The sequence below is a fragment of the Microtus oregoni genome, unplaced genomic scaffold (assembly GCF_018167655.1).
Source record: "Microtus oregoni isolate MIOR12 unplaced genomic scaffold, Mior012 000001F_ref0000356, whole genome shotgun sequence".
Lineage (NCBI taxonomy): Eukaryota > Metazoa > Chordata > Mammalia > Rodentia > Cricetidae > Microtus > Microtus oregoni.
Window position 1 is genome coordinate 22,063,697 of NW_024543060.1, and position 144,179 is coordinate 22,207,875.

At 35.6% G+C, this 144,179-nt stretch overlaps 1 protein-coding gene and 1 long non-coding RNA gene across 5 annotated transcripts; one reads left to right on the forward strand and one right to left on the reverse strand.

Moving 5' to 3' along the window:
- Positions 1-8,394: 8,394 nt before the first annotated feature.
- On the reverse strand, positions 8,395-24,344 carry LOC121455728. The gene is made up of 3 exons (XR_005975540.1): positions 23,934-24,344; positions 16,408-16,548; positions 8,395-8,424 (listed from the first exon to the last, which is right to left on the reverse strand). It is a non-coding gene; the product is annotated as an uncharacterized LOC121455728 (long non-coding RNA).
- Positions 24,345-25,570: 1,226 nt separating this feature from the next.
- On the forward strand, positions 25,571-118,822 carry Pcdh17 (protocadherin 17). Of its 4 annotated transcripts, XM_041664908.1 has the most exons (6): positions 25,571-25,903; positions 26,733-30,414; positions 59,527-59,585; positions 59,719-59,891; positions 99,783-99,866; positions 114,126-118,822. In XM_041664908.1, exons 2-6 carry the CDS (start codon positions 27,850-27,852, stop codon positions 114,806-114,808), a joined length of 3,564 nt encoding a protein of 1,187 aa, XP_041520842.1. In that variant the 5' UTR covers positions 25,571-25,903; positions 26,733-27,849; the 3' UTR covers positions 114,809-118,822. The 4 variants fall into 4 exon arrangements, with proteins under 4 accessions (XP_041520842.1, XP_041520833.1, XP_041520850.1 ...); XM_041664899.1 differs by having other exon boundaries at positions 25,571-30,414; XM_041664916.1 differs by having other exon boundaries at positions 25,571-30,414; positions 59,722-59,891.
- The last annotated feature ends 25,357 nt before the right edge of the window (positions 118,823-144,179 follow it).

Below are 144,179 nucleotides of genomic sequence, written 5' to 3' on the forward strand. Positions count from 1 at the left end.
GAAGCCTCCAGTCTGTTTATCTAAGGCAGCCATTAACATTGAAAATGATCTTCCTTTTTAAGATGTGTTATAGACTGATGCAGTAAAGCTTTTGTTTTTAATTATCAGCAATGTCTATGATGCAATATATTTTTCGTGGTACACAGGGCCCTTTAGAAATCAAAAGGAATCCAACTTAAACAGTAATTAATGTCTAATGACGAGTCACAAAAGACACTACTTAATTAGAAAGTTCTGCTCTTTGATTACACCTCCTCACGCATTCCACGGATCGCAAACTCTTGTTGGCAAAAAGGAATATAATTGGGGACATAGTCTATTGTCTCTCTGAAACGACACCTAAAAATTACACGAAGTGACTCTGATGTGCTCAGAACTTGGAAAATCATATTAAGACAGATTTTATTAGTTATTTTATCTTTCGTCATCAACCGTTAGAGCATTGTTTTTCAATAAATAATATCTGAGGCATAATTTAAAGTTGAAATAAAATGCACAAAAATTGTGCCTATTATTAAGAATATTTTAAGTACTATATTTCTTACAGTTGAATTTAAAGAATAACTTTAGCTTTACAAAATCAATAGAAAAACTGTCATAAAAATGCAATATTGATTCACTTCATTATGATATATTTGGGGCTTATTATTAGATCAAAACATGTAAAAATTACATTCTTGTTGGGCAGTTGTGGTGCATGCCTTAATCCCAGCACTCAGAAGGCAGAAGCAAGTGGATCTCTGGATTTGAGGCCAGCCTGACTTACAGAGAGTTCCAGGACAGCCAGAGATATACAGAGAAATCCAGTCTTGAAAAACATGCTAATTAACCCAATTAAAAAATGGGGCACTGAACTGAACAGAGAATTCTCAACAGAAGAAGTTCAAATGGCCAAAAGACACTTAAGGTCATGCTCAACCTCCTTAGCGATCAGGGAAATGCAAATCAAAACAACTTTGAGATATCATCTTACACCTGTCAGAATGGCTAAAATAAAAAACTCCAATGATAGCCTTTGCTGGAGAGGCTGTGGAGGAAGGGGTACCCTCATCCATTGCTGGTGGGAATGCAATCTTGTGCAACCACTTTGGAAATCGGTGTTTCGGTTTCTCAGGAAATTCGGGATCAACCTACCCCGGACCCAGCAATACCACTCCTGGGAATATACCCAAGAGATGCCCTATCATATGACAAGAGCATTTGTTCAACTATGTTCATAGCAGTATTATTTGTAATAGTCAGAACATGGAAACAACCTCGATGTCCTCCAATGGAAGAATGGATGAAGAAAGTGTGGAATATATACACATTAGAGTACTACGCTGCGGTAAAAAACAATGACTTCTCGAAATTTGCTTGCAAATGGATGGAAATAGAAAACACTATACTGAGTGAGGTAACCCAGACCCAAAAAGATGAACATGGGATGTACTCACTCATAATTGGTTTCTAGCCATAAATAAGGGTCATGGAGTCTACAATTGGTGAACCTAAAGAAGCTAAGTAAGAAGGTGAACCCAAGGAAAAACATATAGTTATCCTCTTGGCTATGGGAAGTAGACAAAATTTCCGGGGAGAAAATTGGGATCTTGGGGGTGGGGGGGTGGGGGTAAGAGGAGATGGGGAGAGAAAAGTGCGAAGGGGAGGATGGGGGGGAACTTGGAGAAACAGGGTGATTGGGATAAAGGAAGGTTGGATAGGGGAGCACGGAAGCACAATTCTTAGTTAAGGGAGCCACCTTAGGGTTGGCAAGGGACTTGAACCTAGAGTGGCTCCCAGGAGCCCAAGGCGATGTCCACAGTTAGTTCCGTGGGCAGCTGAAGATAGGGAATCTGAAATGACCCTATGCTATAGCAATACTGACGAATATCTTGCATATCACCATAGAAGCTTCATCTGGTGATGGATGGAGATAGAGACAGAGACCCACACCGGAGCACTGGACTGAGCTCCCAAGGTCCCAATGAGGAACAGAAGGAGGGAGAACATGAGCAAAGAAGTCGGGACCACGAGGGGTGCACCCACTCACTGAGACAGTGGAGCTGATCTATTGGGAGCTCACCAAGGCCAGCTGGACTATGACTGAAAAAGCATGGGATAAAACTGGACTCTCTGAACATGGCGAACAATGAGGCTGATGAGAAGCCAAGGATAATGGCACGGGGTTTTGATCCTACGTAATGTGCTTGCTTTGTGGGAGCCCAGCCAGTTTGGATGTTCACCTTCCTAGATATGGACCTAGGTGGGAGGACCTAGGTCTTACCACAGGGCAGAAAACCCTGACTGCTCTTTGGACTGGAGAGGGAGGGCGAGAGGAGTAGGGGAAGGGGGAGAAGGGTGGGAGGAGGGGGAGAATGGTGGGAGGAGGGGAAGGGAAATGGGAGGCTGGGAGGAGGCGGAAACTTGTTTTTTTTTTCCTTTTCTCAATAAAAAAAATGCCTGAAAAAAAAAAAACAACAAAGCAACAAAATAAAAAATAAACTTACATTTTCTAAAATCTCATATTCCATATTCTGCTGCTTATGGGAGTCTCCATTGAGTTCCACTTATTTATTTCATTATCAGAATCTAATATTTAATTGCAGGAATGTTAAATGTAGACAGACAGCAAAAATGTCTTATTTTCTGTATATTACCAAACCTAGGTATATTCCTAAACAGACGTGACAGAAGCCTGCTGGAGTATTCCTGGAAGTCTCTACTGTCAAGTAATGTCCTCAGTTTCATGACAAGAATCTAAACCAGACACTATGCAGAAAGCACAGCAATAAAGTGTTAAGGTTACTAACAGGCAGGTTAATAAATTTTGTTATTTGGGTGCACCATACTCTAGAAATATTTTTATCCATAGCCCACAGATTTCAGCCTTATCTCAGTTACTGTTCGAGCCTCACCTCTTAATCTGTTCACAACAGCCAGACTAAAATACAGATTTAAGGAAATCTCAAGGAGAAGAGTGACAGCTCTAATGCAGTTCCTGCTGCTTCCTACATGAGGCACTGGATGGGCATCGTTTCCCTTAATGTAGCAATTAGATCATGCACTGGATCATAGTTTAAATGAAAAACTGATGCAGCACACTCATAACAAAAACTGTCTAAACAACAGAATATACAAATATTGCTATTGTACTGATTAAAACTATCTGAAGTGCAATTAAAACTTTTTAGCAGCAAATCATTTCCCTAATAAAATGCACCATAGAGTGATTTTATTATTAAGATAAAGCTAATGAATACAGAAATAATGTTTTCTTCAGTCTTTCTTTTAAAACAGGAAAAGTAGTTGATTAATTGACACAGCATAACTTTAAATATCTTAACACAGCATCAAGTCACTTATATGTATAGCGTACATGCATAAAGCACTGTGCTAAAATTGGTGGGACTGATTGTTTAGTAACAAATGGAATTAACTTTATGGGGATAATTGAAACAATAAAGCAAGTTAAAAAGTATATTACAGTATGATTCCAATTTTATTGTTTGATAATATGAATTTAAATTTTGTTACTTGATCTAGATATGTCCTTATATTAGATACTATTTTTGTCTCTATGACCTAACCAAAATAACAAAAATGTCTTGTAGTGAGAGGGGTTTATTGGGGTTCACCATTTGAATTGTTGGAATCCTTCAAAGCAAGTAAGGTATGGTGACTGAAGTAAGTACAGGATATGGCAATAGGAAGGTATGATATTTGCTACATTCTAGCTGGGAATGAGTTGGAACCACTAGAGTCCAATAGACCATCAGGACCCACCTCTCAAGGATCCACTTTCAGTGAGGTTTGAGCTATTTCTTCCACAACCTCCAAACAGTGCCACCAACTGCATGCAAAATTTTCAAACATGTAAGACTGTGGATGATAGGTACTTCATACTAACCCATAATTGTCCTTGTTAACATTTTTCAAATTAAGATTCTTATAAATTTTTAGGTATTACAGTTAACTTTTATCTACTGCTATCTTTTCAATTCTTAAACCTGTCCATGGTTTCCCTTTATTGTTATAAATGCTATTTTGAGTGATATTATTTCCATAACTTTTAGTTGGATATACCTAATTAGTAATATATAGTCATTTTGACATAGCTAATTAATTTCTTCCAAATTAATCTCATTTTTACATTTTTCAAATGTGTAAATATTTTCTAAATTTTTCAAATTTCAATATTTAAAAATTAAAGCACTACATATATATATATATATGGCTATATATATCATATACAGTAAAGGAGTGAGTTACATAGGTGACAATATATCTTTTGACATATTTTCCTCTTGCATATTCATTCTAAAGAACAGTGTCTTCATATTAATGACATGATCAGTGTCTCACTATGTGAAAAATGAATTCTATAGCAATATGATGATATAATATATTTTGTTTGGTAACTATTGTTATTAAAAGGCAATAACTAGAACCAGATGTGGTATATACCTACAGTCTCAGCAATCAGAAGTGAAAATCAGGCAAATATTTTTTGAGTTCAAGGGCAATCTGATTTACACATGGAATTCCAGAAAAGCCTATATATTGAAACACTGTTGAAAAGAAAGAAGAATCTATGAATGAAACACACTTTTCCATATGTTATTAATAATTTATATCAAGACATGCAAATTATGAGACTAATATAAATTATTAATTTTATTCTGTACCCTAAAAATAAAAAATTGACCTATAAAACAATATTGTGATTTATAACATCATAGCAACATCCAAACAGTAGTATAACTTTAATAATTTTTATTAAATAAGCCTTCTTTTAACAAATTCTCTCTAAAAACTTCAGAGGAAAACCAATATTCACTAGTGTTTTGGAATAAGTTTAACTAGTTTAAGTGATAACTGTTAGCTAGTTTAAGTGATACATTTTGATCATATGCCTATTATATAGTCAGCTAACCATAAATATTAGCTGTATATGTATCAAATATCTCTCAAAATAGTGTGTAAATTTACTCTTAAAATCATCCAGGAAACATTCAACAAAAGTACCACAAGAAATTCCCTGCACAATACGAAAAGACATGTTAGTTCCTCCCACCAAAATATCATGTGATGGAGGAAGGTCTTTGGCTAATAAAGGAACTGCCTTGGCCCATTTTATTGGTTGGAAGATAGGTGGGAGGAGAAAACAGAACAGAACGCTGGGAGGAAGAGGAAGTGAGGTCAGTCTCGACAGCTCTCCTCTCGGGAGCAGACACCTGAGAGAGATGCCATGCCCTGCTCCCGGGATGAAGCTCCGACCCAGGATGGACTAGGCTAGAATCTTCCTGGTAAGCGCACCTTGGGGTGCCATACACAGATGATTAAAAATGGGCTAAATTAATGTGAGAATTAGCCTAGAAGTGAATGGGCCAAGCAGTGTTTAAATGAATACAGTTTGTGTGTTGTTATTTCGGGCATAAGCTAGCCGTGTGGGTGGCTGGGGTGCTGGGGACGCAGCCCCACCGCCCTTATTACTACAGATTGGCGCCCACGTGGACAACTGAATCCACAGAAAGCCTGAAAAAGCTTGGGAAAGAGTAAAGCATGTTTTCTTGATAGTGACAATTTCTTGGATCTACTCTGCTTATTAGAGGCAAGCAAGCACTTTCATCTAAGAGAGGCTTCCTGACTCAGCTTCAGCTGCAAAACCCTGCAGCTCATTAAGAGGTCCTGCCACAAAACACTTAAACGGTGTTGACGAAAACCTGAACGCATGCTTTTCGGTTTTCAGCCGTAGCAGGAAAAAAGCTGCACCGTTTAAAAATGCCGGCTTTCTGGGCTGTCCTGCCAGCGCAAACTCTGACTCTTTTACACAGGTGGTCCGTGCCATTTGCAAGCACAGGCTGCTGAAGCTCGCATGCTGGCAGGGACCTTGAAATGCCATAGAGTTGTTGCAGTAAACATGGCTACAGCCTGTATATCCGCCATGAGGCTGGAAAGCTAAGGAATGGACTGGAAATAGCTGGCAAAGTCACGCCTTTAGTCCTACTGAGATTGCTTGGTAAATTAAAGATTCATGTGGTCAGAAAAAGAGAGATATACAGTAAAGAGAGATTCAAAGACAGAGAAAATTTCTGAATGATTTAAAGTGTGTTAAAAATATATGCAGACTAAAAGTTGAAGTTCTTAAAGTAAAAAACAAAAAAAGGAAGAGAGTTGTTGTGTGTGGTAGCACACGCCTTTAATCCCAGTGCCTAGAAGGCAGAGGCAAACAGATCTCTGTGAGTTCAAGGTGTAGTAGCTTCCGCCTTTAATCCCAATGCCTGGGAGGCAGAGACAGGCAGATCTCTGAGAGTTCAAGGACAGCCTGGTCTACAGAGTTACTTCAGGTCAAAGATACAGAGAACCTGTCTCAAAAAGCAAAAAGTTAAAAGTAAAAATAAACAAAATAGAGGTTAAAATAAAATGAACAAAGATGGAAAATACACAGAGAATTTTGATACTGTATGCTATTATGCTCTCTTTGAATTATTTGAATGATGAGGAAGGAGCAACAGCTGCTAAAAGATATTTATTTATAAATGCTGCTGAACTAATCCAACATAGATATTTTGAATTTGGATCTAAGAATATGATACTTTGGAAAGGAGTTTCTTATTTTGTTTTCACAGAGGATGAGACCCTGTTCATTTCTTCTATTCCGATTTGGTATGATGGACCACGTCCTCCTGAATGGTTCCTGTGCACGCCTTCAAAAAATTGCTTTGCTCAACTGCCAACTGAGATGAAACTAGCACACAGGTTATACCATGAAAGACCTAATTAACGACGCCCCCATTCAGCAGGAAGCAGTTTGGAGAGAAAAAATTGTGCCCATGTTCCCAAATATGGTTTATAAACGTTCTTTTACATTTAAAGGGGGATATGATATAGGTATGAATAATTTGCATTAGTATAGATTTTGCTTTATTGATAGAGATTTAAGGTCAATTTTGTTATATGTATAAGTGTTTCTGATTTTGATTAAGGTATTGTGATTGTGTAGTTCACTTAAATATGTACTGTATAATTAAGAAATATAGGTTGTTAATGGATAATCATCGATAATAGTAAAGCTTGTAGTCATGTTAGTTAGATTTTCTAGATATATAGAGATATATTTTAGATAGACATTCTTCATGTCTTTCAATGATTACAGAATAGGACATTTAATGTTTTAATAACTTAGGACTTTTCATGACAATGAGACACTCTGCTCCTGGCAGCACCAATCTACTTCAAGAGGAAGATGGGCATCGAAGAGGATCCTTATGGAGTTTGATAGCCATTTGGGCAAGAAACTGCTCTTGCCTGGACTATTGCATAAACTGGACACAAAGAACCCACAGAGAGAGGACTACTGAACTTGCCTAAGGTGAGATGATCTTTTGGGGTTCCTGATTCATGAAAGAGTCTGCAAGACATTCTGCAGGACACAACAGATAGTGACTGAACTGACTTTGAATTTTCCTGCTTTATGGAAATGTCTGCTGGATACCATGGGCCTGAAGGCTGAAGATGGATGCCCCAACGGTACAGAGGAACTTTGGGTGACTGTCCAGGCAGCAAGATGTCTCTGTCATTTCTAGAGTTTGATAGTTGTTTTTTTTCTTGTTTGCTTAGGTAGTATAGTATCTTTCTGGAGTCTTTGATGGAGTTAAGAATAGTTAGTTATAGTTATAGTTTTCCTTAGTTATGATAAAGATTATTGTAACTTTTACTTGATAACTGTTTCATTATATGTAATTTTGCTATGTTAAAGATAAAGCCTTTTTTTTTTTAAACCGAAAAAGGGGAAATGATGGAGGAAGGTCATTGGCTAATAAAGGAACTGCCTTGGCCCATTTTATTGGTTAGAAGATAGGTGGGAGGAGAAAACAGAACAGAACGCTGGGAGGAAGAGGAAGTGAGGTCAGTCTCAACAGCTCTCCTCTCGGGAGCAGACGCCTGAGAGAGACGCCATGCCCCACTCCAGGGATGAAGCTCCGACCCAGGATGGACTAGGCTAGAATCTTCCTGGTAAGCGCACCTTGGGGTGCCATACACAGATGATTAGAAATGGGCTAAATTAATATGTGAGAATTAGCCTAGAAGAGAATGGGCCAAGCAGTGTTTAAATGAATACAGTTTGCGTGTTGTTATTTCGGGCATAAGCTAGCCGTGCGGGCGGCTGGGGTGCTGGGGACGCAGCCCCGCTGCCCTTATTACTACAATCATGCAATTGCCAGAAGAATATTAGTGCTATATGGTATATATTTTCTTCAAAGAAAATCCTAATATTTCATTTAATGGATGCCAAATTTCTAATTTTTTTTTTAATTTTAAAACACTCACTTGTAGATGTAATAACCAAGAGAATAGCCAGTGCAAGCAAATTGATCAGAAAGAAATCTCAGTAGTGGAGAGCTCACCTGATCTTTTTTTGGAGCCTGGATTCAGTGCTCAGTGCTGAAAATAAACAAATAAATACTTAATATATAAATTACTTTATCTTTTATCCTGTATCTGCTATGAGGATATCTTTAAATTTCTTATATGCTTACAGTACCTATATTTGTAAATATTTACCTACAAATGGATAAAAATTGTTTAGAATTTGTGAAAAATTCCTTATTATCTGATCCCCACAAAAGTGGAAGAGGAAATTGGATATTTTGTTAGCATTTTTGAGAAAATAGTTTTTGTGGTATTGGCTAACTTGTTTAAAGCTAAACAAAATCAATAGAATCATTATTACTCTGAACAGCTCGCCTATATGCTGTCCCAAGGCCATTAGAAAACTATAGGTCATATAAAAATGCCAGTGATCTTTGGGTTGACAATGATTCCTCAAAGACCAAAGACCATTTAATAAATATTCCATCACCAATTATAAGAAGTTCTCTTTTGTGTTGTTTTCATTTGTTTGAGAGATTCTCAAAATATTATATGCTAATGGTACTGCTCTTGCTTGTACATGGGAGGTGGAAGGTAAATACCTATTGCTGAGGACACCATGTGCTTTAGACATAGGGTATTTAGGCCCCTCAGTTGGAACTGACTCAAATATTTCTTCCTCGAAGAGTAGTTTTTATAGTACCAGAAGGTACAATGCAAGCTTCCAAAACAACCAACAGTTCTATGTAGCTGTGATTCCTATGAACCAAAACAATGACCATTATGACACAATAACCCTAAGGGTGCAACAATGGTATGCATATCTTGGTAGCAACCAACAGCTTTCTAATTGGACTTAAGACCTGCTCAACAGGAAAAAAAAAAAAAAAAAACCATTCCTGGTGCTGGAAACCTAGACTACTACCCAGGGCTATTGAAGTCAGGAATTTAAAAAGCATCTTACCCTCAACCCAACCTATGGTTGTTAGGAAGAGGGGGGCGGGGCTTGTCTTTGTTGTTCTGTTGATTTTGTAGGTTTATTCCTTAATATTTATCCCCTAAGTTTTATTGTTCAGTAAATGATAAAAAAAAAAAAAAAATCTGACATCCAGCCTGGGGCTTTAAATCACACCTCAGGCAGAAAAATAGCCACAGCTGTGCCACCCCTCCATACCAGCTGGCCTATGGGTTTGGTATCAACCTTGTTGTACAGCAGTGTACACCTCATACTGAGCCCCAGACACAAGGCTGTCTCAACCACACTGGGTCCCACCCTCTGCAGTTAATGGTAGGCCAAACAGTCCTATCCTATGCTGAATTCTGGCAGTGTGAATTTCTCCTACTAGTTTCCTTACATTAAATTTTCAGACAGTTCACACTCTTTCCCACATGGTACATGAGCAGCCATATTAATAGGTTTCTAGCCTGAATGTAAAATTAGCATAGCTCGGGACACTTAGTGTCCCCCACACAATGTGACCAGCACAGCTATCCAACCCCCAAGCATCTCTGCCTATGCTGTCAGCATTATAAGATGTGGTAAGATCCTTGGGAATTTTTAAATGGGGAATTAAGATTTGCAGTGAACTGCTTGTTCATCCCAGCCGCCTGGCTAGCTTAGCCCCAAATAACCACACAGAAATTGAATTTTAGAAATAGGTTCATCTATCTTTATATATGTAATTTTGGGTATAAGTCTGAATCAGATAACTAAAAAATAAGTTTGTGTACCACAATAAAAAAATGTGTTATTTAATAGATTGTGGTCCTTTAACATTTCTGATATCTGATACATTTGACCTTTAAATTGTACAAGTTTTCCACAGTGAACCTTTATCATTCATAACAACAGCTTTTAACAGGTGTTGAAGACCCACCCACAATGATTAATACACCCGGATTGTGTTAAGGGCACAAAGCTGACAAACACCAACCTTGACAAAAGATCAACCTTGAGCTAAAAACTGCTCAAGACAACTTCAAGTAGTTAGCTAAGGTGGCCCAGCCTCTTAGACTACTCCAATTGGAATTTTAGGTAAATCTTGTACCCTCCTATGATACTGAGACTTGACAACAACTAGTTCTCCCAGAATTTGATCTTTATCTCAATTTTTCAGGATCCTCTAAAGATGCCATTGCCAACAGACAACAGTAAGTAATCTTAAAAACATAATACCATATTCCCAAGAGACTGGTAGGTGTTTTTTGGTCATTTGATGGATATTTGTAATCATTTAGGGAATTTGGTTACAAGTCATTTTTAGTCATGATCAAGGAGGATACTAAGCAAAGAGAATAAGATTTAGTGATTTCATTCTGAAAAGAAAAAGAGGGATACAAAAATTCAAAGATTAAAAAGGACAGATCACTGATTCTATTTTAAATTAAAAATGACTATTATTAATCTCTAATATTTCAAATTGATACAGATTTTTATATATTACTTCAAAGTTAAAATTATTTTGTTATTATGTATATGTGTCTACTCTTTAAGATATTTTTGTATATTGATATAAATGTAGGTTATTTTTGTTGTACTTTATATATATTTCTAGTCTTATTTAAGGTATTGAACTATGCAGCACATTTTAAAAATGTAATGTAAAGTTTTACTATTTGAAAGATATTTAGGATAGAAAAAAAAACACTGGTTAATAGCCATATAAATATCAAACATATATGTTTGCAAAGTCATACAGAGATATATTTTAGATATATAGGTAGATGATCTTCAAACACTTCAAAGACCTACAGAATATGACATTTCAAAATGCTTTATTAACATGAGTTTTTTGATAGTAATATGTGTGCTCTTGATAGCACAATTAACTACAAAAAAAAAGACTCATGGGCATTGAAGAACTTTTAATTGCAGTTTACTTTCCTAGTAGCAAAAACTAGCCATTTAAACAAAAAACAGCCCTTGCTTTGAGTTCTGACAGTGTGCTATCCAAACAGAACCAGCAGGACACAAATATGTGACTCCTGAACTTTGCCAAGACAGAATAGGACAGTCCTTTTAAAAATTTCCTACTTTACTGAAAAGTCTGTCAGATTCTAGGCCTGTAGGCCAAAGATGGATGTTTCCAAAGAGGAAACTTGGGTAACTGTTGAGGCATTCAGATGTTTTTGTCATTTGGATTGCTTGTTCTGCACTTTCTGTTCACTCAGGTAATATTATATCCCTTTCATGTGGTTAAGGACTAGATAGTTATAGAGTTTTTCTGTTTCATGATAGAAAGTAATTTAAGTACAAAACTCTAGACTCAATAAGAAAGGATAGTTAATGGAGTATTTTCTCTGAATTTGCCAAATATTAATGGACTGCAAATTAAAAATGTAATTCTAACTTGATAATTATTCTTTTTGTACATAGCTTCATTTTGCTAACGTCAATACCTTTCCTTTCTGTTTAGACAACACCTGATAATTGTTCTTATTAAATATACTTTTACTACATTATAGTTAAAACTCTTCCTTGTTATTTAGACAAAATGGGGAAATATTGGCGGAGATTACCTGGGATCAAAGGGAAAAGTTTACACTCAGTTGACTGCAATAGGCCATTGTGTTCTCTGACCAACTAAGAGGAGAAAGAGAGGCACACAGGGAAGGAAGATGTGGGGCCAAAGGGTTGCATGTTCTCTTGGGTTCAGGATATAGAAAGGGAGGATTATGTCTTACTTGCTCTGTGGGATTTTTCAACGTTTTCCCTTAATATTTATCCTCAAGTTTTATTTTCAATAAATGATAAAACCAACATACATACATATATGTAACAAGAATTAATGATATAGAGGTCATGAATTCAATGGAGAACAAGGAAAGGTATATTGGAGGTTTTAGAGGCATGAAAGTGAAGGGGGAAATGATGTAATTTTATTATACTCCCAGAAAGATTAAAAGATTTCTAAAATAGTGCCAGTGAATCCCAGGTACTTTATTATATAGCATAATTTTATTTACAGATTATTGTTGGATGTATTTATTAACTCATCCAGAGATGTGCATTGTATGTCCACACAAGATCATTTTTGTTGAAAATATACTAAATCCAGTTGAATACATGCCAGATAATTTTCAATTTGACATATGTGAGGACACTTTTGCCAATGAATTTTATGGATTACCACTATTTAACAGGAACTATAGTTTTAAACTTGTTGATATCCACAGGTAAATCATGAGGTATTTAACTTGACATATAAAATAAACATAACAATTTGTTGTTTCTACAGAAAAAAATGTGAAAATTAACACATAACTTCTTGGGTATGTAAAACTACAACATACTAATTCATATGTATTTTTTGTATTGGCCCATGAATTAGTAAATGCATTTATTTCTCATTACTTCCTTTCTTAAGACTGTTTAAAGAAATATTATTATTCAGGAGACTGTACCACGAAAGCCATTATTCTTCTTGAGGTCATTGTTTATTTATTCTTCATCTAATTGTGGGAAATAAGAGAAAGCAGTAAAAAAGCAATCAGCTACTTGTAGAACTCTATAATTTCAAGATTAAAAAGAAATCAGTGAAAAATATAATTGTCTATAATAAAAAGAAAAATCTCAATCAACAATAAAAACAAAGATTGTCTATAGAAAGTAGCAGTTTAACAGAAATAAAGGAGCAGAAGGAGACAGAGCATGAGCAAGGAACTCAGGACCAAGAGGGATGCACCCACAACACTGAGACAATGGGGCTGATCTATTGGGAACCCACCAAGGCCAGCTGGACTGGGTCTAAAAAAGCATGGGATAAAATCAGACTCTCTAAACATGGCGGACGAGGGCTGCTGAGAAGCCAAGAATAATGGCACTGGGTTTTGATCCTACTGCATGTACTGGCTTTGTGGGAGCCTAGGCTGTTTGGATGCTCACCTTTCTAGACCTGGATGGAGGGGGGAGGACCTTGGACTTCCCACAGTTCAGGGAACCCTCACTGCTCTTTGGGCTGGAGAGGGAAGGAGACGGGAGCGGGGGAGGGGGAGGAAAATGGGGGAGGAGGCAGATATTTTTAATAAAAAATAAAATAAATAAATAAATAAAAATAAAACTCCTAGGGGGAAAATGAATAAAAAGGGACATACTTCAACAAAATAAAGGTGATTTAAAGCAAGCAGAAGATAACACCCAACCCCAAGTCTATGATGCATTAACGTTAAGCCCACAGCCAACATGGCTTCTCTGAAGACTCTTCACTATCTCCCAGATGAGACACCCACTCTTCATGTCACCAACAACAGAATACAGAGGAGTAATTCTGGGAGCAACAGAAGCACCAACAAAATCACAAACTGTGAAAATCATTGAACTCAGTTGTCTATGGGAAGGACTGAAGACAGAGATGAACCAGGGACTGGAGCTCTTGTCTGCTGGGATGTGCTGAGTATTTTGTGGTCTGAGATGCACAATATGCCTATAGAAGAAGCATTAGTTTGGATTTTGAAGTGAAAGCTAAGTTTTACCAAAATGCTAATATTCAAAAATAGAATCTTGAAACAATTATAACAACTGCACACTTTTATAGGGTCCTCTTAGTTTAAACGTAAAAAAAAAAAACTGATATGGTCCATTTTCTAAAGTAAATTTGGAAATTAACATCCATTCAGGGCAGTTGTGGTCTCTCTGTCACAACTTTAGAAAAAAGAGGCTGAATAAAGATTATTCAAAATTCTTTAAAAAAAAAAAAAAGATAGCACCCACCTAAACAAAATTAAATAGAAAGCACTTCCAATAAAATGATGAACAGGAAAAAAAAGAATATTTTAACATCTTTAACATCTGTTATTTTATACAAATTTAATTTTCTTATTAAGTTTATTGCTACATAGGTGAAATATTATTATGTGACTATTATATAAATTTCTTATGCAATTATTTTGCAACTAGACTGTATAGACCCTAGATTGTATATCCCCATAGGGTCTCCAAATCCCAATCTTTGGGATATTCTCATAAGCTACATTGTGTGAAGAAAAAAATGAATGTTTCAAATATAACTAAGATAAAATATTGAAATATCATTATTAAAATGGATTGAAAGTCTTAATGGGAACCTCTAGAAGCACAAAAAAATTTCTTGTACCTAAGGTCAGTGACATTCAGAGCAGAAGAATATCAATTTCTGTCTTGTGAGAGAACAGATTTTGCCGGTTTAAGCATCCAGGCCACCACAGATCCCCAGAAGGCGATTGAAAAACTCTCCTCACTTTATGACCACCAATATGTGAATTTAAGCAGCAACCATGGCTCATATCAATCCCGCCCTGTAAGTTTAAGCCTCATCTGCTAAGTCAAAAAAGAAATTAATGATCTTCTTTTCTTAATCACTGCTCTTAGGGTCACTCATGGTAGTTTTTCTTTTCCTATTACAGATAATTCTACGTCTTGAATTTTAAGAGTTTAAAGTTTTATGTTAAATATTTCTCACTGTTAGGATGAGGGATTTAGAACAGGATTCTCTTTTGTAGGAGATAAGGGTGTTAGTATAATTTACTAAGACGAATTGTTCAGAAACTGTCACCATCAGCCATACAATACAGGTACATCAGTTAGAACTATAGAAATTGTCATCTTTCTCATGCTTGAATAGGAAAAGGCATAAACATAGAAGCACACAATCAAAGTTCTCAAAAAGACTGCATCATTCTATGATTCTGGGAAGACAAGGACTGTTGAAATGAGTTTTGTACAGTGAAATTATGAAGAAAATGTATGTAATCCACAAAAATAAAATTGATTTTAAGTAATAGAGTTCCTGGGATATTAAAGGACTTTGGGTTCTTCCATGGCTTACCCTAAGACTGCATGCACAATTCAAGCAACAAGGGATTGATGTTTCAAGTCTTGCTCTTCTCATCAAATATCAGTGCTGCCTACAAAGCTCCCCTGGCCTAAATATAACAGACTTTTCCTGTGTTGATTGGTCAGTTTGTATTGTTGACAACTCCAGTCGACTGTGTAGCACCATTCAGAATGAAAACTGATACTTCCTTCAGAATTCTTAAATTCCATCATTAAAGGAATGTATCTATGTTAGTTTTTATATTTTATCTGGTACCCAATAAATTATTGTCGTTTACATGCCTGGACATATTTTAATCTCTCATCAAATTTTCATGTTCAGTTTTTCATAGTTATACATTTTTCCTACTCTATTGTTTTCTGCCTTTATAATTTCCTTTATGTACTCCTATACTTTGGTGATAAAATGCACACAATTGTCTTTGTCTTTTTTCCTTCTCATCTTCCTGTTCTTTTGAATTGAAGAAAGCACATAAATACTACAATGCTTTCTGATCACTCTTATAGCTGCTTATGTTAAGGTGTCTATTATGTCTCCATCCTTTTCCTAGCCATTCCCACCCTCAGATTCATAAAGTCTTGGTTGACTTTGAACTATGAGGTTAGTTGTAAACTATTCAGTGTAATCGGGCTACCCTTTCCACTGCAGGATTGGGATTAACGATTTGAGACTAACAGAAGCACCAACGGGTACACACCTAAAGGCAATGACTCCTCATGTTCCTTTGAAAACTATATCAAGTTAGCAGTATTAGAGCATTATGGTCCCTCCTAGTTCCTATAACCTCCCCCACAATGAATAATTTTTAATAGGTTTACAGTATGAAGCATGAATTCTGTCTGTGAGGCTGGTTTCAAACATAATCTGAGTGTTTGGGGTCACCCTATAATATCTGTGCCACTATTTAATGAGTCACCAAATCATTCCTGGAAAGTTGGAATTTTACTTTATAAGAGTCGTGGCTGGCTAAGAACCTTGGGGCTTTTTCTTGCCCAGAAACCCTCATACCCACACAATGGTATCCAGTTCCTGACACTGGCTTTTTTTTTTGGCAACATCTTTCTGATAATGTTCTGCACCTATTGTGGTTTTAAAATTTGTAGGTCTGGTGTTTTAAATTTTATATTATTGTTCTTTCATAAATGCTAGTTGCGCCTTCCACTTATTCTCTATCTCTAGAATCATTTTGAAAATAACACTTGCAGTGGTTAGATTATGTAAACGTCACACAAACTAGAAATACCTGATAAGAGGGAACATCAACTGAAGAACTGCCACTATCAGATTAGCCACGAGCAGGTCTGTGAGAGTGGATTTTCTTGATTAATGGTTGATGTAGGATGGTCCAGCACACTGTGAGTGATACCAGCCCTGGGCATGTGATCTGTACAGAATAAAAAAGCAAGCTGAGCAAGCCACTTGGAGTAACGCAGTAAGCAGAGTTCTTTAATACCCTGCTCTGGCTTTCTTTGTTGATGGACTTTGACATAAAAGTCTCTGATAAACAAACCCCCTTTTCTTCAAGCTTGTTTTGGTCTTATCAGAGTGACTTATCAGAGAAATTGGTGTGGGAGTGAGGTTTTTCCCCTGTGTTCCAGTACAAAGTAGAAGGTTCTTACTTCATTGTACTAATCCCCTGAACAATTACATCGTCTCTTTTCAGCATAAGCCATGGATTCAACATTGTGGTTTCTAGTGTTGTTGGTCTCTCAATACTATACACTTCTATTTTTTTGTTCCATTTCCTTTACATGATAGACCTGCATAAACATTATCAGTAATAATTTACCTAGATTTAGTGTTATGTTGTCTTGAATTGGCTTCCATAAAATGGGAGATGATACCATTCACTAATTTTCAATTAGTCTTAGGTAAGTTTTTAGGAAGGAAAAAGCAACCAGTTTATTTGCATAAATAACGCACAAGTGGTCTCTATTACAATTACTAATGAAACCTTTTGTCGGGGTTTCTGTCCTGTCCAGTTCTCACAATCGTTAAGCTCCAAAGAAATCACACAGAGGTCTACATTAGTTATAAACTGATTGGCCCATTAACTCAGGCTTCTTATTAACTCTTATAACTTATATTATTCTTGTCTGTGCTAGCCACGTGGCTCGGTTCCTTATTCAGCGAGGCAGTCACAGCTTACTTCTTCTGTGGCTGGGTGAGTACTGCAAAAAGGATTTCCTTTTTTCCAGAATTCTCCTGCTCTCATTGACTCGCCTCTTCTTCCTGTCTGGTTGTCCCGCCAATACTTCATGCCTGACTACTGGCCAATCAGCATTTATTTAAAATATAATTGACAGAATACAGACTATTATCCCACAGCACTTTTGAGCTGGGCCTTCATAGTCTACCTTGTTCAGAGCATCACTCTCATCCAGATGACATGAGAATGCCACAGTGATCCCTGCTTTTCAATCAACCACTTTTCCAGCCCAAAATTCCAAAAACCCTTCCTCATACCTCAAAACAATTAACATTCACTCTCTGGTACCAACTTCTATATGAATGACTTTTCTTTTTTCTGAAGTCAATACCATGACAAAAAACAACCAGTAGGTGAGTATATTTTTGGCTTATAATTTCAGAAGAACGAATTATCAAAGAAAGCATGGCAGCAAAAGATAAGAATTGTATCCAGAGATGAGAAATCCTATCTTTATCCAAAAGCACAAAGATGAGAAAGTTAACTGGAAGTTCAAACACCACTCCCAGTGACATACTTTCTCCAGTGTGGTACTTGTAATTTAGAAAAAGCAACACAAGAGGAAAAGATGTCATGCGACAGAGTTCAGGTGGAAGGGTTTTTTATTAGGTGAAAGTGAGTGTGAAAGGGGAGAGGGAAGAAAGAAGTCAGACCTCTGGGGACAGAAGTGGCAGAAAAGAAGTGAGGAGAAGGATAGATAGATAGATAGATAGATAGATAGATAGATAGATAGATAGATAGATAGGCAAAGACAGCGAGAAAAGAGAGATGTGAGTTGGGCAGGGTCCTTTAAAAGGAATGTACAGGTGGTGCTCTTAGTGACTACAACTGAGGCTGGATACCCCAAGGTATTTATTTTGTTTGCTGAACAATCTGGCAAACAATTTTAATGATTAGGTTCACTGTGAAAAATGCTTTAAATGTGTTTGCATATGTAAAAAAAATCCAGCAAAATGTATACATTGAATTTTCATGCACCCTGTTGATTCTTGAACAAACCCATGACACAAGAATCTAGTTACAAATTTTAGGACAGCGCTGATCTACATTTGTTCAAATGATGAAACATGAAATAAACTTCTACATCTTCACAATTTATCATACTCTTGTCTGTTGACTTTATCTGGCAGATCCCTTCATCACTAGCTATATAGAATTATACAGTCGTTCTTCCACCCATGTGAGGAAGAAAGATCTCTGTCTCTCAACAGACAATATGCTATAGCCAGCATCCCGGAGTCCTAAAGTGAAAAACTGTAGGCTAGGTAAGCACTTTTGTCCCTCACTGGGCCACATAACTTCTAATCTATTATATATTTTCTACTACTGAGGAGCTTCCCGGTCAAAGTATAAGAAAATAAAAACCAGATTTTTAATTCTTTGATGTATGCTTCATCTAGTGCCATGCATTATACAAATTTTCCTCTCTTAAGACCTTGATATTAGTAGAGCAAAAATGCTATATATTTATGTGCTTACTTATCTATTTATTTGAGAGTGGGTCTCAAATAAAAATGTGTAGGTAACACTGGTCATGTTGTAAAAGTCATAGCAATCTTCCTGCCTCAGCCACTTGAGTGACGGAATGATAGGTATAAGTCAACATGCCTGATTTAAAGACAGCCTTCGATAATTTTCTAAAACTATAGTGATGTTTGCATATAATGCTTATGCCCATCAAGTATATGTGATTCTTCCAGTGTTTGTATAGATATTTGTACAATCTAAATTAGAGATTTCCACCATATTTATTAGGAAGGGGTTCTGTAGCAGTCTTTGGATTCCTTAATGGGTCTTTGTCACAACATTGTTTGATTACCACTGCTCTTATTGATAAGCTTTCAAAAGATCATTAATTCACATTTGTACCAATGTCACAACTGTGCAATAAATGTTATTTTTATTATATTTTTCCCTTTATGGCCTTCTCCATTCCTGTACCATCAGGAAAGGGAAAGTAGATTTCTCAGGCTCATCTAACTGTAGTCAATATATTTCTAAATTTAATCTCTATTCTTTTGAGAAGAATTGCCAATATAGTTTTTCATCAATATGTTTATACTCAAACATATTAATCTTTCCAGTCACTTTTGTATTTACAACCATGACATATCAAACTTCTAAACACCATTTTGTATGACAAATAAAGATATTTCACTCATATTTTAATCAAAGTTGGAGGTACTCCCTTCAGTGTTTAATTAAAATTGGAGGTTATTCCATTTCTACCAGGATGGGTAATTTGTAAATGATTCGTGGCCTTTTTCCCTGAATATGATCATTCAAAAGGGTATGGACCATCTTGAAGTTTCTGAGTTCAGAAGCTCCAAAAAAAAAAAAAATCAATTCAACCTCAGTGATTTTTAATGAAGTTTCATTGCATTGATTTATTTAATGTAATTTCAAAACTATCACTCAGGAAAACGCAGGAAGTATTTTCTGGCTATGGACTTGTTTTTGAACAAGAAGAAGGCTAAGTAGAGGTGCTTTATGTAAGCAAACGTGTCCTGTGTCCAGAGTTACAGACAATAACTGTCTGACAGCTCTCGGGTTGCAACTGAAATATTTCTAGTCTTTTTAAAGATGAAATGAAATAGTATGCGTAGTTCACTAAAAGGGGAATTTACATAAAGAGGCCGCAATTACCCAAGTAGGACCTTGTCGCAGGAACTTGAGAAGGTTAACGATTATAAAGGTAATTAAAATGCAGAGGATTTGTTGAACATGTCTTTGTTTTCCTAAGAGCTCAGCTACTTCTCGCATTGATCTCTGTATGATAGCTATATAACAAGCAGGTTAAATATCTCAGGGTAATGGAGAAAACGTGCGAGCCGCTAGCACCATTGCTGATCAGAAGCAGCTGGTGCCGGCCTCACCTGAAAGGCAGGCCCTGTGACACAGCATTTTAAAACATCTTTTCAGGTCAGCACTGTAAAACTGACTCTGAGGAAAGAGTGCCACCTACTGAACCGAATTTCCCAGGTCCCCTCCAAGGGCTGATTTCCCAACCTCCTTCAACCCTGCCCTAGCATGTTTAACTCTGAAAAATAATGAGATTGCGGCACAGTGCGTGAAATCATAAAAGTATCTCTTTTTTTCAGTGTCAACCAATTTAATGATCTAGCAGTCACATCTATAAATTTACTATTTCACTCAAAAGCTCTGCATTTTAAAACGTAATGCAACAACATTAAACAAATCTAATTTTCCTATGCAGCAAATTTCCCAAATACCCGAATGTCTCTCAAAGTGACCACAAGGGGGAGCTAGTATGTAAGTTCTTGTGGGGCAGGAGTGTTGAGCTTATGGAATTAATGTATCCTGTTCTTTTTGGCTGGCAAGACAGAAAAGGATATAAATGTACCAGTCACTTATAAAAGTAACATTACCTTCATTTCAACAAGTTCTGTTAGTGTTAAATGTTAGCATACAGAATTTAAGCTAGTCCTCATCTTTATATGCATTAATATATTTAATATGGAGTAACAATTTGGGATTGTTCCACATCAGTATATTCATATACATCAATATATATTTTAAGTGTGACTTAGTTTATCTACTTACACATATGTACATACACACTTAAATACACACACACCTTGAAGACACATAAATACTCATGAAGAAAAAGAGACATTTTATATCAAATAACTCTTTAAAATAAACAATAAATAAAATTCTCACCTTTAAATTTTGAATTAGTCTCTGAATAATTCAAAATATTTGCCCTAAGACCTGTTAGTGTTTCTCGGTTGATAATTGATTATATTTTTTGCTGACTTAAAAATTGTAAGTTTGTAAAATTAAAAATTGCAAGTTGTAAGTTTGCTTTATTCATGTGCTGAATTGTGAACTAATTCCTCACAGGTTCACCTTGTAAGTCCTTTTGGGCTTAGCTCTAGAGCTTCATTGTTATCATATTGCAGTAAAGAAGGTACATACATCTGAATATGCTTTCACACCATCAAAAATATTATTTAGAAGAAATTTTAAATATAGGATTTTTACTTTACCCATATTTCTTAATAGCAGCATTTCATAATTTTAATAAAATACAAAGCCTTAAAAGTTTTTGCCTTACTATCTTTATATAAATTTTCAACACTTTTAGAATTTATTGTAAATGAGAGAATTCTTTCAATATATAAAGCATTTCATCTAAAATATAAAATTCACAGTTAATTTACATCACTTGTTCTAATTAGTATTCATCACAAAGTAGAAGGATGTTGAGTAGGAACATTTTATCATTCATTAAAAGACAACGCTTTGATTAAAAGTCAGCCGACAGTCAGCAAGAGTATAAGAAGGGAACCATATGTACCTTTAAGAGATGAAGAGCATTATCTAAAATACAGTACTTCATTGTTCAGAGAATTGAAATTTGATTGGTTTTCTAGTACCTAACCCTTCTGTCATTAAATTTAGTTTGAAATATTTCATACATTAAAAAAACTATGAAACCAGAAAGTAAAATGATAGAGACAAAATTATTTCTTAAAAAAAGATATTTTATTCATATAAATAATGGCTTCAGAGGAAGAAGAAGCTTCTACTTTTTTCTTAAGAGTTATGTACTATTAAACTCAAAATTGTAGCCAAGCAGGAAAAGTTACAGGCGACTGCCACACTAGTGGTTCTGGCTACAGGAATAAATTCTTGAAACTGCATCTTTAACACATAATTATGCATTTTTAAACCGTATCTCTAAGCCAGTTCAATAAATTGTACAAAAGCTCCATGAAGTCCTATTTTAAGACTTCCCTTCAATCCTGTGAAGTCATTTGTTTGAGCGACATTACAGTCTTTGCTCTTCTTTACTGGCCTGTAAAATTAACACGCAATACTTCTATTTGAAGTCATTACGACCCATCATTCAATTACCTTTGCATTCATCTGACCTACATTGTTTTATTAATTAACAAAATGTTAAGTGCTTTGCGTGTTCTCGCATAGATTCTAAATAAGCATGCGAGATCTTTAAGATGATCAGCATACACGCATTTCAAGAGAAGAGGATAAAACGTTGGCTTCAGATTCAGTCTGGTTTGAAAATACAAACAGTGAATATCATCCAAGCTGCTCCTATGAAACCTGAGCTTGCTTTGCTATCTAGACATCATCATAGTTCTGCAAACTTAGCATGGCGGCATGTGTAACATGCATAGCCCCCCCACACACACACACACTGCCTAATACTTAAATCATCTCATTTTTTTCTAATTGAGCTCAGTATTTTAAGAATAGTTAATAAGGAATCATTATATAAATATATGGTGAACACAAAACATACATAAGGGAGGAAAAAGACAGACTTTGAAAACTGTTAAAGATTGTTTAAGTTAAATGTGGGTATCACAAAGGATTGAAAACAAGACAAATGAAACTGAGATATCAGTCAGTCCTATTTCTGGTTTAAAATGCAGTATTTAAGAAAATAAAGATAAAAATAGTTACTTAGGATGCCAGTCAGTGTTCTATAACCATATTCAATTCTAGAGGCACATGAAATATAATATGATTCCTATGTTTCTTTTGTTCTTGGCCCCGGGGCCCTAAGGCTTTCACCATATGCATGTAGTTCTTTCAGCAAACACGAGGGGGCGGTGTGGCATAATTACTCCTAAGGGGGGTTGCAACAAACACAAGCTTCTGAGGAGGAATATTTTTCACCTCATAACGTTCTTTCTTAGACACTGTGTTTCTAGTATTCCTTCAACTGCATAGATTTATGTTGAATTGAGCCTAATCAATACACTATCATAACCTTCCTTGGAATTGTCTGATGTTTTGTTTTTGCATTATGGTAAAATCCAAAGATAGCTCATTTCTATGTAATTAAAATAACTTTAGAATGGTCCTTTGGAAAAGGTATTTTGCAGTGTTCCTGAGGACAGAGCTAAGAGTTACAGCTTTTGTTTAGTTTTGCAAGGCCCTGGTGTTTATCCTTAAAGCTGGAGAGGGCTGAAGAGAGACAGAAGTAAAAAATAAGCATTGCTAGATGAATGTCTGAATGTGTGATCACCGCTCTCTCTGGCAGCTTCTGCTTTGAACGATTTGAAGCTTCAACTTCTAAAGCTCAGGCTGTACAAGGCTGTGTGGTTAAAAGACCACTTAGCAAAGCAGCCTAGGTTTTAGCAAGGCTGAGCCCCTGTTTAGTAAAAATGTATACATGATAAACTACCTATTTAGAAAAGACAATACAGGAGCTTCTTAGAATTTGAAGGGCTCACTAAAAAAGAACTTCTCTTTGAATTTTTTGAGCTGTTGATCTCCCAAGGGTGTGGTAAATTTGGAAAGAGACCAGACTGCAAAATCAGACTATAGGTTATCTCCTTGAAGCTCCGGGAAATTAATAGCTCCTCTGCCTGAATCTTTAAGCAATTATCCCCAAAACAATCTCCAGAACTTTCTTGTAATTGGTCTGGATTTGATTTTCTTTGAAATCCTGAATGATTCATGTTACAGATTTGTACGTTAGTCATTCACAATTTATAAATGGCAACTTAACTTCAGTATTTATGAACTACAATCAATACTCCAGCAATCAAAACACTCACCTTCTCTATTTCAATGCATCAGTTTCCTTTTTGTTTTCAGACTGTCAGATCACAGGCAAACCGGTCTTGACTCGTGGACGTTTGTGATAGTAGTTTAGGCAAAAGCAACTTTTGAGACTGGGTTGTAGAAGATGAGGAATTTAAAGCCAGGGGTGTGTGTGTGTGTGTGTGTGTGTGTGTGTGTGTTTATAAAACAGGCATCTTTGAATCATTGATCCCCTACTGATGTAAATTCTTGCCTAACAGTTTCTTTTCTATACTTAAGAGATTTTATAAATGACTATTTGATTTGGAAAAATTATCATATTGCTATCTGGAAGTTTAGTAAGATGAACAGAGGTGAACCAGACCACAAAGCTGCTGAGTGTCGAGGGACGTTAGAGTATATTCAATGTGGGCTGTGATAGATGGCTGAAGGGTAGAACCCTAAATAGTGCTCAGCAGATTTCAGTTTCAGGAAACTGCAAAACATGTCTTGAGAGACGCTTTTTTTTCCCTCCGAGGAGACACTGCCTCTCTCTCCACCGGCGTCTGCTTTTCTTCTGAAACACTTTCATAATCAAGTGACTTTCCTTGCATGGGTGCCTGGGGACCGCGGGGATTTCTCTGAGGATGGGCAAAGTTACATCTTGATTACTGTTGCTCGGGGCGTGTTTGCTCCCTAGCTAGCTGGCACAGTTGGCTCTCCAGCACTGGACCTCACAGACACTCACTGAAATACACATGGAACTGTGCGAAAACGCGTACACACACACACACACACACACACACACACACACACACACACACGGGCACGCGAGCGCACGCGCGCGCGCACACACACTCCGCACCTCCTTCAGATGACTTGACGAGGAGTCAGAAAACCTGCAACTCCTTTGGCCTGCGTGTGTGTGTGTGTGTGTGTGTGTGTGTATGTGTGTGTGTGTGTGTGTGCGCGCGCGCGTGTGTGTGTGTGTGTGTGTGTGTGTGTAAGCTGACGATGTGTGTTCGAACGTGTGTGAACAGAAATGCAGCAGGATGACCGCAGCTATCTCACTCGGCAAAGTATGCGGTGTTTCTCAAGCCTGGCTCTGTAGCCGATCCCCAAATAAAATCGAGTCACTGTCCAACTTTTTTTTTTTTTTTTTTCTTCCTAGAGAAAGACAGCCAAGCTGCCGCGCCCTGTAGCTAAGGCCCGGGGCGAGCGGGGGCTCAGAGACTTACAAGGCGCGGGCTCTGCTGGCCGCAGAGCTCTCGCGTCCGACGCTGCTAGTCAATGACTCTAAAGCGCTGGGACTGCTGGCCCCGCCCCCGCCCGCCGTTTCTCCACCTCCCATTGGGCGTGGGCCGAGGAGGCAGGGCCTGGCTCCCCGCGCGGATTGGCTGGCAGAGAATCAGTATCAATGTTTAAGCGGCGGCGTGAGGTGAATAGAGTCAGTCAGCAAGAGACGCTGGGGAGAGAATCCGGACTGCGAGCCCGGCGGCTGCCGCAGCGGCGGAGGGCAGCCCGGAGACGCTACTCCAACTGTTGAATTGAATTTTCACCTTCCATTTCCTCCGCGCCTTGGCTGGCGGAGATGGATTTATTCGGTTTGAAATCGGCACGTCTTTCTCAGGCTTTGGGGTGATTCTGAGAGGCGCCAGACTGAAAGAGACCACCCGTGACTGAAAAAAAAAAAAATAATAAGGAGGATTTAGAAAGAAAAAGAAAAAAAAAAACCTCCACAACAGACTGCACAATTAGCTATGCACACCGATTGCTGGACTTTGTGAATAGAGACCTCTGGGAGGAAAATCTTGAACTGTGATCTTGGGCTAAGCCGTGAATCATTACTGGAAACGTGCTTTTCCCCCCTAAGACTGAGAGATTTGGGGGCATCTCACGCCTAACCAAGGTTTTTTTTTAAAAAAAAAAAACAAACAAACAAATAAATATTCGTAAGCAAAGCAGACGCCTTGTTTTGCAGAGCCTCGGACTCCGGCCGAAAGAGGTAGAGTAAAGTGCTGCTGGGTTCAGCTTTGCCTTCCTCCCCCGCTCTCTTTTTCTCCTTTTCTCTGCCCCCACCCCCTATGAATCCAGCTTTTTTTTTTTTTCTTTCTATTGAGTGAGTCAGAGAAAGCGTTAGGAAGAAGCCGCAACTAATGTCTGTGAAGGGAGGCCCGTGAGGGCAGAGTGAATACGATTCGTTCCGCTGCTTCTGACTCATCCGGCAGATCAGAACACCTGCATTTCTGGATGTGTCCTGCCCCTATACCGAGGCTCCTGGAGAAGCAGAAATAATGTGTAGATCAAGCCGTGCCTAACCTCCCTTTGGTGGTGGAGGTACTTTCCCCCGGGTGGGCGCCCTGGCAGAACCCCGGTGGCCGCAGCTCCTCACCCTCTGCCCTCCCCAAGCCGACCAGAGACCGTGAGATCCAGGCTGCAGAATGCATCACGCCAAACCTTGATGTGTTCTCTCCACCCTACGCCTCCCGTTTAAAATCATAATAATAGTAATAATAAAAAGGGGGTTGAAAAACCCGCACTTTATTTTCTTCGAATAGTCACCACTCTTGCTCCTCGCCAAGGTTTTCCTTGCTAGATGAAAAGGACTGGGAAGCTGGGCCACTGGAAGGAGATGCTGAATAGAAAGAAAAGAGCCACTTGACAGCCCAGCCCTGTGAATGCAGAGACTGTTTCCCTTCTAGCGAGAGACAGGGCGAGTGTGTGTGTGCTAGGACTGGGAGGGTTGCTTCCCCCTCCTTTCTATTCTGCCCTCCCCCCTTCAGATCTGCACGTCTAACCATGAGTTGCCTGTTGATTTCCTTTCGCCTGGCAAGAGAAGCAAACTGGAATTAAACTGCGTGGAGTGAAGTCCTTGCTTGCAGGAAGAGGATGGGATGGTAGTGGCAGCTCCGGGCTTGGCATAGATACACCAGAGTGTTCGACGAACCAAGGCGGAGATATAGCTCTATATTTTCTCCTCCCAATAGGCTCTCGCCGCAAATGCTGATCAGGCTGTGGCTTTTTTGATTTTGTGGGAGAGCCTTCTCCGAGGAAGAGAGGGAGGAGCTTGGTAGGGGGAGGAAACTACAAATCGGGACACTAGGGGTTTTTTTGCGCTGCATTTCCTCTTCTCCCTTTGACTGCTCGGAAAGGAGAGAGAGAAAGAAAAAAAAAGAAAAGAAAAAAAAAAAAGACTTGGCTCGGAGATGCAGTCCGCTGCCGCCGCCGCTGCCTAAGCCAGCAATGCAAGATTAGATCTTTAAATGCAGCAATACACTGCCTGAAAGCCGACCATCCTGCACAACGAGCAGACATTTCTCTGCGTTCCAGGGGAAGCCTCAAATATACATATGTATCTGTGACTCTCTCTTCGTCCCTACTCATTCCCATCAATTTCCTCACCGATTACGAGTAACTAAGGATTCCACTTTCCGATTTGCCTGGAGACACACCTCCCTAAGCCCTCCCCCAACCCGATTCGAAGAATATATTCTGTAGGCTGCCGGAGGGAGTGGATTTTGCAGCGCCTAGCGGGAGCGAAGAAAACCCACCAATTCTTCAGCTCATTATCATCTCTTCCAGACTCTTATTTCCTTCTTATCGCCAGCATCATCACGCAAGTTTGAGCCTTCTGAAGTCCAGGCGGAAGAGACAAAGCCTTGGGCTCGCCCTCAGCCTTAGGAAGCCGCCGCCTAGCTCTGAGCTGCTGCAGCCTCGCTGCGCGGCTGCTTCTCACCCAGTGCGAATGCTGTAGATCAACAGGTTCGGGCAACTTGAGCGGAATAAGGAGAGACTGACTGGTGCCGCAGCCCGGGTGCGGAGGGAAGGAAGGACTCCCAGACTTGTGGCTCGCTCTGAGCTCCGACGCTCCGCCCCGGTTCCAGACTGGCGCGCACCCACCAGCTCGCACCTCCAGTCCGGCTGCTCCTGCTCCCACCCCACCGGTCTGGGATGTACCTTTCCATCTGTTGCTGCTTTCTCCTGTGGGCCCCTGCCCTGACACTCAAAAACCTCAACTACTCAGTGCCAGAAGAGCAAGGGGCCGGCACGGTGATAGGCAACATAGGCAAGGATGCCCGACTGCAACCCGGGCTTCCGCCGGCTGAGCGCGGTAGCGGCGGCGGGCGAGGCAAGTCGGGCAGCTACCGGGTGCTGGAGAACTCCGCACCGCACCTGCTGGACGTGGACGCCGACAGCGGGCTTCTCTACACCAAGCAGCGCATCGACCGTGAGTCGTTGTGCCGCCACAATGCCAAGTGCCAGCTGTCCCTAGAGGTGTTCGCTAATGACAAGGAGATCTGCATGATCAAAGTAGAGATACAGGACATCAACGACAATGCTCCCTCTTTCCCCTCGGACCAGATCGAAATGGACATCTCAGAGAACGCGGCGCCAGGCACCCGCTTCCCCCTTACTAGCGCACACGACCCAGACGCTGGCGAGAACGGTCTCCGCACCTATCTGCTCACCCGCGATGACCACGGCCTCTTTGCACTGGACGTCAAGTCCCGCGGCGACGGCACCAAGTTCCCTGAACTGGTCATTCAAAAAGCTTTGGACCGCGAGCTGCAGAACCACCACACTCTGGTGCTGACTGCCCTGGATGGCGGAGAGCCTCCGCGCTCCGCCACGGTGCAGATCAATGTGAAGGTGATCGATTCTAATGACAACAGTCCAGTCTTCGAGGCTCCGTCATACTTGGTGGAACTGCCCGAGAACGCACCCCTGGGCACCGTGGTCATTGATCTGAATGCCACCGACGCTGATGAAGGTCCCAACGGAGAAGTGCTGTACTCCTTCAGCAGCTATGTGCCCGACCGCGTGCGGGAGCTCTTCTCCATCGATCCCAAAACCGGCCTTATCCGCGTTAAGGGCAACTTGGACTATGAGGAGAATGGCATGTTGGAGATCGACGTGCAGGCCAGAGACCTAGGTCCTAACCCAATTCCAGCCCACTGCAAGGTCACAGTCAAGCTTATCGACCGCAATGACAACGCGCCGTCCATTGGTTTCGTCTCCGTGCGGCAGGGGGCGCTGAGCGAGGCCGCCCCGCCTGGCACAGTCATCGCCCTGGTTCGGGTCACTGACCGAGACTCAGGCAAGAATGGGCAGCTGCAGTGTAGGGTACTAGGCGGAGGAGGGACTGGCGTTGGAGGCAGCTTGGGAGGTCCCGGTTCGGTCCCCTTCAAGCTTGAAGAGAACTATGACAACTTCTACACTGTGGTTACTGACCGTCAGCTGGACCGCGAGACACAGGACGAGTATAACGTGACTATCGTGGCCCGGGACGGGGGATCCCCTCCACTCAACTCCACCAAGTCTTTCGCTGTCAAGATTCTAGATGAGAATGATAACCCGCCTCGTTTCACCAAAGGGTTGTATGTCCTCCAAGTACATGAGAACAACATTCCAGGAGAATACCTCGGTTCAGTGCTCGCCCAAGATCCCGACCTGGGCCAAAATGGGACAGTGTCCTACTCCATTCTTCCCTCGCACATTGGCGACGTGTCAATCTACACCTATGTGTCCGTGAACCCCACTAATGGGGCCATATATGCCCTGCGCTCCTTTAACTATGAACAAACGAAGGCTTTTGAATTCAAGGTACTGGCTAAGGACTCCGGGGCGCCAGCACACTTGGAGAGCAACGCCACGGTGAGGGTGACAGTGTTAGACGTGAATGACAACGCTCCAGTGATTGTGCTGCCCACTCTACAGAACGACACAGCTGAGCTGCAGGTCCCGCGAAATGCTGGTCTGGGCTACCTAGTAAGCACCGTGCGCGCCCTGGACAGTGACTTTGGAGAGAGCGGGCGCCTCACTTATGAGATTGTGGATGGCAATGACGACCACCTGTTTGAGATTGATCCATCCAGCGGCGAGATCCGCACGCTGCACCCCTTCTGGGAGGATGTGACCCCCGTGGTGGAGCTTGTAGTGAAGGTGACTGATCATGGCAAGCCCACCCTGTCCGCGGTGGCCAAACTCATCATTCGTTCAGTGAGCGGCTCTCTGCCTGAAGGGGTACCGCGAGTCAATGGGGAGCAGCACCACTGGGACATGTCGCTGCCTCTCATAGTGACTCTAAGCACGATTTCTATCATCCTCCTAGCGGCCATGATCACCATAGCTGTCAAGTGCAAACGGGAAAACAAGGAGATTCGCACTTACAACTGCCGCATCGCCGAGTACAGTCACCCACAGCTAGGCGGGGGGAAGGGCAAGAAGAAGAAAATCAACAAAAACGATATCATGCTGGTGCAGAGCGAGGTGGAGGAGAGGAACGCCATGAACGTCATGAACGTGGTGAGCAGTCCCTCCCTGGCCACCTCCCCCATGTACTTCGACTACCAAACCCGCCTGCCCCTCAGCTCGCCCCGGTCAGAGGTGATGTATCTTAAGCCAGCCTCCAACAACCTGACTGTCCCGCAGGGGCACGCAGGCTGCCACACCAGCTTCACCGGACAAGGGACTAATTCGAGCGAGACCCCTGCCACTCGGATGTCCATAATTCAGGTAGGAGACTTTTAGGGTAAAGGGGACTTCACTTGAAAGCTGTTGGGAGTGCCCTCCCAAGACCTTTGGATAGCAGAAGGGCACATACATGAGCAGCAGCAGTGTCTGGGGTGGCTAGTAGTTAATTCAACATGGTTCACACCCTTGTCCCTGTGAGCACACTATTTCCTAGTCAGAATCCCTTTTGTGCAAATACTTTAAAATACATGCCTTACCTCTACGGCATTTTTAAAGTTTATTTTTTACAGATTTTAAAATGATTACAACTGTTATTAATTATACTTCATTCTATCTACAGGACATTTCTTTCCATAATAAGATTCCTATGGTAGAATAAAAAAGTAATTCTCTTGAATGAGTTTTCTTCTATTAAAACCTTATGAAATTACTATCCCAAACTGGAGTTAACTTCTGGAGTACAGAATAGTCCCCAAGACAGTACTCTGGATCAACTTGAACGAAGTTTCACCCCCGAGAAATTAGTCTTATACTTTGAAAGTGTTTTAGGGACTTCATCCCCACTTATTCCTTAACTAAACTCTCAGTTGATGCTTTGGAAGTGTGGCTGACATTGTAACGTGCTTTGTACCTGTTAGGCACAGTGATCAGGAAACATCTTTGAAAGAATCTCTCTAGTCCCACAGTTTCCTTGTAAATTTCCTGTAGTAAATAGGGAATGAACCGTCTACTCCAAAGACTAATACAGGGAATGTAGTTGCACTGAATCCTACATTTCTTGTTTCTATTTTTGAAACATAATTTTAACATAAAATGAAAATAAAATCATTGCCAAAAGCATAGGCATTGGTTCCTTTAAAAAAAATTGATGACTGGTGTGGTGGTCTAGCCACCGTCTGGTTTCCTTTGTCTACTACTGAGTGGTATCACATAGAAGTTAATTCTTGGTTATCATAATATTTATAAGCATGTGTTGTTGCAAATTACCCCAAATGAGCAATGCTTGAATTTTCAATTCAGCTTAATCAAAAGTGACACTTGAGGTGGAAGTTACTTTGAAGCAAATGGACAGTCACCTGTCCATAATGTTATGCGGAAAAGTTATTATTGTCCAAATAGTGTGCTGAAGCTTTATAGCCCTGCTAATGTAAATCTTCCATGTCCTCATACTTAACAGAAGATATTGCCCATGACAGCAAAGTGAACCAGACTCATCAGGGATGGTGCTGTTGACTCATGAAGTATCAAGTTCCACCTTGTATAGTATTCACTGTATATGGATAATCTTGTAACCATGGATTTAAAGTTTATATAAAACATGAAAGAAATTCTCAACTCTAAAACCTTGGCTGCTAAGAATGTCTTTCTCTAATTGTGTGAAATTGATATTTATGATCACTAACATCTCTACAGAGGGAACTATGATAAAATGCTTATTTATAGATGTGCTATAGTCATTTTGGAACTGTAAATATATTGTATAGCTTTTCTCTATTTATGCACGGGCAAGGTTGTCACAAAGGGCTAGGATTTAATCATCTACTTTAAGTGCTGTGACTTGAATTCTCATCTAGTTTCCAGCATTAAAAAATATCATCAAGTCAAGTTGGTACTTTAAAACTCTCAGCAAGTCTGGCTTCTCAGCCAGACAAGTGGAGAAGACTCTTGAATAGAAATATCCAAAGATTTGGAGAAAAGTGGTGCTTATACTGTGTTAACAACATTGCCCTTGAAGCTGGTCTTTGGTTATGGGTGGTAGTCGTAACTTCTCCCTAAGAGTAAAATACATGCCAAGAAAATTGCAAAAACTATCCAACCCCTTACATAATTTAATCAGAAAATAGAAAACTGGCTCAGTATTCTTTTACTTTTAATTTTTAATCTATTCCACTACAGTACAAAATGAACTTTAGAGCTTACATTTTCCCCCCAAAGAGTCTTAATTTCTCTTTAAAATATCTCAATGTAAAAAGCTAACAGTTATTTCCCATTTCATTAAAGGATGAAGTATGAAATCCTGGTTAATGAATCTCCTTGGAAATGAACAATATTGATATTATGAAAACCATAATAAATTAGCCAGTTGCTATGCCCCCCTTTCTTCCCTTAACAATTGTACTGCAAACACCTTTTGCTCAGAGGATTTATGAAAATCTACAGGAATCCCATTTGTCAGTGTGTGCATATTAACCTGAAGAATAAATATGCTACTAATTTCATATCTCTTTCTAGAGGTATATTCTTATTCCACAAAATCAAGTTGGAACAACAGCCAGTAGCTCTGTTTTATCTTTATTTTCCAGTACCTTGCTTGGCGTTTTGAAGGTGCATAGTGTTCATTTATGAACGGGTTATTTATGAAAGTTTTATAGCTGTGCTTTGTACAAGATAATATGAAATATAGGAACTTTGGAGCTGGAAGTCTCCCATTACAGTTAAAGCAAAAACTTGCTTAAGTCTGAAAGTATTTTGTTCGCCAGACCTAAGGTTTATGCTTGCAGTTTTTGTTTCATCGTAGGTGCATGTATACTATTAACAAAGATTTGTGAAAAGATATTTTATTTTTATTAAACTTTGTGGATTTGTACAAATAAAATCAGGCTATGAAGCGTTTAGACTATAGACATGTTTCAAAAAAAAAAAAACCAAAAACCCTTAACAGCACAGGAGTCATAGTATTAAAGTTACAGTGAAAATTGTGTTTATTTTAAGGTATAGACGTTGTTTTGAAGAATAGAAACACAGATTTTTAGTAGGTAAGGTAAGCTATTGTATATACATAACATCATTTTCCATTGCAGTTTTCCATGTGTATTATTTCATTGGGAGATGTAAAATATAGCATTAACCTAAAAATATTTACCAGTTCTGAATGACTGCTATCGTGGCTTACTAAGAACAAGCCCACCCTTATAATACCAGGGGTAAGGGAGATGAAGGCAGCAAATCAGTAAATCAGAAGTTCGAAGTCATTCTTGGTAATACCCAGAATTTGAAGCTGGCTTGAGATATATGAGCCCTTGCCTTGAGGAAAAAAAAAAACAAAATAGTAAGTTAATTCTCTGGAGATTTCTCAACAGGTGTTTTCAGTGAAGTCCTCACTGAGAAGAAAGGAAAAGGCAGTGACATCTTTTTGATGATAGGGTCCCCTGGATTTTGCCTTGTTTCTTTTTATTTTAGATATCTGTGTTCTCCTACAGGACCTACTAAAGTCAGTTTTAATATAGTCTCATAGAAGAAAGTATACTAGCCCAGAAAAATTTTTTCCTAAAATAAAATTTCAAAACCACATAATTTTACAAATCAACCTAAAAAAATAATTATGTCAATTCACTTCAGAGCTCTCATGAAAAATCAATAAAGTTCATTTGAAACTTTATGGCTTATAACAGAATTAGAGCAAATATGAATTAAGCACAATATTGAATGTAAATGAAGTAATAAGGATATGGTAAGTGCCTAGAGTCAGCCCAAATACGTAAAATTGAGATAGAGTTGCAAAAGAACAAGATACCGTAAAGAGTTAACTGTATCTTAGAAAAGATGAAGGTTGAAGAGTCTTTAATAATGATGCCATCCACTGTCTGTCCCTATTCCCACTTCTCTAACAGGAGATTCTCGAATGTAGATTCCTGTTCATATGAGTCCCCAGGCGCACACAAACTCTCTCATGGCATGTATTCCCTTAAATTAATGATTTCAGCAAAAGATCCACAGTATAAATATTTTTTTTCTGTCACTTCAAATTTTGAAGATATTTTGCTTCAATTTTTATGCTAAGAAGGTAACACTTGATTAATCTCCCGCAGTCATCACTCTTCATAAAGTATATAATCCTTCCTTATGAGGATTATGTTGGATTGAGCAGGAAAAGGGTTGGCACTGTCATACTGCCTGTCTCCTGGGATATTTTGCACTTTTCTTTTTTCCCCCTCAAAGATTGCTCAAAACATTGGAAGATTAATTTCTACTTTAGTTTAATGAGCGAGCATACACTATCAGACATCTTTGCTTCCTTATGCATTGAAAATACATGGAGTATTAAACAATCTAAAAATCTAGCCAAGCATTAAGTGTTTGAAATCTCTTTCTAGGAGAGTTTAAGTTTTTTTGTAAAGTCCTAAACTTACTACTAGTGTTCCTATTAAGAATCCAATATTATTTTTAAGTATGTGTGCTTCTGTGTATACTTGGCCTCCAATGTAAATGTGTATGCATTTCTCTATTTCCCAAAAAGAAAAACACTTCAAAACTAGAAGACACAAAAATTTATTTTGAATATCAGGTGGCATAAAACTCTTCATGAAGAAAGAAGTTTATTACCTAAGATCTCAACAAATTTTCCAAAATGACAGTCAGGTGGATCATCCTCACACTAAAATGAAAATTCATTATGTTTTGATTGATTGAAGAACCAATTCGATTCTTTATTTTACTTCACTTGTGTGGGTGAGTCATGTTATTTCGATACATAGTGTTATGTGCACACTTACATCAAAGATTTTGAAGTTATACCCTTAACACCTTTTCTTATGTAAAATTGTATAAGATAAAAATATGGCCTGAAATCTTACCTCAGCTTTTCAAATTTTTTAAAAAACAGTTTGCATTCCTTAAAACAGGAATAACCATTAATTATATTGTTCACTCGCAGAAAGTTTTGTCTATTAAGTCAGGGTTATAATAGGTAATGTGTAGTCTTCACAAATTTGCAGTGCCTAGAAACAGCTTTATGTGTGCATTTAAAATAATTACTCCTAAAATAACCCCAAACTATCACCTCAGTGAAATAATTATGCTTATTTTAAGAGGGAAAACATTCAACTTTTGGAAGTGAAGGTTAAGTGTTGTGTTAAAGTGCAGTGTCTTACTACATCATGAGACAGCACTATTGCCAGGTCTGCGATCTGAAATTTCTCATCGTGAGTACTATGTATGTAATGTAGTGCAACAGAAATGCCAAAGCGGTGTTTATGAGTTTAAAATATCTGAAGATATTAAAATCAATAATAGTCTACTTGCCTTTAGTAAGGCTGGCCCTGCCTACGTTTATTAAAATATGAAGAAATAAACTTTTGAGGAAAGTAGTCATATGTGTACATAAGCATTTATTATCTATGCATCTGAATATTTTCAGTACCTAATATGCATATAAACATACAAGCGCAAATATCTCATTTTATAGATTTTAATTCAAAGCAATTCACTCTATAAAGAACAGCTAGGACCTATATTTCCCTGTGAAAATATGACATAACTTAAAGCTCGGGTGGATTACGGAAAGTAAAAACAAAAGTCAGGCAGATGTTGGGTACTTTGGGGACTGGTGGGGTGGCTGGATACGTTAAAAACATATGGTGTAAGGTTGATGATGAAAGACCAAGAGAAAGAAGTCCCTACAGCTGGGCTCAGGCCAGTGAGGAAATGAAACTTAACTCCCTGAAGCAGGGAAGTCTTGCAATACACTCAATAGTGGGTACATTCTTACAAATGCACCTTCTAATTATGATATTAGTCATTGCTCTAGAATGTATTCCCCTAGGTAATATGTCTGTTTAATAAATCCCACAGGGCATTCCCTTAAAGTCAGATCTTAGTAAAGCATTAGTGAAGTGATTTCTTTGGATTAAATTCCTTCAACCAATGATGTATAATTGTTGGAGAAAAGCATACAGTTCATTTTTTTGCTTATCATTTTGATGATAGCGTGACTTCTGCCACCCACTTACAAGACACTTTCGAAGTTCATCAGACCTACACTAATCTATTGTCAACCTACTTTAGTAAAGGAGACTTTGACATGAATTCCCCTCAATGGCAGCATACAGTATTCTACTGCAAGTCATAGCTTTCACCGCTAGCTTTGACAGTGATGTATTGCTATCCTTTGGTCTCTGGAAATAAATCATCTATAATAAAGAAGTCCTTAATGGCATCAACATTCTCGCTGTGACTAAGCAGAAATATGCTCTTGCTTCGTTGCTACTGCAGAGGAATCAGCTGAGCATTTTTTTGTGCAGCATTAAGAGAAAAACTCCCAGCAAGATATAAATGCAAGTTATGGCTTTACAGGAGGCATGTTTCACTTACATGCCCTGCATCCTAATAGACTATGAGGCTGTTTTCAGGCAGTGTTAGAGGGAATTTGTTGATATACATGTGACACAGTATTGTTTATCTGTTCTGGACTTACTGACATTCTGATTACTGGTATGTGTAGGCCTTGCTCTGGATCTATTCCAGACAGCTTTATTGTAGAGAAATGGTTCTTATGGTTCATTGAGCATCTACCATAACTGTGCTGAATATGATTGGCACGTTTGCATATATTTATTCAAAAAATAAGGCAGTTAAACAGCATAATTATGAGAAAATGAATCACGACAATAAAGACCATTTAAGTTAACAAGCTTTGTGATCAAAGAATAAATACAGGTTGGAGAAATGAAACTTTATATGTAACTAATCTACATAAATAGACTTTGGTCTGATTAGAAGAATGGAATATATTAAAATACTTTACTGATTTTAGGAATGCATTTTATTCAGGCATCTTGAAATAGCTCATGACCAATGTTATCTTATTTTCTTTATATTTAAATTCTATGAAATAGTCTCATCAACCATATTAATGCTAAATAAAATTGGTATGGTAAAGATAATATAATTTTAAAGACCCTGCTTGATTCAAAAAATACTCTGCCAAAGCAATATTTAATACTTTTAAACTTGTAATATCTTTATTGATTTTTAATTACTGGAGCACATTAAAGCGACTATTTAAAGGACAATTTCTTGTTTACTTCTTTTATCAGCTAAAAGCCAAAGCTTTTACATTTGATTTCAAGTTTCAGTGGTATACATTCAAAATTGTTTGTAGATATTGGCTGTTATTTGTAAGCATTTCTTTTTATGGTTGTAAATCATGCTAATAAGTGTGTAGGTGATAGTGTTATTTTCTAAAAGGTTCCATTGCTATTTCAACAGCATTCACATATAAAACTTGAAATAGAACTTGAGAACTGACTAAATAATTCGTGTCCTCTGCATAACTATGGTGCTATATACTTGTATCTTTCATCTTTATTGTCATAATAATTTAAAACATAGTTAATATGTAAGATATAAATATATACACTTATATCATTTCTGCCTGAACTCTTATGATTATGTGGGCACATACAGTTTTAATATACTCCAGTGAAACTCAATCCAAGATTAAAGTTTGATTGTATCCTAAATTAATATGTTTAAATTTATAGTTATTTTATTGCTTAAAGGGATCCAGGGATTATAAAGCTCTGTTATTCTTATAATCACCATCTAGACTATGTTTTTAGCAAATTCATAAATTTGTTCTTCCATTGTAAATATTCTTATCCATTTTTTCTCCCTTAACACTGTTTTTTAAACCATAGTTCTCAATATAAATGCCTTTGCTAGAACTGTTTAGTTTTCAAACACATTATTTGATCACACTACCGTAAAATTATGTATGACTGAATATTCAATGTTATTTTGTTTTTTTGCAGCAGCACAAAAATTGGGTATAGAATTAAGCTGCTTTTCATACAGAAAACAAATAATTTCCACTCATGTATAAAGCACACTGTGTGCTTCTTATCAGTGCTTTATTTTAGTAGATGCTGTAATAATAAGAAATTAAGAAATCTGAATTAGTTGCCTATAAACTTATCAACAACCTACTAAGAATACTACCTCACTTCTTTGTTTTGGAAGATAAGAGAATTGGCTTTTATTTAAAGGAGTTATTTTCTAACCCAAGCCTGACAATTCCTTAATGATACATATTTTCAAAATTGTTAGTTACACAAATATTCTGACAACTTTTACAATGGGTTGCTTTGAATACTAGGGTTACATTGTGAAAAACTGATAATATATCATTTAAATTTCGGTGATCTCTTTCTTGGCCTTGTTTTCTAGGTTATTTTGCAGTCTTTAATATATGCTAGGAAAGCTTGTCCAAGATAAATTCGTTGCACCAAGAACAAACATAGATGCAAAATAAGTCACCAGAAAAAGTTTTCCACCTTTATTATCATTTTCATTGTGGTTAAATCAAGGATTACAGGAAAAGTCATCTCAACACTTTTTCATGGAAATCATTTTGTTGTTTGCTTAATTTTATTATCACTTGAATCTTTGCATGGCCTTATGATGTAATAACAATCTCCCTCACTTTTTTTTAATCTCAAATATGGAATCTGACCTCATTACTTCAAAATACTGTCATTTAAGAAGTTCAATTTCAAGATATACTTGACATTTACCAGGCATCGAATATGTGAAATGCCTCTGTAAACTAAGAAAAGAGTTAAATTATTCTATGGAATTAAGTTATACCTAGAATATTGTGCAGAATTGTTTAGAGCAGATATGTATGAAAACAGAAAACAGTTCAGTATTGACTGAAGTAAACAGCTCTAATCTTGCACCTTTAATGATGGCATGTCATTGTTACTAGTGTTTGGGTCCTAACCTTTGGATGAAAACTGTTAGTTATACCTAGGTGATAATAAGTTTGAAAAGAAGACATGATCCTCTTAAACAAACCAACACTTAGTGCAATTTTTAAGAGTTGTTATTAGAGACCTTTTCGGAGATGTCATCCTGATATCCGATGTGCTGATATCAAATGCCTGAATGGTGATAAACGAAGACAAGATGAGGAATGCATCTAAGATTTTTTCCTTTCTGATTTTGAGCAAGAGACTTTCCTTTTTTGTTTTGTAAAATAATCAAGACAATTACACAGTAATCTGGGTTAGAATGTGTGCCCAGTTCCCCATCTTCAAACCCAATTTGTTACCACCTGTGGCTATTTCTATTAAAAAAAAAAAAAAGAAACATAATTACTATGAGTCTCAGCAGTCTTAGAGTAAATTTTTGCAATTACAATACCTCCCTCGGGCAGATGTGTGAAAACGGTAGATTAATTCCTGCCAGGATTTTTCTCTTCCTTGTGCGATTTTGGGTTTGGTGTCTACTTATTAGAGTGAGTGTTTGCTCTGGATAAAGGTCATGTCAGTGTTTCTGTAGCAAATCTCCAGAAATAAAGATCCACAAATCAGCCATTAAATTTTGCCCGAGGCAAAAAGCTGACATGTAACAACTTAGGAATGGAGCAGATAATATGCTTCCATTCCAGTACTTCCAGGCCTCAGTTAGGTTTGAAGTAACAGAGTAAGAATAGCCTGCTGTCCTGAGAAACAGAATCAAAGTGTATCAAGTGAGTCGAAGCTGTGGTAGTAATTTTACTTTATGCTTGCTATCAAAGGCTCCCTGAAACCTGGGAGTTTAAAAGACTGACAATAAAGAAATTAGAACTCAAGTATTAACAACTTCTTTCTTTCCGTCCATATCTTTCCTGCAGAAGTGGTGGTGCTGGGTAAACCCTGTTCTTGATAAACACCTAATTGATCAGAACACAGCTTAGTGAATTCTTTTAAATTCCAACAGTCTTACATGTCTGCTTCAATATTAGAATCATAATATTCAATTAATTTATCTTGTCCAGGTAGAAGAATACTTGATGATAGGTACCAAATCTATATTTTATGACTATATTTGATAAAGCACATACAGTGTGTGATATAAATATAAATTTTAAAAATCGGGGTTTTTTTTGGTAATGAAATCAAAACTTCTTTACTTAAGAAGTTTCCAATGACCACCAATTTTATATGTTAATGCTTGAACAATAAATATCTAGTCTATAATAAATATGTAGATATATACATAAGAAGATAAATTATATATGGGGGTAGAAATGGAAATAACAACCTCTTGATAAATAATTTGAGGGCAATATATTTTGACAGTTTTCTTTTATATTGTTACTTTTTAAATAAGAGAATTAAGAACTTTTATGTGTTTACACAGATATATTGCAAGATCAAAGAGGAAAGTTGGTGTTCAAAAGTTGCAGTTTTTATTCACACCAAGCTTTCTTAGTATTTCTTAATACTATTTATAGTATACATACATACACATGCATATGTATACGGAATTCAAAGAGACAATAGTGTTGATTGTCGCTTATTTAAATATTTCTTATTCTTTGCTATAATTTACACAGCATTACAATTAAGCCAGTGTTACATGAATTTACTAAAGCTGTCTCATCTAGCTGTAATCAATTAATAATCTGAAATAATCATTTTGTTTATATTTTGAGGTGCTCACATGCAAATACTTTCCTAAATAATTTTTAAATAAGATGAAGTAATGGTTAAACTATAAACATCTACTCAGAATTGCTGAGGTATAATTTTATGGTTTATTGCTTTGGTTGGTACATGATGTCTGTCATTTGATAATTTAAATAGAGAATTACATTGAAATTATCAAATATGCATAAAGTAAGCTCGGAAAAATGTTCACAAAATTTCAGATTCTGCTCACTATTTGGTGCAGATGTAAATTTTATACTTATATTAAAAACCATTTATAGGAATTTTATGCTGCCTATTTTCATCTTATTATTTAACTCTCAGTCACAGCGTACACTTCTTTGATTCATAATCATTAATTCAAGGAATAAATTGTAAAATGGTTTTAAAGTTTAAAATTAATTATTTTATGCTATTCTAAAACTTGTTATCCATCTGAGTTCTGTTTGCAAGGTTCATATGAAACTATAAGGGGGTTTGACAAAATAAAAGCTACAAGAAAATTGAATTTTCAAATCATGTTAAAAGTTCATTCAGGACTGAGGGTATATCTTAGTTGTAGACTAGTTTCCTAGCATGCAAGGCCCTTGGTGTAACCTCTAAGTATAAAAAATAAATATATTGTCATGTGTACTTAACAGGAGTACTAGAGCAGAAAGTAAAAGAAAATAATAAAAATGGACATATAATTATAATTTTAATGTTTTTGTTATATTTTAAATTTCATACACATGGCAGAGACTTCTTGGAAGATTAAATTAATAGATTTAAATATTGCAGGAGGCAAGCCTGCAGATAGCGAATACTCACTGTTGACATTTATGTCCACACTTCTCTAAACATTGTGATCCAAGTCTATCTACGAATTCCTTCTTCAACATTGGCTTTTTGGAAGAAAGTACATTGACAATCATCTTACTGAAGGCAGACAATTCAGATGGATGCTGCCAGGAAGCCTGTTTTCTTTGTTATTCCAAGAGGATTGAAACAGGTGTTTTACCTAACACTCTAGACCAGAAACCAGACCTGTCATAACCTCTCCATGTTTTATTCATCTCTCTCTATATGTCTTTTCCTTAAGACATTTCACATATATGTTCACGCAATCTTTTTAAAAAGAATATAGCTGAGTTATCTTCTATATCTGCAAATTCTAATGATTTGGGGAGTACTGGAAACTTTATAAGAACACATGTTTTCAATCCTTTGTGAATTTTTTTTCACAAGATTTATAATTTTAAAGTTGTCATCTCCTTAACAACAGTGAAATGCTTTTAATCATTTGGAACTGTCATTTAAGACACCTATATGGGCATGACTGCAATCTTACTACTTGGACATTAGAGGCAAGAACATCCCAAGGCTTAGGCTAGGCTGAGTTACAGACTTAGACGCTTTCTCAGCCAGTGTCTGTAGACCTACCTCTGTGCTACAGCACATTTCTAGCATGTCCAAGCCCTTGAGTTCCATCCCTAGCCTCAAGAAAAATGAAGTGCATAATAACGAGGTAGTTGTATGGAAGTATTGCTTTTGCCTAACATGACAGTTCTTCTCGTCTTTGCCATGTTGATCTTTTTTCCTATGATCTTTTTTCCAGGGGAAAATATGTATTTCATTTATCTTTTAAAGTTTCTTACATATTTAAATCTATGGAATGCTTTATATTTGAAGTTCATATATATAATGACAAAACATGATGGTATTTATCACTAGAGTAGCGTAGCTGCATTATGTTTGCAACAGAGATTGATGTAGTTAATTTTTCAATATAGATATTAATATATACAAATCAAATTAAAGAGTTTCTTGTATTTCATTTTGAAAATACACTTAAGTAGACCAGAAAATTTGGAATATTAATTAGAATAAACAATTTCTCCATTTTTAATGTCTAGAAAAGAGTATACATTTAAAAAAAATGTTGATTTTCTTTATATGAAAGCAATAAAATAAATTTTACAATAGGAGTCCCCCTTTTTAATCCTTCCAGCAGGAATGAGTACTAAAAGATCATTGACGACATCCCCATGCAACCTGCCACATCAAAAAAAATTAGGATGTTTACATTAAATTTTGCTTTTTGGTAAACTCCTCTGTTTACAGCTATGCATATCAGTTCATACCAGCATATTTATTTATGATACGAAGAAAGAAAATCCTTTTTAAATTTAGTCAAACATTTCCTACTTTTTAACTTGAAATTTCCCATTGAGTTTCAATATGTATAAATTTAGTGTTTACATGAAACATTCATGATTTTAATATAGAAATGAAATTTTCAAAGAAATGTCGGTCCTTTAAGAACATTGGAGTGTGGGTTTGGAATTTCAGGATGGATAATGACATGCTGAAATGGGAAAGAGGAGGAAAGGATTCCTGGGTCAGTGTCCCTTGGAAATATACTGATTTGAGAAGTGGAGTGCCATTTCACTTGGTTAATTGCAATCCCCCATCATCTTGTTAGGACATTAGGGTGCAATCAGCATGGTTCAGGAAGGCATTGAAAATCCAATCTTTAGCTTTCATTGCGCCCATCTGCTCCCAGGAAATGTCATTAGAAATTTGAGCCCATGACCTTTCGCTTCCATTTGAACTACAGATTCAGAGCTGGTGTTTTCACATTGAACATTTTAGGAAAATTTGGTGAGCACTCTTCCCTGCACGCTTCTAACCTAATTACCTTTAAAAAAAAAAAGCTGCTAAACTAAAATCAAACTTAATGGCCTGGTGTTTATTTGACACAGAATTCACAAAGTTGTTCCATCACTCGCCTGGTTAAAAGCAGTTGATGCTCCTCATCATGAAGGTCTCTTTAACTAAGGGGACTGTTTGAATTATGTCTGGTATTTTATGATAGACCTTGCTTCTCTTTAATTATTATCTGGCTCCATAACATCCTTAATTTATGCTTAAAACATCTAACTACAATAAAATTGCATGCTAACGCCTATGAAAAAAAATCTATTTAGTAATTTATGTAGTTATCATGAGTTTTGAAATTTTACTCCCCCTTGGCCTTTTTTTGTCACCATACATAGGATAGTACAGAAACTTCCTAGATTACTTTTGTTAGAAAGAAGAAGCATGATAAAATTACGGGCCTATCATAAGAAGTGAATTATACAAATCAATGAAGATTTCCTGTCAACAAGCATGTTTTCTCAGTGAAATCCATCTAACTTGGAGAAGTCTCATGATAAGGCAGTCCATGAGATCAAATTTCTGAAATATTTATATGGTGGCAAACCAGCTGTACACAGTTTAACCTTATAATCCCATTTCACAGCTTTTCTAAATACTTCAAAACTTGTTAAGTTGGAGGCTGATTGTTTTGGCAGCCTATCCCCAATAATAGGATTCAGATATTTCTTATTTACAAACTTGTCCTGTTAATGTCATCTGACATATTAGATCACGGAGATACTGAAACAGGAGATTGCATCTAAGGGATAACTGACAGGGAAACTTCCTATAAAGCTTTGTAAATTTGGTCTTTATTGACTGCATAATATCAAGAGAACACATATCACAAGTGGAATATGTAAATGTTTTAGATGGCATCCTTTTATTGTGAAGTGGTTATTGCTCTGATCCCTTATACTCTTATTATAATCTTATATCAAGCCATGTAAGACCAGGCTTCTGCTCTTTAAAATATTCCTTTCTGCGTCCTATCAATGGCAAAGCGTACTGTCATTTGACATGTGGAAGTATTTTAAATGCACTCGTCTGGGTTTTTAAAATGAATAGAGGCAATGCGGAGTAATGTAATAATGTGTCATGATTTTCATTGTGCATATTTACTGGCTCTGCAATAATGGAAAACAAACTTATTGCTAGGCTTTTAGCTTGAGCTATTATGCACTATGGTCCTCATGCTCCATTTTGGTATTTCTGTGATTCTGCTTCCTCAAAGAAATGGTATCAGGATTCTCAAACTTTGTGAGATTAGGGTATGTGTTTCATTTTTTTTATTTCCTATATTAAAGCCTAGCATTTATAAATTGATTATGCTTGAAACAACACATGGACTTGCAGAGAGAAAATCTTATTTTTCAACCTGTATATGACAACTCTAATTTCCCTATTTTGATGAAAAGTCAGGAGAAAGTAGGCTCTGTGGAAAATATTTCCTGCTGTCTTATTTCTTTTTGAGAAAATTATGTAAACTGTGTTGTGTGTCCTTCCAAAGAAAAGTATAGAGTACTACTAAGAAATTGACCAACTAAAATATTAAATATTACTTTTAAAACCCATTGAGAACTTTGAGAAGTAGGGGTGAGATATCCATCTATTAGATTTCAGGCTCCGACTTTTGTAAGATGATACATCTACTCCACTAGAATTTTTGTTTCTAGACCTGCATTGTTCAGACTCGGGTACTTACTAGCAGTCTTATGTGCCCAGATTTTAACTACTCTGTCACTTGAACTGGGTCCTGTAAAATTCCTCATGGGATGGATGTCCTACACATGACAATGGGACTAGGTTCTTCTTTTCTGCAAGGGCTTGACTAAGGCTTTGAAAGATTGTCTATCCAGAGAAACTTCCTTTAAGGAACACACACTTAGCTATCATAAAGCCCTAATATGCCAACTGCGTGACTTCCTCCAGAAGTAATTTTCCATTGTTGATAGTTTTCAGTGTCTCCATGTTTCTTTAAACAAAACTAACTCCCCAAATTTAATGAGAAAATCTCACTGTAAAAATTCTACTTAAAACAACTTAGTAAAATTGCTTCTGGAATATACTGAGGTTTCATCACATAATTGTCAACTGAAAATAGAACGTGTTTCATCGTTATTTTCAGTTACCTCAAATCTAAACAGGTTTAAGATTATCTGTATTTTTTTATTGATCTTATTATGAATTGATATTTCCCCTGCTGAGAGGTTACTCTATTCACTATTGAGCTGTTTTGCCAGTCCTTGATGGTATGAAAAAAAAATATGCCTTTTAACATTTATAATGTGAAAGATTTTTAAGGTTTAGGTATGGCCTAGTACAAGGATACAGGGAAGGGACTAATTTCTACTTTATATAAATGCACATGTTCACAGACAACTTGGTTTTTTAATGTATGATCTGAGTGTATTATATTAAATTGTGGGTCTCTTATAAGTGTATGACTAAGGCACTGGCTTCTTCCCATGTTGAAAATGCAGTTTTATATTGTCTCTCAATTTGGGAATTCTAGGTCAGTCAATGGATATGATTCATTTCATCAGTTACTCTCCATAGACAGATTGTTTACAATAAAGTTCTATTCCCATGATTCCTCCTTTAAAAACATACAGCTCTGAAGTCTAAGCATAGGTGCTTCCTTGTTTATGATTTTTCTTTTTTTATGAACTATAACAACATTTTTCTTCTTATGGTGGATAGAACAATAAAATTTAATATGATCATTTGTATTATGAAGCACATTTTCCTAGTTAGTATACTAGGTATTATGGAAATATTAACACATACCACTCTGCTTATTCTCAAAAACGATAACACAACTCTGAGCAGCTAAACCTCAAGGAAGAATTATGCAGACATAATTAATAAAAAACTGACATTGCAGTTGACCTAAATCCTAGCAACTATATAAGAGAAAATCAATAATTCATATCATATAAGAATTTTATTTCAGAACACTAATGACTAATGTATTAACTTTACTGAAATAATTTGTTGTATTGCAAATACTCATTTTTCTATTCCCTAAGTTATGATTTGTCTTTCTTGCTTTGTTTTATAAATAAATATTTTAGGAAAGTAACTAATTTTTAAAAAAAATACATTGCTAAATTTGGATTCCAGATATCTCAGTTTTCTTAAGCTAATAAATTAAATTTTGAAGGGAAATAAAATATGTAAGTTTTCTTAATAAACTATTTTCTGTTCTTTAAACAAGGAGGCCTTGAGGGGATAGAAGGTTCACAACATATCAAAACAGACATTTCTGCGAAAGAATTATAAAACAGTGAATATTAAAAGTATCACTACAAGAATTAGAAAATTTCTCAGTGGATAAACAGCTTTCTGATCAAGCATGCAGACCTTAGTGTACATCCCTGCTACCCAGGTATAATGCCACATGTGATACTTAATGGTACCTGCATTCCCAGCTCTGTTTAGACAGACAAGGGAGAGGTGATGGTGATTGTTAGCCACTCAAACCTAGATGAATCAGGGAGCTTCAGGTACAGTGAATGAACTTCTCTGGAAATACAATGTGGAGAGAGTTATTGAGCAAGACACTTAGCATACTGGCTTTAACACACAGGCATACACACACTTGCACAAACCCATGGATACGCATTCACTTAAAAATCAAATTTAAAAATAAGATTGCATTTGAAGTCATCCATATGCCCTTTCTTATTTATAAATTGAAGTTTGGAGGTTTTATCCACATGTATCCAGGAAGTTCCTCTGATGTAAGAATCAGAATTCTTATACTATTTAGCGTATTATTTTCAAGAGCATATATGATCAGAATACAATACAGTGTGGATAACTGGTGCTAACTCAAGTGAACCCCTGAGCCTCAGATCAATTTGGAGGAAAATTCTTTACATCATTTACACACAGTACATTGAACATTTCCAGAACTGGTGGAGAGCACAGGGCCATGGCTTCTTTCTCTAGTTTGCCTTGTATAGCAGAAGTAGCTTCAAATTGGAAACTCCAGAAACAGTCTGTGCTTGTCATATTTACTCACAGAATTGCTTATTGTTCTTTAAGTCTTATCCAAACTGACATTTTTATACATGGTCATTCAAAGCATAATCATTATAGGAGCAAAGTCTTTTGATACTGCATAGCCTGGTATTGGAAAAGAAGAGACGCTTGACCAACAATTATCAACTGGAGAAGAATCATAAAATACAAATAAACATGATAAATATAAAAGAGCAAAATAGAATAGTAAGTTTAGTACACATAAAAGTCAGATGAGTCATGTATGACATGAGGAATTAAAAGAAATTTAATTCACATTTACTTATAGTGGCTTCAGTCAACTCCACAGAAAGCATTTTCCACTATAAAAAAGCAAGGATAGTATCCTTATTGTTACTCCAGGTGAGGATGAGTGGAAATATTGGACTTGGAGGGGGTTGCTGTACCGTGGTATGATCACCTTGTCAAGCAGGGGAGGAAGTATAGCATCAAAAGAACACACCATGGATGTGAGACAGTGCACCCTTTGAAGTACCAGAGCTGAGAGCCGTGTCACTGGGGGAAGAGACACAAAAGCCCAGTTACTTACGCTTATCATAAGAGTTCTCTAGAGGAATTTGTAACATACTTCAGGAAGCCTGGTGTGTCTGGGTGCATTTTATTTTCAGGTGTTCCCATGGTGGTACTATTTGTATGGTTTTAAGTACTTCAGAATTGAACAGAAACATGATCAGCAAACCCTGGCTTCCATTTTAAAAATATAAGCAGTTCTTTCAGTCAGGTGCTTTTCAAATGTGCACATGATGAGGAACATCAATATCCTAGAGAGAAAAAAGTTATTATTTTTGTTTTTCTTGACTATAACCTAACTAAAATAGTGCAAACATCAACATTTCATACCATTTTTAAGTACAGAAAGATATGCTAAATACTTCAATTATCTAAGAATTGAGATATATCTAAAACATATTTTTTTTTCCTGAAGGCTAGATGATTAACCCTTTAGGGTATGTGATTAAAGCAGTCTCTTGTCCTGACTCTGTTGTATTACTGAAGCATAAAGGTAGCCATAGGCATCTTGGGATTACATGGACATGGCAGTATTCTGATACAATTTTGCTTTTAAAAGAGCAAAGAACCATGGGTTAAAGGCTATTGGAAGGCACCAATGACTCAGCAATTTTGATGTTTTTAGTTGTTTGTTCAGTTTGAAGTTGTGTATCTGTAAATAATTTAAGCCATGTTAATTCTGAACAGTTTTCAACTGTTTCAACAAAGTGAAAGTAGCAGATTAAAATTCTAAGCCAAAGTTTCAATGATCTGAGCAACTGTTTTAGTAAGTAATTATCATATCAGGACAGTTCTTCCCTTGGAGGAAGAAATTTCTTCGAAAAAAATAACCAGGCAAAGTAAAATCTGCACACTCTTAGGACTGGATATTTAAATGACAGGGTGATAAAAAGCAAGATACTTCTATTCAATTTTTTCCTTAACAATATCAGTATTAGCAGTAAACTTGATTTTAATTTCATTATGACTCCCTAACTAGAGGAGACAGTTAGTTCCTTTTGAATCATACATAATGAATTTTATACTTACTAGTATACTTAATAGAAAAATGATAACCAATTAACCCCAGGATATTATATCCTAGTAATATCCTATGAATACTTGGTAATGTCTGGAAATCTGGAAATATTTCTTGTTTTGTAGACTCCTTCCTAAACAAAAGTCCACCATTGCTTGTATATTTTATCTCCATATTCTTCTATTCGGTCATAAATCACTCTTGTCTTGAACCAGGAATTCATTCTAATGGATCAACACTTTGAAAATTCAAAATTCTGCATCCCTTATGGGACTTGTTTTTGCTTTACAGGAAAAAAAAATATCTTTGAAATCCATAAAAAGGTTGAAGACTTTATATTACTCTTAAGTATTTACTAACCGTGGTAAAATGCATTGACAGTTGATGAGTTGGCTAACTTGTTTATACCTATCAATAATTAATTCCCTATGCATATGCAGAGTTAGACAAAGAAAAATAAACAGAAATCCACGTACCAATTTCACATTGAATTCCCTCTTTTATTTATTTATTTACTTATTTATTTACTTACTTAAATAAGAATTGGAATTCACCTATAATGGTGATAACATGAGTTGATGATATAAAATTACACAGAAAAAGAATTCTCCCATTTACTTTTTTCTCTCAGTTACAAAATGCATCCTTATCAGAACAATAATTGACATTATCTCTTGACTGATTATTTAATATCCTGTTTAATAAGACGACTGAACTATATTACATTCTTAACTCTTTTACCTTTGGTATCATGATGAAATAAGCAGATAAAATTGGCTCTCCTTTTTAATTATATTTTTGCTTGGGAATTTTATATAATTACTGGTTAAACCTTATGTTTTAAACTTGATTTGTATTTCTAAGGTAAGTGCTAAGAATTGCCCATGCTGACAATTTGTTTCAGTATAATGTTGGTAGGCAATCACATGGTTAAGCCTAATACATGCATTTGAGTTTTGATAATAAATGGCCTTTTAAATCACTAGTCAGAGGGAAACAATCTAGTTATTAGAATTTTGTATATATCTATATATGCGTTCAATACATGAAAACACTTTAACATGAAAGCGTGGAAAGATAAAGGCAGAGGCACTTTTTAAGGATGATAATAGTACTATTTTCCTTAGTGTATAGCAGCATTTTTTAAAGACCTTTAAGGCAAGTTACATTAATTTCTCATTAGCTTATTTCTAAAAATATTGAGATGGCTCATTATTCCCCATCCTTATCTGAGAGAGACAGCATAGAACTGGAGAGTCATGGCAAGTCTCTGCCAAGTGTCACTGCTTGGAAATGGATTGGGTAGATGACCAGCGACTCCCTGGCAGTCCCTTAGCAGCAGTTTCTCTGTTTAAAATGAATGTGGACAATAACTCCAGTGTGTCTACTCTGGCAATTGAGATGAATGAATAATAAACATCCAATAATTCTGTTTCGTAGATCCTAACATGAGACAGAGCACTCCTAACCCACCACTGCCACATGTAGAAAAAATACTCCAGAAAACAAACACTCATACTCAGTGTCATAGGGTTTACAAGCATCCTCACATTTCCTAAGTGAATTAGGTGACTAAAAACTGGTTTGAATCTCTAATTTAGCTCATAAAAATGTTTCTGGCCAAATACATTAAAATTAACTAATTCTGATTTTAAGGGAATGCTTATCTATCAAAAGATTTAACATTCATATAGGTGATAAGTAAAATAATATGACATATTTATCACCTTCACTTTTCCTGTCTCTACACGCCTTGATGCCACTGAAAGAAGCTTTTTCAGAATTACAATACCTTTCTACTGGCCGCATATAATGTTTGAGTGCTTAGTCCTGCAGGCTCAGTTGTAGAGAACTCAGTTTATGTGTGACTTCTAGAGGAAAGCACCCTTAAGTTCTCTTTACAGAGATGGGAAGAACGCAGGCAGGGAAGAAGCCAGTCTCTAGAGACTGAGCAATAACAAAAGGCAGATTAGAGTGGATGCTGAACTTCCCCTGTCACCTGGACTGCAATCACAAAGGAAGAAGAAGGCCTTCAGAGTGTATTGAATGGAGGAGGAAGGGTGATAGAAGAGGAACCATTAAGTCTGGTTTTGTTTCTTCCATAAGACAGCCGGTAACAGCAAATGCTATTCCACTGCCAAGGATGAAGCACTCCTAGCCTTTAGTGGTAGATCAGTGTCCAGGCGTTTCAGGACTCAAATCAGCAAACCTGTAAAGGGAATGAGTTACATTCTCTGCGCTGGATCTGTCTTTAGATAACAAAATAGCACTCATCTTACCTTTCCAGTATCTCAATTTTACTCTTGTCAAGGATGATCTTCTTAAAGGTTTATAAATTGCATAATTAAATTCTGGCACCTAAATTATTAAAGTTATCAGTGTCATTTATAGAACAGTTAACATTTGTAGAGGGTTTTAACACAGCACCATATTAGCTTAAACTAGGCTAAGTCATCCTCACTGAGCAGTAGATGCAAAATTCTTTTACAGGGTTAAACCATTCCTATTTTGTATTTTTTTTTTTTACTTTAAAGAACACAGGCTTTTGCTTAGCATGGCAAAAGTATCCAGTGTTTTATTACCCCTTTAAAAAAGAAAGCACAAATGTCTACCATACCATATTTGTGTAAAATGTATTATTCTGAAAACTACTGATAAATGTAGTTATTGCTGTACCTCCTGCACTTTAGAAATTCCTAAGCCATGGGTGCTGTCAGATAACTTTATAAGTAGTGGCTTAAAATGCTGTTGCCTGCTTCAGCAATGTAGAAAGAACTGCACCATATATTCTGTCGAAGGCAAAGCTATCAGAAGGAAAGTCTGTATGAAAAGAGTGAAAATGAATTATTTCCCTCTTAAGGCTCCCTGGTGTTTAGTCTGCTGCAAAAAGAATGCTTGTTAGCAGTGTGGAAAGCAGTGCCTTTGTATTAAAGGAAGCATTCAACTTGTTTTGTTTTCAAACCCTTGGCATCAATGTGTACAATCCACCTCGTGTCCCCCATTGAAAGGAATTTTTCAAACTTTTGCTCCCTTGTGACTGAATCCTGAGCATCTAAATTTCACCGCACCTCCAGCAGGATTTAGCCGTGTGCAGAGAGCCACTGGCTTGCAGCAAACGTATGATATGTTGCCTCAACTCCCAAATAGTTTGTGAAATAGGTTGATTTCTTTATCGTGTTTACACAGAGTGAAAGACCTACTTTTTTTCACTTAGATTTCATTTTCTGTATCCAGAGTCTAAATGGACAGTCAGCTCATGTGTATTTATCAGAACACAGAAGTCAGTAAAGATGTCAATCTCCCTCAAGTAATCAATAAGTAAAACCTAATTCCATTCAATTTGTAAAAGGAGTCCCTGTAGATACAAGCATGGTAATTCTTAAATCTGTACGGAAACACACTTGAACTAGATGAGCGAAAACAATTTCAGAAAAGAAATCTCAAGATGAAGTCCCACTGCTGAATTGAAACTATACTAATAAGGACACTGCAGCTTTATCCCAAGAACGGAAACAGAGATCAATGGACCAAAAGAGACTGCAGCACAAAAGTCAGCCTGCACAAATATGGCAAATTGATTTTTGACAAAAATGCAACATCGATTCAATAGCACATCAGTGGAAATAGGCCTTGATCAACACTTCACAATTTTTACACACACATACACATGCACATGCACACACAAACACAGAAAGAGAGAGAGACAGAGAATGAATAACAGATCTTTGCATAAAGCCTGGAACTATAAAAGTCCGGAAGAAAAAAACAAAAATATCTTTATTGTTTTTAAGTAGAACTTTCAGACATTACTAAAAAGCAAGGTCCAGAGAAGTTAGAAAAGAACTTTGTTAAATTATAATTGTTAGTTTTGCTAACGACACTTGATGAGATTTAAAGATAGGCCACTGACTTGGGGGATACTTATATTACAATGAACTCTCAAAATTAAATGACCAGGCCAGGCGGTGGTGTCATACACCTTTAACCCAGCACTCGGGAGGCAGAGGCAGGTGGATCTCTTTGAGTTCAAGGCCAGCCTGGTCTACAAGAGCTAGTTCCAGGACAGACTTCGAAGCTACAGAGAAACCATTTCTCAAAAAAACCCAAATAAATAAATAGATGGATAGATACATGAAAAGATAATTAAAAATTTGAAAACTCCATTCATCGTATTTTATCCATAACCTATATGCATATGAAAATGTAACATCTATAATTGGCAATAAGGAGATTCTACTTAAATTCAATTTAAGCATTACTACATGGTCCCTTTACTATATAAAGTGCTGAACAGCAATTAACCAATATATTTTATACTCTCTTAAGATTGCAAATATATATAGCTATTCTGGAGAATATATGGTAATTTCTTATAAAATTAAATATATTTTTTAATTCCTAAAATTTTTGCCTCCAGATTTTCCCCTCACCAATATTATAATTACAAATATTTGCATGTGAATATTTGTAGAACGTTTTCTCCCAAACTAAAATCAAGCCAGATATCATACAGGGAAATAAACGACTAGATGTATGTAAAATAAAATAGTTTTTAATTTATTACACTTATTTGTGTCTGTGTTTGTGTGTGTGTAGTTGTGGGTGCACATACATGGTCAAGCTTGTGTTTATGTGTCGGGAAGGGGACAACTTGTAGGAGCTAGTTCCCTCCTTTTACCAATTTTTTCCTTAGGGAAAAAAATCTTTAGGCAGCATTTTTAGCAACTGAGCCATCTTGCTATCCTGAAATATTATTTTTTAATAATAAATGAACTACCAATGCAATAAATTAGGTTGAAGTAAAAAAAAAAACCTAGTTCTCCGATATTGTAAACCATTTGATTCCATTTGTAAGATGTTACTATTATATATCGTATATAATTATGGAGACAAGATCAGTAGTTGTAGGTGAGCAGAAGTGGTCAGAAAGAACAAGAAGAAACTAGAGTGATGCTCAGCTTACTTGCTTGAAGCTACAGATGCTTAAGAATTCATATAGCTATGTGCTCCTGCAAACTTTTATATTGCAGTATAGTAAGTGAGAAGCAAGTGATAACAGCCGGAGCATATCTAGTACCATCATCTGGATAGGTTGTCTGGTGAGGTTGTTTCTCGCTCTGTGGTGGATGATTATACAATTGCACATTATATGAGTGAACATTCTCAGTGCAGAGTATTTCTGTTGGTGCCTTTTAAAAAGCTGCTGAGTCAAATGCTAAAATCTGTGATGAGAGCCCATATTAATTTGGACAGAAGACAAGTGTGAGACATAAAGATCGATCTAACAACGTCAGCAAATCAAATAGCTCTAAGATACTCACCTTAAGGCCCTAAAGGGACAGAACCCTTAAGCAGAGAACAGACAGAGCTGAAACATTGAACGCTGAGAGTCATCTTAGGAAGGGAAACATTTTCCAGGTGAATAATGCCTTATAAAGTGACCTCTGCTTTTGGAAATAATTTAGTAGCATATGCTTGTAAGCATTTAGAAATATTTAATGTAAATGTCTGAAGTTTATTGTACATGCAGAATATTGTCAAGATAATATCATTTGCAACTTTGACAGTGTTACAAGACTAATGCTGTTTAGAGTGCATTGCTGCATGTTTTATATAAGAATATATGATAAAATTTCCAATATAATATTTTAATTATTGTAAATCCAATTTATAACATAACAATGAAAGGAATAATAATGAAAAGGAATTTGGATAAAATTATAAACTAGTCTTGTATTCTGTAAAAGAGTTTTAAGTTGAATAAAACAAAGAGCACACTGTTTGATTGTAATCTGTAATCAATATTTTTAAAAAAAAATCAGGATACTAGTCTTGAGATATGCCCCTGCAAAAAGAAGAGAGAAGAATCATGTGAGTTTTGGGAAACTGGGTTTTGCTGGAAGCTTTCACCACCATACACAGAATTTTTGTAAATATTGCTGGAAAGAAATCTGGTGTTACTATAATCACATTTTGTTCATCAAATATAAAACAATATTCCCCATGCTTTGTTAGCCAGAATAATCATATACTAACCACAGTGAGTTACCCTTTCTTATTAAAAGGATGATTTTTGAAAACCAAGGCAGGTTATTTTTGGGGTCCTTTGGAGGGGACTTAATTGTCCCAGCAATTTGGAAACTATTGGTATTTTCTTGATGGCCTCATACCTTCCTCTTTTTTCTTAACCAAATGGAAAGCTTGTAAACCTAAGTCCATTTGTCAGATCAAAGTACCTATCACTAGTACTTAGCTGATATCATAGGTTGCACAAAAATCATCTAGCCTTCAACAATCTATAAGCAACAATATCTGGAACTAGGGACATAATTTCATGGTTCTAATGTAAATGGGAAAAATCATATTGAGCCAAAAGCCAAGTAACAAAATCAATGCTTGAGGTGAGAAAATTTCTGGGATTTAGTAAGGACCTTATAAAAATGTAAAGATTAAAAAATATAAAAGCATAATGAGACTAAGACCCTACTTAAATTTTGGACTCTATCTTCTTTTCCTCACCTTAATCTCAACCCTGAAGGAGAAAAAGACATAAAAGGAGACTCCATGAGGGAATTATAAAATAATATTATAAATCATAAAAGTTTCTAGATTAAAAAATATGCTAGTTGTTATCTGGAGAGAAGTCTCAGTAGTTAAGTGAGTTATTGCTCTTGCAGAGGACCCTTATTTAGTTTCCAGCTCCCACATGGTGGCTCATAACCATCTGCAACTCCAGTTTCACAGAATCCTCTGCTTTCTTCTGACTTGTGGCAGGCATGTATATGGCAAAACACTCATCTACATTATATAAAATAAATATACGAGGAGGGTTCCTATTGCAGAAGCGTCTCATCTGTGCATTTAATTCTGAGGCCATATTATCACTTTTTTTAGTGCTCCACATACATGTACCAAACAAATACTTTAAATATGTATTTTGTTAGTATATATCATAGGGTGCTAAAAGTACATTTTGTTTGTGAAACTGGTTGTGAATAATCCATTATAGAACCAAGAAAAATGATCAGTTTTTATGACAATCTTGAGTAAAGTCACCTGACACAAGTCATTTATTAATTTTAGGGAGTTCAGTTTGTCTAACGTTTTACTCTGTCTTAGCTAAACATAAATACAATAATATTGCCTGAAAACATTTTATCTTTTTCCAATTTGAATGAACTTTATTCATGTCACATGCCTTACTGAATTTGGTAGGACTTTCAGTTCAGTGATAACCAGGAGATGTGAAAGTTAATCTTATTGCCTGGGAGAAAAGCTTTCACATCATTTTATATGTGTGTGACTATAAAGCATAAGGTATATTCATATATTATATCCATGCTAAGAATACAACATATAATATATCTTCTCTGTTATTGCAATATATTGATCTTTTTAAACATTCATATTAATTATGATATAATTATATAGATGTTGATTCATAGATTCATTAGATTAGTATTAATTTATTAATATATTAGACAGTCATGATTCCCAATTAATGCACGGGAGGAACTTTTTCACACTTACTGAGAAATTTTGTAATTGATGTTGATTATTTGAGGTTTTCAGAATTTCCATTTATTATAATAACATAAAATCTTTTCTCCCTGCTTTTGTGATCAACTTGAAGTTCACGTCTAAGGTGTATGACATAACATATTTTCTTTCACAATAAAGTGTTACTCATTTTGGCCAACATGATTAAGTTTCCTGTATACACTTTTCAGGCTTTTTTTGTTTTGTTTTTCATTTAGGATTTCTGCTTCTTAATGCAACTAGGATAAGCATGCCTTAGAAGGTGATTTAACTTAGGCATAGCACGTTTTATAAACATGATTTGTTAATGCCATGTACTTTGGCGAGTACATGAATATTATATTCTGCCACACTTAATCAGTCTAAGTGTTTGATTTCTTAGGTGTATTGATTTGTTTATTTATTCTAAAAGTAAAGAATTTCCAAGTATTATTGTTACAAAAACTAAAAATAGCCATACATAAAGAAAAAGTGCAAGTCATATTCAGTTGTTTTTTTTTTTTTAACATCAGATCTGTTTTGTTATGACACAATACTGACGGGCTCTGCGGAGAGTTCAAGAGCTGTCAAGTTAAAGGCCTGAGCTCATTTTTGTCTCTTCTAAGATTTAAAAGATAAGAGCCATTCCTGTATAAACCGGAACGCAAATTTTATATTATCTGGAAGAGAGTCTCTGTCTAAATTTAATTAATGATGATGATACTTCTGACTTACTTTCTTTTCTTTCACAGGAAAATACTTTTATTTTATAGGCAGACGATTTTAAATGAATTTTCAGTCACCCCCAAGCATTTACAGTCTATATTAAACCTGCTTGTTCTTTTAGAGTGAATTAGTTGTATGTTTGTATAAAAGCCAAATGACTACTCTGTGCTAATTACACAGAAACTAATACAGTCTCTTCCTTCCCAAGTTACTTTAATGAATAAGTAGACATCATTTCTAAACATTTGCACTTTTTTTCTGATAAAATTGTAAGCTTCTAATTTTGCAGCTTTTAAAGCTCTGGAATTATAAGCAATGCATTCTCTGTCTTGTCTTTCTTTCCCTTCCTCTCTCCTTTGCCTCCTTCATACATACTTTTCTTTCTCATTTCCTTTTCTCCAGTTTTCTCCTGCTTGTCACCTCTGCTTTTTCTTTTTATCTTGTTCTTTCCCTCACCAAATCATATTTGTTTCTCCCCCTTCCTCTAAACATTTGTAGGTAACAGTACAGACGAGTTGTGTTCACACGCACCAATGCATGCATTTATGAACACGCAATCTTTTAGAATCCTTTATTCAAAGGGAGAGTGAACTTTACTAGCATGCATGGATTTTCAGAAGCTGTCCTTAAGATGAGAGGAGAAAAGTTTTCTGTCTTTATCCTATGTATCACTAAACAGGAATCACACTTAAGTTTCACCTAATTAAAACCATTGGAGTCATAATGCTATTTATAGCGACACTAGTATTTTCTAACTAACTTCCAGTTTCACTTTACTCTTTTCCTTTATTCTTAACATACTGGACTCTGTCATTCTGAAGCCTTTTGAGATTATTATATTTACTTTTTTTCTGGCAATAATAACTAACTGGATACAGATTTTCACCATCTTAAATAACAAACTCTATTTTTTGAAGTTTATACTATTCTCAAGTTTGTGGATACTCTTAGAATCAGGCAGTGCATTTGTAAAAATTGTGCCATCTCTTTAGTTTATCCATATTTATTTTACTAGGAGGAAAAGTTTCCTAGAAGCTGTTAGTTTGTCATTATGGGAGTAAAGTGAAGATGCTCCACTGAATCCTGATTCAGGTACAAGATGATGACAACCGCAGGCCTCTGATTGTTCTCTAAGTCCAGTTAGAGTGAAACATGAATCCACCCAGTTCACCTAATGTTGCATGTAGCTTACAAAGGCCACTGTGATAATCATCAAAATAAGATGGTTACAGATTAGAAAAAATGTGAGTCTCTTTTATAATCTCATTATAGGCAGACAAACTTTAAAATATTTCCATCAATTTTTCTCAACCCTTTTTAATTTTTACCAGTAACACTTCCTATAGAAAAATAAATTCAATTGTTGCATAGTAAGCAAAATAAAAACAAAGGGAAATGAAAAACCCCTACTCTTTTTAACTAGCTTCATTGATAAAGAAATCGTATATTTCACTGCACTGAGCCTTACCTTGGCCCTCTTGTTTCATGGGTTGCATGCTCCGCATGTCTGATACTTGTATGCTGGACGGTCTTGTACTAACCCATCGCTGCCCCAGCACCTAACTGTGTGATATGAAGGAATGTAGAAAACAGGAGAAGCATTGTCACTGAGTCAGCTGCACGAAGAAGTAACGCGTGTGAATGTACAGTATCGGGAAATCTATGAAAGATCCAGTCTATTTCTCCCAAAAGACTCTGTTCCAAGATACAAGGAGAATTCAGTTCTTGTTGGCAGGCCTCCATGTCAGTTTGGAAGCAGTAAAAAACGACAAGACAGGCTTTTCAATGTCTTTACCCTTAACACTTAAGTAACTTTAAACATTTTTTATTTCACCCTGTCTTAAAGACCGAGAAAGTGCTAGTCATTCCCAAGGGATTGTTTGCATCTAAGTTTTGTAGTTGGGATGTAGTTTAAGAATGAATTAAAAATGAATTCAGCCATTCATGACATGCTGTATCTGTTCCGAGTAAAATTTTGAGGAAAGGCCATCTATCTTTTAATGGAGCAGATGACTTTACATGATATTATACCAGGAACGGCATAGAATCCCAGCAGATGATGCAATTATGTATAAAAATGAGTGTTATTAAATAATGCACACTTTTAATATGGAGAAATTAGGTCATTTTCCCACTCCTCCCACAAATATTCAATCTTAATATCTGTGTAATGAAACAACATAGATAGTGTTATCCATCCTGGTACTAATGGATAACGCCAGTTATGACAGGTTCATTGTTTACTTTAACAGGTAATTTGTGGACCGGAATCATTTAATTGTTCTGAGTACATAATTACATGTCAGCAATTTCCAATTTAATTAAAATGTACAAATCTGAAGATTAAGGGAATTTTTGAATTATTAATCATTTTTCCACTAGGAAATCTTGTTGCTCTGCAGGAGATTTGTCCAGTGTACAACTATACGTATTTTTTTTCCTTCTCGTTCACAGACAGACAATTTTCCCGCAGAGCCCAATTACATGGGCAGCAGGCAGCAGTTTGTTCAAAGGTAAGGCCTATTAAATAACTTTCTCGGCTTCTCCATTTGCATTTGTGTCAAAATTGCTTTGCAAGAGACTACACTGCAGGTTTAAACTGGTCGAGACAACACTCTCTCCTTTTTTTCTTTATATGTATTTCAGTAGCTCCACGTTTAAGGACCCAGAAAGAGCCAGCCTGAGAGACAGTGGGCACGGGGACAGTGATCAGGCTGACAGTGACCAAGACACTAACAAAGGCTCCTGCTGTGACATGTCTGTTAGGGAGGCACTCAAGATGAAAACTACTTCAACTAAAAGTCAACCACTTGAGCAAGGTGAGTGATGCCTTCCAGTGCTTCCCACGTGTAAAGCTTAAGCCATCTGCATAAGCCTATTGGTACTAGCACAGCTGTTTGTCACAGTGGACTAGACTGTTGATAATCTATGAGAGAAAAGTGTGAAGCCCATGGTGATCCTCAACTGCAAAGCTTTTCCTTATCACAGACACAACGGGCAGTGCCCATGGACCTTCTTAAAATGGGAGCTTGTCTCTTCACACTAGGTCTGATTTTACAGATATTTCCTAACCTGGTCTAATTTGGGTTTGACTAACAAGGAATAGTTGGCGTGCACCATCTTAATAATTAGGAACATTATCCTATCATTATATATTATTAAAATTGGAAAACAATTTTAGATTAAAGAACTTGATACGGATTTTATATTTCTTATCCATGCTGGCTTAATTTTAACTTTGATTATACTTTCAAAATAGATTTTCAAGAATGCAATAATACTTGAGATTTGGCTGCTCTGAATTTACATTTATATGTTCTCGTAGACATCAAATACACATAAATTTGTTTACACTGATATAGATGAAAAAGAAATATAAGGTATTATGTATGGATTACACTTCTAAATGATTATCTTCAGTACATTTCATATAACTTCATAGTAATTTTGATGTTTTAGTTATTTCAGATACTATAAGACATTTGCTAATGATTCCTTCACAGACAACTAAGATACTCTCCTGTGTAAGACAATGTAGAGATTTTAATGCTGTTTTATATACATTGAAAAGAATTGTCCATAAATAAAATTTCATAAATATATGCTAATTAAATTACTTAAATATTGGTCTTCAAGATATCAACAATATTTATGTCTGTTTAAGATATGCTAGCATAGATCCTTCTAGTGAGAGAGAACACTTAAGGGCATGTAGCTTCCAGATCATTAGTGGTGGTTCTTGCAAAATAAGATTTTGTCTGTATTGCAGTATTTAGGGATTTTTCAAATCATAATGAAACTTCAATATAAACATGCATTCACCTACCTGTCAAAATGTCTATGCCTACTTATTTAGATACATTCAAAACCAAAGGAAATGCATATTCAGCATAGAACAAGAAATAATTGTTCGTTCCCCAAAATGTTATTGTATTTAAGGATGAGCTCACATAAATCCTGGTTTAAATAATAAGTTTTAGATGAATGGCTATTTCTACGTATTCACCATAACAGCAGGCTGGGTGGAGAAACAACACTGTCTTAAAACCTCTTCTCATTAGAAGCAAATGGCACACTTCCTAGAGCCATGGATGATTACCTGAGGACACTTTAATGGTGATGGTAGACTACGTCTCAACAATTTATATAAACATTTGAGGCACATTTTACTACTGGATTTCATTATACGAGTACACAGCACAAAACTGACCCATTTGCATGTGTGGTGAATAAGGAGTTCAAGAGATAACACTGGAAATGTAGTTTTCAAGGTGATAAACACTAAATAAAGTTCATTTAGGATGTGACATATTTGTAAGGTATTTATTAATAATAAGCCTAACAAAAAACACAGAAACCACTGAAAGCATTATCTCTGATTCCTTTCTTAATCCATGACAATAGTGTATTTGGTATATTTTCTCATATAGAAAATGAAATATCTAGCAAATCATGTCTGAAAATATAAATTATATTAAAATACTGCCTTCAATTTCTATATCAAAAAATAATGCCTTAGGACTATGACTTTCATTCTTAAAAGAAGGTCCAAGTAAGTACTCATATATTTCAATAACCATTACTCATGAAACAATTGTTATGACAAGAGTGAGGTGGCTGATAGTATGTCTCTTGTAAGGAACGTCATTTGTACACATTGCGTGAAATTCACAGGAAAGCTTCACGATCTGTAAGGTAGACTTAGGAGATCTGTGATTTATGCAGGTGAGAACACTGACTTGTTTTAAAATGATAATAAGTTTAGCTCTAATATTTCCTTTATTTGTTCATCTATTCATTTCTTTTATTTGTTACTTTACTAAATATCTATTTTAATATAAAAATGTTTTAAAATATAATAAATGACCCTGGATGCTGACTGCAAATAATCATATGTAATAGCACAGCTGAGATCTCTCTCTTCTCAATCTATCTTATCTGCCTGTCTCTCTGATGTATATGTATGTCTGTTTTTCTTTCCAGCTATTTAGATTCAGAGAACAGAATTAGAATTTACTATGTTTTTACTACTAAGCATATATAATGGAAACTATATTACAACATAAGACAATTTGACCTGAAATATCTTTGAAAAACATTCTCCTTTTATCTTACATAAGAAAGTAAAAGTTATTAGAATTTATCAACTTGTTGAAGAGACTAAAGTTTAATAATAGGATTATATATGAGCAGAAGAGGTATATTTTCTATAAAACTATTCCTCTAAATGGAATAAATTTGTTTCTGTGGCCATTTTAATTCATGTTGATTGATTTGATGAAGTATCAAAAAAACATTAATAAATAAGTTAATACCTGAGTTGATGCTTGCTGAGCTAGGGAAGGAAATCAGAGAACCTGGTATGCACCGATTGAGCATGAGACACTCACTTTATTTATTTAAGTATTATCCATTTAATCTTATGCATTTATTTTCATAGCACTTACCAATAGCTAAGTCTTACTGATCACACTGATGAATGTGTGTACTTTTGATGCATGCCATTCGTAAACAATGAAGGCAGAACTTGAAGGAAAACTGTATAGGACATCAAAAATACACTTTCAGAGCCGTCATTTTCATCTGTGTTTCATACAGTTTACATGATGAACACTTTATTCAGAAGAAATTGGGAACGCTGGGCAAGTATATTGTTGTTTTCTTGGTCAATATATTCTGCTAATTTAATTGAAAAGCATCACGACAGGCAGTGCCACAAATACTTGAGTGAACATGTGTAGAAGACAGCTTTCTTTACTAATGATGACAGCCATGTCCAAATAACGAACTCATGAAGAGTTCAAATATTAAATCCTAATTTTCAGTACACCCAATAATGTCTAAAGAAAACTAGAATAGAAATTACATAAAAATAACTTATTTACTTCTTTGTCTTACAAAATTTATGATATTACTTTATGTGACTCGAGTTAAAAATCATCACCATATTTTAATTTATTTTCTTGTGTACTTTTCGTTGGATTATTTTCTTGTTTAAGGGATGTATCCTTAGAAAATTAACATTTTATTTCTTAATTATATTATTTCAAACTCATAAATGAAAAGAAATTTCAAAAAACATTCTTCATACTTTCAACGATAATAATGATTTTCTTTCTGAGATGACTTAGACTTCTTGAGATTTTGTCTTAATTAATTTAAATGATTCTTTTTTCTCCACTTTGATGGAATCAATTTTTTTCATCCATCCAATTCTGATAGTTCTGTGTTTTTGCTGCCATCAGCTTAATACCAAATAGAGAGCATGAGTATGTATTGCCCATTATTTTAGCAAAAATACTTGAAAGGATTCAGCAGCTAATTGAAGGTGTGATGTATTATACGGCAGTTGACGATAGCTTTAAGGATTTTATGTTACTAAAACCTCCAGGAGAAATAAGCTATTTTAGTTTTGTTTACCGCTTTAAAAAATTCTTAAAGAATGTACTTAAATTCTTTTTATTTTGACTGCATTTTGTACCTTCCTTCTGCATTTGTTTAATATATTTAATATATTTTTCACGTGCCCTTTCAGAACTTGTCAATCAAATAATACAGGTATACAAGTGAGGGGATGCATAAATGGATGACAGACAGATAAGCAATTAGGCATGCAAAACAAGCTAGTACAAGTTTAATAGCAAATCTGCTTAGTAAGAGCAGTAAATATTACTATTATTCTCAATAAGCCATTTTATGAAGAATAACAAGAAATTGACCAAAATACATCATTTTCCTTTCATTGATTAATATTTTAGTGTAAAATTACTTATATCAAAGGCCAATAAAGTACATACAGTGTTGGTTTTATTGTAAAGGAGAGCCACATATAGATTTGCTAATAATAAATCTCTTTCAAGAGCTTTTGAGGCAAATTTAGATTTATGTTTCACAATACTAGTCACTCTTTGAATTCTTCAAAGAAGTATTTACCTTTGAATTCTATCCATTAGACGTCTTATAAATGGCTTTAATGTTAAAAATAAGTTTTTTTTTCATCTCAAATGATTTGTAAACATTATCTAGAGGAGAGTCATTTTGTTTGGTTCCTGAGTAAATAAACGGATGTCTTCATAAACACTTGCTAGTCACGTGCCTGCCTGATGTAAGTTTTGAATTTTCCAAGGATAAACAATACATGTGATTTTTTTTTTATGACTCACTGATGCCAAATCAGGAGAAGCTATCAGAAAAGAATTTTGTTTTGCGATTTTATTGGGAACCTGCTCTAGAAGTGGCAGGGTCCACATCACAGAATATAAGACCTTGTTGGGAGAAGTCCAGCTGTACCAGGTATCCAGTTATTCTTCTGCTTCCTAGGTGCTGTTAGGTTGTAATTTGTTCTCATAGCTCATTTTAGAAGACACTTCCACACGTTGTCCTAATATATGGATATTCTATCCTTTTTCTACTTATAGAAATCTTGCCTTGTTAATCTACAGTCTACTAAGACAGACCTCAAACCAGGCAGTGACGGTGCACACCTTTAATTTTAGCACTTGGAAGACAGAGACAGGCAGAGCTATATGGAATTTGAGCCCAGCCTGATCTACAGAGCTAGTTCCAGGACAGTCAGGGCTAAACTGAGAAAGTCTGCCTCAACAAAACAGAAAAACAAAACAAAACAAAATTTTAAAAAAGCAGACTTTACAATAGACTCCTTGATCAAAGCAATTATTAAAATTTCACAAAAAACTGAGACTAAAAATGTCAAATGTCTTCATGTAATACAATTTATTCCATTGTGCAAGCTTAATTGTGTCAATAATTGACTTTCCTCTCCCTAAAGAACATTTTAAAAACTTCAGAAACTAAAGTTACTGTTTCTTGTCTGTTTCATTTGGTATTTGAATTTCTCTTGTGGGCTCTCTAATCAAAGTACATCTAGGTTATCTTAAGTAACTTGCCTTTGTTTTCTGATTTTTCAGTTTTGTTCAGACTGATCCTTATCCTTTCAAATCACCTACCCTAATTTCCTGAATATAACTGTATTTTCACTGTCTTGTTAATTATATCCACAAAGAAGACAGTTTAGGAAGTCTTTTATATGCCTTTTGCCATAGAGAACTAGTCAGGGAAGCTGTAATGGAAACAGGAGGTGGAGTTAAGGCTATTGCTCACCTAGGCAAGGACAGAATCCAAATTCAGATTTGGGTAGATTATTAAACTAGAGGAATAGGAGTGAAACATGTATCTAACCTATTTCAAAAATTCTCTCCATCAGGGAACTATAGTCAGGCCAACAAATCTGTATTCTCAAGTGTTCTGTGTTCTTATTTCTGTAGTTCTGACTTATAACAAGACTTCCTCTTCTGAAACTTTCCCAGGGGCGCAGAAGCAAATCCACTTCCACACAGCAAGAAAAGGTCATGACCTAGTCCATCCTCTTAGCAGCCACTTACCAATCTATGATGCTAATAAAACGAATGCTGCTATAAGCTCATTAACAATAAATTTTTCTTAGAAAGGAAATTGAAAATTATTGTTTTATATAAAGAGGGAAAAGAAGCCATTGAATATTTAATGCTTGAAAAAAGTCATGTACAAAATTTCAAAGACATTACTTCCTCAAAGGAGACATTTTAAAAATTCTATTATTTGCCAAGACTTGCAAGGACTTTACACTCATGTAAAATTTTTCTGATACCATTCCTATTCTCCACCTGGTTAATATAAATAGTCCACATTTCTTGGCTGCCTTCTAGGGATTTCAGCGTTTACATGATCTTCTTTTGTGTAGGAAAAATGGAAAACATCCATCCTACTGTGGACTTTATGCTTTGGCTTTGTTTGTTTACTCATATAGCTGTGCTGTAGTTCAGTGAACTAAGTTTCAGGGACCGCCTTTCCTCAGTGATATTATCTGCTTCTAGTATCCAGCAGCTGATATCACACAGGCAGGGTTCATTCTCTTATATTTTTGCTTATTCTAAACACTCCTATGAATAGTGGAAAGACTGATGATAGAGTCAATGTCATTTGTGAATGTTTTCTTTTAATATATATATATACTCCTTTTCCTAAAGAACCCATTCGCGAATTGAGATCAACTACTTCTATAATCTAAAAGGAAAGCCTCCCTTATTTTAGAATTATTATACTTCGCAAACAGCAGGGGAAAGGCAAAGATCTACTTTTTGTGGGTTTTAAAAATAATATCTTTTATTAATATTCAGTATTCTTTTTTGAAATTAAGAGTATGACTTTTTTTTTTTTTTTTTTTTTTTTTTTTTTTTTTTTTTTTTTTTTGGTTTTTCGAGACAGGGTTTCTCTGTGGCTTTGGAGCCTGTCCTGGAACTAGCTCTTGTAGACCAGGCTGGTCACGAACTCACAGAGATCCGCCTGCCTCTGCCTCCCCAGTGCTGGGATTAAAGGCGTGCGCCACCACCGCCCGGCAAGAGTATGACTTTCAACGGCACGCATTCACAAGAAATTTTATCTTCTCTGTTAATTTATCAGAAATAAAATAAATTTGCTTAATAAAAAGATATAAAATTCCCCCCCATGAAATTTTGCATTTCTTAACTTTGATAACAAAACTCCAGCATAGAGGTTTTCTGATATTTAATCAAAGTGGCACTATCAATCATTAAGTTTAGAAGAAAGCTTCCATGTGGAGTCCTGCTTTTATGAGAAGACAGATCCTCTAGAAGGCATAGAAGCAGCAAAGGTAGTACCTTCAGTTTTACAAGTTTTCTAGGCTATAGCTCTTTCTATTCTACACTGTCATTCTTTAAGGCACAATTGAAAACTCAGTCCCTAATGGTCACATTAGACCTTCTATTTCTTGTGAATGTGAAGATTTAAGTAGTCAAATTTTACAACTTGATTGTGGATTACACAGCATATTATTGTATGAAACTCCCAAGGGATAATGACACGTATTGTTCTAGATGCAGTCATGGACAATACTGTACTATTCATTCCCAAAGACTAGAACTGTGTGCATTTCTTACTGTGCACAACAACTCTACTTTTCCCAACTTTTGGACATAGAGGAATGGTGCATGCAGAGGGGTTTTCATTCGTTAGCTTACTCATTCTGTTAATAAAGACTAACTGTGCTAATGGGTAAGAAGATGTGTCAAGGTCCAGACTGAATCCTCAAAATCTTATACAATTGAAGAGAATTTGGCATATAAACTATGATATCAGAGTAATGTGATTGGTTTTTCCATGAAGAATGAAATTTTGGAAGGAAAATCCCATCCAGATTAAAGACCGTGAAGGTTTCTGAAGTAGAAGACGTCTGAGCAAATCCTTCTGTTAACCTGGCAGAGTGAAGCTGGAGGAAGGGAGGTGACAGGACACTCTCAGAAACACAGATGAAATCAAGCAATGTGTGAAAAGTTGCTTTTAGGAGCAGGTGGGTAGGAAAGTGGGAGTAGGAGTGGCAGATGTGAGACTGGCGAGGTGGCTGGAAGCCCAGTGACGTGAAGCATGATGGAGGTAGCGGTTAAGACTTTCATTTTAGAGAGCTTTCTGTTGTGTTTTGTTTTGTGGCAATGTCTTGGGAGACAGGAAGACAGCTAGGATGGAAGGAAAAAGACAGTTTAGTCATTGAAGAGGTAGCAGAAATGAACACAGAAGAAGATTAAGAAGCTTTGGTGCTTGCATGAGAGCTATAATAAATTATTATTCAATTTTTGTGACCTACTTAAAAGCTCAGTACAGCAAACATTTCAGTGTTACATTTCTCTAAATGATCAATGCTTCTTTTAATAGACATTAGTAAATAGTTCATTAGATGAGACTTTATATTCAGTCTCAACCGTGTCACCTAAAAATAAATAAAACCTTTCAGACATTATAGAGAGCCTTCCTAGAGCAGGATGGTAGTTTAAACTCAGTAAATTGTTTAAGCTTATGAGTGTGACTTCTGAGACTCAGTAGGCAATTATTCCGATTGCTAAAGTGGTGAAGAAAGGGTGAATTTACACGGAAAATATTTACATTGGACATAGTTTAGAAACATTTGAGACACTAACATGGAATTATCAGTGCAAGCCTATAAAAATTTCATTTGGCAATCAGAGAGGTCGAGATATATAAACAGGAAAACATTTATATAACTTATATTTGAATCCAGTTAACTTGCTGAGAATTTTTGTTGGAAAAGAAACATGAACCAGATTAGAATCTACAGAACTCAATATTTTAAACTTCAGAAGACATAGAATCAAATAATCATTTTCCTAGGAAAGGAAACGATGACATGTGTTCTGGGTGACTCCAACATCTGGGGACATCAACTCAAATGATTTAACTACAGCCTAGAGTTTTCAGAACTTGACAGTTACATACAATTGGTAATCAAGTCAAATCAATACATTTAGTCAGGCAATGCTGTTTTCTTCAAAAATAAAATGATACCGATATGATTATATTTTATGGGTCACTAACTAAATTGGACTCAGTTTGAAATGTGTGATTTAGCATCCTGGCCTTATGGGCACCAATCACGCTTTCTTTTGAAGAAAGGGACAATCCATTGAAATACTACACTTGGAATTTTTAGCACCTCTTTTCGTTGTGTGCACTGCCCAGCAAGAACTGCTCTAGCTGCTGTGTTGACTCCTTGGTCAGAATTTAAGGAGTCTCTTGTATGCGGAAGTCACTCTTTCAAACAGGAAGGACTGAGGAGAATAAGCAGATACTCCAACTCACAAAGAACTTGATTCCCGTGAAGATGGTATTTTCTTGTGACTTCCCCGACATTGTGGAGCCTATAGAATAAGTGAAAAGAGTAGATATTTTCACACTTAAGAAAATGTGACAAATAAGGATTGTAAATTGAGGGTTGTAAGGCTTGCAAAATGGGCCACACCACCTTGACAGTTGTTTAATATAATTTAAACAAAAAAGAATTTGGTCTAAAATTTAAAGGATGAACACGACTTTTACTCTGAGAGATTATATCAGCTCCATGAGTCTTATAAACCGCCACTCGATATGCAAAATACATTCAGCCTTGAGGGATAATGAAGAGTTTAATGTATTTAAAAGAGAAGGGGCAGGAAGAAGGAATTATCAGTCACAACAGGAAGTTAAAGGTCACTAAGGAAAGGTGGGGGATGTTGGATAGGAAGACACATTGTCTTAGTGGCTGAAAATAGTAAAGAAGAAACAATGTGAGACACTAAGAAACTCCTCAAAATAAGGCTCACAGAGCGGCTTTCCTCTGAAAACCGGCAGGTCACAATTGATTTCCCTAACAACAGCCATGACAGAGTTTTCAAAAATAAAATAAAGAGGCGCGTCAGAAGCATGTACCGTGGAAGTGTGGCCAGAAATCGGAGGCTGTGTTTCTGCCTTTGGAGAGACAGCAATTACTAGGGAAGGGGAGGCAGCAGCCCAGTGGGTATGGAGAGAAAGACAACTAAGAAAGAAAGCCCCACAGTGGAAAATACTATGATTATTCGAAGTGAAACTGTGATGATGTAAGAGCTCTAATCAAAAGGACACAAATGAAGCACTGGATTAGAGCCAAAATACTTGTTGAAATAGTAGGGTTTCGAAGAAACTCTCTGTTTTTAACAGAGAGAAAGAGACAAATTTGGCAAGGTGGAAGTGAAGGTTTAAAAGAAACACTGTTCATAATAGGTGTTTCTAAATCTTCCCCATAATGTCTAAGGCATAGTTGATCTTATTTCATTCTGCTTCCTGGAACATTTGTTATATAAGTGACAAGCAGATCTGTGAAAACCCAGAAATAATCAGGGAATTACAAAAGAGTCTGAGATGAGGTATTCATCTGTCAAAACAGGGGGACTATTGTGTTATACCTGTTAAGAAAAATGTCGGAAAATTTGATACATCAAATCAGGCATATTAACACGCAAACTTCATTTTTCAATCTCTCATCTTAGAAACTTTTAAAAGCTGATATCGTGATATGCCTTGTAATTCCCAAAATAAGGTAGTTTCTGGAAATAAGAATTTTTCATAACTGCGAAAAGTAATGTTTCCTCAACATATTATTAAAGATTGAGACCACAGCCTGTGGCAGCATCCCAACTCAACAACTGTGGTTTGTAGTGAAAAGCAGAAATATTTACACTAAATGGGGTGAATAAATAACAAAAATACTAATTCTAGTCAGTTTCATCTAATATGAGTATTTTTATTTTTAAATTGTGCGTAAGGAATATATATACTTGCAGTGAATTTCTGTGCTATAACCTTTTCTTCCTTAAATTCTTCACGATCTGCTATAATGTTGAGCACTCTAGTGTTACTATAATGAAAAGTTATCTTCCCCAGAGAAATTCTTGCAGCCATTGTGCTGTGAAATCATAGTAGACTATAGAGTTGAGGCCAGCATTGGGCTTAATAAAAGAAAACAAATCTGCTGCTTTGTAATAGTTTTAATATGATCAACATCTCTCTCTGGTAGGTTTAAGACAATATTGACCATCAAAATGGTTTAGCTATGGGATCATTCAGGGTAAAGCAGATATAAATGGCAAGTCAGTAACAATAGCATATCCCCTGAAATTATTTTTAACAAGATATATATATATATATATATATATATATATATATATATAATTGATTTGCCTCCTCTGGATTTTCTTTGCTTTGAGCTTTTGAAATTCATAAGGAGGAAGACATTAATGCTACTTCTTTTCTTTCTTTTTTTTTTCTTTTTGGTCTGGGCCTTGAGTATTTCCTTTCTAATTTTAATTGTTTTCTTTGTTTATTACACACTGTACAGGATTCTTTATATAGACTGCAGAACTTTTACTTCTATATGTTAATAATATCTAAAGAATTAAGAGCCGATGGCAAGAAATGCCCTGGAAAAATTTAATGTTTTATACAGAACAATTTCATGAGACATATAAGTATTGCTGCTAAAATCAATATAAAGTAGATTGAATTTTAAGGAAGTTTCAATTAGATTTTAAAGATGGTTTTATGAGGCTATATATGAATTTTGCTCAGGGCTTATCTTATAAACTTTAAATAATATTTCTATAAGTTAACATAGTAAAAAATACTATAGAATTCATGGTGATGATATTCTGACATTCTGCCTACAATGTTCTTAGTCTTCCAGGATATAAAGATTGTATTCAGCCGGGCGGTGGTGGCGCACGCCTTTAATCCCAGCATGTGGGAGGCAGAGGCAGGCGGATCTCTGTGAGTTCGAGGCCAGCCTGGTCTACAAGAGCTAGTGCCAGGACACGCTCCAAAGCTACAGAGAAACCCTGTCTCGAAAAACTGAAAAAAAAAAATTGTATTCACTTTTTATGTAGAAATAAGTAGTTTGGAAAGACAGATTAAATTTTAGTAGTATCTTGATGTAGAGACTTTGAGACAAAAAGTTACTTGACTATTTGAAGATGGAATAACCACAGCATCAAAGAACTGGAGATTTGGCAAGTGGTGGTATAGCCTAGGAACAGCTAACAAGCAGATATCCTTTACCTGGATTTTGGAGTGTAGAGATAGACTAAAACAAAGGAGCTGTTTGTAGTCTAATTGCAGAAAAGCTTTATTGCTATATTTTAGAATATAAGCCTGATTTTATTAATGGTTAAAGACTTTATTTTGAGACAAGATACTTAACCAGGTTTTAGTTTTAGAACTGCCCAGATTCGTGTTTGGAAAGAAAGAGTCCCATGGCCAAAGAGATCTCACAATAGGTTGCAAAAGTGTAGAACTATCATTTTAGTTGTGGCTTATAATTGCCTCATTCTAAACAATAAATAAAATACCCAATAATTAACAAATAACCCAATATCATATAGTAGCTGATATTATCATATATTGTTGATAATACTCAAAGTGACCTTTTTATTTCATTTAATCTTAAATACAAATGGTGCCCCTACCTTTATATATAAATATATACATACACATGTACATATATATGTGTATCTATACTTGTATCTATATCTATATACTTTAGTGTAGCTCATACTAGCCTAGAATTGTAAAATGACCCACTTGCCTCTGCTTCTTGATGGGCAGGATTAAAATCATGTACCACCATGCCCACTTACGCATGTAAATGTAATTTTAATGCTACTTTAGAAGGATTATAAGTTCATAACATTTTAAATGTTTTAAGATATTATAGTCTGGTAGTAACAGGTAACTGAAAAGGAAAATATCAAAATAGCACATATAGAGGCATCTACTTTGAAAGACTGCACAAAGCACCTTTCAACCAATAAGTCCTGCAGCAGTAGATGTGGGGGCAAAGGTGGTTTGCTGATTAAAAGCCTGAGGTCAAGGGAGCTTGGCATGAGGCATTGCCCTTAGCAGAGCCTCAGTTCTTGTAGGATATGAGGCCTTCATCCTTACTTTTCATTCTAGTTACTTATTTACCAATTGCAATAATAACATGAAAGGCGCATTTGAAAGCTAATAAGAATATCAATTCTAACTTAAAAATAGGTTATGACTCTTTAGGAATTAGAACTGATTTATTTCTGCCAACATAAATAGATTTATGAGGAGTAATTCCATATCATCTATAGTCAACTGATTTAACTCTGTCCATCATCATCATCATCACCATTATCATAATTCTATTAAATTATTTTGCTTAATACAAGTTACAAGGTTTCAAGTCTCTGGGTTTTGCTTGTTCCTTTGTATGCATGCAATATCTCCACATGCAGAACCTCTTAGACTTACATGGATGACACTTCTTCTAAATTGAAGGAAATAAATAAAATCTGTTTTTAAAATATCACATGTATTAGGCTTTGCCATTAGCGGTATGATTAAGATTAACAAACTTCTCACAAATCTGGTGTAGAAGTCAATTTCACTGCCCTGTTAGAGAATAAAATGTGTTATAGTGTAGGCTACATGTATTGAGAAAACACAGCCCTGAAAACATACATAAAGTAATATAGATCATGACTATTACCAATAATTAATGAATAAAGAGGTCATGCTTTGAAAGAAAGTCTTTGGAGAGTTTAGAGGCAGGAAAGAGGAAGGAGAAATGATATATTATAATCTAAAAAAATAAAAGAAAACAGTTAGAAAAACAAGAAAAGAAAATTCAAGATCTTCATGTCCCTGTTCAGTGCCAAAGAAAAAGAACATGCAGCAAAAAAGGTGGTAACAGAACTTGGCTCAACTCTTTGTTCTGTCTACTGGGAGCGTCCTAGCTCCATTCCCAACAGGAAATATCTCCAGCCAGCTCTTCATAATCCTCCCATCTACCCTGTCATTTCAATCTGCTACACACACAGGAATCCATTTCTCTCTTTTCTTTCCTCATCTCAACATCCATCTATCACTGGCGGTCAGCCCTGCTCAGTTTTGTAGAAAATGTCTCTAGTTTCTGACCCTGCAGTACTGCACTGCCTTGACTGACAGCTTTATCTACTAGTATTTTTTCAGGTGGGCTTAGTTTTTCTCCAGTCTAATTTCCAACCATTAAGAAGATGGGCATCTATCTCCTTGAGATATAAATCACATTATATATCTCCTCTAATTAACTACTGAAAACAGAAGAGCCAAACCAGAACAATGAAAACTTTAAAACTTATCAGCAGCATATTTATGTTACTCCCTGAGCATCACTTTAAATCAGAACTAGAGATTTATCAAGTCCCCAGCTTAGGATTCTCTCTCTCTCTCTCTCTCTCTCTCTCTCTCTCTCTCTCTCTTTCCTCCCTCCCCCTTCTTTCTTTTCCTTTTTGTTTTCTATATGCAGACTTCTAATGATAAGATTTTTTTTTTTGCACTGATTTATTTTCTCAAATAGACTGCATGCACTATATGGTTTGGGGTGATTTTTCTGATCCTCCAGTGTGTTCTCCATGTCTACTAAAATAGCAGGAGAAAATAACAGGCCATAAAGCTGACTACTTACCAAGAATAAAGCATAGGCGCGGTAACAGATTTTAGAAAGCTGGAAGTCAATGGGTGAATAGAGGAGGATCTTGATTTTATTTATTCATTTATTGCCTTTTTATATTCTTGGGCCTCTTTTGTTTTTGTTTTGTTCTGTTTTTATTTTAAATTTTATTTTACATTCCATCCACTGTTTTCCCATCACTCCTCCTCCTCCTCCCCCTCTCCTCCCCTCCAGCCCACCCCCTATCCTTTCCTCCCAACCTGTAAGAGCTTCCATGGGAAGTCAACTAAGTCTGGTGCATTAGGTTGTGGCAGTAGCTTGATTTTATACAGAGGTCATATTTATTCATTCTTCAGCTTCAAGGAAGCCAGTACTAATAGATACAATATGGAAGAGGATTTTCAAAGAACTTAACTCTGTAATTTCCCTATTTTCTTATTTAATATGTATAATTTCACGAGAAAGGCATTACTGTGTCGATTTTGAAGAGAAAAATACTAGAAAAAAAAGCTAGTCATTGAGATTTTGAGGATACAAATATAAAATTTTGTCAGGATATCTAATTCTAATTTTATGGGTTTTCTATATTTCACAGTGCCTGTAACTCACATGTGCAATAGGGAAGGTTCTAAGCCAAAGTAACCATCCTGGAATACAACAACTAGGGAAGAGGGAAATTAAAGCTGGAGGACTTAGGTGTCAAATCCAGCATAGGATACATCCACAAAAATGGTCTTAAAATATGATATAAAAGACGAAATAACATTGAAGCACTAAACAGAAAAGAAATAAAAATAGAAAGTAAAGACATAATGTTACAATCATTTCCCCAAGAATCAGAGAGATGGTCATATGTTAAAACTTTGTTAATGTCAGGCAAATGAATATTGTTGTTTGGCAAAAATAATATAAAGAGAACATTTTGATACAATAGGAATAGGATTGTAAAAATGTGCACAATCTACTTCAGAAAAACATGTGGCTGCCTTTAACTAATATGAAAGGACATTCTCAGAATATAATGAGTTATTTTACATTTGATCCTCTGTAAATAATTTATATAAAGTATATGCAAAACATATAAATGATATAGACTCTAAAGTATTTACAAAAAGCAAGTAGAAAACTGACACATTTGGAAGAACATTTGATTAAATTGATACTTAAAAGAGAAGACAAAGCAGCAATATAAAAACTGGCCTGGGTCTGAAAAAGCATGGGATAAAACCGGACTCGCTGAACATAGCAGACAATGAGGACTACTGAGAACTCAAGAACAATGGCAATGGGTTTTTGATCCTACTTCATGTTCTGGCTTTGGAGGAGCCTAGGCAGTTTGGATGCTCACCTTACTAGACCCGGATGGAGGTGGGTGGTCCTTGGACTTCCCACAGGGCAGGGAACCCTGATTGCTCTTTGGGCTGACGAGGGAGGGGGACTTGATTGGGGGGGGGAATGGGAGGCGGTGGCAGAGAGGAGGCAGAAATCTTTAATTAATAAATAAATAAAAATAAAACAGTAAGACAATGTAAAAAAAAAACTCATCCTGTGAGTTAACACGATATAATACTCTCAATGAGTGTCTGGTAACTATGTCATGGGACTCAGAAGTAGCACTCATATTACTAGAGCCAAAAGATATATTTGCAATTAAATAACCAGATTTTTGAGTAGCCATGCAGGAGTGTTCATTTATTTGTGATAAGTAATATTGATGCAGCCTATCATATATATGTATGATACACACACACACACACACACACACACACACACACACACATTTTTTTAAATTGATCAGTTTATGTCCATCCATTAAGCAATAGAGATGCAGTAAAAATAATGGTGGAGAAGTAAATGATTTGCCAAAGGGTAAGCATCACTAAGAAACAGAACATCTGTTTGATTGCTTTTCCTTGGTTTTCAGTCAGAAATTCTTCACTTAAAGGCTAAGTGTACCTCTTCAGGGCATGATATGAGATCCCCTTGAGTTTAAGCAGAATATGCACTTTAAATAAAACAGTTAAAGACCATCTCTCCAGAGGCCAGAGTTTTTCTGCCTTTTTCCTGGGTATTTACTGAGAGTAGCAGCCCTATCTATGTGTAATCCTTTTGGTAGTATATTGAGAAATTAAAAGAAGAAGTATTCTGAAAGTCCAGTGGTCAAGTCTCCTCTTATATTTCTTTATTTGAGTTGTGATTTTAGTTTTTGTGTTTAATAATCGAGCATATTCCATGTCTTATGTTCTCACACATACTGGTCAAATATGCATATTTTTGATACATTTATGTTCGAATGTCTAAAGATTTCTACATTGAAAATTAGCTAACAGTCCAGAGTAGAACTGTGTCACATATATTGTGATGTGTATGGACTCTGTTTTGGATCACTGGAAACTTTTGCTTGACAGTACAAAATGTATAAACAAACATATAAATGAATTTTCACACAAACCTCCTGGCATGAGACTAGTTAAGTTCTTTATTTATCATTGTAATTATTTTGCATTCACATGCTAATATTTTATTAGCCATCACTTTATAAAGTTTAAACAGTAAGAAAAACAAACAACTCTCAGGAAGTTATAGGCAAAAACCTTATTTTATGCCATAAATACTTGTTATGCTTTTTACAAACAGAATTTAAGTACTTTCCTTAATCAGTTTTTAAACTGTTGAGTCATAAATATTAACATATGTTTTCATTTCATTAAGTTACTTACTTATCCTTCCCCAATTCATTTGAAAGTGCAGTATATTTGTTAGTATTTTTATTTCTGAGCAGATAGCTCTTGTTTTTTTCAGAGAGAACTAAGATTTGTCTGATGTCAGTTCAATGAAGTCAAACCTCTCAAATTCACTTTAATAATACAACAATGTCATTAATACTACCTTGGGGGTGTTTATCTTCATCATGAATAATTTTAACAAGCAGTCAAATTATTACATGCTTTGATTCAATGTCACAATGAAAGTCAACTTGAGTCAGTATTGTGTCATCTCACAAGCCTTTATTACTAAATAGAGAGCAATTAATACATTTTCTTTACGTAGGAAGTTAGTTTGGTTCCTTCATGATATTAGTCTTTCATATTTGTTTGTGTTTTTGAATACATTATCTGTTTAAATATTGAACAATAGAATATATCTGGAAATAATTATGTTCGAAGGGAAACTTTTTTCAGTGTATAGGGGCCAATTCTTTCCTACCTTCTCAAGTGTGGCTTTGATTGAGAATTCCACAGATATTTTTTTTTTTTTTGACAAACAGGTTACAAGGCACTAATGATAAAAATACCATAAATAAGATTATCTCTGCTTTTTTTTTCTGCTCATTTGCTCAGCTGGTATTTCTGATATTCAAAGCTTTTAAAACATAGTGCTTGGCTTCGCACTGTGCTGGTGATACATGCAATCCTTTAAAATAGAAAACACAAAAACCAAACACTTAGGCTTACTATCTGAGTGGCAGTGAGTGATGGGAGCTGATGGTAAACACTGAGTAAAATGAGGGGTGAATGCGAGGGTGCTTACAGTGATTAGGCAGGTGGTGTATTTGAAGTTTTCTATTACATCTTCTCAATTTTTCTGCAAATATACAATTATGCCACATCTAAAGCTGTACTGGAAATGTGAAAACAAAAATACATTGAATCAAAACTGCTTAGTATTTTTTAATTTAAGATTCTAAACATTTTAATAATTAGTAGACAATTACTGAAAATTTTCTGCAAACATAAGACAAAGAATTTAACATGTAGGGCTGGAGAGATGGCTCAGCGGTTAAGAGCATTGCCTGCTCTTCCAAAGGTCCTGAGTTCAATTCCCAGCAACCACATGGTGGCTCACAACCATCCGTAATGAGGCCTGCAGGAAGAATACTGTATACATAATAAACAAATAAATAAATATTAAAAAAGATTTAAAAAAAAAAAAAAAAAAAAGAATTTAACATGTATGAAGATGCTTTGTATGACTGCACAAATAAATTTAGAAGGCATCATCTTAAGTCAAAACCAAGGAGGATGAGAGGGTATGTGGTAGCTATTATGAGCCTAAAGATATACACTAGAAACTATAAATGACTAACAGTGTTGCAGGTGTGCAGAGGGAGCGTGAGAGCCCTTGAAAAGTTACTGAGAAGCCATTCAAGGTGTGGGCTAGTGTCTAAGAAAATCGACAGTCACTGAAGCCAGAAGGCCAGTGATGTCCAGGTGCTTTTATCTTGAACATGAGAAATGAACTTGACAGGAAGGGTGAGGATAGAGGAGTCTATTGTAGGCTTACAAGTGAGAATTTCACATTAAGCATGGTGAGCCCCAGCATAGCAAGCATGAGTCCCATGAAAAAATTGCCATCCAGGTCCCCATGCGTGCATTAGAGAAGCTTTAGTGGCTTGGGCAAGGGGTAAGAGGAGCTTGTCTGTCAACTTCCCCATCCAGGAGCAGTTGTCATATGTTTCAGCTTTATTCACACCGCCATGATAGTTCCCAGACAACTGTGCTCTTTGTTGCCTCACAGAAGACTGATAGCAAGACAGCAGGCCTGCAGCCAGAACAACTAAGCACCGCTAGCGTTTCTGACTTCCAGTCAGGACAGAACCAAGGACATATCTAGACTTTGGCTTAGGGAAAAAATCAGAACTGCTCTTTCTGAAGGTCACTGTCACTAAAACTGCCTCTCCTGTTTTTGTCTCCTCCGGTTCTCATCAACAATATTTGACAAGCCTTTGGTTATAAAGTTATAGGAGAAAATGTCTGGATAATTTAGAGAGGAAATTTGGAACATGATGAACTGGATTTGGAATTGGGAAATAGCATATTATCTTCAGCTTAGAATATACAGTCCCTGATTGGTTCAAACAAGATAGGCTAAAAGAAGATTCATTTGGATTTGCAAGGCTAAAGGAAAACTGAACTTACTCCAAGAGTGTTCTGTGATTAGACAATTTCAAACTTTTTCATAAGTGATCAGAAATACCTGGAACTTTCAACGTGACTGCCACTGTTTTAGAGTCTTTCTGTTCTGATGGTGGGACTATTATCTAGAACACTATTTTATTATGAATATTATGAATAATTAGCCTGAGCATGATCAGCTTAACACTAGGCTATCATTCTACCACAGAACTCTATCATACCTCTCACATATTAATTCTTATAATAATCTAAAGTGGAATGGAATATATTTAATGTTTGAGTTGATGGGAGAGAATGAAGTTTTGATGAGTCAACTTTTATATTTATTTTCAATTTTACTTTTTTATTATTAAAAGCAATTTGTGGCTTTGCATTTTATAAGTGGAAAAAGAATTGCTTCTGCAACTTCCACAGATTGGTTATAATGTTGAAATTAAGAAGTGATCCATAAAATACCAGTGCTGACTTTGGAAAGGGAGCTGACACTACTCGCATGTATCAAAAAAATCCACTAAATGGGCATTTGAAATGTTCTAGCTAAAAGTTTTTAATAATTGAAACAGTCCCAGGTACAGTTAACCTTTCCCCTTATAAAATGAAGTAGATCATTAGGCTCATCCTTTCTCACTTTTATTTCTTTAATTGCTAAATAAAAAGTGTTCATGCATAGGGAGCACCATACATTGATTTGGTATATGCCTCGTGGTATAAAGTTCAAGAAAAAGTATGTCTATCATCGATCTCCTCAAACAGTTATGGGTAGTTTTTTTTTTATTTTTTTTAATTATTTTTTTGTGTGTAGCAATTTCGTGCCTCTTGTTACAGATTTTATGAAATGCTCGGTGTATTATCATCACTACTCTCCATCCTGGTTAATAGCATCCTCTAGTATGTAGCTAGGTTCCTACCTGCTTACTCATCAACCTCTACTCTTGGCTCACCAACTTCCAATAACTATTTTTACTTCTTTCTTGGTTCCTTAAGGAATCTGAGACTTTGTTTAAAAAAAAAATCTCATAACAGTATCAGAAGAGTAGCTGTGAAGCATTAAAAATAGGTAGGCTTTCATTTGCATGGTAAAGGCCTCTACCTCATCTTTCATTCAGACTCTATGAAATACTACTTATAGCATTATTACTAAAATGGATACTAGAGTTAGTTACAAGCACTTCTCTCTAAAGAGGAAGTGTCCTTTAGTTGACTACATGACACAATCACCAAAGGCAGGACAGTGGAAGTGCTGCAAAACTTACACCTACCAGATGCTTGCCCTTCTCACAGCTGCAAGAGTTTCAGCTGAAATCCTTTAAGGGCATCGATAAAATCATCTGCAGAGATTGGTTAAATGTATATCATTGATGCTATAGTGAGATACAAGCATTTTGAAACTTTTTTATCTGGTTTGAACATGTAATAGTATCATTCCACTTCACTCAGCTCAGTTTCTGCAACATTGAGAGAATGGGGGATTCGCTTACAAATGTCTAATATGTACATTTGAGGGAGATGACATTTTATATAAGTGTAGTAAAATTTTCCCTTTTGGTATTTATAAATACTTACTAATGCCATTAGTTCTATCAGTCAGATTAGTGACTGTCTTCACTAAAGACCATTTTTCCCATAATATAAGCTGTTGAATTCTTTCTTAAATTTTTTCTAATAATTAAGCCTCAGATTCATATGGGTACTTTTATAAATGCTATATGCTATATCAATGTATTTTAAATATAACAAATAAGTACACAGAAGAGACTTCAAATGTTCTACATGATTACATTGAGTGTTAGATCGGGAATCAGTGCACTTAACTCTACTGCTGATTTAGAAACAGCACCGACTATATAAATCTCTTCATCTAAAAGCTTCCCGAATTTGACTATGTCTTAATTGCCTTATCCACACGTAGAAGGAGCACACTAGATTAATTCTGATTTTTCTAAGCACCTCATATTGTGGAAACCGGAAAGTTTGCAATCGTATGACTGATGTGGCAAACATTATTCAAATTCCTGTGGTTATTTTCTTGGTATAGAAAAAGCAGTGATTAATTTCATGAAATTAATCCCTCAGATTTCTTTCGAGAGGAAGTGCACTTGTGCTTTTCAGAAGTTTCAGCTGTTCTATTGATGCTGTGGAAAACAGCATGACAAATAGGATTATAGAACATTGATCATCATAAATATTTCCCAACCCAAACAATTCATTCCTTGAACAAACCTACTGAATATTGACAATAGGACAGATACAGATTTTGGAGACTAGATGTTTCTCATCAACATATGAAAGCTAAATAGTGATAGGAAGAGAATGAGTGAGGGATCCACGAGTTCTAGGGGGAGTTGCAGGGAGAAAGCAGGACCAATGTGACTACCAATTGTCAACACGAGGATGACAAGCCAAACAGTCCCACCCGACTTAGCGTGAAATCAAAGTAGAAGACCTGTGGAAAGGAAACTGGAATGTGCGAAACTGTACGGAACGTGAGAGGCACGTGGGTCCTGCTTATTACCTCAAGTAGCAGTATTTGCGATTTGTTTCCTAGCCTTGTTTCTGAGAAGGAATCATCTAGATGAGATTTATTCCTCAACAGATATTTTTAATACATACTTTCAATGCAATTATACATATCATAATTCTGCATGTGAAATACATATTAAATGCATAGAATATAATGAGCTTTTCATATATGCACTTAGGGAGTCATTCATAATACATATAACCTATGCCTTTTTCTATACTATTCACATTATATTCTGAGCAAATCTTCGATTCTTACATTTTTTTTCTATCATTCATCAGTCTCACTCAATTTAAGAGTCAAAACTGTGACTGAACATACCTTTGCTGAACTATGCTTCAATGTTTTAAGAAAATGTCTGTATGTTTTATGATTATTGTTTATAAACACTGGGTTATTCTAGTTACATTTGGCAATAATACTTCTAAATACTAAATAATTCTAAAGATATCTTTTCTAATAATACCTCTTTTTATGTCCACAAGATTAGATACTTTGAAAAAAAAATTGCTGTTTGAAAGAATATGAATACTTAAAGTTCTTAACAAAAACTAAAACTTCACAGGATTCCAAAACAAATTAAGATTCTCAAAAATTTAACATGCAGAATTAGGCCAGTAAGGTGAAAGGAATTAAGATATAAATATAGTTAGAATTCAAAAATCATATGAAAATAATGATTTTTAGTTTGAGACACTTATTTTAGCTATCTTCAAGCTGAATGTTTTATAATGTCTTCATTATTTGGGGAAAAAAAAGGTATTTCTTACAAATTGGTTTCTGTAATTCCTATATGCTGTATTTCCATGTAAAGTTAAGAGGATTCTCACTAGAGGTCCTTTATGCAACAAGAATATAAAATCTCATTTATTAAGTTCAAGATTTGCACACAACAGTCCAAAAATAAGACCTTAAAATGACTACAAGAATATTCAGAGGCAAATAGACCTAATTTCAGTGAATTATGAAACTGAAACTAATCAGGATAGACAAAATTTAACACAATCATGAATTGCTAGCATGTGGAATTGTTTAGTGTGTACCTGGGATCATAGAATGTGACATTTGAAAAAGACCTGAAAATTCTCATAGTCAGAATGATAGAACAGTGACCATCAACACAAACCTTTTATTGTAGCACTTATATTTGTGTTATTAATCATGTTCCCTTTAGCTATGCCTTGGACAGCTTTCACGGTGATCCAAGCACAATGTGTGGACTAATTGCATTGTGCCAGCCCGACTGCATGCCCTTCATTTGACACAACAATTGCATAACCTTTGAAAATTCTATCCCTTGTGGCTTTTAAATGCAGTATCAACATTTTGGCAGAAGCATTTTGCAGACATTTAACTTACATGCATCCGAGTTAAAAATTACATCCTCAGAAAAATGTCTGCAGCGTGAGTTTTCATCTACTCTCACCCTGGAAATCGCATTAGCTCACCAGTCTTGGCTTATTACTTCTCAATCCATTAGTCAGTTTATCTCCAAAATCAAATAGGAAATAGTGAGAACTACATATTTAACTATTTTAATCAAAATAGTATTATTCAATGCGTTAAAAGACAGGGGAAAGGAGGAAAACAGTTCATTCATTTGGATGAGCTTCACATATTATTCTGTGGTTTTGTAATTCTGGAAGGAGGATAATCACGTGTAATTTACTATCCTAAATAGTACATTTTTTGATGGTTAAAAGAATATTTTTAATATTGTACTGTAGTTCATATATCAGGACAAATCAGAACTACTGTTGGTCAAATACATAAATATTATTGAGACATTGGGGAAATTAGTGATTTTTCTTTTTGGTTCTCTAGTGAATGTTTTTAATATGAAATCATATAGTATTTTTATTTTTAAAATATTATTTTAAAATATACTTATTATACATTGATTTAACATGTATATACATCATTTAAAAATATAATAGCTTTATAGTTAGCTTTATGTATTTTCCTTGTGTATTTAGTAGAAGGGATAAACTTCAAAGGAAATCTATACAAATGATGATAATTTAATTTTGAATTCAGAGATTAAAATGCTCTTTTAGGATAAATATTCGCACATATAGGAAGTATTTTGAGCTGTATATTTTGTTTTTTCTAAATAATTATGTTATTATGAACTGATAAAGGAATTTGTTACTTTAATTCAAGGCAAACCTATGTTTGAGTGTAGATAAAACAGTGTCTTTCTATTTTGAAAGTACAGTTGAGCTTATTAAATTTTAATACCAGTAAACCAATTTAAGATGACTTATGGTTTAATAAATGCCAATGAGAACAGGAAGTTAAAAGGCTTATAAAACTCAGGAAGATAATTTTGACTTGATAATGTTTCATGGTACAGGATGAAAACATTTTCTCTTTATCATCTGCTCTCTGGGATCCAGACATTGATAGTAAGCATTGTCATGCATTGAATAACAATTTCATGCCTATTACTAAATTGTTTGCTATGTAATTGAGAAGGAAATGAGAGATATTCAATTTTTTCAGTCATTCCCAGAAAGCATAGTGATAATTTTAAATGATCTCTATATAAGTTGATACCATTTCTGGTAGCATGGCTTACCAAGAGTTAATTAATTCAATCTCTTTCGAAAGTATAACATGTTCTCAGGTTAAGAAGGGTGACGGTAGTGATCTATTCACACTGGAACAAGACATTTAAGCTTTCCTATTAAAGTGAGTTAAGATGCACCATAAACCTGTTCAACTAGTTCTGTAGTAATTTAAGTGTTTTAATATATGAAACCTCCTTCTATGCTGTGGAATCTAAAATGTGTTTCACATCTATCTTTTCTTGGGATACATCTTTAAATACAAAATGAAAAAGGAACAATGTTAAGTGTAGAACAGAAGATGAAAGACAAGCTAACTTATATTTTAGCAATCCTTCACTAACTTTAGCCCAAATACAGTGTTTCTTCCTTTTCCATACCTTTTCAGGTTCCTTTCAAGCCTTTGTCTTTAAAAGCGAGGAAGATATTGCTCTTTTAATGAGCCAAGCTTAAGTTATAAAACTAGATCACACTGTCAACGTTGCTGTTTCCACTAAAAACAAATTATATGAACACATATAAACACTCACTTAATTAAATCTACATAATATATTTGAATATAGATTTATTTGAGCTTGTGTTATGACCAAATTATTTTGTGTTAATTTCTCTTATAAACAGAAACACCATAGAATGTTTAAGGATTTTTTTCAGTTGAAAAAAAAATACTTACACAAACCTTTCAGTTTTCTGATAATTCAAAGAAGTCTATATGTGAGGCAGTTGAATTGCTGTGATGATCCTAGACTACTGACCGAAGAGTGGCGACGTCACTAGCGTTACTAATTCCTGATCTCCAGTTCTCAAACCCTAAGAACATTCGTGTTAAGGAAAGGTAAACACTCTAACCAACATCAATATTTTTCATAATCAATATTAGATGCCATTCTTAGATGAAATAGTATGTGAAGTAGAAAAATTAATTTTGAAAAGCTTGCTGTGTTCCCTGGATTTTAATGGGTATATCAATAATTAAGATCCCACATAATTATCCCACATAACTGTTCAATTTTGGAATTTAGATATATTATGAATTCATATGGTTTTATGTATTATTTTTATTGTCAGTATGTTATTGAGGGATCACACATGGGCTAGAATGAGAAAAAATAAAAATAAAAAAAATAGTTTGTATATTTGCAAAGTTGAGGGAAATCAAATTACTTGGGACTTTATTGCTTCAAATATTTATGGTAGGAAACACAATTATTCAAAAGGGTTTATTTGACGCTTAAAATTTTTTTCAACTATGTATCAGAACATATTCTAATAAGAAAAGTTAAAAATGGTACAACATTTTATTTCAGTCAAATAAGCATCTATTTAGAAAGGATTTTGTGTTAATTTTCTCTTGATCCATCTATCTATCTATCTATCTATCTATCTATCTATCTATCTATCTACCTACCTACACACACACACATATACACACACACACATATGTGGTTTTGAAGTGCTTGTATTGTAATACTAGAAAAATAATACAATTTTAAAATACTTTTTTTTCTAAATCTTTTGAACTTACGTTTTTAGAGTGTTATTCTTCCTATATACCAATTTAAATTGTGCCTTCAGAGACTATAGACAAACGGTTGGTATGGATTCTTCCAATTCACGAATTGTGGATGCATAACAACCAAAAACAATTCTGCAGCATTGAATGAAGTATATTATAGACAAATTGCTTAAAGAATAACGTAATAAACTTTGAGCAATACATGTTGGATATTTTATAGTAATATATATAATATATAAAAACATATATGTGTATATGTGTGTATGATTAATGTAATATAATATAATATAGTACTAGTCTACATATAGAGAGATAGAATATATCAGACATGAGACAATGTTGCCCAGATTGTAGGCCTATGCCATCTTCCAGTCTAAACCTTCCAATCACTGAGCCTATATGCATCTGCTACTATAACTAGCCTTGATATTTATGTTTCTATCTAGATACAATTATATAAAAAACTAAATTATTTCTACCTTGATGTTTTTAAAGTCGTGTAGTTGTCAAGATGTGATCACCAAAAACAAGCAAACCATTTCACTCATGAGAATCATAAGCTGTTCTCTTGACCAACGATCGTGTTTGTTTTGTATTGTTTGTACTAAAATGCCCAGTTGGGAGGCTTTATCTTTGCAATACTTTTTAGATATAATATTATTGCCACCACAACTATCTTATCTGTATCTATTATGTCAGCAATATCTCACAGTGTTACCATAAGCAGAATGGTTTAAATCCCATCAGTATACAGAGATATTTTGAGAACGTGGGCTTTCTGTTCCTTATACATAGAAGTTTCTTCTATAAGTTAAATGTCCAGAAACTGTAAGAAAAGTTGGGGCTTAAGGTCAATGTTAGTTTTCAAAATATAGTCTGAGTAAATTCATTTAATACTCTTTTCAGTCTTCAAAATACAGAATACACGATAAGTTATATATACATATATAAATTGTATATACACACACATATTTCACATTCTCTGTAAGTAAAATCTCTGCTCATCAAGCCATCATTTAATATTTTTTAATTTTAACCTTTGCTTTTCTATTTCCGTGCAAAGTATAAGAACAGTTATGGTATGCTGTAACGTGACTGTTCCATTTCGATGGTCTATTTATTCCTCAGTCCTCAGAGAGGTCCTATGTAGGCCAATGACAGGTATACAGATGTGTCCTTCTGGAGTTTATTAATCAAAGATCTGGATCCTATGGCAACTCCTGTGTGCCAAAGAAGCTGGGTCAGGATGTTTTTATAATTCCCCAGCGAGGAGTAGCAAGATAGTGATCTTTCGTGCTACACAGAGTGTAAGGTTTTGTGTCTTACAAACCTCTTCACTGCTGCAGTATGCCTTCCAAGCTAGACCCTCTTCTGTTATAGTGAGCGAAAGTTTCAGTCATTCAAGTACTGGGCTATGTGGAAGCTTTCTGCTTCCTGAAAAGGAAAAGCAATCAATTACATTAGTCTTTGTACATTTTTAAAATGAGAAATATGGAGAAGGAAAATCTGAGAAACCTCCCTATTATGAAGAATATGCTACCAACTGGTGATATCAGCTAGGCTGATGAACGTTGCTTCAACATTGTCAAAAAGGACAGAAACTGTCATACGTAGCTTGGAAGCTGTCACCTCTCATGTAACGTTTGAAGCTGAACTCATTGGTTTTGACACAATACCAAAACCAGGACTCCACAGACATCCAGTCAGGGTATAAGTGAGGCTGAGGAAAACAGAACACAAGGAGAAAATGGAAGAACTAGCAAGAGAGGGTGGAGTAGAAAAGGAAGGAGAAAGAAGAAGGGAGTTTTTCTAAAGGTAACCTATGTCTTCATAAGAAATTATTAAAAGGTACTCTACTTACTTCAGAGGGAAATACATTTTAATTTATTATCTAGTGTTAATCTTTTCCTCAAAGTTTAAGTGTTTTTTTTTTAAATAAACCCATTCTGAGTTAGAAAGTTGTGGTAAACTTAAACCTGTGGACCCTTGGATGTAAAATAATCTAAGGTTTCCCAAGTGTCTGACTCCTCACCTCCATAACATGTAGGTGTTTCCTCCAGATACCTACTGAAACAATGAGACTCCCACTCTGCTAGTAAAGCTATGGCAGTCACTGGGTATGCACCATGACTCAGCCTCCACTGAACATTTTTATTTAATAGAACGGTAGATAATGGAGCAGAAAACTCAAATTCTCATTAAAACCATAAAGGGTTGAAGCACAGCAAGGTTCTGTACCTCTTTAGATTTAGGATCCTTTTCTAAAATCCAGACCTAATATCAATTTCTATCTCTCTCAAGATACTCAAGTCTATTGCTATAGGAAAGCAATGGGTAAACTCTGTAACTCCGTTAAATTGATGCTTCTATAAAAGTTGTTGCTAGGAAGAGGGAATACAGATTGACACTTTGTGCTTTGTCCATAGACTCTACCTTAGCTTTCCAATTGGTTACTTTTAACTTACAATAGGCAACATTTAGCCAATAGTCAATATACAGCAAATAGAAAAGACAGTGTATCTTGGCTATCAAAAACAGAAAAGAAAAAACCCCTTGTAATTGGCATATTAAAAAAAGTAAATATTTATTTTTAGATGCCTAAATTATGCTGCTTTTATGTATTCAGAAAAGATTTAAAATTCCATATAAATGTGCCACATCTAGGATATGATATTTAAAGAAAATTATTGAGAACAGAAAAAAAAAGAAAGGATTTTTTTTTTTTAAATTTTCGAGACAGGGTTTCTCTGTAGCTTTTTTGGTTCCTGTCCTGGCACTAGCTCTGTAGACCAGGCTGGCCTCGAACTCACAGAGATCCGCCTGCCTCTGCCTCCCGAGTGCTGGGATTAAAGGCGTGTGCCACCACCGCCCGGCAGAAAGGAATTTTTGAAATGGAAAATAGTAGTTATTCCTGATGAAAATACAGAGTTATACTTTTTGAAAACAACAGTTTAAAGAAAATAACTACACTGATTTTAAATGCCTTTGCAATCTCTCTGAAGCTGTATCCCTCCAAAAATTATATGTTTCACATTATTAGCAGTGAATTAAGCATATTTTTATCATTAACACCAGATAGAGATGTTAATGATTCTCTTTTTCAAGTAAAACACGTGATTTTACACATCTTGGATATTGACAATAGAAATTATAAAATAATTATATGTTGAAGAGTCACGATGAATACTTAAGCTATTTCCCCCCTTTTAAATGATGGAGAAGTTCCTTATATACTTGTCTGTTTAAAGAAAGGAGTTGAACATGAAGGATAGCAACAAGAATGTGGACTCATGTCCTCCCACAGCCAGTTCACTGGAACTCAGCAAACTGATAGTTGCCCACTTGGTTTGCATTAAATGTCAAATTACTTCGGATTTTTATGTAGGCTTGAGGAAATTAGGGGACTATTGCTTCAGGTGTGATTACTTGCTTTCTCTAATGCAGGAGTTTGATATTTAGAGACAATCTGTGCATTGTTACACCTGATTTTTTAGGCCTCTCTCTTTACAGAATTTCAGTAATAAATAAGGGAAGAATTCAGGCTGTTTCAATTATTTCATGCCCCTAGTTTTGAGGAAGATCCCCTATTTACTGATATAATTAAATATTTTTGTTTGGTTAGCAATGTAAGAGAAGTTGAATTAGAAAATTTTTGCATGATTGTTTCATGTTAGAAACTTAAAATGATTTTTTCTTCTCTCTCACACTGTTAGTAAAGAATCATGTTAATATGTTTTGCATCTCATTGCATAATAAACATATAAAACATGTTGATTTTTCCGAAAAAACAAAATATGCTAAATGTTAAGATGGTAGCTGATTATATATACAGCATGAATAGTTCTCCAGATACACTGTCCGCTAATTTCACCTGTAGTGTCGTATTTCTATCAAAAGTTCGCTGTAACCCCTGTTTCTAGATCATACTACCTGGATAAAAATGGATCTATTTACATCATTTATATAGAACATGATTATCTTCAGGCCAAAGTCAGTTATTCTTGGAAAAGTAGGGTATTGAAATACAGTACAATCCTTGAACACCTTGCAGCTCCAAGCAGAAATGATTATGGTGAGGGTTACAAAGAAAGTTAGAATAGGATTAAAGAATCCAGAGTACATGAGCTCCTATTATGGGGCTTGTGTTATATAAATTGAAATTGCCTCTGTGTCAAATAGTCCAGAACTCTAATTCCTGTTTTCATCATTTTTTTTGCAAATATATTAAGACATATTTCAGCATCCTAGCTATTCTTCAGTGGCTATTCTAGGAGACCGTTTCACACTTTGAGGTACAGATCTCTTTGTAGATTTGATGATATTTGGGTGGGATATTGTACACAAATATTTTATCAAAGTGTAATTTTTCTAAATATGTCACACTTCATATTGTCCTAAATGAAAACGTTCTGTGTTGATTGAAATGGCTGCCTGTGTACACACGCACACACACACACACATACACACACACATGCATGCCTATGAAGAGACTGTTTAGAAGGATCTAGAATTTGCTAACTGCTTTGTTTTTAACTGAATGTTTGTTTTTCATGCGCTGATTTTAAATAATATTCCTGAGAAAATATTATGGGGGTAAAACTGTCCTCTTGAGCATATGGGGAAACTGAGGCCAAGAAGTCTATCATGCTAATTTCCGCTTAAAGGAAACCAGAGTTCAAATACTTGTATACAGAAGTTCACAGAATCATTCTGCTACTACTTCATTTTCCTGGAAACCCAATATTATGAACTTTTGACAGCTTCCTGTGTTTGTATTACTGAAAAACAGAAAAGCACACGATGATGGTTTTCAATTACATACTTTGAATCCTATGTAGTAAAGTGAATTTACCGATTACACAGAAATCAGTGCACACTGAAACCCACTAAGAATTCCCCTACATACCCTCTCCCACAATGAGATGGATTTATTTAAGCCAAAGAGATATGAAGGTCAGCGATGATGTTATACTCTAGAGATATGAAAATCAGGGGTAATGCTATACACATTGGTAAAGCAGGTGTTTGGAGCTTAAAACTTGAATGAGCAGTCAGAAATATTCATAAGGAAGGAAGAAAGAGAAATTTAGCATCGCATCACATAGACCATGAGAATAATACATCAGTGAACCATTAGTGCAGGTATAAAGTTAAAAAAAAAAAAAGTAGGTAATTCTACTAGCCTTGACATCTCTCCCCCAAATCAGGTTCAGTTACATGTAAACAGAACTGCATCCTGACAAGTGTTTAGCTCCAGGCAAGGATCTGAAGTATTAGAGATAATGGCAGAATTATTAGATTAGCTGTAGCCAGGATCTTTCAGTGTCCTAGATAATTACTAGCTGTGGTAAATCTGAATGACTTCAGTCTGTGTTACTGTTATGTGGGTGCATTCCCTTGAAGGCATTGACGTTGTGTCAAAGAGACATTTGGAAGTTTGTATAAACTTCCATTATGTTCCATTGATTTGTGTTTTAAAGTTTGTGCATATAAAACAATCCATACCTCTGTTTTGTCTTTTCTAAATTAGGGGTGGGGGAGATGGAATAATTTCCTGCCTTTAAGAGCGTGTTCTCTCAGCTCTTTGTGTAATTTTGATTATTGATCTGTCTTTCTTTGGTTATTCAGTGTGTACCATAGGCATTCTTTCCCCATTGGCACGTGTAGTTTCCTTTTCATTACAAGTGTTTAATTTCAGGCTTTGCATATTTAATGTTTTCATTCTGAATCTAATGTCTTTTCCTCAGTTTTAATTTTTGCTGCACATTACTGTTCATCTATTGATTAGATTCTTCAAGACAGAGTTTTATTGCTTCATTTTATAATTTTAAAATTTATTTTAAAATATATGATTAGCTTAATATTTTGTATTGTTCTTTGTACCATGTCATTGACTTTGTTTGTGGGTTATCTGTGCTACCCATAAAAATCAATAAAGGTGTTCTTTTTACATTTTATAAGTACCAAGATGGAAACATTAGTTAATTAATTTTCTAATTATTTTCAATTATAAAAAGTTAAGATTTTATTTTGTTATTCATAAATTTTCATTTTATTGCCCATTATATTTAGATTACTAGTCTCAAATGAAACCTGTTTTTTTAATGACATCTTCATATCAAATTAAGGTTGTTAATAAGCATTGAAATTGTTTGTCCTTTCATGTTTTAAAAATTACCATGTATTACAGTCACCGTAGAATAGTTGTGTACCTATTATTTAGGCATGCTTTTCACTAGTAACTCCTAACTTCTGATATTTTACTGGGTAGTACAAAACCTTATGCACTCATCTTGTTCTAGATGACTGCACCAAAGAGAAACAAAGGGAATGTATATAGATTGATGGTAGATAAGGAAGAGATGCTTTGGCAGAATAAGTTTTGTTTTGTCACTAACTGACATGAATATCAATATTTTTATCTGAAAGATGGACCTCCTATTATTATATGACATCAAAAGTTGCCTCTCATTGATAAACAAAAACAATCTCACACTCATTTTGGTGATTCAAAAAAAACCATACTTTCAAGGGAAGAAGACCAGTTGTCTATATGTGTTTTTTTTTAATTTATTTATTTATTAAAGATTTCTGTCTCTTCCCCACCACCGCCTCCCATTTCCCTCCCCCTCCCCCAATCAAGTTTTGAGAGAATGGAAAAGCTAGATTGTCTAAATGAATATTCCCCAAATCTCCTTTGTTTGGAGTTATGTCAATATTATTCAAGCACGTGAGAAAAAACATAAAACAAATCCATAACTACAAATATCATTCTTTTTGTGGGAAATCCATTGTGTTTATGGAAACTCGAAGAAGCTAGGCTAGAACAGCTCAGTGCGAACAATTCTGAAGATAGAAGTTGATCCAAAAATTTCATTTGAAAAGTAAATAAGATGTCCTTTTTATCTTTGTCATTTCATTGAGTTTTAATGAATGATATGTAGATGATTAGTATTATGTTAAGCCAAAATACACTTTCTTCATTATTCTCTTTCAAAACTAAGGTCTTCTGGCATATATATTTTAAATCCAAATATAGCTTACTAAAAAGTTGTTGGAGAGCATGTATCATTGTCTTTTATGCTTTACCAAATTTTATTTTTAGAACATTAGTTTTTCTCCTCACTATTTTATGTTCCATATATTACAGAGGGAGAGTGGAACAATTACCCCCATAGTATAAATTGACACATATTCTAAATTTCCTCATATTCTAAAGTTAGGGTGTCCCTTATCAGATCCATTGCTTTCTTTTCAATAATTTTGACAATTAAGAGAAATTACTACATTCTTTCTTTTAATAATTTTCCAAAAGAAAATGTAGAGGAAGGTAGCTCTGTAAATAGTCTTCTGAGAAAAAACCATGAGGACTGGAGAGATGACTCAATAGTTAAAAGAATTTGCTGCTCTTGAAGAGGACCCAGTTCAATTCCTAGCACATATATGGTGGCTCACAAGCACCTGAAACTTCAGTTCTTAGGGAAACTGATGCCCTTTTCTGGACTCCACATGCACCAGGCACCTACATGGTGCACCATTGGACATACAGGTCAACATTCATTCATATAAAACAAACATACATACATTTAGGAACAAAAATAGAAACTCATGATGAGAGATGATCAATGATATTCCATATCCAATTCTATTCATTACAGATATGAAACAGAAGTAACAAAGGTCACTTATATATTCCCATTTCTTTTGGTTATAAATTAAACAGTACCCAAAAACTATGCATATTGCACATTGTATGCTTATGTTAAATGAGCAAAATAAAATTAGTAAGCAACAATAACAAAAATAGAGCTAGAGGCACGAAACAAATGACATCACAAATGTCCCACATTTAGCTGGAGTTTGTCTGAATTACACTGCACTTGCATTGACATGCCAACTTTGCTTTAGCATGGTAGCTTAATACTACATTTCACTGAATTCCAACCTGAGGGCTTGGCACAGCTGGCTGCACTTTGTCTTCAAGACAAGCAAATGAGAATGAATCTCCCAGTTTATAGATAAGAAAATGAAGCAATACAGAGCTTTGGGAATTCCATCAAGAACACATTCCACCAGGTAAAATTTTGAAGCCAGTTAAATTCAACCTGCCTTTCTCTAACGTTGCTGCTAAATTTTGTTTACTCAGAATTTTTAAAATCTAAGTCCTAGGATTGAACATTTTAGCTTAAGCACAGAAAGTGGCTACTAAAGTCTTGAGTCCCTTTTACGTACTGCAAGAAATCAATGGCATTAAATGCATCTGCATGTGAAAGCAGAAGTATCTTCGACCTTCAGGTGACTCGTGAGCACCAAATTCAAAGCCCAATGGTATCCAAAAGTTTTTTAAAACTAACAATTTAACGTATAGTTTAATCAGTGTGCTTTTAGGCCCAGCATTATAGTAACTTTCTGTTGGTGGACTTAAAATGAGGTCTTAATGGAGGAAAATGCCTTTGGTTTTGGTGGATACAAAAGTTCTTCGGTCAGGCTAATAAAATCCAGGTGATGGTTCCTAATTGTGAAAGAAAAGAAAATCAAGTGTAGGGTACACATAAAGAGAGTAAAGTAGAGGTATAAGAAGGGAAGAGAAATGTATTGTTGAGTTGATGAAAGTGTATCATACACTATAAGAAAATCACAGGTGTTACTGAGAAGTGAGAGTCTAATAGTTTTCTACCTGACCTCCTTATGTATTTTTTTTGCACTCTGTTATTAGTACTTAATTAACTTGAGCTAATTAGCATTCTAATTTAACAACTGACTAAGCTTACTATGCTTTTGTATTTTTTGTTTTGTTTTGTTTGCATTTTTATTTTTTAGGACAGGGTTTCTCTGAGTAATATACCCTGGATGTCCTGGAACTCACTTTGTAGAGCAGGCTGGCCTCAAACTCACAAAGGTCCTACTACCTCTGCCTCCCAGTGCTGGGATTAAACACATGCACCAAAACCGTTCTGCTTTACCCTGCTTTTGTAAACTAATCTATAAGCTTTGCTTCTTGTCTTATTATGACTGTTGATGTATCCTTTTCCCATTTACAGCTATTACTATTGCTGTGTAGTTAGAAAAATCCACATAGAGAACTTCAGATAAGACCTTTTTCTGACTTTGTAGGATTTAATTATATCCATAAAAACCTGTTTGCTGAATTCAAGACTAAATGAATGAGAATGTAGTTATATAAGTTCCTAGTCTTTAAAACTTGATCACAACCCAATGTGAACTTATCAATATAACATTTTGTTTTGATAGAAAAATTAAGGGATTTTAGAGATTTCTTCCTACCTTGTAGCCATTGTCAGGAATATTAAGGATAGCATGGCTTTTACGCCTTCCTGACTGTCTAGAAAACAAAACAGATCAAGAAATCTGATAACTAAGGCAGCCTAGTCGGCAAGAAAAATCTATAGAAAACCAAAAGCTTATCAAACATGTTCCTTTTGATTATAGTTACTATAATGTAATTTTTTTAAACTCTAACTTTCCATTATATGTGGGTCATCATAGTGATTAAAAGGAAAATATTAGAAATAATTTTAATAGCCATTATTTACTATAAAACTTGGCCCCAGTGACTCAATCCATATTTGCAAACTATTAAAACAGAGATATGAACTGAATCCTCAGAAAACATTATTTGAAATGAAGTTGCAGGGCTAACTTACTAAACTATACTAAAATGGGCTTTGAGTTATCACATAAGGAAACTGGTATCACACAGTAGACACGGTCTACTGTGAGCAGTAACATTAAACAGAAAGTCATATTTTATTGCATCCATGTAATAAATATTATTGGTGGGACACTAGAGATTGACCAGAAGTTAAGAGAGAATTGACTGCTTTTGCAGAGGACCCAGGTTCAATCCCCAGCAACCAAATGGTGCCTCATAGTTGCCTGCAACTACAATACTAAAAGTTCTGATGCTGTCCTACTCTGTCCTTTTCAGGATTCCGTATCCTAATGCTGCATACAAACTTATACAAACTTACCCAAGCACATACACATACACTTAAGATAACAAACAAACAAACATTTAAATACTGTTGTTACCTTGAAAACACCTTTGGTTCAATTGTTTTGTTGAGTATTATATAACTTGATAGACTGATAATTGGTCCTCACTCTGTCTTTGAATTAGTAGGGCAGGTGAACACTGTACCCAAGGTAATAATAATATAGCTGATTGCAGTTCACAAAAGCTAGAAAGATTTTACTCAACTTTTAAATGTTAAATGCATTCCTTGACACTCTCGTATATGTATGTTATGTATTCTGCTTGCAGTCACCTATACGCTCTCTTATTCCTCCTCCCACATTCAGCAACACCATCCTTACAATTTCCCCCAGATTTCATATAATATTGCTTCGTTTCAAGACTTTTGTGGCCGGGCGGTGGTGGCGCACGCCTTTAATCCCAGCACTTGGGAGGCAGAGCCAGGCGGATCTCTGTGAGTTCCAGACCAGCCTGGTCTACAAGAGCTAGTTCCAGTACAGGCTCCAAAACCACAGAGAAACCCTGTCTCGAAAAAGTAAAAACTTTTTTGACATTCCATTTTCTTCCTTTTCACAGCATCTAATCAAGCACAGTATACTTGAGGAAAAAAAAATCTATAGTAATGTATTTATAAATAAACCATAAAAGAGACAGTCTATATAATAAATTAGCTTATCTATGGTTATTGGGCCATTTTAAAGAAATAGCATATTCCATTCTAAACTGGGCAGACCCACTGAGACTGTGACAAAATCCCAGTATAGAGAATGGAATGTGGACACAAAAAACCTAATCTTAGCCAAGAAGGTAATTGTGATTCATAGGGGAAATCACCATTCTTAACTGGGTAACACTGGGTAATGTTAACTCTACTACAGGCCAAGAGATATACCTTGGAGAAATTAGGCAAAACCAAATGGACTCCATTGTTTAGTGGCTTTCGTCATTTTCTTTTAATCTCTTTCTTTCTTTCTTTCTTCCTTCCTTCCTCCCTTCCTTCCTTCCTTCCTTTTTTTGTTTGTTTTTTTGTTTGTTTGTTTTTGTTTTTGTTTTTCGAGACAGGGTTTCTCTGTAGTTTTGGAGTCTGTGTTGGAACATTTGTAGACCAGACTGACCTGCCTGCCTGACATTCTCTGCCTCCTGAGTGCTGGGATTAAAGGTGTATGCCACCATCACCAGTCTGTTTTTCTTTTTAAAGAGAGAACAAGATCATGAAGTTGGGTATGTAAGAGGGCAGGATCTGGGAGGAGATGAGAGCTAGGAAGAACACTACAAAAATATAATAAAAAACTGCTTCGAGGATAAGGGTTTTATAGTTGCTGATAATTAAAATGTTCATACAGAGATGTGAAAAGACCTTTAGGTACAAATTTTGTTTAATAATAAAGGACAAAGAGACATCTTAAGTAAAGTTCCTGTGGAACTACAAATATGCTATAATGTCCATAAAATTCAAACACAACAGCAGAGGAAAAGAAAATCTTCAGAACATTTATAAAATAGCAAAAGCAGCTAATTATAGACATTTTAAAAAATAATTCTATATTGCCTCCTTGACTTTCCCTGGGGTTGAACCTTCTGAGTCCATCCTAAAATGGCAATAGCTGTGAACATGAACTTCATTCTCCCAGCATACTGTTCATCCATGCTAAGCAGCATTGTTACCTGCTGCCAAGGATTTCCAGTTATCAACTTGTTAAGAGGTAACTGTGAGTCTTCAAGATGACATCAAATCTTGTTTTATTATCTGAAAGACAATGAAAATGTAGAAAATATGGCATTTTCTACCCGATTCATGCCAGTTTTTCCATTCTTATAAGGTCAAAGAATCCTAAGTCAAATGATCATAAATTTATCTGTAATTCAAGGAACTTTTAGAGTTCAAGAAAAAAAGATTAATTCTCTGGATGCTTGCCAAGTTTTGTAGTCGGCAGCATATATTCTTAACTCTGGCCATATGGAATTAGGACTCATTGCATGGAAAACAACAATGAAAGCAACTTTAACTTCTCATGATTGTTTTTTGTTTTGTTTCTTTTTCTTTGTTTGTTTTGCTTTTGTTTTTGTTTTTGTTTTTTTCTGAGACAGGGTTTCTCTACAGCTTTGGAGCCTGTCCTGGAAAGTAGCTCTTGTAGACCAGGCTGGACTCGAACTCACAGAGATCAACCTGCCTCTGCCTCCTGAGTGCTGGGATAAAAGATGTGTACTTGGCTAACTTCTCATGTTTTACGTTTGCAGTGGCCAATTTTTCATTTGTCCCATTCTCCTCTGTCTATATATTTTTTCATCTTTCTTTATTTTATGACTGGATGTTTTCTTTTGAATAGGCAGTATTAGTTTGCAAGGGCTGCTGTCGTAAGATACTTGTGACTGTAGTTTTAAACAAAAGCTGGTGAGATCTCACAGATTCCGAAACAACACATACAAAATAAAGGATCTAGTTGCACCCTTCTCTTGCAGGCAGTCTTCATTATTTCTTCCTAGTTTCTGATGGTTATCAGTAATATCAAACCCACTTCTAATGTCTGCAGCCAGGGTCCTATTGAGATCTCCCTGCTTATCTCTATGTCCCTGCTTCATCTTCATATAACAATTTCTGTATTAGATCAACTGTAATTCAGTATGACTTCATCTCTGGTGATTTCATCCTCAAAGACTCTATTTATAAATAAGTTCCTATGTGCTAATACTAGATGGAATTTGGAGGATTTGTTTCAACTCACAGAACACTTATAAACTTACTGAGTTTTTCTAATTAACATCCATCTATACTTGATATGGCTCTATCTGTACTATTGTGAAACTATACAGTAGTTTGGCTATATCTAAAATGCATTAAATATTGACCGATGAGTTGTCAGTTAGAAAAGAAGTTCTTTTATTGGTTGGTAGAATTGAAATATAAGGAAAGTGAATCATAAACAGAAATGATACTATGTCTAATAACAATATTAATCAATGTTACTAGATACACACATTTTTTTTTCTGTTTGTGACAAGAACTGATGTCTTTCGAGGATGCTAAAGTGGCCACTGTCGTGAGGATACTTTGAGATAGCCTGTATTCTGCAGGTTCTGTGATTCATTTTCTGTGATGAATATTACATTTACACATGTTCATGAGGCAGACTTTCTCAGATGTTCCATCTGTTGTTGGAGTTGTGCTTTAAGAATAGTAAAAATACATAAATTACAAGGGAAGCTGGCAGGAGATAGAAATATGTGTGGGGCAATAGTGAAAAAAAAATGTTAGAGCCCTTAGTAACTTCTCAACCTTCATTACCTCCCAGGCTGCATATTCTCATTCCAGGCAAGGGGAAACAAAAGATGTGGAATTTGCCATGAAACTAAGAAAATGAGATTGTTAAAGAAAAAATGAAGCTACCTTTGCTCACCAACAGCCATTTATTTTTACTTTTTTGTTGTTGTTGGAAGGACTTTTAGGCAGCAATTAATTCTACTTATTCATTGCACATTTCAGTAATACAAATGCAAAATAAAATGTTGCTTTTTCTTTATTCTAGGGAGTAGGTCAATTATACATGCCCATGATATACCTATGTCAGAGGCTCATAAAATGAAAAGCAAAAATTTCAAGAAGAAAAAAATTGTTGTGTTTCTCTAAACTTGTATTGTTAACCTTTTTCACCTTTAACTAAAAGTTACATTCAAAATTTATACATATGTAATTTAACATAAGTATTGTATAGTATGAGAATATATATTGGATGAAAACAATATTCATTGCAATATAAAATGTATATTAGAAGCTATACATAAACATATTCTTATATATTTCAGAGTACACATAAATTTATTGATAGATAGCTATTCTAAAACAAATACACTCTTGAGTATTAATTGATCCTTAAAAAGTTAATTATGGATATTATTGATTTGAACTTCAAACAGTCTGAATTGTGTAACTAATAGTAAAATGCAGTGAACAATTTGAACAAGCCTTGATCTGTGGATGTATTAGAAAATAGTTTTGAGCTTTAATTTTGGTCATATGCTGGTTTACATCTTCTGTTCACTCAGGTAGAAACCTATTTAGCTCAATGAATGGACGTATCATCATGCTGATAAGGGTTCCATTGATAGAGAGCCTTGCAGTTACTTGGCACTGTTTCCATCTCATTTAAATGGAAATCTCCTATAAAGTAATTTTTTTTTCCTGGGGTGGCTCCATCTTATGAAACAGGAATTGTCAGTATCCATAGCTTTTTGGAATTGATTACTCTCTGGAATTTAATTTTTAAAAAATCAAATTGATAAGGAAGGATTCGTGATTCAGTTGGCCCTTTTTGTCCCACTTGGTCTTTCTATTTGTTAACTAAAAATATTTTATTTTTCAAGCATTCCCGACTTTGCTTTCCTTTGCTATCCTCACCCTACACACCATCACTACTAGACTTCAGTCTGTTGATCCGCTTCCTCCAGGTGAGCAATTTCTTCATCTGCTAGCTTTCTTCTCTGTGGTCCGAATTTTACTTGTTAGATGGTGGCATTCCTGTGACTGTGCCTTTGCCATGCAGAAATATGCATCTTAGTTTTTTAAAGGAAAAATAGTAGTGATTTGCTACTACTTCTACCTCAGCTCTATTGGTATTTCAGGAAGAGTTTTGTGTGTGGAGTCAAAGTGAGAATATCAATAATGTGTGAAATCAGGGTTTCTGTTGCTTTATTATATGTATATGAGTTTAGTGAGCCATTGGCAATGAATTCCTATGTAAAAATCTATCAGTTATACTAATTTTACATTGTGGGCAGTATAGGTTTTGCCAAATGAAAAACTGACGCACTAAAGTAGCCTGTATAGGAAAGAGAGACTTGACTACCACATACCCTGTGGGTGTAGAGAAAAGTACTTCATAGTCAGTCTGAAAAACTGCCAGAGAAACTAGTTCCCTGACTTCTTGTGTCTTTATAGACAACCATTTGCTGATCATCTTAGGTAAGATTTCTGTTATCGGAAACTATTAGAGGCTTTTTATTCACTACTTTAAAAATCTTTGCACATCACTCTAATATGAATTCCTAGAGGCAAGTCAGAATCCAATTCATATGAATTTTAGTAGTTGATGGAGCATGGCATCACAATCATGTGAAGTGGACGCAAGTGATAAATATATTCTGATCTCTGAGTATGTTCTGGACGTGATACAGATAATCTGAACACAGTGAGGTTAGCCATAGCTGGTCCAACTGAGTGGAAGGCAGGAAAGAACATAGGGAGAAGTTTTAGTTCACCATGTTATTGTAAAATCTCAGTACCGAATCATTTGAATGTATTTCAGAGACTTGATTCCCCTTTGAGTACTTTACTGTGTGTATATGAAAAGGCCTAGTCATTGGAGAAGATGGTTATATCGAGCTGTTTGCTGTGCTGAAAAATATATAGAAGTATATTCTGGCAAGGTATAAATCACTGTTATATTTATTTGCCTTGCTTTCCTTATGCCAGAAATAGAGAAAAGGTTGCCTTACTTCCTGTGAGGAAATGAATGGAAATTGGAGCCAAATGTAATGCTTTAAATGGGTAAAATTTAATGTGACTTGTTATTCGTGTCTCTGATTTGGAGATTTTAAATTAAAATTTAAAACTCAGGTTTGTGTCCACACTTACACATACATACAGAGTCTATATAAAATCTTCATCTCTCCCTTAAATAATTTCCCTTAAATAGTTCCCTTAAAAGATTATGATCCATTTTCACCAGTTGAAAAGGAGAGTTTTATTTTTTAATTTACTACAAATTAATTTTAAAGGTAATGTATATGCCAAAATATTCTTAACTTTCAGAATACAAATTTCCCACTTCATTCCCAATGTTTTATGTACATTTTTGGCTTGATCTAACATCAACTTTCTGTTGATGCATATCATGTGTGCATATCATATGTGTTATCAGGCACACAGCCACATATTCAAAGACATAGTGCATTTTGCAAGGCTACCGATGAAACTGAATTTCTATCATTACTGTGAGCTGTGACCAAGTGTCAGAAAACCCAAAGCTGTAGTTAGGCAGAACAAGCTTTACTTCTATGTCCACTGGTAGTGCTATACTTTTGCCTATAGGTAAGTTCTTTTCCATACATTTTCATCTGGAATAGGAATTTTATCATGTTTGCAGAAAGAACACACATGTGCCTTATACTTTGTAGTATTTTTGATGATAATTATATGGCAAAGTTAAAGTTATCTAGTCATTTCAAATATTGCAGTTTATTATTGAAAGTATCCAGATAATCAACAGAGTGAATCTTGCAAAGCTCACTCATTAACATAAATTATATAATAATACCACAGTTTAGAATACAATTACGGAGGTTTACTTAATTTAATCCTTTCCTAACATCTATATGTTTATTTGTATCTATTATTAAAAAGTATCTTATATGACATAATCATTTATCTAATATAATAAAAATAATTAGAATAGAAAACACTTTACAGAAAAAAGTATCTACTATCTTATAAATAAAACATTTATAATTTTAAAATGGCAATTCATATTCAAAGGTTTAAGGATTATGTAGTCAACCAGTCAGGTAAAATAAGTTCTGAAGAAAATTGTATCTGAATAGAATATATACATATTTTCTTATTATAATTAACTATATACATTAGAATCACCATTTACAAAGCATTTACATAGTCTTAGATGTCTGAAGTAACCTAGAGATGATTAAAGTATACAGGTAGATGTATAAGATTTATCATAAATGACCTTATTTTATGTAAAAGACTGAGAAATGAGAAATTTGACTTTCTATAAGGCATGTCAGTCATTCCTATGGATACCAAGCTAGAATTCTACCACTCTTTCTGTTGTATAGGCAATAAGGAAATAAGTCATGTTAAATTTAATAATACATCATTTATTTTTTAGAAGGTATATGCAAATATATTTATTTTCAATAATAAAGTAAGTTTACTCAGTAAACAAAAGAAATGGGCAGGAAGTCTCTGTCTACCAACTACTTCTAGCCTAATATCATTTTCCAGTTTTCAGTAATACTGCAAACACCTAGATTTGTGTCTTTCGTGTTCATATACATTTTTATATACTCAATAAATGAAAACTAAATAATTTATTAGAAAACTACCAAATACAATAGTTAAAATTGTATTCCATTTTGAGGTGAGCCTAGGGATTCCACTATGGACAATTACAGCCTAAAGAATATGCATACCTGAAGCTCATAAAGTAAGGCACGGATGGAATTTAGTTGAGAAGAAACTGCTATTCAAATTTAAGTTATCTCCTTTGAGCAGAAATTTGTGATTCCATCTCTGTGCTCAGGAGTTTTCCATATTCTGACTTTTTGATATTATTTCTAAAATAATTTTTGGCTTTAGTTGAGAGATTGATGCCATTTTTTATGACATTGCAAGAAGATGTGCTTAAGGCTGCAGGCAGTATGCTTGTTATTTCCCAGTCTGCTGCCCTTTGTAATACATTGACTAGATATCTCTCTACTAGAGAATGGAGACAGGGAGGGAGGGAGAGGATTAGCAACGCTAACAAGGAGAGAGTCTTTTCTTGTGCCTAAAGCTTTATGACAGCATGGTATGAGGCACTTTCAACACTGAGTAGTTAAAATGACTTGCCATTTTGGTGAGTACCTGTGAAGGAAAAAATTAATATAAAATAAAAACAGCAACAACCCCACTTACTTGTGATCTGTTTGGGAAGCAAAACAGATCACTCTTTCTTAAGATTGAACATGCAGTTTTAGAGGAGTAAAAATTCAAGTCCTACATGCCTGAATTAATGAAGAACATCCTAATGAATTCTCCCTGTGAGGTCAATATGAATTTGTTTTTTAAAATTAGATTTAGATTACAAGTCTGAAGCTTAAATATGTTCTCATGTCGTTTTGAATTTGTTTTCCTAGTAGTATTGCTCAGGGGAAATATGTTTCCCTTTAATCATTTCTTCTTTGTTCTGGATGTGGTTGATTATCAATTAAATAAGAAGTGCTCTCTTAGATAAGGACGTGTTTAAAACCCCATTGCAGATAATTTCTGATGTGTGGGCTGCATTTCATACGGAATTGTTGGGAACCTTTGGCCCTTGATTAGGTTACACAGCACCGCAGCCTACTGGGCCACAGCTCTTTGCTTTCTGAATTTCCTGACCTATGTTTCTTTGCCTCTTCATCTCTTCACTGTGTTTTAATGATTCCAGAATATTAAATCTGTTACTAGAAAAATGGTGTATCCTTGCCAGTAAAATCCATTACAAGAAGCATTTCAGTATAGTTACTCTAGAACATGGAAATTGAATCTATTGATTTTGCTTAAATTTTCATTCTTGGGATGACCCAACTGTGTATGGTAAAAACATCTGCTTCCAATAAAACTACAGCATACTTACAAATACTAACAACAAATGATTTTAGGAAAATATTCCAAGAGCACAGAAAGGTTTTGTGACTCTCCCCTTCTTTTAGAATTCTTTCAGTATTTTTTGATTTTAGTGGGAGTGGTGATGGCGGTGTCAACTGACCAGTGATAAGTTACTTGCTTTTATGAAGTGAAGTTGAAATTGTTGAGATTCAAACTTCCAATATCTCGCTCTGAATTAAGCTTTAGATACTATCCATTTTAACACTCTCTCAGAAAGATTCTCTTTAAGACAATGATAATGAAAGTATGTATTTCTCATGATCTACATATGTTGTGAGAGTTAACATGTACATGGAAGCATATCCATAGAGCACACTTCATTTTGCTTTTTATCCTTAGTAGAGACGAATTATTATTACAGGAACAGTTTCTGATATATATATATATATATATATATATATATATATATATAAAACACATTTATATATATTGCATGTATAAATACAAAAGCTAAACAGTTTTGAAAATACTGATGTAAGCAGGGCATCTATCTGTTCATTTGGAATTATACACATCTCATTCAGCGGCTGAAACCATACCTGTCTCTGTCTCTTTTACGATGCCATTGAAAAATATTCTAAGCAATTAAAATCCTTCTTAAAAATCCTTCCTCTTCAAGAGCTGTATTCTGTTGAAAGGTGTTGATTGGTTCCTAAGTAACAAGCAGAAGATTAGCTACCTCTGACTTAACTCTTTTTCTAAGGATGCTAAGAGTGACATTGATTCTGTTTACTTGTTTCCAGAAATTGAAAACAAAGACGTGCTAGAAATGAGCTGAACAACAGGATTTAAATTGGTAAATAGATGTACTTCCTCAAAGAAATCAGATAGCAGGCATGAGAGAGAGAGGCACTAATAAGACTCTCTTCCTTGCTGCTTACAGAGTTTGTCTTAATGGGCATGTTTTTATTGACCTTCCTTACAAGATTACCACTTTGCTAGGAAGATGACTTGAATCTTAAATGTATTCATCCATGTCATCAAAAATGGTGCCATTATCAGAGACAGGGTTAGCTTACAGAGGCAATAAAGGCATAAAAAAAGCATCCTCTGGGGAAAAAAGAATAGTAGCATATTTACATAGTCTCTGGTCTGGAGTTCACACAATTATTTAAGTTGCTAGAATTTAAATTTGTCCTTGTAAACTAAACAGCTTTTGCTAACTATTGCATACAAGAGCATAGGTTTCACACTGCATGCAAATTAGGCTCTTCTGGAAACATCTTAACTCTTTCAAGACCCCACAATTATGAGGACATTAGTTTATATGTAGATGGCAGTTTTCTGATAGAGTCTCAAATACAAAGTCGGATAAGTACAAACAAAAGAGAAGCTTGTTCCGTTTACACAGCACTGCCACAGAAAGTAGAATAATAAAAAGGCAGGAGGGGAAAAGTGGGAGAGGAAAAAGAAACCGAGACATGATGAAGTGTAAGCCTCCCAGATACTCACCAATTCCCTAATTTAAACTCATTATTTAAATATACGTTTTGATTTCAAAAGCATTCTCACAGATTAATAGTTTTTTCATATGAAATGTATTCAGACCTACAAATCTGAGTGAATAATACTGCCAGGTAAAATGCCTTTTTTTCATTTAAAATTGATATCTTTAGAATTTGGGACTTTTATACAAACATGATATTTAACAAATAGATCTGATGTTACTCTAAGCATTGCATATATCATAGGAACAGAGAGCTATTATGTAATACTTGTAGGTTCTGGATCAGTCTGCAAACTGACATTTCTTCTTCCTCAAGGGCCATAATCATTTCTTAAGGTACGGGATTAACTGTAATAACTATTTACGGACTATGATGGACCAAATTATTGGAAAAATTATTACATTTTCATTATCTGAAACAGAATTGTTTATTTTGGAATTTTTTTTCTTTGGGTCTGTTTTTCGAGACAAGGTTTCTCTGTAGCTGTGGAGCCTGTCCTGGGAACTCTCTCTGTAACCCAAGCTGGCCTAAAATTTACAGAGATCCATCTGTCTCTGCCTCCTGAATGCTGGGATTAAAGACGTGCACCAGCACTGCCCAGATTAGAGAAATTTTTTTGAAGGCTTCATTTAATTTTTTATTTCTGTTGAATGCTGGGATTAAAGACGTGCACCAGCACTGCCCAGATTGGAGAAATTTTTTAAAGGCTTCATTTAATTTTTGATTTCTGTTGATTTAAATTATTTGCATTATTAGACAGACTTCTGAAACTCACATTGTACCTTATTTGAAATTATTCTTTCTCTTATACACTTTTCATTTTACTTCTTCATATATTTGATTATATATGTGAAAGCTGGTTGATGATGATGGAAAATTAGAGAAAGAAGTCGGAATAGGACAAAGGCACACTTGATGCATGATTGCAATCTCTATTGCTTCTATACTAAAAAATAAAAAAAAATGCTATTTGACTTTAAAATAGAAACGGTAGAACAAAATGGAATCTGAATAGCCAGTATTTGGGAACAGAATGGCCATGCCTGAGAACAGTTTTTGGAATCGTGGATCATGGTACCGTTAGAGGAAAAAAAAAAAAAAAAAAAAAAAAAAAAAACCTTAAGAGTCAAGCCTTTTGAAACCACTGTGATTTGGATAATATCATTCCTTTAGTGCATCTGAGTATTCTAGGGCCATAAATGGTGTTCAATATCTTCCCCCATTTAATGGTTCAGGTAATTCAGGAACCTTACAAGACACTTGGTCAAATGCTCAACCACCTTTGTGTTTGTACATTACCTGCTATACTGAGTCTATAATCTCATTCAGAATTCTTCTATTTTGTTTCTAGGTGCTAACTAATTTTGACAACACAGTTATTTTATTTATTTGTTGGTATTATTTGTTGATGCAGTATACATTCTTAAACTGATGAAGCTAATCTCTCATAGATCTGTGAAATGAACATTTCTATGTGGTTATTGTTTTTGTTTCCACTTTTTTTTATTTATTAAAGATTTCTGTCTCTTCCCCGCCACCGCCTCCCATTTCCCTCACCCTCCCCCAATCAAGTCCCCCTCCCTCGTCAGCCCAAAGAGCAATCAGAGTTCCCTGCCCTGTGGGAAGTCCAAGGACCACCCACTTCCATCCAGGTCTAGTAAGGTGAGCATCCAAACTGCCTAGGCTCCCCCAAAGCCAGTACGTGCAGTAAGATCAGAAACCCATTGCCATTGTTCTTGAGTTTTTTACCTGGAACACGTTTTCCCTAAACTCCATTTCAGTACTATTCATCCTTTGAATTGAAGATCAAATAGCATCTTTTGTATAAATTCCTTCATGGTATTATCCTCTACACCATTCTCCAGATTTCTGCACCTTGACAGTACTATGACATAGTTCAAAATGTAATTGTTCATGAATCATTTCCTTTATGCAGAATTCAAAGCTACTGCATGTTTTCTTGAAATTTAAGCTCCTTGGGGATGAGTTAAAATGTCACAAACTTGTGAATTTAAAAGTGGTTCATTTGCCACAAACCACTATCTGTTATAATACCTAGACACAAAGTAGTTGCTTAATGCATTGATACATGATAACTCATTAAGCACAACAATCTTCAAAGAAATTGAAGAAGCACTCACAGAACCTCTATACTGGAACACTGGGATTGCATTGATTTGCTTTTGATGATTCTGCAAAAGTCCTTTTCTCAAAGTGTATGCAAACCTGTATCACTGTACAATACTAATTCTGAGATCCCGTTCTCCTAAGGGTGCCTGTTAGGAAAAAGTCCCATTTAGCTGTGCCTTCACATCCAAGCATCTGCTGGTGCCCCAGGTAATAGCTGTTCCTACCATAACAGGACTAAGGGAGGAGGGCAGCTAAATTTTAAATGATAACTTCAGAGAAGTGTGCCGTGGGATACACTTATATTTGTGCCATAAATTTCCAACATATGTTTTAGAATCTCATTGTTTTATATACCAGGACTTCAATATCAAATCTCCTTATATTGTTTCATACTTGTTCCGCAACGTAAATTTCAATTCAATTTATCTCAGCTTTTCTTCATCTCTGGGCACTTGCTATGCATTATCAATGTATATTCTAAAAGGGCCACTCTGATAGCCTTTTTATTATGTCCAAGTGGTCAGAGACACTTAAAACGATCCCCCAATGCATTGAATTATAAGTGCTACTGCTCAGAGCAGCTCCAAATACCCAGTTGTGATTGGATTCACTTCAATGATATAGGCCAGTGGATTCTAGTGTCTGAACGCATCCGTGGCAATACGTTTAGAAGCATTGTGCAATGCAGGTGCATGCTTAAGGATTGGTACTTTAGTGCTGCCACGGTTTCACTATTTGATGGTATTATACTAACCTCCTCTTCACAATGTGCTCTCTACCTATCTAAAGCAGACAGAATGGCAACTCACAACTAAAGTAAAGTATGGAAGCTGATTTGGCCATGTTTTCAAATGAAGTACTAGTGCTCCTTTCATTGAATTTTTTGTTGTGTGAATCACCTTTCTAAATTCTTAACATTGTTAGATGATTAGTATAAAATAAGTAAAATAACCAAAAGCATTGTTTTTAATATTAAGGATTCCCCCCCCCATTAAATCTCTGCAGTGTGAACAGGTACCTTCCTAAGTCAGTATATTGTAACAGGGTACTTTATCTCTTTCATGGAAACTAAACAGCAAGATAACATCTCACCTCCACTAAAAACTATATAGTTCCTTGTGCTCAACTGAGAAATACAAGAAACACAAAGCAGTGGATGAAAGATTGTCTAGCTAAGTAAGTGGCTGGTTTTCCCACATCATAGGTCTCCATTTTCATTCCTTCTCTTCCCTTGAATAATAAACACACCATGCTTATTAAAAAGTAGCTAAAATAAAGCAACTGAGTTGTCTGAGTTCTTGTTAACAAAAACCCTATATCTAATACAGCTGTAATATCAGAACAGTTATTTTTTATACTATAAGGGAAAAATAATAGTTTTTGAGGCAACATATCTTTACTTCACATTCTTCAGAATAAAATTGAAAGTGAAATCTGTATTCCATTCATAGACAGGAAGAGTGAAGCCAGGTTTATTTTTATCAAATATTCTAGTAAACGGGGTCACATAAGTTATAACTGGAATTAATTTGCATGCATATAAATTGTTAAGATTCCTGTTGTTTGTAATGACTCACATCATCAGCACAAACTCTAGGGATTTGTAGATGGCAAAGGAAAGTAAGTGAATAACAGCATAGCCAAAAAGGGAAGAAAAAATACTGTTTCTGTTAGAGAAGTGTCATTTCACAGGATGTTGCAAATCATGCCAACTTAGTAAAAGAAATCCTGCTTTATTAGGCTTGTTGAACTGTATTCTAACAAGATTCCCAATTTGGCAGTGATATTTTTTCTGATATATAAGAATATATTTGAAGATGCATTTTGCTCTAAGAGAAGCATGTACACCTTGCTATGTGCATTTATATATAAGCATTGAAGATAGAAAAGGGAATCAGTAGGCTGGTGTATGAAGCTGTATGTCCTGATTTTCAGTCAAATGCTTTTTTTTTTTTGTCAAGGATACAAGTAGGTGAGAATCTGAAATGTACATTGTGTTTACATTATATAGAACTGATCTGAAGAGTTCCATGCCATCTGGAAATACAGATCAATGCTTATTCCACTCCCCAGACAGCTAGTACGTGCCATGGAAGCTTACATTGGTGAAATAAAGCAAATTTGAAATAAAAGAAGTAAAATGTAAATAAAAATGGACTTCCCATCATAGAGTGATCTGCAAAGAAACAGCTCTTATGTTGAGATGTTCTAACAAACACTACCAACAACTGCTGTAATGAAGAGCACTATTCCTATTTAAAGCTGTTTACAGTTAGAAATGAAAACATCTTGCTGGTAGTCACAAAACACAAAAGAGTATTAAGTATCTATCCCCACAGCCACAGCACTGTAGAACATCCTCACTGACACCCTGATTTATAGACGGGTTTCAGAACTTCTGTGTCATTATTACATCAGTGTATGTATGTATATATATACATTATATATATATATATATATATATATATATATATATATATATATATATATAATGTGTGTATGTATTTCTAAGTAGATCAGAATGGGAGCTGGAAGTATGTGCACACTCTGATGCTGGAAATTCTCTCTGCATGTTTTCTCACATAAAAGAACACGCAAACTTTGGAGGTAGCAAAAGTGGTAACAGGTTAATTGCTAAGTCTTTTTTTTTCTTAAGTGTGCTGTCTAGTTCTCTAAAGACCAAGGAATAAGTTTAAACTTTATATTTGTGATAAGTTTCTGACTGATAGCAAGACAGAACTGACTAATGAGATAGACTCAACAAGAATTATTTTTTTCTGGCTGATTATTCAATAGGTTTCCTCTATAATGGATGAACACACACACACACACACACACACACACACACACACACACAGAAAATCACCTGACAAAGGTGTCTAACAATGGCTCACTTTTTTTTGTTCACCCTTGTTTGCTTCAATGTCTTGACTTTTAGTTTTAATGTTCACTGTAGTTGACAACACCTTTCATTGAGCATCAGATTAGCTAAGTATGTCTAATGATGTATTGACATTCCAAGGTTAAATTCTCAGTATAGAGGCTAAATCATGCTGTCCTTTTCACTAAACTTAATAAAAGTTCAATGATCTAAGTATATGTAATGAAAATATAAAGTAAAAATAGTTAAGTTATTGATCTCATCACTGATTTCCCACTCTTAAACATACAGAAAAGTTGTTAATTAATATGGTATGTATTGATTATTCTTTACGATTCTATCTATCTATCTACCAATCTTTCTTTCATTCTTTCTGTCCTTCCTTCCTTCCTTCCTTCCTTCCTTCCTTCCTTCCTTTTTTTTTTCTATTTGACAAGATCTTACTTTGTGGCCCAAGCTAAAAGACTGAACTGGCTATCCTCCTACCTCAGCTTCCTGAGAGCTGGTTATAATATATTATACACACACACACACACACACACACACACACACACACTTGGAATATATACAGTCCAGAGTCCCAATTTAGACTGTCCTGAAATTTAGAATGGTTTACAGGCATCTAGCACTACCTTTAACTAAAAATGAGTCTTAATACCAAGTAAATGAAACTTCTTTCTCATGAGGTGTTTCCTTACATTAGAATTAGATATGAAAGATATCAGTCTCTGTGACCTATATTCATTATTTGTTAATGTTCAAGATTGTTTTGTTTTGGTTTTGTTTGGTTTAGCTTGTTTGGGCTTTGCAATGCTACAGTTTCTATCATATGTATTTTTTTTTTTTAGGGTTCTACAGTCTTACTTAAAATGATCACTTTCTTTTAAAGGTTGACCATGTTGTATTGAAGTAAGGATGACAATAAACGTGAATTATTTCTAGGTAATCTCAAATTTGAAGGTAAATTGGATCAAATCAACTCAGCTGTGAGAGCTTTTGCCCAAGGCCTCTCTACTTGACTAACACAAACACCAAATCTATATCAATAAAGGTGGCATGCTTCTCCACACTCTCCAGACTTGTAGTTTTATTCTTCTACATGTCTTTCCTTGGATTATTCCTTTTAAGACACAGGGAACAAATTCATTCTCTTCTTCTATAATTGTAATGCCAGAGAAGACTTTGCATTATTTCCTTTATCACACACACTTAGCTTATTTATGAAGAAGATTTAAAATATATATGATAGATGAAACATGTGGCCCCTCTCCTCCTAGTAGATGCAACCGTGTTTCAATGTACACCTTCATAAGAACCTTGTTTCTATTTATATTTCTCTATCACCTTTCTATTGTTAACTCTCTCCTTTCTTGACTCCTTTCCATTCTTTCGGACCCACTCATTTTCTACCTCCTTCTATCCTTCTTTTCTATTCATTCTCTCTTTACTTTCGGTTGTTTCAATTTTTCTAATAATTCTTTCTAGCTAATTATTCTATGAATATAAAGACGACTCTTTAATGCCTACCCACTTGACTATTTACTTCTGTTCTTTCAGTAAGATTCCATTCATAAATTCTTACTTGAACTTTGGCAGTTATAGCTTACTTTATGCTCATAGTTTCTGCTGTTTATACACAAATGCCATTCGATTTTTCCTGTCTGTGAACGGCTGGCGTCAAAATTATGGTCTAATCACAATGTGAATAGCTTGTATTTTATCATAATCAATACTCGAAATTTGCTCCCCAGAATGTGACATAAAGGAGTCATGTACAAAGCTGTGTTGTGCAGCGGTGAAGCACAAACAGTTGTTTTAGGTTGGTGGTTTCAAATTCAGGGTCGATTCACATTTTCTTAAATCTGCATTAGTCTTTCTCTTTCTCTGACCTTAAATCCATGTTGACTTCATTCACTGCTGGTTATTTAAAAAGCTGAAATGGAAGTCCAGTCAATATTGAAATATAGAACCATGTTGGCAAATTTCAAAAAGAGCGTATTAGTTGTAAATGATTTTAAGATAAAATGCCTGGCTCTAAAGGATACAAAAGATTAACAAAGTCATGATGGCCATTCAGATTAGGTAATGAAAATATCTGATGCTGAACCGTTCAGACATTAAAAATACATTGTAACCTGAACTCTTATTTAAATTCATAATGAGGCTTTCCACAATGTTCTGGAGGTCCGGGTTCTTCTCATGTGGTTCATGTTCCTCTTAGCAGGCTTCCAGTCAGAGATTGTTTTCTCTATTGGCTCATGATTCAGACTACTCCTCAAGACTCTTGCCTGCTTTACATAATAAGTTTAAAAGGGAATACCACATTTATTCCAAGGAAAATATTTATTTAAAAATGGCAAGTTAAAGTAGATGCAAGCAGACTAAATACTTTTAAAAAATTCACAAGTGTAAATTATGCATGGTATGAAATATCACAATATTTTGTCTTGTCAAGGTGTCACTCTGATACTTGGTAAAATAACTATTATCTCTTGGCTCAAATTTCTTGTGGTAAAATAGTTGCTGGGTATGTTTGGCTGATTGATAAGACATTCTCTATGGGCTTTAAATAAAAAATCAGATGTTTTGTGTGACTGAGATATTACCATACAAATCATTCTAAATTTGAGGCTTCCTATTTCACATGTATTATTTGTAGACTTCTCTTTCCTTGCAGAACACACCATTTATTTGTAGGGCTCATCTAGCATCAATTAAAAGGCAATCCCCTGGGCTGCTAAATGTGTAGGGAATTCTATTCCCATCACATAGAGGTAAATTGTAAATATCCTCTAATCCTAGTAGAAGTCCCTGATCTAAAGTGCATCATCAAACAAAAGGGAAGCAATGACTCACAGAGGAAAGAACAGCAGAGAGAACGTCATTCACTGCCATAGGTTAAACATATTGGGGTCAATAGGAAGTTCATAGCTACCCGCACAACAAAGGCATTTTACTTCACGTTTCTTCTTCCGCATCTTTAAAATAGTAATCATTAAATAATGTTTCGTATAAATTCTCCATATCTTTACTGGCAACAGAGAGAAGTACAACTTCCCACAGAAAACATTATTTCTCAGGGTAGGAAATCACCAAGTGTCATTATTCCGAACTTCACCTTTTGAGTAAATCCATTTTCACCTACTTACAGCAAAAACAAAACCCGAAAGTAAAGGAAATTGATAACAGGATCCACATGCATATATAATAAAACAGGAAAGTGCTCTTTTGACAAGCTTATTCATAACCCAGTCTGATAGAAAAAAAAATTCCATTTTCCACTCTCAGTGGGGAAAAACTCAGCTTAGAAAGCAACCCTTTTATTTCATGACTGTCACCAAAATAACAATTACAAGTAAAATAAGGATGAAATATTTGAAAAGTTGCTTAGCACTTTTTATGGAAATTTGTGATCCCCTTTTTACCAGTTTGTTATTTGATTTAACAAATTGATTTCTGACCGGCTTTTTTGAAATTCGCTGTTTCCAGAACAGGTTACATAGAACAAAGACTGAATTCCCCAGGGGATTAGGTTACAATGATTCCATCGAGAATCATTCTCCTGTGGCCACCTTTTACTTCTTCCCAGGCTATGGGAATTCCTTAATATCTGGAGAATAGTCTTAAATAAAACCATTGTCTCAACCAGCAGGTTTATGCAACCATCCTGAAATGTTTTAATTATTGTTTTCTTTTCCTTTTTAATTAAAAGACCAGAGGTCAAGCAAGCCCACTGAGAGCTGATCACAGCCTCAAGTAGAAATGTCAATGAAACTCTAATGATTGGATTTGTTGTTTTCTTTTCTCTTTTTGTTTTGCAGAACCGGAAGAGTGCATTAATTGCACAGATGAATGTCGAGTGCTTGGTCATTCTGATAGGTGTTGGATGCCACAGTTCCCTGCAGCCAATCAGGCTGAAAATGCAGATTACCGCACAAATCTCTTTGTACCCACAGTTGAAGCTAATGTTGAGACTGAGACTTATGAAACTGTGAACCCCACTGGGAAAAAGACTTTTTGTACATTTGGAAAAGACAAGCGAGAGCACACTATTCTCATTGCCAATGTGAAACCTTATTTAAAAGCCAAACGTGCCCTGAGCCCTCTCCTCCAAGAGGTCCCCTCAGCATCTAACAGCCCCACCAAGGCATGCATTGAGCCTTGCGCCTCCACAAAAGGTTCCCTGGATGGCTGCGAAGCAAAACCGGGAGCTCTAGCCGAAGCAAGCAGTTCCTACCTGCCTACTGACAGTCAGTATCTGTCGCCCAGTAAGCAACCAAGAGACCCTTCCTTCATGGCTTCTGACCAGATGGCAAGAGTCTTTGCGGATGTGCATTCCAGAGCCAGCAGGGATTCCAGCGAGATGGGAGCAGTGCTGGAACAGCTGGATCACTCCAACAGAGATCTGGGCAGAGAGTCGGTGGATGCAGAAGAAGTTGTGAGAGAGATTGACAAGCTCTTGCAGGACTGCCGGGGAAATGACCCTGTCGCTGTGAGAAAGTGAGGGGGAAAAGGGCCTTGGCGTTTTTTCTTGTCTCTTCTGTTGATTTAAACATGATTACTCCCCAAGTGACAACCCATTTTACAGGGGTGGACCAAGAACAGTGCTGCTTTAAGGCTTTTAGTGAACATCTGAAGTGCCCACAAGTATGTTCTTTTCACTGCTGTTTCTTTTACAGAAATAACAATGGTTTTGACCAAACATATATTAGGACAGAATTAATGACGCTTAAGGAGAAACGAGAAAAGAGAGAGTGAAGAAAACGGAGGAGAGAGAGAAGACAAAGGAGGATGAGGAGACAAGTTACCTTTTGACAATCTGTTAGGAAGGTATTCAGCGTGAGACTTCAAGTATTTCTGATTGCTCTAAGACTGTCCTCCGAGATCGATGCTGACTTAACTGTTTACCTATAAACCCCATACAAAGCAGGGTCTTATTTGTTATCTGTGGTGGGTTTCTAGCTGACATCACAGGCTTCTACTGAAAGTCCTGAAAAGACCTTGCAGTAGTCCAAGCTACACCAAACATTAACACATATTTGTGGTAAACATTTCTGTATAAAGTACCTGCCAAGCATAGAAACACAAAGACCATTTCATATCATTAGTCAGAAAGCAAAAGTATATATATAATAATAATAATAACAAAACAGAAAAAAAAATACAACAACGAAAAAACCTTGGTCATTTGTAAGACACCTCATGTCGTTTAAAAGTTCAATGTAAAAAGATATAGTCCGTGTTGTCCTGAACACATGCAGACCTATTCACTTCATTAAAGAAGAAAATTTGAAGACTTAAAAATGTCTATTTAGCATTTTAGTGTCCAACAAAGATATAAATGATGGTGAATTTGTTTTACATTTGAACAAATCTGAATCATGGGCTATTATTGAGTGGTACTATTGAGAGAAAATTAAGATGACTTAAATGTTAATTCATTTTTGGACACTGAAATAGCTCAGGAAAGTGAAAAAATTAGACATAACTGATCACATGACCATTTAAATGTGCAGATGTAAGAAGATTCAATGTGTTTACATCAAATGACATATTTTTATTGATTTATTGCAGATTCCGTGCATATGAGCCAAATTGTTGAGTGTATAAGAGCTATATTGTGTATTTTATTAAATTAATATATAGTTGTGTTGCAAAAATATTTGGGCTTATATTGTAAATGGCAAGTGTTGCCTCGGTAGCTGTCGAACTCTATGAGTTTTGTTTTTTCCTGCTTCCTTTTCCCCATGGAGCGTGGGAAGCAGTGCCTCAGAGCAAAGTCTCTTGTTTAATGTATAGTCTACCAAGTACTACAGTACATAATTCTGTTCAAAACGTGTTTGAGTGAGCTGATGGAGCTAACTGAAAGGTCCAAAAAAATACATCTGTCATTCATAGTTCTGTGCAAGTCCTTGTAGAAGCTTTGATTAAAGTCATGATAAATCACAAGAACAAGAACTACATTTTGTACCAATACCTGGAAATTCTTTACCATGTTTTCAATAACATAAAGCTTCTGCCTATGTAGATAGCATAGCATTGATTGGTTCTCAAAAGTATCTTCAGTGGTTCAGGTGTATGTGTACATCATATTACTAAACATGGCAAATGTTTTAATGCATGTGTAGTACCAGTACTGGTTACATGCATTGTGTACTGTGTTTTAAGTGGTCTTGGTGTTAACAAAATCTGTTTTTCTTTAGCTCTGTGTTATTCTGCCTCCTTCTATTGGTGTCCTTTGAGAACAATACCCTTTATTCCATCACTTGGTTACACCTTTTCTTATGACATTTAGCAAGTTTCCAACGCCCTTCCTTCTTAAGCTAAGACAACTCTAATTTCAGGAATTGGGAAAAATAAAATTAGCACTCACAGAAGTAGTAGCAGATGGAGAAATGCCTTGATTGACATTTTCCTTCAGCATTTAAATTTTGTTTTTGGCATTTAACAGCTTCATGGCAAACAGTTTGAGCCCATACCTTGGAAAATGTGGTGCTGAGTTAAATAAAGGCTGTTTGTGCACTGGAGCAGAAAAAAAAAGTGATTATTTACAAACTGGGAGAGAATTTTGTGCCTTCTTTTCTGGCCACCAAGCCAGTGTAGAAACAGCATAAATGTCATAAAATCCTTATACTAAAAACAAAAGAAAAAGTAAAACAAACATTAAACTAAATTCAGTTTTGTAATTAAATATATCCGCTGGAACTCTTTCCATCATTTCACAGAAGTTTTAGATCGTACCTCACTCGCAACAATTGCTTTGGGGGTAAAAATGGGTGACTCCCCACAGCCTTATTCTCTTGAGAACCGCACTTGGTTCTTGGTAACAGCCTTTCCACAGTTCTACTCACGCTTTCTGTTATCCATACATGTTTAAATTAGAAAAGAACGGATCTTGTACATGTAAAACACAATTAACACCATATTTTGGCCAATTTTATGTATCTACAGTGTGTTGTCTCTGTTCTATGATATTACTTTTTTTCAGGAGACTACAAAATGACTTAGATTGATAGATAGTTGAAAACTGACGGAAAACGCTTCCCTTTTAGTCTTTCCCAGCTTTGCCTCTCTCTCACTATTCAGATAACCACATAGTAAAGTCTAAGCAGTGCGCCAATGAATTCAACACAAAGAATAGGTTTATTTTTTAAAACTTCTTGATTCTAAGTAACCAGTTGTTCAAGGTATAGTGTCTGATGACGCTGACACACTCTGCGAGTCTCAGAATTGGTTGAACCAGTATGTGAGGGATAGACAAGAAGCGGCCACCAGTGATTTACTAGTGTTAGCTGTTTAATACCTTTTCTGTATTTAGTAGTGATTATTTATTTACAAGTTGGTGGTAGTTCAAGTCAGGACTCTGAGCTTTGTAGTTGAGGGAATCTTGCTTTTATTCATCTCCCTGGGACCTGCCTTCATCACAGAACTCTGGTGCTTGGCTTCCAAGGAAGCCTTTGCTATGCCAAAATCATACATTTGGGGAACAATGTCTCTAATGGGTGGTACAGAATCAGTAGAATTGAAGACGTTTCTGGAATGTAGAGTGCTTTGCAAATGTACATGCATAAGATGAGAAATAATGTCTTTTATGTCCCTAGAGCTATTCAAGTAGAAGACAATTCCATTTGGGGAAATTTAGCAAAAGACTCAAAACACTAAAAAAAAAAAAAATGCTTAATGGTGAACTACAAATAAAACTTTAGTAGTGAAATCGTTCACCATCTGTTAATAATGAAAATGTTTTCATTAAAGTTCAAAATAGTAAGAATAAGTGTGATACCATATCAAAGTAAACATTTAAGAGCAATGTCTTATGTAATCTCAAAGAAGGTTTTCACATTGTTTCTTTAACCAACAAACTTACCCCCATTGCAAACAACAGACAAAAATTGGAACCTGTGCCATAGATTCACTGAATTCCTGGGTGAGAAATTGGTTGTTTCTTTCCCTAAATCAACTGAGTTCTTATAAAACATGGCTTTCTTTTTAAGGATGTAGACACTGCTCAAATTTAAAAAAAAAAAAAAAAAAAGCACCACAAAAAATAGTCATGTAATAATGAGCAGTATGCTTATGAGAACCAAGTTAAAAGCTGTTTGTTGTCTAATGGAGTGGAAGTTGCTGGGGTCAACAAATAGACTAAGGACCAGCATAATATGTACCTACTCATTATTGTCTAATTATAATCTTTTGACAAGAGACAACATTTATCAGAGCATTAATTCCACGAGAGTTTTGGCTATCAAGTTGTGTTGATTTGAAACCTAATTGAATGAGACCTGATTAAAGTCTGACTCTCCTGGCCCCAGTGTTTTGCAGGTTAGCTATTTCCATTTATCAGTCCCATCACTTCATAAGGTTCTTCCTGCACCAAGTGATTGGTGAACAAGGACAGCGACAACAAAAAGCAGCATACATTGTATGGATTTATCTCAACGCTAATGTTTAATGGCTGTGTTTCATGTGACCTGTCTGGAAAATGAGGACTCTGAATAAAAAGCTATTACTAATAGTGGTATTGCCTTCCTGTGAATTCATTAACACAGAAGTGATGTATTCTCCACTGCACACCACCAACGACCCTAACCATTATTATTTTGGAAAAACAAATATGGTATTATAATTGTCTTTGCCAATTATCTGCTTTCCCATAAAAGGAGATTAGAAAGTTACTTAATGCCTGCCATTAGTTTCTAACAGAAATGAATTAATATTCTTTTAAATATCTTGGAAAAGTGAGTTAGTCAAATAATTACCATGAAACTATGACCTATGTATTCTTATACCTTTCATATTTACATTTGATGTAACAATAATTTGATATAAGATCCCGTAATTATGCAGAAAAGTCACATCATAAAATTCCTCCCTGTCTCATATGAATGTTTAAGGCATCATTTTATAAGAACATATACAGGAAGTGTACATTTATTTAAACATTTTTAAATCATAAGCCTCTTACCATTTCGGTAAGGATTTGTTGAACTCATTCATGTGTTTGATGTGCTCCAATATTACTCTGTGGCTGCAAGGTGCTTCTTGGATTGCAATCAGGTGATCAAAGCAACTGGGAAAGTTTTAGGCCACCCAGTTCTTCAGAAAGCTCATTGGATTACTCCTGGTTTTCCTGAGTTACCTAGAACACCCTGCATTCTTGCTAATTCACATCAGGTGACAACTTATACAATTCACACCCACATAATATCTTGCTCCATAGGCAGTTTTGTTTTAGTTTTTATGACATCACCCACAATTTTTGTTGCATTAATTTAAATTATTAGCACAGATTAATAGTTACCTATCCACATTTTGGTTCATTGATATGTTGGTCTTTTTCTTTCCTTGAACATTAAGCTAGATGCTAATGGCTATAGAAGGGTTCTAAGGTTCAGAGAAACACCACATTTTGCATGCAGAGTTCTTACAGTTTGTACCTTAGTGATACCTATGAAGATAGGAAATGACTTGCTCTTTCATAGGAGTAGCAAACACGGTTAGCCAATTCCATTTCTTGCTTTAAAGTGTAAGGGTAGATCAAGGCACTGACAATTCTGTCATATGAATCATGTGACGAAGGTTGAGAGAGAATGGAATCATTCAGGTGAAGAGCCCTTTCTGGCTATGACACAATTAGGAGGAGATCTTGAGCACAGCTTACAGGAACCTCTTAGTACATGTCCATGAATTACCAGTCTCAGAAATTACAGCTACTTTTGAAGATGGCAGCAAAAACTGTGGCTCACATAGGCTGACTCATCACCGATTAGCTTAAAAACATATTACTTCGGTTATTTTTGAACAACATAACCTATTTTTTGCTATGAGATATTAGAAGTTTATAGCTCCACAAAGTCACAGAACTTACTCAAAAAAATTTCAGCATTTTTTTTAGAGGTAAAACACAAATTTTGAGCTTTGGTCCATTTTTCATAGCTTGTATTTTGTTGAAGTAATTGGCATTTGTGACAGTTTACAAGAAAAGTATTCTTATTTCTTTCCTGGTTTACTGGGGCACTCAGATCAACAAGCAAAATAATTGCACAGACTTATTTGAGATAGGGAAATTCTGGCTCTAGAAGACTTTCTATGTTGCAAAGCTTTATACAATTAATTCACATGGAGCTCCAAAGCAGCAAAGCACATCTAAGGAGAAGCAGCTAAGAGGCCTGCACTTAGAAGTAGGTATCTAATTTGAGTGGCCAGTCCAGATTTTCTCAATTCTAAAATCTTGCAGCATTTCATTTCTTCTCCAAATAGTCATCTCCTGAAACCTTTTTTTTCAAATTATGCTGCCAATATTATTTTCCTTTTAATACTCTTATATCTTTGCTTCGTTGATAGTTCCCTAACTTTCTGTGAATAATTTGAAAAGGAAAAAAAGTACTTTCAGTCTCCAAGAAAATAAAACAAACAAACAAATAAACAAGAAAAACACATTACGAGAGTCATAGGCATCATTCTTGTCTTAAATGTGGTGGTATGTTTCTGTCACCCTAATACTTGGGAAACTGAGGAAGTAGACTCATGAGTTGCAGGCAGTCCTGGAAGGTGTGTGTGTGTGTGTGTGTGTCTGTGTGTGTGTGTGTGTGTGTGTAGTGGTAGTGCTTGAGCAGACTATTGAATTATGTCTGACTTAATATTACCCTCTTTCTTTTACTGTTACTGATAATTATTTCCAAATCCTATATTACAGCTACCAAATGGAATTTACAGAACAAAAGGACATCTTTTTCTAGAATTTGACCTAGAATACAATTATAGAAGACATCAGACCAAATATTGATAACTGGATAATTGTCATCTTTAAAAGTGCTATACAACTTTTGTGTTATTATCTCTCCCCAGCCCCAAATGATAGATAATATTAAAATGATAGTAATATTAAAAGTATATATACATACATATAAGTGGATGAGAATCTAATAATTTCAAGAGCTACTAACATAAAATAAAGGACAAGCCAAGCAATTTGATATGGCTAAATTATGCCTAGCATATTTGAACTTGACTTTCTTCCTCCACTCTGACTGTGTAGTATAAACTATGGGTCTCTTCAGAGGTCAGACAGAAAAGCAGCAATACCATAATAGTTAAATTCACTGTAGTTCATCAAAAGTGAAGCTGATTTGATTTTAATTAATCAATTAAAATTAATTTCAATTTATTATCTCCCACACATCTCACAGAAATCCCATCTTATTCTCAAGAAGACCAATTATACCGATATCCCTCTACCACTAACTTATTGCTGTATATTTTTAAACCTAAATAAAAATGGATCGGATGTGATATTCTTTAATTTCATTAGACAGTTAAGTAGCTCAGTGCTTATTATCTAACAATTCTTAAATTATATTTTGAAGCTATTTTCCCTTAGATCTACATTTTTAAGTCTATTACATATAGAAGTTTATGTTAAGAGAGTTTGGAAATTTTAATTTTTTTTAAAAAAATGATTCATACAAATTACATTTTGTGATAAATTAAATGAACATCCTGTAACATTTGTAAACTCTCTTTTAAGGGATTATCTTATTTTATCTTCTTTTCATAGCTTTCCCTAACTATTACCTAAATGCTATGTTATCTTTCTCATCTATTTATTAAAATAACTTGCATAAGTTCATATGTTGCAAATTATTTGTGGAGTTACTGAAGACTTATCTTATGATTATATTAAGTGAAAATTTTCCATTTCAATTTTCTAGGCCTATATGAAAACTTGCAATCCTTTTTAAACTCCCACATGGAGTGTTAAGATTGACAAATGCATAATGATTTCTAACACGAAGTACACAAAGTGAAAGTAGGTCAGGAATAGGAATTTTTAGAAAAAAAATCTGTAGGGGTGCTGAGTACTTCATTGGAAGTCTGAATAAGTCATTAGAAAATGCATGATCTTACTATATTATCACCAATTCCTATATATTAAGAAATCTTCTTATTAAGATCTCATGATGTTAAATGTTTGACATTGATGGAAGATAAGTAAAGATCCTCTGAGACTGTTATGATTGCTCTTCCTACACATCTTCCTTAAACATCTCCATAATTCAAATACTATACTTACATTTCATCTTTTTAATTTTAATTAAACGTAAAAAGTTACTCTCTGCTCATAAACCAGAGGAAAGGGAATGAATGAGCATGTAAAAAAAAAAAAAAGTAGCTTCTTCTTTTGCAGATGTGGCATTTCAGAACTTATCTATGGAGCACGGTTTGCATATTTTGGCAAAATGGGACAGATATACATGAACTAAATGCCGCTTCTGCCTCTATGTAACTTCAATGGCCTGAGAAATTAACAAATTTATAAAAGTCGTAGTTTTGTTTGTGCTGTGTGAGAAGTGTGAGTCACTGGTGCTTAGAAAAGAGATTGATTGGAACAGAAACATTCTCAGGTAAGGAATCTGAACTGCAGCAGGTTCCTGAAGAAAGCAAATTTGAACTGAGCATGGAAGAAAGGGGCAGCAATCTGGCCAGCAAAGCTGTATAGGAAATGCATTTTGGACATAGAGACAGGTGTGTACAAAGCCATTAAAATAAGTCAGAATATTTTCTGATATGGATGGTAGAAGGGGTTGGAGAGACATGTTAGATCAAGTTAGGATGATCCAAATGTGCAGTTTAGGAGATGCCACAAGAACATCTATTGTAAAGGTGAAGAGATGTAAGGACACCTGAATTAGCATTACTGGCTGGGAGAGTCCTGCCGAAGTCCTGCCAGGCTGAATGTGAATTCGGGAAAATAACACTAGGACAGCTTGCTGCTGCCTGGTGATCCATTCTTTATATGATGCTGCCTAATAGCACCTTGTACTTGGGTCTGGTCCAGCTATCGAGAGGCAGCGCCAGCTCTGCTGAATCTTGAAATTCTCAGTTTCAAGACTTCAGCAGAGTATTTATGTGTGTTTCCAACTTCCCAGAAATAATTCTTCCTTTCAAATCTGAAATCATTTTCGATACTTTGGAAAGCAAAATGAAGGTGAAAATCAAGGATATGGAAGTTTTCCATCCCGGAATTGGTGACGGTGACTCTTAAATGTTTCCAGATTCTCTAAGTACCACTTGGAATGTGCTGTATGAATTCTGCTGGCTAGAATAATTCCAATCATTGTTCCTGATGTTATCCTAGCCTCTTCAGGCAGACAGAAGTAACCTATCACAGTGCATCCATATTCCAGGAATTTACTAACATACATATTTCCATTCTTAAGTAGAACATCAATGAACATACAATGGTAATTTCAAAATGGGGTAATTTTCCCCCTTAAGGTTATTTGACAATGTTCACTGATAATGTTTTGTTTTTAAATCATAGTGGTATGTAGAAGCTGAAGGAGTTGTTAACCATTCTACAATGTACATGGTGGCTATCTACAGGCAGAAAAAGAAAACACCCAAATCCCCACGATTCCCAGTTTGAGAAATTCTGTGTATGATATAAAATGATGCAGTTTGAAAAAGAAGAGCAAGCAACTCTGGGATTTAGATGTTTGATCTTGAGGTTAATTAGATAATGTGTTTTCTTTCTGAGTTTAGATAGGAGTCTGGGTGATTTTAAATTCCTTAGGACTAAGGACTTCTCTGCATTGTGTCTTCTGATAATTGACAGCACCAGTGTCTTTCTCCCACTGACATTCTTTTTTTTGTTTTGTTTTGTTTTTTGTTTTTCGAGACAGGGTTTCACTGTGGCTTTGGAGCCTGTCCTGGAACTAGCTCTGTAGACCAGGCTGGTCTCGAACTCACAGAGTTCCGCCTGCCTCTGCCTCCCAAGTGCTGGGATTAAAGGCCTGCACCACCATCGCCCGGCTCCCACTGACATTCTTATCTCTGACTCTAATCAGTGTCAATTGGCTGGGAATGAGAGAAAGCTGTTGCTTTTGTTGTTTTTAATCCTCATAAAGGGGCTTAGAACCCATACCGTAAGGCAGAAGAGAATCCCAAATCCCAAAGGTGAAGAAAGGAATCTGCCTGGAGGAACTGTCTAAAAGTTCTTATTGATCAGTTGCTATGACCTATTTCTATCCTCAGGACTAAAGGCATTGTGTGTGTGTGTGTGTGTGTGTGTGTGTGTGTGTGTGTGTGTTGAATCTGTCTCTGCCATCGGGATTTGTGGAAGCCACATACAAAAACATGATGATATGAAATGGAGATCAGACAAAGACATTGCTCAAGCAGGAGTTAGTTTATTGATCTTCTAGGCACTGACTTTAGTTCTTTCAAAGTAACACGGGAAATGCCAAAAAAAAAAAAAAAGTCAGATTGACATTCTAAATGAGGTTAGGGGAAGGTGACTGCAAACGGTTTCTTAAAAGTCTTATTTCTCTTGACACACACTCTGTTTTACCCATCTGTAATGCAGGGTAGGCGGTTCCAATGCACATTTTATGAATTTGAACTTGAAATGACTCTAGTTTTAAAATAATAATGGTAATGTGTTAAAAGGGTGACAAGAACTCTGGTGGCAAAGTTGAAAGTCTGTGCATTGACAGGCAAATTAATATAAATAGTAATTACCATAGCCAATGTACATCTGAGATTTCATTTTACTTGGATAAATATGGACTAAGTACATTACACGACAAATGTGCATTATTCACTCTGGTGAATCTCGGGGATCCATGCAGACTAGGATGGCTGGAATTAGGCTTTTGATGAAGAGGCTGAAGAAAGAAGCAAAACCTCAGCTCTGAGGTTGAACTTTCTTCCAGTGGACACTCAGGAACCTGCTGCCACACAAGAAAGCCTCGAGTACAGTTTCTCTGATTAAACATTGCTGTATTACGAAGCGATGCAATTGTGATACACTACTACTGTTCAAGCTAATTTACTTCCTAATGGTCTATTTGCATAGCGGAATTTGCATTTTATTTCACAGCAAATGTTATGACGCCACCTGCCCCATTTGAGATAGAACACCAAAGCTAAGAAAATCGAAGCACTCGGAACTGAGAACGAATATTAGAAGCATTGTACCCACTCTTCCTCCCTTGGCAGCACTGAATGTAACAGCCAGGATTCAGTTTCCAGCAAACAAAAGTAAAACTGATAATTCTTGCCCTCACATACAGGTTGCCAGTTTCTGTTTCAACCCCTCCTCCTTCCCTCTGTCTCCTTCCTATTTATTCATTCAGTTCAATGAAGGTAATTTCCCTAAACCATACTAAGTTCACTGCGAGGGCAAATTTATTTTGGGAAATGTCGAAGACAAGTGAGACATGCCAGCACAATAACCTAACAACCTCCCAACCGTTAATACCACTGCTCTTATTTAACTTAAGCTTTTGGCCACAGACACCTATCCACACTGAAGACGACAGCCTAATACAGCAAATTATTGCTATCTGACTCCTTCTGTGATCAAGAGCATAGACTTTGGGGATGTGTTTTCCCTTTTGCTGAACTACTGCCTGTCTATCAAAATACCTACTTCAAGGTTCAAATCCCTAGGGGGACAGCTGCCATTAAAAGTGACTCATTACAGTCATTCAGAGTCCCCTAACACATGGATAGAAGTTTGCTTCCTAGGGAACACTGGCAGGTTACAGTCCTCAACAGCTTTTCTCATTTCAGCAAATGTACACACATTTGCCAATTACTTTATTCAGTAAAATAAATATTATGGCTGAGAGGTTTTTTTTTTTAAGTAATAAACGTAAAAAATTCACAAAATGTTCTCATGAAGCAAAGAAATGTATTTAAAAGTCCTTTAAAAACATCTAAAATTTAATTTTATATTATAGAATATAGTTAATATCTATACCACTAATAAAATATATTATTAGTTATTATATAGATTAAAATGTATTAGGAACAAAACTAGGAAAATATAAAACATAAGCAAAAGTATTTAAAGCTAGTAATTAACCAGGTTCACTTTGTCTTTGTAAATTTTGTCTTTGTATCATCCTGATTCTCACATGAACAGAACTGGGAACTTTCCAGGTTATGTTTAGGGAAGGGAAGTAGAGGATACTAGATGCTGTCATGAACTCTGCCACTAGGCTCTCTTGGGAGAATACTAACTCTACTTACCACTCTCCAGTCTTGTGACCTTATACCAGGGTGAACCACATGAAGTACTTGGGTCAAATCTGGACTTAAGCCTTCATTTCACATAGAAAGATGTACTGGAAACTGGTTGTATCTATATACTTGCATATAATCTGGGATGTTTTTCTAACTAAAAAGTGAAAAAGTTAGGAAAAAATCTGCATTATATTAAAGCAAAATAATATTTAATCTTACACAGAAGAAATTACCTGAGCCCTCCCTGAATAATTCACCAGCTTCTACTTGTGTTTTTTTAGTTGTAAAACAGGAATAATATCCCCTCACCTCACCCCCCATCCACTGCTCATAGAAAAGTTTCCCATGAGCAGTAAACAAAGTCTGGCACATCAATTTGAGGCAGGACAAGCCCCCTTTCCCCTGCTCCATATCTAGGCTGAACAAGGTATCCCTCCAAAAAGAGTACCTCGAAAAAGCCAGTTCAAGCTGTAGGAATAAATCCTCGTCCCACTGCCAGTGGCCCCACAGACTGCCCAAGCCACACAACTGTCACCCACATTCAGAGGGGCTAGTTCAGTACTATGCAGGTTTCTGCTGTCAGCCTGGAGTCAGTGAACTCCCACAAGCTCAGGTCAGTTATTTCTGTGGGTGTCCCCATCATGGCCTTGACCCCATTACTCATATTATTGCTCCTCCCTCTCTTCAGCTGGACTCTGGGAACATAGCCCATGGCTCCACTGTGGATCTCTGCATCTACTTCCATCAGTTGCTGCATGAAAGTTATATGATGACAGTTAAGATAGTCATCAATCTGATAATAGGAGAGGACAGTTCAGCCACTCTCTCCAGTATTGCTAAGGGTCTTAGCTGGGGTCATCCTTGTAGATTCTTGGGAATTTCCCTAGTGTAGGTTTCTTGCTAGCCCCATAATGGTTTCCTCAATCAAGATATCTCTTTCCTTGCTCACCCTTTCTGTCCTTTTCCCATCTCAATCAACCATTTCCCTCTGTTCTCCCCCTCCCCTTCTTTCCTCCACCTCTCCTTCCACCATCCTTTTCTCCCACTCTCATCGTCCCAGTTTGCTAAGGAGGTCTTGTCTATTTCCCCTTCACAGGGGGATGCATATATGTTTCTGTTAGGTTCTTCTTGTTACCTAGCTTCTCTGGGGTCATGGACTATAGGCCGGTTATCCGTTGCTATATATCTAATATTCACTTGCAAGTGAGTATATACCATGTTTGTGTTCTGGGTCTGGGTTATCTCACTCAGGATGTTTTTTTCTAGTTTTTTCTAGTTCCATCCATTTTTATGAAAATTTCAAGATGTTTTTTAACCACTGAGTAGTACCCCATTGTGTAAATGAACCACATATTCTTTATCCATTCTTTGGTTGAGGGGCATTTAGGGTGTTTCCAGGCTCTGGCTGTTACAAATAACCCTGCTATGAACATAGTTGAACAAATGTTCTTGTAGTATGATTGAGCAACCTTTTGGTATATACCCAAGAGTTGTATTGCTGGGTCTTAAGGTAGGTTGATTCTCAATTTTGTGAGAAACCACTGTACTGATTTCCAAAGTGGCTGTACAAGTTTGCATTTCTACCAGTAAGTGTTCCCCTTATTCCACATCCTCTCCAGTACAAGCTGTTATTGGCGTTTTTGATTTTAGCCATTCTGACTGGTGTAAGATGGTATCTCAAAATCATTTCAATTTACCTTTTTGTGATGGCTAACAATGTTGAGCATTTCCTTAAGTGTCTTTTGGCCATTTGAGATTCGTCTGTTGAGAGTTCTCTGTTTAGATCTGTACCCCATTTTTTAATTAGATTCTTTGGTATTTTGATATCTAATTTCTTGAGTTCTTTATATATTTTGGAGATAAGTCCTCTCTATTTGATGTGGGGGTAGAGTAAGATGTTTTACCATTCAGTAGGCTGCCTTTTTGTCTTATTGACAAAAAAAAAGCTTCTCATTTTCAGAAGGTCACATATCTTTACTGTTGCTCTCACTGTCTGTGCTACTGGAGTTTATTTAGGAACTGCTCTCCAGTGCCTGGCAAATGCATGGAGCAAATGAGAGAGCTGATGGAAAGCATCAATACATGCAGATGCATAGCAAGTTCCCAATAAATGTTATTGATTATGACAAATGGATGTATGTCAATAACATACATCTATCATAATATTACCATAGGACATAGCTTCAAACTCTTTTTGAACATCTTTCAAAGAGCAATTATTCTAAAATAGTGTTTCTCAAACTTCCAAATTCTAGGACACTTTAATATAGTTCTCATTCTGTGGTGACCCCAACCATAAAATTACTTTTGTTGCTAGTCCATAACTCTAGTTTTCCTACTGTTATGTAAAATAATGTAAATATTTGTTCTTTTCTTTTCCAGATGGTCTTAGGTGATCCTGTGAAAGAGTAATTAAACCCCAAAGGGGTCTCAACCCACAGATTGAGGATCGCTATTCAAAAACTATGCAAAATCAAGAAAGTAGCAATAGAAAACAAATTTCCAAACAATACTTTAAGTGTATGCTCAGTTTATTGTTTCTTAGCTGGTTCAGACAACTGCATCTGTCAAAAATTAATAGCCAAAAAGTCAGTTAAGCATTGCCAACATTTCACCAGATGCCTGGAGGCCTTTACCTTGTTTGTCACTAGCTTTTGGAAGTATGTAGTCCATGGTCAAATGCTTTTCAGTAAAGTTAACCAAGTGGCAGCTGGCACCATACAGCTCCATTATAATGAAAACACGAGGTGGCTGCCATTACCCAGTCCTGCACTAATGAGAACAGTAGGAGGCTAGCATCACAATGGTCTAATGAAAACAGGAAATGGCTGGCATTAAATTGGTATAATAAAAACAGGAGGTGGCTAGCATTACACTGGTGGAATAAATAAATTAAGAGATGTCAGACGGTCTCAGTCTCATCTCCTTTATATATGACCACACAATGCTTACTACTTAGACCTGACCCATTCGGACTCAAATAAATATAGAAGGATGAAGGAGAGGACACGTTTTTCTTGCACCTCAAGCGTTTCTTCTGCTCTGATATAGATATCATCACAGAATGTTATAAAACAACAGTATAGTTTGAGTTAAAATATTTTAGACCTTAATTTAAAAAAAAAAAGAAGAAGAAGAAAGAAAAGAAAAAAGGAAAAGCAGGTTTAGTCAGAAGATAGTCTGTTATAAAAGCCATCAATTCAAAAAGTTTCTAATTCAGGCCTGGGCATTTACTCTCCTTTCTTTTTTAAGTGTCCAATGGTAACTAAATACTCCATTGCATAAAACACAAAAGAGGAACACAGTGAGAAGGAGAATGCTACATAGAGAAAAAGTTTACAAAAGAAAAAAAAATCAATCACTTAAGTAATGGAACTTTTCATCTCATGAAAAGGGCAGGATTTCTCTTATGCAGAGGTTCCCCCTTAATTGTTACAGTATCTAGAGAATTCTTCTGTATATCTCCCAGAGAAGAGATTTACAAGAATCCTTCACTTTATTACAGTTCACACAGACATAGGCATCTGATTAAGCCGTTCATTCTTTTCTTTTTAATCTTGGCTGCAAGTTGAACAAGTTGGCACAGCATCAGGTAAGTACATTAGGCCAGCACATTAGGACTTTGCTATTCAGTACTCTAACTCTTACTTAAAAATTCAGTATTAGCCACCTCATTTCGCTTTAATTTAAAGCAAATGTGTGTGCGTATTTTCAAAAGGCATCTGAAGGAGAGTAGTGACAGAAGGGATAAACTTGTATTGGAAGCTGATAGAATAACAACCTAAGATGAAAGGAAAAGGAAACCATTCTGGTAAGGTACCTAGATCAGGAAACAGAGACATGATTAAGATCACATAAATAATAGCATACTGACATTTAATTGTCGATGCGCCCTAATTTTTATTAGTCTTCTTGAAGACTTATGACGTACTTAGTGAATATACATATTTCTAATACATACTAAAATAGCAAACTGATAGGAAAAATAATCTTATATTATTTTATCTTATTCATAAACTCAAGGCAGACTATTTTTCTGAATCCTTATAATAATGACTCACAAGAATTAATATGATAATCAAGGAAAACACTAGGAGAAAGTCATTTAAATCGGGGTTATTTGTTTATTTTCAAAAACGTAGACACTGACATACAAGAAGTGATTTTAGTTACACATTTAAAGAGATTTAAATTGAGGATACACTGAACATTAATCCATGTGTCTCATGAGATCCGGTGCTGTACTTGCGTGGGTCTCACAGACATGGCTTAATCGAGACACAAAGTGATGTGTGCCATGCATTCCAAATTAGCATCTGGCCGGGGGCCACTGAATTTGGCATCTGAAGAACTGATTCTGTCCTCTGCCAAGTTTCTGCAGGGACTAGACTCACTGAATTCTGAATCACAGACTCATTTCCCTTCAACAGAATCCCTTTGAATTGTGGATCCCGAGAAACTTGCAAGTGAACATAAAAATCAAATGTGAAATACAGAACTTGCCAGTGAGGAAGGTATTATATGAAAGATATATATAGACATTGAATATTTCCAATTAACTAGCTGTAATGTAGACTGCTTACAAGTCAGCAAAGCTATCCAATCAGTTCCTTTCTTTCAGAGTACTCTCTCTACGTTGTCCTTGCTACTTAACACCAAAGAAATTCTTCAGCACTTATAGATTATGAATACTATAAGTTCACTTGGTAGTCATTGTGAAATTTTATTCATTAATTTTGAGTGATAAATAAGATTTTGCTTAGCTTTCCCATCTGATCATTTTCATCATTGTTTTTATCTTTCTTATATTATATTATTAAATACAAGAGTCAATATTATCTGGTATAATTGGATCTTGCTATATAATATGGTTGTTAAAACTATCAATTCAAAATATAGAAAAGTATAGCACTTCAATGAAATTATAAAAAATGTCACCACTTCAAATATTTCTTATTTAGACTCATAAATTGACCTTTGCTCAGAGTGCACTCTAAATTATTCAGAATTGTGCTCCACTGAAAGTATATATGGTAAGCATTTGACAAAATACATAATTTCCAGTGTGGGTGGATAAGTAATCCCTGAACCCAAGTGCATCTGAACTTCAAGGAAGTCCCATCAAGATGAGTGACCAAATGCTGGCATATTTACATTTGAGAAAGAAGGAAAGGAGAAAGAACTTGGGGCCTGGAGGAGGGTGAGAAGACAAAAGATAGTCCTTTTCTGAATTACTTTTTAAAAACATGAAGGAAACACTGTGTTTCATAGAGGTCAACACATACCTATGTAAAAACAAGTGGATAAGCTGTTACGGAAGAAGAAAAAAAGAGACGGAAAACTTGCAAGTGCTCGGTTTTCTTTTCCTCCCATTCTTCCATTAAAGCGTTTTTAAAATGCCTGTATAAAATTGGAACATTGTACTTAATTAAATGTCTATAGGCTGAGCCAGCACTACTGAAAATACCGACATCTATTCTGGAAAAGGTAGTTTTGTTTCTGATTTCCCTTGAACCCTGAAATTGAACAACTGCTCATTTGTGTCTCCAAACGAAAGCGAAACTTTCTTGATTTTTTTTTTCAGGCAGAACAAAATTGCTATGAAAATCTCAATTTTTATCAGAGCTTTTAGACTTTTTTAACAGAAATGTTGCCAATAGCTTACTTGGTAGCCATTTGTGATTTACTTTAAATAAATTGAAGTTAGATAAACAGGTAACTCGAATACACAAAATGATAGCTAACCATGTACTTGTGTCTTAGTCATTGTTTTATTGCTGTGAAGAGACCATGGCCACAGCAACCTTTATAAATATACGGGGATTGGGGATTGCTTACATTCTCAGAAGCTTAGTCCACAGTAATAACATGATAGCATACAGGCAGACATGAGAGAACTACATGATTTTCCATAGACAGAAAGAAATTGAGAGAGGAGGGTATGGGAAGACAGACTCTATTTAGGCTTGGCATGCGATTTTGCAAAGTAACACACTTCATCCAACAATGGCAAACCTCCCAATCCTTTGAAATAGTGCCACTCCCTGGTGACCAAGAATTCATATATATATATATATATATATATATATATATATATATATATATATATGAGCCTTTTCTGGGTTCATTCTTATTCAAACCACCACAACTTGTTAGTTACGATTAGTTACTTTTCCTTTAAAATAGAAGTATTATGGATTTCTGGCATACCTGATGGTATTTCCAAATATATGCACACAGTACACTGCCCATTTTGTAGCGTTACCTGAGTAAACGCATACTTTGACTGGTACTCTATGAAATTTATTGTATGCAAGGTAATACAGAAATAGCTACCACAATTTCAATTTAGGAGATTCAAATTCTTTCAAAATGATTTTACTCAATAAGAGCAACCCATTACACGTGTTCTGCTTAAAACTAGGTTGCAACTGGAGATGCGACTAGGCATAAAGATGGCCTATTTAGCACTGTTTAGGACTCACTGAAGGTGGCTTCAAGCAGGGCTAAACTGGCATGCACTTTGCAATGATGTAAATCTCCTGTTGCTTGCCTCTTTTTGGCCCGTTTTAAGGCATTCATTATTTAGTATACATATACCACTGTCTTTCTCTTGACTGCATTATTTACATATTTTTTTTCTCTTTGGGGCATCATACAAAATATAGTCTTTCTTATATTTGAAGTAACTAGAATGTTTTTGTTATTTTAAAATGAATGTTCTATAATTGAAAATAAGGATAGAAATGTTCCAATATCTAATATTAAAAGCTGCTCAACCAAGGGAACTCATGGAATCGGAGGAAAATGTTTTAAGGGAACTTGTTTTATGATATTTTGATCAATCCAAAATGGTTAAGTATGAAGTTTTTCTGTTTATCTATCATCTTTCTCACAAAGATTTTCTCTGAAATATGTGAAAAAGATTATCAGTTCAGGAGAATGAACAATAAAACAATAAGACATGTGATATAACCATAGCAATTGTGTTTGATTTTATAAATTTAATAGAACTCTGCCCTGTCTGCCATTCGGTAGGTGGTGTCAAATCAGTGTCATTCGGGGAGACTCCATAACAAGACATATATATTGTGATCGTCTTCAAAATATGGAAAGGCCACTGATATAAGGTCCTCCTTATGAATCTATTCGTCAACCCAGCCTTGCCAGCTTCTTAACAAGGTGGTAAACTGGGGCATCGCCATATGTCCTCATTTCATGAGTTTGAGTTGTATTTCTCTGTTGCTTTCAATTAAAACACACTGGAAACATTGATTATTTTCATTTTGTATATAGCAGACTTATAATTAAATAATAAGGAATGAATTTAGTGATCTGGTGTTAAGGTAAAAACAAATTTAGAGTAATCTGTATGACTCCCACTTGAAGCTGAGCAAGTGACAGAACACTGTGCTCACCTAGAGTGAAAGACTTTCTCTAAGAGGACTGACTTCTTTCCTCCATAAATAAATTATTTTCTTCAAAAGGAAGTGATAGCTTGGCACAGTTTCAAAATGAGTTATTTGCGATTCATTCATGTATTATCTGGAGTCTAGAAGAATGGCCATGTCTCGTACTACCAAATAAACAGAATTTTGTGCACTAAAATATGGCAAGCACCTTCCATTTATACCTTAATTGGAAGTTTGTACTATGTGCCGTAATATCTTGTGATATATGTGTGTGTGAATATCTATTGGCTGATTAAGGTCTGCATGGTGGCCAAAAGCAAAACAACAAAACAAAACAAAAAGCGAACTAAAAAACATTGGCAGGAAAAATGATACATATGGAGGTGGGTGGTAGTGTTTGAACAACAGATTTGGTCGTCCCTAAGGGAACATTTCAGAAAAAAAAATATTTATACCAACGTAGCACATTGTTTTATAGTAAGTGAAGGTTTCCTCCATGCATTTGTATGTTGTCAAAATTATAACCTTTGACTTGATGCCTTCAGGTCATGTTTCTGAATAAATTTAGTATTTGGCCTTGCTCTCCTTTTAAGAATTTACCTTAAATTCTTTTCATATATGCCTCATGTACAAATTCTGAATTATCATCTATAAATATATATATTGCACAACAAGGATATTCATGTGCATTCATTTTATGAGTCTTCTCATATGAATACAGACACATGAAAAGAATGCGTATACTTGAGACTCATTGTGTAATGTCTCCTAAAATACCCCTTCTGTTTCTTTATTCCATCAAATATATGAGTTACATTTAGAAATCACAAATTAAGAACACAAACTTTGACACCAGGGTAATATATAGTGAAATATGTGTTACATTATTGCAAAATGGAGGACCTTGGACAATAATTTAAATTATCAGCACCATGCTTTATAAATATAAGACTATGCTTTCTTCAATAGACTCCCCTAAAGATAAAAAGAATAGTGTTTCTTTACAATTTATTAACAGCACCTAAATCATGTTAAATTGTTGTCATAAGTATTACTGATAAATGAGAAATTTCCTTATGTTTCAAGTTAACTTTGAAACATAAAATATTTGATGAGATATATTAGATCATATACAAAATAAAATATTATTACTATTTGATGTATAAAAATAAATACAAAAGTCCTTAGGAAAGTAAAAAGATTTACTTATTCTTCCAATTACAGTAACATATTTTAAAATGGAGAAATGGCTCAGAGGTTAAAAAATGCTTACAATAAAACCAGAAGAACCTAAACTCTCAGATCTGAGCTCCATGTCCTTGCTTCACTGGTCATAGTCTCTGGCTTCAATCTGTTTGCAAATGTTTCTTACTTGCCTTTCTTGATCCTCTCTCTCTCCCCCTCTCCCCTCTCTCTCTCCCCCCCCCCTCCCTCTCTCCCTCCCTCCATCCATCCCCCCCCCTCTCTCTTTTCTCTCTGTTTCTGCACATCAGGAAGTGGTTTTCAGCTACTGTTCTAGCATCTGCCTGCATGCCCTCTTGCTCCAGACCATAATAAAAAGAAATAAACTTCTGAGACTGTAAGCAAGCCCCCAATTAAATGCTTTCCTTTCTAATAGTTGCCTTGGCCATGGTTTCTTTTCAGAGCCATACAGCAGTGACTAAGACAGAAGCTGGTGCCAGGGAGCAGGCATTGCTATAGAAGTCCTAATCGAGATGTTTGTTGGTAGAATGTGAACTTTGGGACATTGGATTAGGAAAGAAGTTGGATGCTTTAAGTGGGGCCTAATGGGTCACACTATTAGAACAACAGAAGACAGTGGTGCTGAAAGCAATGTAGAGTACAATGGTCTGGCTCAAGATGTTTCAGAAGGTAAGACTATTAGTTCACAGACAGGAAGAAGACTATCATTCTTGTGATATCTGAGCAAAGAATGTGGATAATGTTTACCCTTTTCCTGAGAATCTGCCTGAAGTAGAATTGAGGAATTTGGATGAATGACTTTAGCAAATGCTGTAGGATAATGCTCTTGTAGACTGTAAAGATTTGTCATTCATATTGTTTTAGTAAAATGCTGATTGGCCAGTAATTGGGCAGGAATTATAGGTGGGGCTGCCAGACTAGGAGGATTCTGGGAAGAGAGACGGCAGAGATAATCACAACTCAGATGCTGAGGAAGCAAGATGAGAATGCTTTCCTGAAAAAAGGTACCAAACCATGTAGTTAAATATAGACAAGAATTATGGGTTAATCTAAGTTCTAAGGGTTAGTTAGTAATAAGCCTGAACTAATAGGCCAAACAATTTATAGTTAATATAAGCCTCTGTGTGTTTCTTTGGGATTGAACAGCTGCAAGACTGGGAGACCCAGAAACTTCCTTCTAAAGCAGAGAAAATTTCAACACAGCCTAGTATTGACTGTGCTGTACAGTCATTGGTAATCACTTTTACACAGATCTATAATGAAAAGGATAAAGCTGGACAAAAAGAATGCAAAATGTACAGTTTGAGTAGAAAAGTAAAAACAGGAAGTGAAATAGAGCTAAGCCCAATGCTCCGGGAGACAAAAAGTTTAAAGAAAAGCCTGATGTTAAATGCAATAAAGGGAGTGGTGACCTCAGGACAAGACCCATCCAGCTAAGCTTTCAACTTCTGAAAAGGAATTAGAGAAAGGCTTCAGCAGAGAAGGAAATCAACAACAAAAGCTGAGGCAAATATATTTGAAGCCAAGTTCCAGCCCCATCAAGCAGCAGAACTTGGCAGCTTCTGCCACCCTTTTTTATGGCTTTAGAGTCAAAGATAAAAGAAAGTGGCTCTGGAATATCCCAACTCAGTGCAGGCATGTATCAGGGGTGTCCCTGCATGGAGGATTTGTTTGAAGCTGTGAAGGTAAAGCCTGGATTTCCTAGAAACCCAAAGATAGTGGAAATGCCACCATCATGGGATATGTGCCAAGGATAGGTACAGACCAGGTGTATAATCTACCCAGAAAGGATAAGCATGCTGCAGTTAACAAAGCTGACAGAAATTGGAGAACTGAAGAGCAATTTGACATCAGCATGGAGACGCAGAGTTTAGCTTCTCTTTCTGATTCTAGGTCTTTCTTCAGCTCGGTATTTCCTCACTATGATCCTTTTCCTCCCTTTTGGAATGTAATGCATATTCCATATCATAATATGTTGTGAGTATGTAACCTGCACTTTGATTTTTATTGCATAGAGGGTTGTAGTTTAAAGGTTGCCTTGAGCCTCAGAAGAGATTTTGAACCACTGAATTTTAAGTTGCTGAGATCGAAAACCTCTGGGACTTCTAAAGTTGAATTAAGTGCATTTTGCATTATAGTATGGCTACAAGCCTATGTGGATCAGGAGCGAGATTGTGGTTGTTTGTATAAGAATGCACCCCATAGATTCATATATGTGAATGCTTAATCACCAGGGAGTAGCACTATTTGAAAGATTTAGAAGCTTTAGGAGATGTGGTCTTGTTGAGGAAGTATATCACTGGAGGTGAGCTTTGGGATTTCAAAAGTCAATGCCAATCCCAGAGTCTCTCTCATGATGCTCAGTACTATTTTGCTCCCTTGTGTAGATACGTGCTATGTATTTTTAAAAAAGTAGCTAATTGCTAAGTTTTCGAGAAGTAGTTGTTATTAGAGAATCTACAATTGTTATTTTACTAAAGCAGTTAACTGTTGAACAAAAATCTCTAAACATTTGTCCTTACACTTGCAGAAAAGTGTAGCCTTGCTCCTCATCTAGGAAGTTGCTTTGCAACAGATGAAAACAGGTACAGAAAGTGACTGCCAATTAAAAGGAAGATTTACAGAGCCCAAACCCAATGGCTACATCTACATCTACAAAACACTCTCAGAACCTAAGGCTCAGGAAACATTGCAAAAGAGAGATCAGAAAGATGGTAGCGATGATCCAGGAGTTTGCTCTTGAGAGAGTGTCTCCTAGTAATATCAGAATCTAAACCCATAATGTCTCATCAGTATTAACACCAAAATGTGAGCTGAACAAAGATGACGGCAATAAACATGCCTGACTGGATGGAGAAAAGTCCATCTGCACTACCCACAGAGCCTAGGAAACTGGCGAGATTTGGGAACAGGAGAGGTGTTCTTCCCCTTGAGAGAGCAAACCAGCTAGTAGTCCAGCGCCAAATGACCAGCCCTGAAAACATAATGTAGGTAAATATTATGCAGACTAAACAAGTTGGAATTAGGAATATATATGTGTATGCATACCCTTATATGCAATAAATAACAATTAGTAAAAAAAAATTACAGGTCAATATTTGAAGGAGAATAGGGAGTCATTTGTGGGAGGGTTTGGAGGGAAAAAAGGGAATGGAAAAATATTATAATCAAATTATAGTTTCAAATAAAGTAGAATAAAATGTCCCATGATCATTCCAGATCTTTGCTCTTGAAGGCCAGGAAAATAAGAAAGAAGTATTTAATTAGTTCTCAATTTTTTTTTTGAAGTGCTGCTCAGAAAATCCCAAAAGCACTCATTCCATCTTTCTTTGCCTGTGAAATTGATATGGAGAGTTGTGATACTTTGAGGTTATCTATCAGGCAATGTCAGAATTATTCTTGATTTCCTTATTTCTTCCATTGAGATAATGCATCATCTGCTAACATTCAGTAAAGATTATTTAACATTTTCTGTCTTTTAAGATTATGTATGTCCTCAAATTAGCATTGGGACATATTATTTGAAACATTGGAATGAGGGAAGCAGAGTAGTTGGGGTTTAATAGGACATATTTACTCAACAGCAGAATAGGTTTTTGTCATTTTTCTTTTTTGGAATAATCACTTCATCTCCACTTTGTCTATGTAGACACTCTCACATTAACTTTTATGAACTATGAAATCAAGAAAACTGGAACTAGTTAATGTAGTAGTCAACAATGTACTCAAATTGAATAAAATAAGATTAATATGACTTAGGTAATAAGTGACATACATGTGCCATTTTAGAGAATCTATTTTTCAAGGTAATCACTGTATTCTACAATATAAGACATGAAGCAATTCTGTCGATTTAAGGATCTATAACTAAACTTCTGTATATATATATATCCTATATATATATATATACATTAGAATGTATATTAATCTTGTTATACTTTTAGCAATCTAGAAAAAAATAACCTAGTATAATATTGAATTAGCTTTAGAGTAAAGAAGATTTAAGTACAAATTTTATTTTGTAATTTTAGAAAAACTAGTTGATAATTATTTGGCTATCAAGTAAAGGCAATAACTATTTTATAATTTATATAGTTAGTTTAAAACAATTTCCATAATAGCAACATTTAACTAGGACTCAGTCTACAATGACGAAATGAGGAAACGAGGTTAATTAATTGGTAAGTTCAGCATAAAATTCCTTATCTACAAAAGTTATCTGCAGTAACTACTGGTTGTGTCTCATTTTTTCAGTCTCATATTCTACTCTAGTTGAACCAATCTAGGGTTCATCAATCGGGCATATTTACCACCTAGAGGACATCAGCAACCCCATTTGGTTTGGGGTTGCCTTGATACCAGGGAGAGGAGCTGCTTCTGTCACAAACTGGAAGTGGCCAGATATTCTAAAAGTTCTCTGACATACACAACAAATGCAAATTTAGTCCAATATGACAACACTGACAAGTTTGAAGAAGTCCTGATAATCATGTTTTGGTGTCTGATGGAGGAAGGTCATTGGTTAAGTAATAAAGAAACTGCTTGGCCTCATAGGTTAAAACATAGGTGGGAGGAGTAAACAGAACAGAATGCTGGGAGGAAGAGGAAGTGAGCTCAGAGGCCATGCTCCCCTCTCCCGGGCAGACGATGAAGCTCTGACCTAGGATGGACGTAGGTTAAGATCTTCCCTGGTAAGCCACCTCATGGTCTACACAGATTATTAGAAATGGGCTAATCCAGGTGTGAGAGTTAGCCGAGAGGAGGCTAGATATAATGGGCCAAGCAGTGTTTAAAAAAATACAGTGTCCATGTAATTATTTCGGGGCATAAGCTAGCAGGAGGCTGGGGTGATGGGGACGCAGCCCCGCCGCTCCTATTACAACAGGTGTCAATCAATAAGTCAATTAATGTTGGCATGTACCAAATTGATCTCTGAGTTCAACATGGGTAGTTGAAGAAAGGAGGTATTTTTGTCTTTGGTTATAATCTAATTTCTTTAGTACCTTTCTTCTGTTTCTCTTCCAATTCAAACTGAATAGAGTTACCCTTATCTTCTCTGAACTTCTCAGAACACATTGGTAATTTCTCCAATTGTTTCTCTTCTTTTATTCTGCAAATATACCAGTACTCTCCTTTATGACCTTTGTTATTTATTAATATATAGCCACAGATGGCTCACACTGATTTTTCAGACTCTCTAGTGTCACACCCATGTCTACCTTATAATTGTAACCACAACTGTTTTCAAAATTGTTTACTTAGGACTAATTTATGAAGAAAGTATGATTTCTCTATGCATTTCCTATGATACAACTTTAATATTTTATCTAACTAATGTATACATTTCTATATGGATAATTTCAGTTGCTTGCAAGTCTCCACAGTGCTTTTAGGATAAATTAGATCAATGGTGTCACCACCATCTGGACTCTGGATTAGGTCTCTGGTATAGTATTAGTTTTGAAATGCCTGATGGTTTCCTTATCTTAGCTCAAAGAACATTTAGATTTCCTGGTTGAAACCAAGTTCACACCTGGCAGAGAAGAGAACTTCTCAACTCCTTGTTGAGTATCAGATTCCGGGCACCACACATACCTATCTCACTCTGCTCTGTCAAAAACGCACATCGTCACTAATGAAAAGATATCTAATCTTTTCCTGGGGTCACAAGTCACCACTTAGCTACATTATTATTCTTCCAGTATGATAAATGGACGTTCTATAGCATGTGTAGGTCTGGAATGTATATACCATACGGAGAAAGGAAAGAGGTAGGCATATGAAGGTTGGTAGATGATATTTGTCCTGTTTGATTATGTCCATGTCTCTCCTGTAGTTAAAATGCTACTTTTGAAATCTATAGCTCAAACATGAATAAATACACATTCTATGTCTGGTTTGACAAGCGATTTCAGTTAAGAGAAAGAGCTGTGACTGATTAAAAAAACAGGAGAACTAATACATTCTAATGTTTCACAAAGTTCCCTTTAGCATATGGGATATTATAGAAAAACTATTAAAATTACTCACCCTGTTTGATTATGTGCCTAATTATTTTTATGTGTTTCACCTAATGGAGTATTCTTCATGCCAGCAATGTTCAGTTTGTGTCCTTCCTGAGGACATTCTCTGTTTCTGAAAGTTCACAAATGTGTGTAGGAAATTATTTGCAAATTATTCTATATATTACCAAAACAATGAATAATATGCATTGAAAGTACCAGAATTATCTGTTTTTCCCTTATATTATAAATTTCTGAAATCAGATCTATTTTCCTCATTATTCTTTAGCAGCTAATACACTTCAGGGACACGATTATCAATTGCATTTATGTAATATATATAAGCATTATACTTCTAATATAGCCTGTTCTGTGAAAAGAGAAAACACTTGAATTAATTTAGCATGCAATTTTAATACAACTTGGGCAATATCGTAGTTTCTGTGTAAATATACAAAACAAAAGCTAAGCTTAATGTAGAAGGTGCATGACAACAACATTTCTCTCTTTTGAATACATACTTTATGGGCATTCCAAATTCTGCATCTTCACTACACCCATATAATGGTGTCATAAATATTTCAGCACCAATCTGAATCTGTTCATCCCTTTGTACAAGCAATTTCATTTTCCTTTGCTTTCTGGGATAGACTGATTGCCCATCGTCAAATCTTCAAATGAAAGAAATACCGTCTTCCACAATTTGTCACCTTGTGCTAGAAATAAGCAGTCAGAAAAAAAAGGGACATCCTGCTAATGTCATCATTTGCATAAATATTAGGATCTTAGCACACCAATACATCCAAGAATGGGAGGAGGAGTAGCATCATATTTTATTCCATTACGAAACAATTAGTATCAAAAAACTAACCTTTTAATTATAGCTCCTTTCCATGTGACATGCAATTTTACATAGAGAAGTTTGTTCTTCAATAAAATCAAGAAGAGCTTTCAAAATTCACAATAGAACTACCCTTAAATATGAGAATACAAAATACTGGCTTCTTTCTCCAGGGAAACTTTGGTCCTGCACGTTCCTGGAATCAAATATTTCTATGAGTGCTCACTGCGGATGTGATTGCCTGTTTTACTGCTAGATTAGGTCAATGCTGCCATTGCAATCTGGCATCGTTCTACCAGCAAGGCAATTTCACACAATTAATTTCCTTCTTTAAAGGAAGCAATAAAGGACAGGCAATTGGAAACCTCACGAACTGCACTAGCTAGTGCACACATCTGCAAATACAAATAACTCCCTTTCGCGTGCATTTAAACACACAGGTACATTCACCTTTTAAAAGGAAATGGGATTCTAAAAGAATATTTGTTACCTTGCTGTGGGTCAGGGAAGAATGAACACACACACACACACATGCACACACACACACACACACACACACACACACACACACGGGGCAGAAAGGAAGAGAAATAGAGGGAGAGAGGGAGAGAGGGAATCACACCGTGAAAAATCAGGCAGCACAGACTGTCACCCAAACTTCAAACTCCTCTCATGGTACTTTGTTACACATTTGTCATTTCAGTGCCCTTCTACTTTGTGAAGGTGGCCAAGGAGGTAGTTTACCAGAAAGTAACGTTGTAGGAAAATAGAATCTCATATCTCATTTAGAAGTCTTGGCAAGCAATGTATGGATTGATTTCATAATAATTTTGTTATTTTTTTAAGTGAAAAGGCCATATAAAATATAACATAAGCTCTCTTTTCTTTTATGTGGACGTACTTTGCTTTTTGGACATCCTTTTACTGTCAATACTTACATCTGTTGTTTAAAAAGCTATTCGTGGTGCAATTGCTTTTTAAATGCAAACCCATATGTGTGATCTCTAGAGGAACTGGTAAATTCCACCAAATGGGCATTCCTAAATTACTTGCCATCTGTAGCTAGTGAGGAGAGGACTGAACCTGCTCATCTGTGATTTTGCACCAATGTTTCCATCATTTTGATTGGCTCTAGGGAAATCATCAGTTTCTGGCATCGGCTTTTCTAGCCCCAACAGGTTATTATGGTCTGCTTGAGTTGTATTGACTCAAGGAATATTACAATTTTTTGGCACGTGTTAGAGCACATTTGGCGTTTTGAATATGTTTCTTTACCATATCCTACCATGATGGCTTAAATCCTTTTCTAGCTTTCAAAGTAGTAAAGCCATGAGAAAGACATTTGTGTTGCCTAACTGGAATTGTTTCAACCATTTAAACAAAAGTAAGCAAAGTCCTAAACTTTAAACAGTGAAAATAGTTTTGTAAAAATTTCATTGTACAATTGAGGCTAAAGTTTATGATGTAAAAAATATGAGAAAGCTTTCCTCTTAAATTTATTCTTTGATAATTCGTGCATACATAGAATGCATTCTGATTACTGAGCCCCACCTTCTTCCTTCTCCTTCTCAACCACTTCAAACCCCAAACCTCTCTGCAAATCCCATTTCTATATTCTCATCTTTTTGTTTTGCTTTGTGACTCAATGAATTTAACAACGGACCTCTGTCTGACCATGAGTTTGGAGCTACATAAAGTATCCTAAATGATTCATGTGTCGATACATAACTGCAGACAATGACTTTCCCTAACCCACTATTCATAAGTAGTCTATATTTCAATAAATTCTCATGGGTCCCTCACCAAAATTATGTCTGACTGTTGACTAGTGTAATATTAGGCATGCCTTTGCAGGCAATCACAGTTGTGGTGTAGGAGGTCCTTCTGACTTTGTGTTGCTTTATTGGTTAATAAAGAAACTGCTTTGGGCCTGTTGATAGGGTAGAACTAAGGTAGACAGGGAAGACAGAACTGAATGATGGGAGAAAAAAGAGCGGAGTCAAAGATATGCCATGGATCCAACAGAGACAGACACTGGGAATTTTACCCGGTAAGCCACTGCAATGTGGCAATACAAAGATTAATAGAAGTGAGTTAAATTAAGATGTAAGAATTAGCCAATAAAAAACTAGAACTAATGAGCCAAGCAGTGATTTAATTAATACAGTTTCTATGTGGTTATTTTGGGGCTAAGCTAGCAGGATGGCCTGGATGAACAAGCAGCCCCTCCTTATAACAATTTACGCTCCAATGTGGTCGACTATATGCACGTAAAACCTTAGAGAGTTACAACACAGTTGCTGTGAATTTACAATTGCAATATCTGTTTCATGTCCAGAGAAAGCACATACACGATAAAACGGAAATTTTAACAGTACTGTA

Bases quoted from the DNA above. Each gene is read 5' to 3' on its own strand.
- Pcdh17 (XM_041664899.1), top strand. From the start codon at position 27,850: ATGTACCTTTCCATCTGTTGCTGCTTTCTCCTGTGGGCCCCTGCCCTG. The intron at 30,415-59,526 runs GTAGGAGACTTT...TCTCGTTCACAG, and splicing joins CTCGGATGTCCATAATTCAG to ACAGACAATTTTCCCGCAGA. The intron at 59,586-59,718 runs GTAAGGCCTATT...TATGTATTTCAG, and splicing joins AGGCAGCAGTTTGTTCAAAG to TAGCTCCACGTTTAAGGACC.